This window comes from Pholcus phalangioides, unplaced genomic scaffold, assembly GCF_987345545.1.
Source record: "Pholcus phalangioides strain wild (caught in Gottingen) unplaced genomic scaffold, Ppha-v1.0 ptg000030l_1, whole genome shotgun sequence".
Lineage (NCBI taxonomy): Eukaryota > Metazoa > Arthropoda > Arachnida > Araneae > Pholcidae > Pholcus > Pholcus phalangioides.
Window position 1 is genome coordinate 1304946 of NW_028301620.1, and position 144179 is coordinate 1449124.

Sequence of the window (144179 nt, forward strand, 5' to 3'; positions counted from 1 at the left end):
TAGAACCTAATGACCTGAGACTTGATGATAATTTTGCAATTGATGAATTAAAAATGAGAAATAATTGAAAGATATAATTCCAGCCGAGCAATGAAAATTCTGTACTAATCAAAGAAAAAACCCCGGAATTGATGAAAATTCAGAATTAATGAAAGAAATAATTTTAGAATTGATAATTTTAGATTGAAGCTCAGACACCTTGCCTATTTTTGATTACTATATTTGATTGATTATTAGATTATTATATTTGATTGATTATTATATTTGATTGATTATTATTGATTATTATATTTGATTGATTATTATTGATTATTATATTTGATTGATTATTATTGATTATTATATTTGATTATTATATTTGATTGATTATTATTGATTATTATATTTGATTGATTATTATTGATTATTATATTTGATTGATTATTATTGATTATTATATTTGATTATTATATTTGATTATTATATTTGATTATTATATTTGATTATTATATTTGATTATTATATTTGATTGATTATTATTGATTATTATATTTGATTATTATATTTGATTGATTATTATTGATTGATTATTATTGATTATTATATTTGATTATTATATTTGATTGATTATTATTGATTATTATATTTGATTGATTATTATATTTGATTGATTATTGTATTTGATTGATTATTATATTTGATTGATTATTATTGATTACTATATTTGCCTATTTTGATTTTATTATATATATTTTTTTCCACTTCGGAGTCCCCCCCCCCCCCCCAAAACTGCTGAGCCCGGTGCGACCGCACTTATCGCAGCCACTAAGGCGAATCTAAGCTACCCAAAGGGCAGAGCGATGCAATTTTCTAGTGCTCCTTGAAAACCCAGATGGACTCTAACACCTCTTCGAGGGAAAGGTGGACATCAGTATTGTTGCTATAGCCAATCGACGTTCCCTGTCTTGCTTTGGGGCCGTTCAAGTATTACGTAAGCAAATGTTTAGCCATTTTTGACTCCCCCCCCCCCCCCCCTTGTCAGCAAAATTTCGTCATCAGCTGTGCCCCTCTGAATCCTAACTCATATTTTCATAAAGGGTGGTCGATGACGTAAGCATTATCCAAACCCCCCCCCTCCCTCCTTGTCATCAAAAGTCAGCAAATCGGATACCCCTCCCGATGTTGACGTAATACTTGAATGACCCCCTTTCTTAACGAATTGACGTCGCTTAGAGCAGCAAAATGATTTGTTTTTTTTTTTATAAGATGGAGGATGACGAGTCCGCCCTCCTTTGTAAGCACCTTCCTTTTCTCAAGTCCTAAAATAACTCAAATTACCTGTGGCATATGTATAGATCACTTTAGAGACTTGTGGAAGAGTTACAGAGCACTGGAGTGCAGGGCCACAACTAGGGTACCCAAAGCGCTGGACCAGAGGGGTCATCGAATTCACCCTTTAAATGCTCTTTCTACATTACACAGGGAGCCACATTTGCGTACTGGCCTTACCTGACAAAGTATCTAGTTGCTGCCGTCAGTGCAGATCCCCATAGCCTAAGTTACCCGCGGCACTGTTTCACATCACTCAAGCAACCTACGCCACATTTCCACATGCCTCAAGTGGTCCGCGACACGTTTTCGAACCATTGAAGTTATGCTTACTCTTAAAAGGATCGGCTACCCTTGGCCTAAAAGCCCGGAAGGTGCACGTATTCCGTCGATTTAATGTTTAGCTGGAAATGAATACGGGAAAAGAAAATAGTAATAGTGTATACATAGATAACAAAGATTGAGAGAGAAATCTCACCTCGGACGATTGGTATCACGTTCAGACGATCAATCAGTTATCGTTGGTTAATATAATGCTTTTTTCCGAACATTTTTCTAAATAAATAAGAAATAAAATATATGAAAAGAAACATTTATACCATCTCTCATTTTTCACGTTTGATCTTTTTTCCTTACTCAGAAAAGGATTTACTTTCGTAGCTTTTTTTCTTTTTCATGTCGGACAAGAGATATATCGTGGCGAGATTTACTTCATCCCCTCATTTATTCAGAAGATCTTTCTTCGAATATGGATCTAACCAACGCTTTTAGACATTTTTTTAGTCGCGACCCAAAATAGACGACACGATCAACTTCATGACCAATTGATCCATTTTGAAATTTATAAAATGCGTATTAAATATTCCTTAGGCTAGGATTACACTGAAATTTTGATAAAAGATCTTTTATAAAACTTGAAAAAAAAACAACCAATGAGATCATCGGTTGCATTTGCTCGAATGAAACCGATACGCTTATTGGTGGAATTTTTCAAGTTTTATAAAAAAGAGCTTTGCTTTCATGCAACTTTTATAATATAATACCGGCCTTATTAACAGAATGTTTGGTTTTCAAAAGTTGGCGAAATTAGTGATGTACGACCCATCTCTGCAGCCTCCGTGAGGCCAAAGCCCGAAAATCGGCCAATTCACAAACTAGCCGATTTCGGGCTTTGCCCATAACATATATACTCCTGTTTCAAGATTTTTTCTCCGTATGTAATGTATCTTTCTACTATGCATACACTGCATAAAAGAGAAGGAAACAGAACATATAGGGCAGCGTTAGGGCGAATGAATACTCTTTTATCAACACTGTACATGCTTTCCCCTCTACTATATTTCCTTTCTCTTTTTTCCACTTCTTCCCTATTTTTCAAACATGTGCGAACAAGGAAACTTTTTTAGAATTATCACCGATACTGCAAATATAGATCGTCCAAATTTGTTGCAAACCCAGTACGTGAAGGGGTTAAAGCCCTCTTATTCTAGAAATGACGAGCCCTGATACACTTCGTAAGTTCTCTTCTCCTAAGAACATGTTTTCCACTACCCCCCCCCCCCTCCAACCTGTCGATCAACGGTCAGTGGGTGGGTCAGCTATTGTTCAGATTTTGATAACAGAAGGAAAGAGACGGTGTTTGAAAAATATGCCTTATTCTCCTCTTTCTTTTGAGGTAGAATAGGAATACGCGCACAGTATACAAGATAAGAAAAAGGTAAGAGTACTTTTCTTCCTCGGCTTGATATTCTCGGTGTTGAGAAAATATCACATGCATAGAATAAGAAAACTCTTTTTTTCAGAAAAAGATGTGGCATTTCAGTTCGGTTATTTCCACTGCGCCAGTTGTAATACGGATCAGTGAAATTTAGAAAACTTGAGATAGACTTGAAAGTCTGGGGCGCATGACGATTGCATGCCCTCTCGCGAACTGGGCAAACATGCTATCATTTACACCACTGGAGACACGACCCTGCCTTTCATATTTCACGCATTGTGGCGTGAGGCGCTGAAGTAGAGGCATTGGTAGCCTCTCAACTAATTTGATTACAGCTTATTAAAATTCGGGTAAAGTTAAAATTATGTATCTTGTTATTTAGGAGTTCGTGTCACACAAAAAAACCCGCAAGATTATTTTGTTGCATAAGGTTTTATTTTTAAATTACAATCCAACTTTCCGAAATTAAAAACAACATATATATAGGCTCTAGTTCTTTCCGAAAAATCGATGTCTTACGGAACAAGGATTGCTTATCACATTTTTGGAACAAAAATGCAATAAAAGCATTCCATGTACGAAAAATGAATCTTTTTTGAAATCCGCGAAACGTGATATACTTCCCTAAACTTTACTTTTTCTCTCTGAAGAAAAAAAATTTATTTCCCTTCCCCCCCCCCCCCCCTCGTCGCGATATATGGCATTTTGCGGGTCACGAGATCCCTCTCGTTCATCATTTCGAGATCTCAAAGCTTTCCGAAATCACACGAGGAATTAGGGACGGCATACCCCCTCCCCGCACACACACCCTTCACAGATAAGATGAAATAGTTTCGAGCACCCCCTTCAATCTCAAAGAAATAGACGAGTTGGAAACCTGAAACAAATAAACTTTTAAGAATTCTTTCTTCTGAGAGTAGTTTGAATATTTCATAATGATTTGTGTGTGTGTGAGATTTGAAATATTCACCTTACAGTTGAGTAGGTAAATATTTGTACAGCTGACGCTCATTATAGGGACTGTGTGTTATTGTGCCAGTTCCATTGTAACAACCGGTACAATAAGTCTCAAATGTTTTGCTATTCATCCATGTTATTTTTTATCCAATATAACGACTCACAAATATCATTCAATTCAATACTACATCCAAACCCAACACTGCCATCCTTCTTTTACAAAGAAATGAACAAAAACGGCCTTAAGTGTGTTTGTCTCGGTATAATCTGCTCATAATAATGGCAAAGACACGACACAATGGGATGTCTAATGAATTCCTATTTTCTTAGGGCTATACAGTAAGAACTATTTCCCGTTTTTGATGTTACACTTGCCGCCTTGGCTCAGTGGAGCTGTAGTGTGACGTCACGGCCTCGATACTTTTTTTCTCGCAGACTACGTTAGTTTACGTTAGTTACTTGTTTAGTTTTATTCTTGTGTAAAACAGTGATAAAAAAAATATGAGTTCTTGTGTGATTGCAACGTGTCAGAAAAATTCTCTGAAGACAAAGAAACTTGGAATTCACACAAGTCACTTATCACACTTCCCGTAGAGACCCAGAGTGAAAAAGGTGTATCCAAATGTAAGAGAAGATCGGATAAACTGTAAATACGCTTATAATTTGCTTCCCATGTTTTCAAATTGCAGTTGTATTGGTAATAATGAAGTCCAAGGCTTTTGAAAGCTACATCAGATTCAAATGAAAATAAAAATGTAATTAAAAATTATTAGAAACTTATGAAGATAAATATTATCTGTCTCAAGTCAGCTTTCAATCAATCCAATAAAGGTTGACTTACATGATTCAACTGAAATGGGTAAAAGAAAAATATTCTTAGTGGAAGTTAACTCATAAACAAATGCAAAACTTCTAATTTTAACTGTTTAAATGAATGGACAAAGCAAGCCAATAAATAAACAGATACTTATGAAAATAACTGAAAAGGTAATTTTGGAAAGAATTCAGTAAAATGAACAATATAGCAATCGTACAAGCTACTGTAATTTAGGTGGTAGCAAAACAGGTGCACTCTGTTCTGCAGGGAATGACATCACACATGACGTCAGCTGGTACAGACTCCAGTGCCTCATGAGACAGCCCTTGTTATATGGCTATGCTATGTATTATTGTTGCATGACCAACCCCCTAACTATGTGTTGTGCGCGATGCGCATGCGCGCGTGTGTGTGCGATGAATTATTACAATTTCATTAGTATTTTCTCTTCTGATACATTTGTAATTCACATTAAATTGTAACAAGATCAATTTTTTTTTCATGTCCAAATTTAGAATTCTCTTCTGATGCTTTTTTCTCAAACTTTTGATATAATGACCTCCAAATATGTCATCCATAGAACGATGAGGATTGTTACAGTGAGTGTCTTATTTCTTATTTCATCCAGTATGATAGAATTGGGAGGAGGGGGGGCAATTGAAACTTCAAAGTCAAAATCATTCAAATTAACTCTAACTAGAATAAGCAGCAAAAAACACCAAAGTAAAATTACAAAATCAGTCACAACCAATGTGATCTTAGTAAAAATAAATTTTATATAAATCTGAAGTAAGAAAAAATATACATGCATTTCTTTACAAAAACTTTGGAATTGATTTTGAATGTTAATTTCCAGCTGAAAATCTTTTTGCTGGAGGAGAGTCCGAGTTTGCTTGAATGCTGCTACTGGTCTCCTCTTCGTCCGTTATTATCTAAATAGAAATTTCACGATTGAAAATAAACACACAAAACTCACTCAGACATACTGATTAGAATATAAGAATTTAATGAAAATGAAGATTTAGGTAATGAAGATGTGTAAGATTAGTTTACTCTTGATTCAAAGTAAAAATTTGTAATTTATAAATTTTACATAATTGATAAATGATATATGATTCAAAGTCTCTTCTGTCTGCACTTTTAGGCCCAATAAAAATATGTTTTCCAACATGTATCACTCTATCATCATGATAATCATTAATTCCTGTATTTAGAACACTTGAGTGGTACAAAAGTCGTGATCAACCAAACCAAGGTTGTATACCACCTTCCGATTCTTAATAACCAATCATCCATATATAAGAATCGATTCGTAAGAAGCGCCTAAGAATCGAGCTCCGAATGCAACCACGATGCCATTATTAAAGGCAATTGTTAAGGTCACGTGATGATGGACAGTCTGAAAAATTTCCCTTTTGGGGAATATCGCCACTAACCAATCAGCACCCAGGTAAAAATTAATGTGTTGTTGACAAGATGGGGGAAGAGGAAAAGAAATTTTAGAATCACGCTAACCTGAAAAAATGGCAAAGTTAATTTAAGGAAATGTGAACATGGTTGCGAAGAAATTATAAATACATAATGCTTTTTGAACCATGTTGCAGTAAAAAGACCAAAACATATTAATACTTAGTTATTCTATATGATTCGAATCAAAGATTCTTTCCACGTCCACAGGGATGGACACATTCCCCCCACCCCACCACAAAGACAAAGAGTGGCTATGCTGCATATGTTATGGTGAAAGTGCTAAAGAGCTACCGTTATTATGAATAATCATCGGCTATTTCGGTAAGTTTGATAAATTTTGCTCACATTACCATGAATCTATCACATTTGTAGGTCATTATGCATAATCATGAATCTATGGTTAGTGCGATAAATGAGTCATCGTTATGTTTACATTATGTATGTAAGTAAAGCTAACATTACAAGACTAACAATAATTTTTATAATATGCTTTTTGTTTTCTTAAATTATTTTTCATGGCAAAATGCACATGGTACTGTACATGCATCACATATCTGCTTCGTGGTCAAATAAAAAAATAGTAATCAGATAATACTCAGTAATAATAAAAATTGACATCACTTCTGTAATGCCAGCTTTTTTATACATTCATTTAAGTGTTTGGGAAAAAACAAACGCTGCAGTAGGTTAATAATGATTTTTATATTCGTGTTCAGTTCCATTGTTGCCAATTAGTGCTTCTTCTTTCACATATTTTGCGTGCAAAATTTCATTTTCTCTCACTTTTTAAGTTTAGATAAATTAACAAATTTACAAATTCCCATAACAAAAAATTTGAAGTATTTACGACCCATCGATCATGATATTTATGGATTGAAAATTCGAGAATTGTGCATAATCACTGGTAAATTTGATAAATGTAACAAAATTTATCAATCTTTATCGAGATGATCTGATATTTTATCACTATGTGCTGTATATAAACTCCAACACTGTTTTCTACTCTCCCACACAAACTTTCGATAACTTTAAAACTTGGACAAATTCCTTATTCTGCAATAAAAGTGCATCTGTTACATACTTTTTTAATTTTTTTAAAATATGATTGTAAATATGAACCAAAAAAAAACTTCTATTAAAGAAAGAATTTAAGTTATCTCACATGGAAGAAAAAAATTTTCTACTAAGAATCAAGCTAAGAAGTGGGGTCACATGATTCTTAAGTCAATTCTTTACTACGGGAGGAAAATTATTCTTACTTAAGAATGTGGTAGCAAAATCGCCTCTCGATTCTTAACTAAAGATCAAATCCATAGTTAAGAATCAAAAGGTGTTACAACCGCAGATTGAAAATTCCCAAAAGAAGTGTTAGATATTCTGAACTATTTCAGCGGCATTGATGATGAATCTTGTTCCCTTAAAAGCCTCTTATTTGAAAATTGCTGAGCCAAGATATTTTTAAAGTGCATTTTTCAACCGGTTCTTATAAGCATAAAATAACTTTGGAGTTACAAGAATGATCAAATTAGTGTGTAAAAAAATCTGGTAGTATTATTCACTTTCACTGAGGGGCATTCATAGTTTTTGTGGTAATCAAACTAAGAATGAATAAATATACTACACAGCTCGAGTGAACTTAAAGCATGGAAACCCATTGTTTGAATATAGCTCTAAGAAATTATATGTACACAGTGATAGCTTGGCTAACAAAGATTATTTGTTCCTGAATCATATTTGTTAACCAAAACAAGATTTCCCATAGGTTTTTATGGAAAATTGTTTAATTTGTTCTGGGTTTTGCCAAAAATTTAAAGATAAGTTTCAGAAAACACTAAGAAGCACTACAAAAAGACAAAAACTGACAGAAGGCTGAAGTGAAGTTTCACAACTGGATAAATGAGAATTTTCAGGAAGAGAAGAAACTGTGTGAATATTTTTTTATTTTAATGCACTATGTACACAACGCAGTCTGGTTTGTAGATGTCTTGTTATGTATGTGGTCGGCTCATTTTTGTCTCATACATGCAGATGGGAAAGATATCTTTCCTTTTTCCTCAGTCACCTTGTTAGGCATTTTTCCTGTTGTGTATTTTTATTTGTATAAGCTCCTAGAATGAACAGACTATTCAGTTTGGTGCTTTGCACTGTCTTCCAGTTAGCTTAATCTACAAGCATCATTTCATACGAAATGGTTCAAAAAATTTCAAAAGGGAAGTGGGCATACATCTGGAAAAGAGATTTCAAAGTAGACATATAAATTAACTGAGCTCAAGTGAAATCAGTACATCAGAGAGTAATCGAATGATGATTGACGCAATATTCATCTAACAACCCTGCTGTGTTGCATGAGCACGTGCATTCATGTCAACTAAAATGTTTGTTAGACGAAGTAGAAATATAGCAAAAAAAAGTCTTTGCTAGCAAAGGTACTATTACAAATGATAATGGTATGAAAGTAAATATAAAAAAATTTGAACAAATTTTCTTACAGTGTCAGCACTTGATATCGCATATTTTTCTGTCCATTTCTTTGCATGGTCCATAAAAACGGAATAATCATTTCTAAACTCATCTGCCTTTGCCAAGGGAAAAATTAATTAATTAAAAATGTGAAAAATTAAACAAAAACCTCAAGTTATTTTAGTTTACAACAGATATTGAATATATAGAGAATGACTCCCTGGGTTCATTCAAATTTACATACAGTCAACACACCCATTTTCATGAACCCGAACAGACTTGAACAACTAGTTTGTAAGTAAGAAAGACATTCAAAATCATATTGTTTGGGACCAGAGGACCCAAAAAGAGGTTCCTAAAACTGTGCCCAAGCAGTGCAGTCATAAGATGCTTGTCTACTGCTATGAAGAGGTTGCGGTCAGGTCCTCACATTAAATCCTGGGAAAAACATAAATAACAAGTTATTTTCCCTGATAAGCCTAAGTTTGACCATGCCTGTATTTCCAATCCAACCAGGAACGCTGGAAGTCAAAAATGATTGGTGTTGCCCAAAGTGTGCTTGCTTTGGAAAATAATAATAAATTTCTTTGGATAGAATACAATAATTCACCAGAAACCATATGACCCGCTTCAAAGTAGAATTGTAGAACTTTTTTCCTATCAAATAAATTGTATGTTTATCAAATTTTCCATGTCCTCCAAAATTTATATTGAAAACCATCACCACAGAATAATATTGCGGGGTCATTTGAGTACGCTGCAAAATATTGAGCACAATCGATAAATACATTTTGAACTGCTAATTTATCATTGTTACGTACTTGACTATCTATGAAGGTGAAACACAATTTTAGTAGTGCCAAAATATATTTTGTGGTACCTAAGGTCTTTCAAGAGCATGATGAGGCATTTTCAAGGTAGTTTCCTATACGGGGCTGGACTGACTGACTTACAGTTTACACACGGCTTGGAAATCTTTGCACTAGGTCTAATAATAATGAGACCCTCTTATGCACCTGATGTTCCCGAGCCGTGCATGGGTGGGCCATGTCTAAGGATGGCACTGAAGTAAGGGCAGGAAATAGAGGGGGGGCAGGGGGCAACTGCCCCGGCCTGCAAAATTTAGGAGGTGTCCGTTTTAGGTGGGGGGAACAAAGAATACCATTTTAAAATTTTAAAGTTGTGAGTGCTTTAAAAGTCTTAGTTATGACCCTGATGAAAGTACCCCCTATGCTAGTTGTTCCCAAAGTGTGTGTAGCAGCTTTCTGGGGCAAAATGACAAGTTGGTTTATTGATGTGTGCACATTCAAGACTTTGAGAAGTGGTCTTTTTAAATTATTCTAGGGAGTCAAGGATAAACAATGACAAATACAAGGGAGCTGTGGGTCGAAAAACTTTGAGAAATGCTGCCCTACGCCCACAAAACTACTTTTTATATCAGGGGGAGCAAGCAAACTAACAGATATGGAAAAAATGGGTCGCAAAACCTTACTAAATGCGCTGTTATACACATTGCTGCCTTTATCAGGCACGGAGCCCGGTGCGAAAATTATTTCAAAGCTTCTTAACCCTGATTTTATATATTTTGGGGGAGGAGAATCAGGTATTCAAAGATTCATGCATTTTCACCAAATATGTACACAGGAATTCTGAAAAAAATAGATATATTTAAATCTGTAAATTAACACAAAAATCAAAATTTTAAATTAATGAAATAAAAAAATCACAGGATTTTAAATTCAGAATTAATGGATGAAAAAACCCACAATCAATTGAAATTCAGAATTCATGAAAGAAAAAATCTCAGAATTGATGAAAATTCAGAATTAATGAGAACTCCTACAATTGATCCAACAACTCCTACATTAATGAGAGAAATAATTCCAGAATTGATAAAAATTCCAGAACCAAATCAGTTGAAGCTCAGACACCTTGTTTACTACAAAAAAAATATGCAGTCAATCCAGCTTATAACATTCCGACTTGGAATGTTTTCCCCGCTTAGTACGATTTATTTTTGCGATCTTAATCCTAACAAATTCTCAATAGGATTTCCCGTTTACTGTGTTTTCCCACTGACGGTTCTTTAAAAACGTTATTAGCGGGATCGACTGTGTGTATATATATTTGATGCATGTAAATATTTTTTACTTCTCCAGTAAGTGCAGAATTGCCTAAATCATGGGTTCAGTGCGACTGCATCTGTCAGGCCAGCTCTGGTTGTACACACAACATTATGTACTACTGCGCATATAGTGTAGCCCAGTGATTTCCAAACATTTTCGGTTCATGGTACCACTTGTATTACTGCTGAAAAAAAAATTTGATAACTTTTTTCAGACCCAGTCCAGCCTAACAGAAAAAATAGAACTCTAATACTTCCTCCGAGGCTTGCACCAGACCTGCAATACACTGCAACAATGCCGTGACTAGCCATTCCTGTGCCCTGTCACAATAATTTGCTTTTAGGTCCTTTTCCAAAAGTGGGCCCTGCCATTACCTTTCCCTCCTACATACATCTAAGAGGGAATGGCCCTGTGCGAGTGCACCTGTTGCACCTGCCTAGCTACAGCACTGCTGCGACATTTTCTTTCTTGGCCACCTAGTCAGTGTATATGAACTTCTCTGTTTCAATAAAGAAAAACGAATACCATAACTAATCAAAAATCCTTGTTCCTTGACTCTTAATGAAATTAATTAAGAGTAAATAAATTATAAATATAGAGTTATAAATTACTCCATTTAAATGAAAATTTGAGATGCATTATTATCTGGCATGATGGAAATCACCAACTCTTCCAAATCAGAAAAACTAATGACCCACAATTTTTTCGGCCTGTTGGAGTATGCATTGGAATACAATACAGTTCTATTTCATCACTTACTATTTCAGTCATCAATGGGTCATCAGGATTGGGTTCAACTAGAAGAACCCGAATAGAAGTCAGAACTCCGCCCAAATCTCTAGTTGGCTTCCAAGAGCCCTGAGAAATAAGGAAAAATTAAATATTAATCATCGTTCATTCAGCCACTCGTTATACCAAAAGTGTTTTCAAAACTATGAACAAACACTCTTATGTATAAAAATATCAAATGCATCAAAAAGCTAAAAATAAAAGAAAAAGCAAATGGAACGGCAAAGGATCAAATTAATCAAAAGGGTTTTAATTTTTCAGGGATTGCATAGGTTTTGTGAGCAAGAAACACCACTCACTTCAATGACCTCCCAAATTAAGATAAATCCTTCTTTTTCCTTAATAAACGGTGGTTCATAAGTCAGTTAAAAATCTACATGAAAAATATTCAAGATGTAGAAAATTACTTGAGTTTGCTTCATATCTCAAGGGACGCTTTAAACAGTTTTGGCAGCCATTTCTTCCTCTCTCTCCTTCCTATGTAAACAACTAGACATCACAACTTCGTTTTGTGTGCAAGATTTTTTTAGAACACAAATTTTTAAGTGTATGCATGTCATGGTAAAAACCCGAAGACAGGGAGGTTCAAATTTAACAGACGGTTTCAGACAGGTAAATCTTAGGTTTTTCCGAAGCGTACTGGTAAAAGCCCAAAATAGGCTTCATATCATTCAAATAATATATCATCAGCTAGTATATAATTATAAATATTCAGTATTCAAAAGTAGTGATAAGTTGCTGCCATGTAGTCTTGTGCACATTGAGCTGAATTCTTCATTGCAAGGATTCAGATTTGATAATACAGTGGTGATTGGCTGAAGTTAGTTTTCTCCTATTTTCTAAATTGGTAAAAATGCATGCTGGTTCAATCACTAGAAGACTAAAATGGACTTTCACAGAATGATTTCGCCAATTGATTTAGTAAGAGCCCAAATGCATTCTTCAGACTTCCACCTTCAGTAAGTTCTAGGTTTTACCACTAATGCTACTTGATGGTACATGCAACTCGTAAATATTCCTCTGACAGGTGCAGATCTATGGAGGGGGTGTTCACCCCCTTCAAGCGAAACGCCAATAAGAGATAATATTGCATTTAATAAATCCGTTGAAAATAACTTGTGACAATGTTTTTGATTAAATAATGAATTCAAGAAAACTTCGACTAAAAAACTGAAAAAAAAACTGGGCATTATTTTTAAAAAAAGTCGGAACAGAGGGAAAACCGTGACTATCCTGACAAATGCGGGACATATGGTCACCATATCCACAATGGTGTTTTTATTTCAAAAAAGCCTTATGTTGTCAGAGTTATGCTTGTTTGTGTTACACTGGTGGTGCAATCTGTCTTCTATATTTTTAATTAAAATAGCAGATGCCTGAATTTCCATGTTATGTAAGTATTGTGTTAAAGGTTACTCCTGTGGAAAATCTTTTTCAAATGGGGGACTAACTTGTGACCTCAAGGGATCTCGTATCACGAGTACCCAGGTTCAAACCCCACTGGCATCACAGTGATGATAAGCTGAAGTTGGTTTTTTGTGGTTTCCAACTTTGAGGTATGAATTAGAGCTGATCTTCCTATTAAAAAGTCTTGCCACAGAGAGCAACAGGTCTACCATATTACAATTATTCAATCATTACACGTTACTCGTAGCTAGAAAATTTGATGGCAGATGACAGCACTATGCATATTTACACAGCAACAACCTTCACGTTAGGTTCACAACACGTACACACATTCCAACATTACCGTACAACGTACCGATTTGTTAGAAATTCCACAGAGGAATGTGGACAAGGTGCATGTGTGATTTGGGGCCGTTCAAGTATTAAGTCAGCAAATTTTTAGCCATTTCTGACCCCCCTTGTCAGCATAGTCAGCAAAACTCTGACCCCCTCCCACCCTTGTCAGCAAAATTTCATCAGCACTGCCCCTACCTCCTAATGCATACTAGTGGGATCAGAAACGTAAGGCGGCGGCGGAGGAGCATAGGGGACTCGTGTGCCCTACCCCATTAAAAAAAATTTAATTTCGAAAGAAAATACCTTTATATGTTATTATAATCGATTTCTGTTAGTTTCACTGTTATTTGAAGGGTAAGAACTTAAAATTTCTCTTTAAGAAATTCATTGCGATCCACCCTTTAAGCCATATATGATAAACTCTTGACCCGCAGACAAAATGTAGCCCTGGAGGTTATCTGATGTGGCTTGCCCCTCAACCCTAATTTTGTAAAAATGAATTAAGGGGCACATTTGCAAATCGCTTAAATGACTCGTGGCACAATTCCAGAGCATTTAAGTGGTCCATGGCAAATTTTCAGATCACTGAAGTAGGCCTCAACGATCACTTTCATATTCAAAGATTACTTAAGTAACCTGCCACACAGTTCCAGAACACTTAAACGATACGTGGCACATTCAGAGATCCCTTGAGTGACATGTGACACAGTTTCAGAGCACTTAAGCTGCCCTCAGTGCGGTTCTACATCACTCAAAAGTTACCCGTGGAACATTCCCAGATTACTTAAGTGATCCATGGCATAATTACAGATCACTTGAGTGATACGTAGCACAATTCCAGAGCACCTAAGCAGCCTGGACACATTTCTAGAGCACTTGAAGGATCCATAAAACATTTAGAGATCACTAAAGTGGTTCTGTAGGGGGCTTATTAATGGGGAGAATGTTAGTTCAGGTGCTCAATAACTATCGAAAGGTTTTTTTCGTTTTTGGCGCACTGAATAAAATGCCATTAAGAATATTTCATATCTTCATAAAGGGTGGTTGAGGACGTAAGCATCATCCACACCCCCTCCCCCTTGTCATCAAAAGTCAGCAAATCAGAAACCCCTCCCCCCATCGATGCTGATGTAATACTTGAATGACTCCCTTTAGGTAGTAACAGTAATGGCATTTCTGTCACTGACAGGCCAAAAACTTGTACATAAAGAGCGACCACATGACCCTATTTTGTACAAGGATATTCTAGTAATTTTGGCGGTTCTTTTTTCACAAAATGTCTGTTTCTTTCTCCCTTATTTTCAAAATATCTTAGTTGAATTTTTGAAACCCAAAAATTTAAATTATTTCCGTGACTTATAAATTAGGTTATGTTAACTATCTATCATAATTGATTATAGCTAAATAAATATATTCATCTCACATGTTTTTAAACATATACGTTATTTTTAATAATTATGTTTCCACTTGGAGTATTCATCATTTTCCCCGATTAGTGATTTTTCAGCAATTTCAGCTACATTTGGCAACTTGACTTTTCCTTCACAATTTTTTTTAGCTGTAATTGACAACCAGTGTTTGAAAATATGCATTCAAATGTGTGAATCAAACATCAAAATTTTCAATTTTACTCCTCAGAATTTCATTGAGGGGTGAAAATACTCTGAATTCTAGATAATTTTTTAATAGTTATTTCTCACTGATAAAAAAACACCATTCTTTTTACAAAAATATGGCTTAAAATTCTGGAGAGGAGTAATATAATAATAACGTGATCCTCACGTATTCCCAAGGGATCAGCATGATCCGTCCAGGGAATTTGTTAGTGTTAGTAAACATCCATGCCCGAACCGGGACTCGAACCCAGGCCCCCGGCGGAGACGTGGTGACTTTTCTTTCCGAGCTCACCTCAGCATAATATCCGGAAAATGGCTGTTTCCTTGATATCTCTGGCTGAGAAAAAAGCCATCTATATCTCTCTAAACCGTCCCACCCGGGGGCCATTTCCTGAAGTTAAGAGAGGCTACTAATGCCTCTACTTCAGCGCCTCACGATACAGTGCGTGAAATTAGGAAGCCAGATTCATGTGTCTCCAGTGGTGTAGATGGTAGCATGCTTGCCCGGTATGCAAGGGGGCCTGGGTTCGAGTCCCGGCGGAGACGTGGTGACTTTTCTGTCCGAGCTCACCTCAGCATAATATCCGGAAAATGGCTGTTTCCTTGATATCTCTGGCTGAGAAAAAAAGCCATCTATATCTCTCTAAACCGTCCCACCCGGGGACCATTTCCTGAAGTTAAGAGAGGCTACTAATGCCTCTACTTCAGCGCCTCACGACACAGTGCGTGAAATTAGGAAGGCAGATTCATGTGTCTCCAGTGGTGTAGATGGTAGCATGCTTGCCCGGTATGCAAGGGGGCCTGGGTTCGAGTCCCGGCGGAGACGTGGTGACTTTTCTGTCCGAGCTCACCTCAGCATAATATCCGGAAAATGGCTGTTTCCTTGATATCTCTGGCTGAGAAAAAAAGCCATCTATATCTCTCTAAACCGTCCCACCCGGGGACCATTTCCTGAAGTTAAGAGAGGCTACTAATGCCTCTACTTCAGCGCCTCACGACACAGTGCGTGAAATTAGGAAGGCAGATTCATGTGTCTCCAGTGGTGTATATGGTAGCATGCTTGCCCGGTATGCAAGGGGGCCTGGGTTCGAGTCAAGGCGGAGACGTGGTGACTTTTCTTTCTGAGCTCACCTCAGCATAATATCCGGAAAATGGCTGTTTCCTTAATAGTAGTCTGTTGGAACTAACTTGCAACTCCCTTATGTTTCATAATATGTTTGTACTTCATACAAAATGTTACCCATTATCTAGAAGGTAAAGCAGGTGATGGCCTTCCCTATGTAACAGCACAAACAAGAATTTCACAACACACAAATTTCACAAGAATTCAAACTCACGTGACATGAATCTCGTAAGTGGAAATCTCTCATGACATAAAGCTCACAAGGGAAAATTCAAAAAGGAAAAACTGAGAAGAGTAGCAAAATTCATCTGCATTGACCTTCAAGACGCTAATCACAGGAAATTTTTTTAGGTCAGCATCGATTTCATCAAATTTTATGGGTTTTTTTTTAAATACTGAATCTAGAATTTATTCAAGAATATACCATGTTTATTTTGAGGGCTGAAATAAGTTCAGCATTTTTTAAATATTTTAACGAGAGGAATTTTCTTGTTTTTTTTAATCAGAAGCAAGAGTTACCTCAAAGATGACAACACATTATTTTAATCAAAGCAAAATTGGAACCAGGAAATACACAGATGATACCAACACAAAATTTTGCACTAAAAACTCTGTTAAACTCAAAAATAATTTGTATAAGTTTTTTTTCCCCTTGAGTACTCACATTTGGTGGCATCTTTAAAACATCGAGGCATATCCTCCCTGAACTGTCAATATTTGGATGATACACAGGCGTGACAAATCTCACTTTCGGTGGCTCAAATGGATACCTATGTTAAAGGGAAAAATATTTATAATAAATATTTAATGCACACATACAGTAAAAGTCTGCTATATACAACTGACGTGCCAACTTTTGAAATCCGGAGATTCTCCCGGGGGGGGAGAACCCCTCGACACTCATAGACTCGATCAAAAAAAATTCATAAAATTTTTTTTTAATAAATTAAGAAAAAGTTACATTCTGCCCTGCCCCCCCCCCCCAAGGCACGTTACGCATTGCCCCTGAGAAGAATATAATTCTATGCCAGTCTTTCCATGCAGAATAGAGAAATCACATCTACATACTGTTCATAAAGTATGTGTTTCCTTGCGTGGATGCTATCAGTGATTCTATCTTGGGTATATGAACTCTTAAAAGCTTTATATTTTGCTTTATTATATATAGCTTAAAGTTTCATATTTTCTTTCTGAAGATGTTTAATCGGAAGAAACGATTTAAAAAATTCAAATTACAAAGCTTTGGACGAAAAAACGTGTTTACCGCGCGGCTGTTAATGGAATACAATAACGATTATACAGGAATTTCGGCAACCAAGGTCATGCCCCTGATAAATGATTGCCAATAAATGCTACGAAAACAAAGTCGCGTCTTTGCCAGTTGCTTAAATGTGGTCACAAAAACTTTTTTTTACGGCTGCTCGATGAAAATGACTACGGCTGTCCTCTACGGGTGTTTTCCCTAACGACGACGGTAATTATTGACGCCACGACAACATGAAATCTAATTTTCTGCCAAAATCCGGAGAAATTTTAACAAATCCGGAGCGGGAGTCTCCCGCCTAAATCAGGAGAGTTGGCAGGTCTGGACTTATAATGAGAATCTTGTGATTAGTAATTCACAAGTGATTGTGAAAAAGAGGTAATGTTAAAGATACAAAAAATATTTGCTTATAGCGAGTAGTTTATGAATGAAAATCAGAACACATTCACTATGACGACAATGGAAACTCTTTGAAAGCATGTTTTCTTTTCCCCTTCAAGAATTATGCATAAAATGGAGACCAGAAAGAGTGTCATTTTTTAAAATCTCTTCACCCTATTCACAAAGCGCTTGCAAGCGCTTTGCCTATTCATAGGTGTTTACAAACTGGGCATGTCAGTACCTTCCAATAGATAAGAGGACCACATGCTGTACCTTATCTTCTTGTTATCTATATAGGAGGTGGGAAGACACAAAATTTTATCTGTAGGTGTGTCAGTTGGGCATGAGGTGCCACCCCTTGTTTTGATATATCATTACTTCCCTGGAAAAATCCTTTACCCACCCCCCCCCCCCTTTCTTTCTTGGAATCTTCCAAAACTGGAAACCAGGCCAACAGGTCATATTCATCTTCTCTGTCCTAAGTTTTCTCTGCCAGATCTTATAGTTTCTCTCTTTAAGTCGAAATTGCATGAGTGAGATAGTCTAAGATTTTTTTTAGACTTTTTCTTGCTATGGAAAGAAAAATTATAAGTTTAGCAATCGACACAAAACTTCAGATTTTAAATAAATATGAAAACAATAATGAAATAAAAAGTGAACTTACGAAAAAAAAATTGGGTTTTCATTGTCAGCACTCTTTTTCTTTCTTTTTTTTTGTATACAATCAACAATGTATATGCATAAGCAATTAATTACCGATACATATTTCAGCAAAAGTAGTTCCAAATAAAAGGAAAAACAAAGATTAATTCATCTAGTTTGTTTTTCCCTATTTTATATTTCTACAGTCCAAAAATCTAAAATTTTATTATGAACTGTCGGTATAATAGACTTTCGTTGTATTTATTTACTAAATGTAATTATTTATAAGCAGCCATTTTTATTAGTAATGAATTCATTCTAATCTGTTGAATCATGTGCTCATTTCTTGTGCAATGAAATCAGCTCTGCACCCCTTAACTATTTAAACCAATTTATTATGTTTTTCAAAATGATGCCAAAAACCCAAGTTTCAATACTTTAAATTTTTGTCATATGCATATCTACCTTCTATCTGAACCCCCTATGGTTCAACCCCCATAAAAACACATTTAAAAAAAATTAAAAAATTACAAAAACTGTTAATGTATTATCAACATAAATACATCCACACAGCAATTTAATTAATTACAGTGGATTATTTAATAATAAGCTAAAATAGTTAATCCAGGGTAAAAATATACAAATACAAAAAAAAACAACGCCACAACAGGCAAAATGCCCAACGAGTGGCTGATAAAAAGATGCCCATAAAAATATGGTTGTCATATGTTTCAAAAATACAGCAACCCAATTAAAAATGCAATTAACACAAATTACAAACAATATATACACATGATAAAATATTATACAATGCCCATAAAGAATACTTATGGTTGTCTTATTCTAAGAATGGATAGCTTCTCGATTTACCCCAACATGTTTATCGTATTTCTTTTTAAACGTGTCAATTGTGTTACAATTTACTACCTCCGGGGGTAAGCTATTCCATTTATTAACAACCCTATTGGAGAAAAATTCCCTGCGACACCATAACCTTGCATTGTCCCTCACCAATCGATACTGGTGTCCCCTTGTAAAAGCAGTCGATTGGCGGTGTACTAAAAGTTCATGGTCCATCCTATCCATCCCATTGAAAATTTTGAACACTTCGATCATATCTCCTCGACACCTGCGTTCATCCAATGTAAACATATTCAAAAAATGAAGTCTTTCTTCATAACTCAAGCCCTGTGTGCCAATAAGGACACGCGTAGCTCTTCTCTGCACCCCTTCAACCAAGTCTATGTCCCTCTGTAGGTATGGTCTCCAAAACCTTACAGCATACTCCAGTCCAGGACGAACTAAGCCTCGAAAAAGCGGAAGAATGATTTTAGGAGAACGCGAAGAGACCTTTTTGAAAATGAGACCAAGCATTCTATTCGATTTTTTGACAACCGCTGAACAATGTTCAGAAAACTTAAGTCGCTCGTCAATGAGAATTCCCAAATCGGTGACTCTAGTTGCATCCGGGATAGTGACACCATTCAACTCGTAAGAGAACCGTGGGTTGTTCGAACCAAAATGAGCGACCATGCACTTATCTACGCTAAACGTCATGCTCCATTCATTTGCCCATGCTGCAATCTTGTTTAAGTTGGTCTGGAGCAACTCCCTATCGCTTTCATTTCCGATTACCCCCATTAGCTTCACATCATCTGCGAATTTGCTAGTAATTCCATCGATACCCTGATCGAGTTTGTCGATAAAAAGTGAAAAAAGTATGGGGCCAAGGACACTTCCCTGAGGAACTCCACTTGTGACGTCTGTCCAACCAGAGAATTCCCCGTTCACCATAACTCGTTGCGACCTATCTCTTAACCACGATTCTATCCAATTCAGCAAGTTGCCCCCTATTCCAATCTCGTGTAAACGCTTCAAGAGTTTGCCATGTTGGACCCGATCGAATGCCTTCTGGAAATCAAGGTAAACAACGTCGACATTTTTGCTCTTACCCAAAGCCTTAGTCACATAATCATAGAAGCAAAGGAGGTTAGTTACACATGACTTCCCCTTCCTGAACCCATGCTGATTATCCGACAATACATTATTCTCGTCTATCCACTTCACAAACTGCCTTTTGATGATAATTTCCAAAATTTTCGAGAGGGAGCTCGTCAAACTCACTGGACGATAATTAGACACCACTTCTCTACTACCCTTCTTAAATATCGGAACAACGTTAGCCAGTTTCCAATCTCTCGGGACGATACCCTCAGCAACACTACTCCTGTATATCTGTGCGACTGGCCCCAACAATTCATTAGCACCTTCCCTGAGAACCCTGGGATAGATATCATCTGGTCCTGGTGCTTTGCTTGCACATACATTTCTTAGAAGATTTAGGACCTCCACGTCTTCCACTTGAATATCGTTGAGCATTTTATTACCCCATGCAACACCCGTATATCGAATATCATTATCTCCATTAAAAACCGACGCGAAAAAGTCATTGAAAGCACTACACATGCCTACATTGCTCTCTACTTTTGAGCCTCCTATCGAGAGGGGGCCAACTGTCCCCTTACATCCATTATTGACGTATCGAAAAAATGATTTTGGGTCAGAGCCAATGTTATCTGCCAACCTAGATTCAACTTGCTTTTTACTATCCCTTATCGCTTTCTTCAACATTTTGCTTTGATTTTAATGTTATCTGTAAACAGATAAAATCTTGCTCAGCAATGTTGAATAGTTTTTACGTTGAATTTTATTTCCAACCAGGGTTGGTAAAAAAAACCAAAAAACCGAGTTTTTTTGGTTTAAACCAGTTTTTTTTGTTTTAAATAGTATTAACATTAAAAACAACGAAATTTCTGAAAAATCATTCAAACTTTTAATAATTAACTAAAATAAAATGGTTATTAATGTAATTAACACTATTCCCATACTAATTAATCTAGAAATATATCTTACATTTTAACAAAAACCAACTTTTGCAATTTAATTATTTTTTGCTTAACTCAATGGATTACTGTGCATTTGAAAATTCTTTCAATGTTATTATCAATCATATAGTATATAAAGGTTTTTCTCCAGTTACTTTTAGTATGCTTAATTATGAAGCTATTTTGCAAAAACTAATAAAAATTAGGTGAATATAATGTATTTAATGAAGCATAAATAATGCAGATTAATTAGCAATGATTTACGATATACAGGGTGATTATAACTAAGGTTCTGATTTCAAAACACTGTAAAAAAAGAATGATTGCCAGAATGACTTGAAAATCGACATGAATATTCCTGAAAAAATTCAATTTTATTTGATAAAGGGGAAAAAATACTTAAAAATGTAAAATTAATGACATCATCCAACATGTGGGAAATTTGCTCACAGAATGGGAACGATAGCCAGTCATGGCAAAATGATACCTTAATTATAGCATTGCACGATTTCATAATTCATGGAAACATCACAAAAAACGAAGTAATTGAACAAATAACTACAACTTACTTAAGAAATGTTACATATGTTGTCCAACCTGAAATTGAAAGCACAAAAATTGTTGTTCAACAACAGAATCGGAGTATGCCATGGTCATGATGTGGATGTGCTTGCAATTCAGCTTCATTAAACCAAACGCCCCCCCCCCCCCCCGTTAATTATTCCTGAGGAATGAGGAACTTCTAACATATAGGGAATGTGCTGGAAATTGCAATTCACCAAAGTTTGCAATCTGACCACTGTTTATAACATTTTGAGGTACCCCCCACAGCCAGAAGTTGCAAGGGTTAAGGTGCATCCTGTCAAAATGGGTCTTCAGCAGCTGCTTTGCTGGTATTGTAATGTGCATCTTGATAGAAGTTCTATCCACACACTGATGCTGTGGAAGTGCTGAAATGATGTGGTTGCACAAAATAGATTATACTGCTGACCAAGTACAGCATCATCTACTTGCACATTTTGCACTTTTTTTTCTTTTGCAAAAGAAACTTCCATTGCTTCAGGAGTATCCATGCAAATTTTCAAGTCATTCTGATCAGTACTTATTGTATAGTTTTGGAATCAAAACTTAAATTATAATCACCCTGTATATAGTTGATTATTTTTCATAAATCTGTTACTACTATACAGTAGAACCTTGATTAACTGGGCTTAACAGTATAAAAGTATAAAAAAAACAAATATTGAATATTAAGACTGGGAGGTATACAGTAGGAGATGTGCTACTTCTTATGGGAAAGAAAATGAAAATGTATGTGAGGTAATGTAACTACTAGTACACTGGTCTTTGTCCTTTAAGGACAGCTGATGTCTTTATTGGATTATGGGACCACCTGCCCCTAGCATGATGGTGTCATTACTGTTGCTTCTTTGTGAATAGAAAAAGAAACCCTGTGAGATAATACACTACTACATTTAGATGAGTGATGCAATCGTTATTCATGAATTTGCTAAAGATAGAGCATCAGAATGTAGTCAAAGGTTAAAAAATGTTGTAAGAATGAGAAATTTTGGCTTTTGTATATAACTTTAAATAACTAAGATGCATCATATGAAAAATATAAATATGTATTCTGGCCACTTTTATGAGACTTTTTGAAAAAAAAACCACTTATGAAATATTATGTCATTTAAAGATATACCATCAGAATGTACCCCAAGGATATAAAATGGAGTAAAAATGAAACATTTCGGCTAATAATGAACCAATATGATATTTTTCAAGGAAAAAAAATTATATTTAGGCAACTTTTATTTGATTTTTTGAAAAAAACCAAACTTTTAACCAATTGGTTAAAACCATGGTTTAAACCAACGTGGTTTAAACCAAACAACCCTGTTTCCAACTCCCTCAATTTGGTGCAATTTTATAAATCGCTGAACACAAAATTTCAGTAACTAAAAAAATGACACTGACAAGAAATCAAAACTTTTTATATAAAAAAGTATTGTACTTGCATACATGCATTTCGTACTGAAATCTCACAAAAAGTACTTTCTAATGTACTTTTCAAAATACCAAAACAATTGAGAAAACATAAGGGTATAATGAATTCGTGACCATGAATTCATCATATACATTCAAATACAGTGAAACTTTGATATAATGATACTCTGCAGACCAAGGAAAAAATATTGGTGTGGAGGGATTATTGTCATATCAAGAAATGGTAGTTTAACATTAGAGATATTTCCACAAACAAGATGAAAAAATATAATTTTAGAGGGATTTATTGCTATATCGATTATCGTTGTAGCGAGGTTTCACTGAATAATTCAGAATGCAGTGAAAATTTTGAATTTGACTTGTAGGTGCTAACATTACTGAGTGGCAAAAGGGTGAATATTCAAGCCTGCATGCAAATTAATTTTCATTTACAGGCCAATATTTCTGTGGTGTTTGGTCAGAAAACAATATCTCCAAAAAATTACTTTTTGATCTAAAAGTAGGTCTTGCTAATTATAACTAGTTAGAAGTGAGATAAATGCACAAATACGTGCGTGCGGCTAAACAACATGCTGACATATGGTATTCTCATTTGTATTTGTGAGCATGCTTTATTTTTGATTTTTAAATGACAATGAAAATGCTTACATCTCAAAAAAATGTGATTTTGGAGATATTATGTTCTGACCGAACATCACAGATTTGTTAATTAATGTTTTAGCATGAGGATGACCAACTTTAGAGCGTGAAAAATAAAGGTTGGGTCACAATTAAATTTTAGCAAAATTTTTACACATAAATTGACAAGATGGTTTGTGTTAAAATCATTCAACAATATGCAGTTTCAAAGGATTTTACAGCTTAAAAAGGAATAACATTAGCACTAAAAAAAAATTGAAATACGCATGGTGGGCAGAAAATTTTCACAAACTCCAAAAATTCATAAAAATTGATAAACTGTCATGTTAAGGTGTGATTGGGGCAAATTTTGTATTGTCAGTGTGATTGATTATGATCTCCCATCAAGCCCACAATTTACTGGCAAACCGTTGATCCTAGAAGTATACCTCCAATTAGAAGTTGTATCCAAATAACGTGTGAACCTCAGATACGTCATTCATATGGCAAGGGGTTGTATAGTTACATTAAAATAAAATAAAAATTACTTTTAATACTGACACCCTATGCTCAAAAACTCACTTAGAAAGTTGTTAACCCTGTCTCTCCTGATGCCAACTAAAAAGACTCCAAGTTCCTAAGTGTAATATTCACTGAGATATTTGAATTCAAAAAAATGGATAAAAATTAAGGGGAAAAAACACCATAAATGAAGAATGAAAGCATTTTACGTTAGTTTGAAATGGGGGGTTTTTTTTTCCAATATTTTTCTTTTTTTTTAATTCAAATATCTCAGTGAGTATTGCACTCAGAAACATGGGGTTTTTTGGCCTCAGGAGAGGCAGGGAAAAAACTTTCTAAAATGGTTTTTGAGCACAGGGTGTCTGTATTAGAAGTACTTTTTAATAACTATAAAACCCTTTGCCACATGAATGACGTACTGAGGTTCAAACGTTATTTGAGTATTTTTTCTAATGGGAAGTATTCCTCTAGGATCTACAGTTTGCCAGTAAATTGCGGTGTCTGCAGTTAGCTATGCACCCTGTATGGAACGATTTTACAGTTGAACTCACTTGACACAAGATCACAGCAATATGAGCATTTCTGAAATCCCATTTGGTTCTTTATTCATTTACATTAGAAATTTTATGCATTTTTGAAGTGCTAAAATGAATGGTCCGGCTAAGACAATTTCAGTATGAGGAAATTATTAAACTTCATACAGTTGACATTTGCTATAGACACCCCTCATTGCTCCACAGAAAATGGGCATTATAGTGGGAGATGGTGGCTCTCAAAATTTGTAGAAAAAAAACTTCTTAAGCAAATTCTCATTTGGACAGCATTAAAAATGTATATATTTCACCATTAATTTTATTAAAATATGAGCAGAAATATTGGAAAATCCTGTGAATGAGTGTGTGCATGCAATTAATTTTTACAATTTTATTATTTTCTAATCATTCACTGTTGCAGTGAATGATTAGAAAATAATAAAATTGTAAAAATTAATTGCATGCACACACTCATTCACAGGATTTTCCAATACCAAAGGTGAAGGTCAAACACAATTTTCGCAAGCAAACAAACATTTAAGACCGAGATAGATGACTTTCTCTCAGCCCAATATATCAAGGAAACTGATATTTTCTGGATTTTATGCCCAGCTGAACTTGGAAAGAAAAGTCACCTGGTCTCTGCCTGTAGTTTTTCAGTGCTGCCATCTATATTTCAAAAGTGAAGTGAGTGATGTGTACTGGTTGAATATTTGTACCATCATAGGCCTTTTGCTCTAATAACTTTTTAATGGGGAGATCGGCCTGCATTCACACCTCAAAGTTGGGAGAATCACAGAAAACCAACTTCAGCCGACCACCACTGTGGCACCGGTGGTGTTCGAATTCGGGTCTTCGCGATGAGAGTCCGTCGCTATGACCACTAAACCACCACAGCGGCAAGAAAGCATCTGTTTCCTTAAAAAAAAAAACGTTCATTTCTTTGCAAGCCAGGGAAGAGCTGTCAATTTCAAGTAAATTTGGCTCTCTCTTAACTTTACATTTTTTTTTTTTCTTTTGTGAAGTCCTGCCATAGATGTTTGTTTCACACCTATTGCATTATTTTGTCTCATACTCGTGGCAAATTTAAATCATGTGCTATGTGTTATCTGGTTTCACTTTGTTTCACGGATTCGAAGAGTAATCACCAATATATAAGGAAGTGGTTAATTTTTTCTCCTGCTCCTCGTATAAATAGTTTTTTTAAAATCAAATATACCCTTGTACATTAAAAGTGATCAAAAAATCTGGCAGATGAACACAATTATTTGAAGCAATTAGCAAGAGGAAATTATTTTTTCCCCATTTGAATTTTTTTTGTAAGAATAAAATCACAAATTTGATCTATTTAACAAGAAAAACATACAATAGCTTAATCTAGCATACCTATCTGGAATCTGGATATCCAGCTTGAATACTCCATTCTCATATGGACTGTTTTCGGGTCCCATGAGACCTAACAACAAAAATAGAGGCGTGTCATTAATAAGATTTGTTACATAGGAAATATATATATGTATCATCAATTATTTTCATCCATGTCGTGAGTGTCCGTTTCTGCCAATGAATGGCTTCAATATTTTGCAATTACATAAGAAGAGTTTCATTTAATCAGAGAAAACCACACTTTTTTCTATACTCATTTCCTGCATCATAACTTTGTTCACATATACAGTTGAACCCTGGGGTGAAAAATCCCCATCTTTAGAGAGCTTTTTCTCCCTTAAGTCCCTGTTTATCGTTATTTAACAAAAAAGGGAAAAAATTTCTGCACAACACAATCACCTTTCTGTACATAAGGAATTTTTTTTTGCTATATAACGACAAGGAAGACCCCCTCCTTCAGCTCAACAGCAACTTTATTTTCTGTAATGGCGCCACCGATGCGTGCTCAGATGTAAGACATCGTCGATTCAAAAAACTCTCGTGTATTTCCATGCTATTAATGCTTCATACATGAAAAAAAAAGCTTTAGAAAATTACAAAAAATTTCTATGAATGTTACATTATTCTTTTTCTACTGCAATAAATTTAGAATCAGTTGCATAGAAAACTGTGCTTTTAGCAGCTCAACGGTATGAAATGTTGATTCAATCTGTCCAAACCAGAGCAAAAATTCACTTTTTGATTAGATGCTGCTGAAATCATAAAATGAACAGTTAAAAAACCCTATTCTAATAACTTATGTGAAAATGCTACATTATGTCATACATACAAAAAAACTGGATCCAGCTTATAATGTTTCCCTTTAGAATGGCTGATTTCTGTGGTTGGAACTTTTACTTTTTTCTCATCGAGATTTCTTGTTTGAAGTGTTTTCCTGATTAAAAACTTTTTCATGATAGTTTTTCAAAAAAAAATGTTACAAGCAGGATCCAGGCCAGCCCAGCTGACCCGACCAATGTCCAAATTCAGGACTTTTGCCAGGCTTTGGTCACCCCCTATATATTGATCCCTATGATTCGAGATCATCGCCACATGGTCATATTCTTTGTGATAATTATGGCAATTTGTAATTATGGTTAGCTATGACAACCCTGACAATCTAAGGAATCGAAATATCAATGTCTTACCGATTGATACATAGATGGTGAAGATAGACATGAAAGGCTGGGAGACTGAATAATGAAAACTGGGGGATGATGATGCCAATTCATACATGTGCATATACAATAGATCAGTCAGCTTCGTCATTGATTTTCCCTCCCCCCTTCCCATATCGCCATCCAAAGTCTGGCGAAAACCCGAAATTTGAATATTGGCTGGTCAGTTTGATTTCAGAATTTGGCAGTAACATATATAAAGGGAGGAATATATATATATATATATATATATATATATTTTTTTTTTTTTTCCATGGTTCTATATATATATATATATATAGAACCACAGGCTGTTGAATAGTCTTTACTTGTTAACTAGGAGAAGACCCTTTAATTGCCTAAGAGTAGTGGCTTAAAGTCCAATCCGCACCTTCTCGTGGTGCAGCCTGTAAGTAGCCTTGTTTAACACGTGGTGAACGGACGTGGATGGGCTTCTGCCAACCCACACTGGCCAGCATGGAGGATTACAGCCAAAAACTCTCTAAAAAAGAAGTATGAGCTCTGTCAATAAACTAATAAAATCGTTTGCAGGAGTTGAAAGAATAAATTGGGACATCTTAGGAACCTGTGAAATAAGAAAGGGAGGAGAAAATCGAACTTGCCAGTGAACATGTATTTTACTACAGGGGAACAGATAATGGAAGAACCAGTGGAGTAGGATTTCTCATTCAAAAAAAGTGGAAAGATCACATCGTTGAGTTAGATAAGTACATCTGATAGAGTTGCAAAGCTAGTTATGCAAATATCAAGCAGATAACAGATACAGATTATACAAATCTATGCACCAACAACAAGCTATTCTGAGGAAGAAGTAGAAGACTTTTATGAAGAACTAGACGAGCTGCATAGTAAAGGAAACCATCATATCAAGATAGTAATGGGTGACTTCAATGCCAAAATTGGAGAGAGAAGAAATGATGAAAGCTCAGTGTGTTGGAAGTCATGGTTACGGTGTACGAAATGACAGAGGAAACCGACTCGTCGAATTTGCAGAGAGTCAACAGTTATGCATCATAAATTCATTTTTTAAGAAGAAACCTCAAAGAAGGTGGACCTGGAGAAGCCCAACTGGAACAACTAGTGAGATCGACTACATCCTATCTAATAAGAAGCATATGATCCAAGACTGCAGTGTTCTCAACAAATTCAATACAGGAAGCGATCATCAACTGGTTAGATGCAGAATAAGGCTTAACACTAGAATGGAAAGAGCGAAACTTATCAAAAATAGAAAAACTGTCATCAATATAAATTCCAGTTAGAGCTGAAGAACCGATTTGATTTGCTGTATAACACCACTGAGGATGAACAAGATGTCACCACGATGAACAAAACTTGAACCACTACCCTAAAACAAGTAGCAAAAGAAGTCGCTGGAGAAAAAGAAATCAAACCGGTGAAGAAAATAACAGAAGAAACAAAGAAACTTATGAAAGACCAGAGAGAATTTCAGATTAAGAATAATGACCCTAAATCAAAAGTGGAATATGCAGAACTTTGCAAGACAGTACGAAAGTGGATTACAAAAGATGTCAGGAAGTTCAATTGCGATATTGTAAAGAAAGCATTGGAAGATAATAGGAGCTTAAAAAAATGCAAAATGAAAACTGTGTGTTGGGAGAAAGGAAATTTTTGCACTAAAAAGGAAAGATGGAACCGTCACAAAAGATGGAAATGAAATCATTAGTAGGCCTATTGTTGAGGAATTTTATAATACTCTATACAAACATGAAGAACAGGATCGGAAGAAAGGAAAGAGAGCAGGAAGAAAAGAAAATGAAGCCGAATTTGTACAAGTAGCACCTGTGCTGAAAGAGGAAGTCTACAAGGCTATAGGATGTATGAAGAAAGGGAAATGCCCAGGTGAAGATGGGATTTCAATAGACATTATTAAAGACGCAGGAGAAGAATTTGCGAGTATGCTAGCTGCCTTGTTCACAAATTGTCTCACAAAATCAAATGTGCTTGAAGATTGGAATAACGCAATGATGGTTCTTCTTTACAAAAACAGTGAAAAAGAGGATGTCAAGAACTATCGACCAATCAGTCTTGTATAAGTAATTTATGAAATCTTCACCAAAGTGCTGACATATAGGCTTGAATCCAAATTGGACGAAGCTCAACCAAAAGAACAGGCAGGATTTTGAAGTGGATTTAGTACAATGGATCACATCCAAACAATCAGGGAACTTATAGAGAGACATAAGGAATAAGAGTTATCATTTTGTATGGCCTTCATTGATTTTGAGAAAGCATTTGACTCTGTCTTCACATCTGCTGTTGTTAAAACCCTAGACGTAATTGGGGTAGAGAAGACTTACATCAATATCATCAAGAAAATATACGACAAAGCAACTGCAATGATTCATTTGGATAATGGAAAAGCAAAGATTAAACTCGGAAAAGGAGTCAGAGAGGGTGATACTACCTCACCAAAACTCTTTGCTGTTTTAGAAGTATTCAGAAAACTGGACTGGGATAAAAAAGGAATTAAAATAAATGGAGAATTTCTCAACCATTTGCGTTTTGCAGACGACATTGTTGTTATCAGCAGTAATCCAGATGAACTAGAGTAAATGATACAAGAATTGGCGAAGGCAGGTATTCAGGTAGGCTTGAAAATGAATCGGCAAAAGATACAAGTTATGCCCAACCCCTTTGCGTTGAAGAGGACAATCTTGCTCAACAACACAGAGATAGAAGAAGTAGAATGTATACCTGGGACAAGAAATTACCATTGACAACGGAATCATTAATGAAATAAACAGAAGGATTAGAATTGGATGGAGCACTTTTGGCAAAATATGTGTAATTCTGAAGAGTCGCATGCCATTATGCTTGAAAAGAAAAGTTTTAACCAGTGTGTACTACCAGCACTGACGTATGGAGCTGAAACATGGACACTTACAAGCAAGAAGATACAAAGGCTACAGACAACACAAAGGAGCATGGAAAGATGTATGCTAGGCATCACAAGGAGACAGAAAACGAATCACTTGGATAAGGAACCACACAAAGGTATATGATATCATGGAAAGAATCAAACGCTTGAAATGAAAATGGGCTGGACATATTGCAAGAAGACAGGACAACAGATGGACCACAAATATTCTAGAGTGGTACCCCCGTGGTGTTAAATGTCCAAGAAGGCGTCCCCACGCAAGATGGATTGACGAGATCAGGAAAGTGGCTGGAATCAACTGGATGGCTAAAGCATCAGACAGAGCAGAATGGAAAAATTTAGAGACCTTCATCCAGCAGTGGATTGAAAATGGTTGATGATGATGATATAGAACCACAGTTCCAACATGTCAAGTAAGGTGGATCCTGTATAAGAAATCTTTTCCATTAAGATGTTGATATTATATGGTCCCAATTGATAAACCTATTATATGGGATCTAATGTACTTGACATTTATTTAAAACTTGCATTAAGGAATGTAAGACTTGCATAAATCCAGGTATCCTTAATATTGAGAAAGGAGACTCTCCTAAAAGAGGACGTCTGGTAAACCTACCTGCTGGGAGACTTTTTTCAAATGGAAGACTGGCTTACATTCGAAACTCAAAGTTGAAAAAACAAATCAATTTCCCACCTCAAACTTATTGGATACCATGCTAGTGGTGACAAATAAAGAGCCGCAAAGGTATGGTAAGAAAGCAATACTCCAGTTGATTACTTACTCGCTTGCAAGTGATTATTGCCATCAGTTATCCAGAAGGATACTCCCGCTAAAGGTTTATCCCTTAACCTTTTGAGTTCTTTGTCGATTCGAATAGATCTCATCATTTTTTCTAAAAAAAAACAAAAACAGCACATTACCAATCCATTTTACAATTATATTTGTTTTGATAAATGACTACAAGGTCAGATAATGGACAGAAAACTCTTTAAAATTCCATTTTATCAAATAGAGAAATTATAAAACTTAAACACGTATGTATATATGTTGGAATTTTATGCTACACACCGGGGCTAGAGGCAATAGGCTAACAAAAATAATATAATAGGAAAAAAATTAGGATAGGCTGTGCTATAGACACAGCCGCAAGTTCTGGCATGAATACATTTTTTATGCCTTGAATCATGTGGTAAGTACTGACACAATGAAACTGTCATTATCATCGGATTTGTCTTTGGAATAGCTAGCAAACGATACCAATATCCTCCATTTTTGTTGTGAATTGCATGAGATATAGCGTAAAACAATTTTGTTACAAATGTGGGGGCCACGAGCATGGTGCCCAGACCGGAAGAGGTATTAAAACCAGAAAGGTATTATTGGATTTGTGTTAAGGAGATCCAACCGCAGACAAAAAATACTGATATATTTTGAATACCTCTTGAGGTATGAGCGTTTAAAGTATTGCATGACTTAACTTTTTGCGAATGTACCCAGTATGACCCGATGATTTAAGACACATTTGTGTGAAAAACATTGGGTGCCAGAGAAAAATTTGTAGGGCTCAACCATTTCCAACCATAATATCCGAAATAATTTCTTTCAGACTTCTCTGGGGCTTGTTACTGAGACCCTCCTTATGTTGTAGGAAATAATGGCATGATCACAAAACTTTTATGTTGTCTTCAGACTCCAATATTTGTAGTCAGAGTAATCGTACACAGAAAAGTTTACCCATCAATACCAATATTATTCTCCAAGGCAACCTAGCGCCTGGGTTTTGTCATCCCTTGTTACACATACAACAACACGGGGGGGGGGGGTCAACTTCTTTCTGTTTGAGGGCTAAAATACTGGACAGCTGCAGCATCGCAAACCGCATCAGGGGTTTCACTACATAAGCTACACCAGTAAAATGACCCAGACAGATTTGTTTACGCCATAAGTAATATGGTGAAAACGAGCAGTTTAATCACCAAACTTTTATCCTGGGCTTTGTATTCCTCCACTTCTTTCTAAACTGACACGTATTCATTGTTTATCTGGTTGCGTTCCCAGAATGATGTGTGGCATCAATGATCACAGTTTCTTTTGAAAATTATTCCACCCGATACATTTACGGAGACACCACTTCGGAATAAACATTTATTAGGACGACACATAATAAGTATCTTGGTTAATAAAAAAAAGGAAGACAGACATAGAAATTTTAAACCTCACACTTTCGTGTGTAATGACTCTCTGCTGCTGTTTTCCAGACGGTCGTCTCCAGTATGCAGGATCACGTAGCACACTCAAGGTCGTTGACCCAATTCTTGGGGGTCATCTGCATGGGACACCACATATCCATAGTTTGAATTTTACAAACAAAAAAAAAATTTTGTTTTAATTTTTCTGAAATTATTCTTTTTTTTTCTTACCCTTGATTTGGCACCCCTCACTGAGTATGATCTACATACAGTATATGCTATGGCGAATGTGATAAATCTGAATAATTATGCATAATCACCGAACATTTTGGCAAAGTTTGATAAATTTTCATAAATTTATCACTTTTACCACTGATTATGCATAATGTCCAAACGTTGTTGGCATAAATTTGATAAATTTCCCTAAATTAATCATGTTTTGAGTTGACTCCACAAACATTGTTTTGCAATATATTATACAAGAAAAATGTGCAATGTTTTTACCTTCATGCCGTCTGTGGGCCATGGACCACTTCACGGTCAATAATTTCATGAGAATTTCAATGTGCAATAGACCTATTGTTGCAGACCCTGGCCAGGTCTTCAATGTTTACCCTTTCTATGTTGTCAACTTCCATATGTCAAAAGTTGAAAATAGTGTTTTATTCCGTATGATATGTAAATGAGTTTTACTGTTCAGTATGTTAAGTTTTTATAGGCTATTGATTCTGCTGTCTGATTGGTTCTTGGAATATGGAGGTTTTTCTTTAAAAGCCACCACTGTGCAGAGAAAAACGCAGATCTAAAAATACACACAAAGTTCAGCACTCAACAAGGCGTCTTGCCTCATGTAGATCATTATGTTCTGGTGAGTCTACAGTCTAACTAGGTTAAATGCAAGGACCTAGGGCTCTTGTTCCTAACAGCCCTGGGAAGAGAGAGGTGGGGAATTAGCTTTCTCTTCAGGATGTCGACTCTTCACAGAAACCTGGTCTAGTGTGCTTCACGTGGAGAAGGGAAACCTCAAAGGGGACAGCGGAGCAGGACTGATGCCGTCATAGAACCTCCATCACATGAGATGCTGAGCAGACATTGTCCCGAGACTCGATTACTTGGTATACTGGCCAGTGACGTCCATGCAGTTAGAGAAGCTGATGTGTAGGTGCAATGAACTCTGTTTAACAGATTGTCAGATTGGTGAGACCAAATCCATTTTGATGTGCAATATTTACTAAAGCTAACTCTAAAAAATTGTTGTTTATGTTTAATTCTTTTAACTGCTTAAAGCTTTAAGAAGTGTAAAAAACTTTAATGTTAATAAATAATATTAGTGGGAAAAATATTGTTTGTTTCATTCAGGGTTGTTTGGTTTAAACCACATTGGTTTTAACCAAGTGGTTTTTTTTCAAAAAATCAAATAAAAGTTGCCTAAATATCATTTTTTCCCTTGAAAAATATCATATTGGTTCATTATCAGCCAAAATGTATAAGGGAATAATAGGTGTCGAGTTATCCACGTGTCAAGCAAATTTTTTTTGTGTGTAGTTACCAAATTGCTAGCTGATGGCAACCCAAAATGTTTGGAATTTACTGCAGCATGTCCACCAACATGAAAGAGGGGCAACTACGCCATGAAAAAAGTCAAAAGAAGCATTATCTCAACCTTTTTCTTCGGGTAAGAAATTTTTTGTTGCCTAAAAACTTTTCCTGGCGATTTGTCCAGTCCTGGTATCATGCATAATTACAGATAAAGGTGATAAATTCCAAGTATTTATCAAATTTACCAATGACGATTGGTCATCATGCATAATTGCCAGTAAAAGTGGTGTTTTCAGTACTTACCAAATTTACCAATATTGCTTGCATGTTATGCATATTCGGTGGCAAAAGTGATAAATTTATCAAACTTACCAAGACGATGGGTAAGTATTCATAATAACCAGCTATTACGTATAATAACCGATTTACCATAACATACATGCTGATGAGAGCAATTTCCTAAGGCCCGATGTCTCCTTATTTACCATCATTATCCAAAAAGATTGGATCATGTCTACTTTATTTATACATTAATTTAGTTCAAAGTTATTTTAGTTCAATTCAATTTGTTCGTGTCAAATAATTCAATTGATATGGATGTTGAATTGATGCAAATTAATGGCGAAAGCTTCTTCTCAAATGATGTTTATTTACAATCACTTACCCCCTCTTTCCCGCTTGAAACAGCGCTATTTTATGTTGGTCCGCCTGATCAGTTTTGGACTTTTCACCCCATGCTCTCAGTCTGGTATGAGCGGTGACCATGTGTCATGACATTTACGAGTTGTGGAAACTTTGCCTCCGACATTTTGCCTGCCCTGACCGTATGAGCGACCAAATGAGTGATCATTTTCGTGACCGTATGAGTGATCAAGTCAGTTGGACATTCATTCACCCCCCCCCCTTGCCTGCTCTGACCGAATGAGCGACCAAGTGAATAACCGCATTGGTGTGATCATGAGTTTGGCATTCAGTCCCAAATATTTCACTCCCGACATTGCGTCCCTTTCTTCAATAATATGTGAGTTGTGTCACTCACTTGGTCATCACTCAGTCGATCATCACTCACTCATAAAGTCAATCGCGCACTCATTTTGTCAGTCACTCGCTCACTAAAAGGGCTGCAACTCTGGGGAGAAGGCGAGTTTGAGCGCTGGACCAGAAGGGGCGCCGAGTTTGAAATTTAGTAGCTCGTTCTACGTACAATAAACGGGGCGCCAAAATACGTGTTTGCTTCGGCTGACAAAGTATCCACTTGCGGCCCTATGGGGGTTACCATAGGGTACCCTGGTATAACAACTCAGATTGACTTAGAAAGTTTGCAAGCACGGGAGTAACAATGTCGTCGTAACACATGGGTCCACCCGGGTACGGTCAACACCTTTTACAGCAGAAAATGTTGGTACGGTCCGGGGTTCCTCGCGATGATGAGATCTGGTAATAACTTTCTAGCGCATGTGTGTAAACTGGTAATCAGATATTTCTAGCCAGGTAGAAGGGCAGGGCATCAGAAGAATCTCTTTGCCCGGGGAGGAAGCTATGATGCTCTTAAGACGGCCCTGGTGAGCGACCAAAAAGTGATCTAGAGGGTAAGGGACCAGATCAAGACGAGTAAAAATGAGTAACTACAATTTTGAGCACACAATTTTAAATGTAAATTAACACAAAAATTGATGGGAATTCAGCACTGAAGGTGGATTTTAAACCAATGGGAGGAAACAATTCCCGAAGCTAATGGAAATTTTAGAATTGATGAATTAAAAACAATTGAAAGAAATAATCCCGCACTTGATATAAATTCAGAATCAACGCAAGAAATTATTCAACAATTGGTCGAATCCTCCAATAATTTACAGTGAGTGCGGGACTCTGTGCGACTGCACCTGTCGCACACCCCCTAAGAACGGCTCTGCCCCCTTGCTTAAGCCGCCCCTGGAGAAAGTAAACTCCGTGGGAAGAAGTGGCCCGTGTTGACGTCATCCAAATCATTCAGCCGATTTAAAGACTTTGCCCGTTAGGTTCATAAAAGAAAGAGAACCCGTCTTCCTGATCAGTGCGAGATATAGCTCATGAGTTAGAATTCTAGGTCAGGTTTCATCGTAGATTATCCATCGCGGCCCCCCGAAAAATTTACCAGCGTCGACAGCAGTTTGTATACGACGAGCTAGCGCAAGTTTCCGAGGATCGTAGAAGGGTAGTTTTCCTTAAAAAAAAGGAAATCCATAACTAAGAGAAGAATCATCCATTAGCATCAGTTGGTGATGGCCAGAACCTCAGTAAAATGCACGAAACCACGGGTAGCCAAGAAGACGGCTGTCAGGAAGACTCCCACCGCCAAGAAAGGCGCCGTCAAATCTAAGAAGAAGCAAGCTTTCGGCGAAGCGCCACCTCACCCGGACGTGCCGTCGGCCCTACGGCCGGACCTGCACGCTCAGCGCCACAACTATTTCAAGCAGCGCTTCGACGCCAACATCACCCTGCAGCACCTGAAGAACGAGACGAAGAGCACTACCGTCGATCCTAAGACTGCCATCTTCATGTCGGCCGTGCTGGAATACGTGACGACGGAGATCGCCGAACTGTCGTGCAACGCCGCCAGGGAACGAACCCAGCAGAACAAGACCCGCATCACTCACCATGACTTCAAAATGGCGATCGAACGTGACGCCGAGCTCAAGGCCCTGGTCAACGTAGCCAATGACTGAGGTATAGTCGTCGTCGCGCTACTGCCAACCGGTATCGTCCACGAAAGGGCGTCCGCCGATATCCGTTGGGAAGAAATGTTAGAAAAGCTGTATAGCTGGTTTCTCATCACACTAAAAAAGTCTGATTAATCTGATCTCGTGTCTGTACAATTTTTCTTTTTTAACCACTTCACTTGCATGCTTTTGGCAACAAATTCGGGTGATCTTTATTTGACGAATCTGGTAACCTCGTCCTAACTTAACCGCACGCTAGGAAAAGGAAGGGGGAAGTAAAAAATGTTACTGCCAAAGCCCGAAGTTTGTCAACTGACCGGTCCAGTTCACCCATCCAATGTCAGAAATTCGGGCTTTCGCCAGCTCTATATATATACAGTAAAACCTCGTTAAGTCGTCACTCCGGTTAAGTCGTCATTTTTCTTCAGACCCTTCCAGCTCTCATAAACCACAATGTTATTAAACCCTCGTTTACTCGTCGCTAATTTCGGTTAAGTCGTCACTATGAAAAAGTATAAGGAAGAGGAACAGACTATTTTTATGGCTCCCATTAAAAAAAGCGCTTGTTAAAAGCATTGCCATATGCTTAAAAGTCACCATAAAATCCTATGTACCCAAACGGAACAGTTTAAGTAACGAAAGTTACGCTAGGGAAGTTCATTTGCCGACTAAGGTTTTTGAGGACTGTTCAAGGTAGATCTCATTTCTGCATGTCATGGGCTCTACTGGAGAAACTGCAAGACACCCAGGCTCTGTCGCAAGAAGCAACGTAAGCACTTCAAAGATTACATATAGTGCAAGGAAACAAAAAATTATGTAAATCGAAGAATCAAATTAATCAAGTTAAAGTCAAAGCGCAACGGCTACGGATAAATTATCATAGAAAGCATGGACTCTACTAATTTAGGGCTTGAAATTTACACAAAATATATTTGTTGAAAAAAATCCTTCTTTCCCAAGCTGAGGTCTTCTGTTTACTTTTCCCTGCCCCTCCACCAAGTCAAAAGTGTTCGACATTACTTTGTAGTTGTATCATGAACTACTGGTGAAGAATTAAAACACTACAATTAAATTTGATGTATATGTAAAATTAATGTGCAATCGAGAGCTTCTATTATGAAGAAAAGCTACCTATTCTAACAGTTGCTCTGTTAGTCTAAATTAAAAATTGCTGGTATGAATCAAAGTGTACAGTACATTCATGGCCCCCACATCCTGGAGCAGGGCCCTAGGCTGGGATCTTTTGCGGGCCCCCCCCCCCCGACCAGACTTTCACTTGGCCCCTTCATGATGAATTTATAGCGTGAAAAAGCAAAAAAATTGTGAAAATCGTCCCGGGCCCCAGGGCTGGAGCCTTGTCAGCCCACCCCTTGTGGGGGGCCATGAGTACATTTCACCACAATAATGTAAGTAATAAGAGATAAAAAAGATAAAAAGTTGCTATTATTTTTTCTTTCGCAATCTGTAAATTTTATTAATATTGTTATTTTGTGATTCATACGTTAATAAATGTCATATTAATTTAAATTTATACGATTTTCGCAACATTGCACATTAAAACTGACGGCACTCCGCTTAAGCCGTCATAATTTTTCGATAACTTGAGGTGACGACTTATCGAGGTTTTGCTGTATATACATTTATATTGAGCCCTATATATTTCCCAATATATCGGTCCCTATGATTCTTTGTCATCGCCACGTTGACGTTTTTTTTTTTTTGATAATTATTTAAATATGCCCATTTATAATTATTCAAAGCTAACCATAATTTTTATGGTTTGGTATGGTAACCCTAACGATCAAAGGAATCTGAATATTGATATCTTAGTGAACCATATATAGGAATAGACAAAAAAGGGCCTGTCCAAAGCCCAGCGAAAGCTTCAAATTCGGACATTGCCCGAATTAACTGGACCAATTGTAGTTGTGGTGGCCATAGTTACGGACTCGAATCGTGGGTACACGGGTTCGAACCCCACCATTTGGCACAGTTGCCAGCTGAAGTTGGTTTTCTGTAATTCCCAACTTCGAGGACGTTGAAGTCTCACCACAAAGAGCAACAGACCCCTCTCTCTAAAACGATACCATTATTAAATCATTACACTTCGCTCACAGTTAAAAAAAATTGGCATTAGATGGCAGCACTACGCACAGTAAGCATTACACAGTAACCAACTTTACGTTAGGTTCACAACACATACATTCACAGATGGTCCAGGTCTTCTTCGATCACCTGCTGAAATGTCTTCATTGAGACCGAGCAGGGGGCCATCTGGTTAGGACGAGGATCAACTGGACCGGCCAGTTCACGCAGTGGCCAACTTCGGGCTTTGGTAGTGACATATATAAAAGAAAAAGGTATAGTAGATAAGGAGAGTTTATTTTAGTCCCTTTTCATCCTCACCCTACGTGTATATAGGCACCATAGGTCCATTACACATGTATATAGGTGTATGTATATGGGTATATAGGTATACAACAAGCTTCGCGATGGTGAAGAGAGAAAACAGAGAACTTGTTTGAATTTATTCCACTGACGTTTGGGCACAATATTACGTCCGTGATCGTGAAGGTGTTGAATGGGTTTTCATTTCTGCACCTGACTCATGTCGACAAGTTAATTTCGTAATCGGCAAATCTCCATGAAATGCGATTGGATGCGGGCGATCTTGTAGACCTTTCACGAGTCGCGAGCACTCCGCGCGCCTATACTTATCATCAAACAAAGAGCACCCCTTACAGCAAAGGTGCTCAACCTTTGGGAGAGTGTGGGCCACTTCATTGGTTTGAAAACGTGTCACGGGTCACTTAAGCACTCGACAGCTACACTTGAGTGATCTGTGAATGGACCACGTGCCACTTAAATTATCTGGAACTGGTAGGACACCCAAGTGATCTGTGAATGTGCGTTGCATCTTTCAAGTAACCAGTAAACATGCTACGAGCCACTAAAATGATTTTGAACTGTATCACGGGGCACTTAAGTGATCTGTAAATGTGCTGCGGTCACTTGAGTGCTATGTAAATTTGCCGCAGGCCACTTAAATGATGTTTAAATGTACCGCGGGTCACTTGTGTGATCCGGAACTGTTCCCCATGTGACTTAAGTGATCTGTCAATATGCCGCGGATCACTTAAGTGATCTGGAAATGGGCCGCTTAGTTCATTTTCACAAAATCAAGGTATGAGGTCACGGGCCACATCGTATTACTCCGAAGGTCACACCAGGCCTGCGGGCCATGAGTTGAGCGTGTATGTGTTATGGCAACGTATGCTTGAAATCTGCATAATTCTTGAATGCAATTTTCACAGGGTGTTTCATTGAAACGTTTATCAAGCGCTCGTGAGCACGAAATCTGGCACGGGCTCGCTTTGAGCACGCTTGGTGCTTAAAGCACCAAGAGCACGCTTGGAGCATCATGGTGCTTGCAAGAAACAGGTTGAAGAGATGCCTGTTTAGTTGATAAGGTTTTCGCGGCCATCATTTGATGAAAATTGTTTTTTTTGGGTTCGAAGACCGTCGTCCGTTTGAGTTAGTTCTCAACGTTTCCCCAACACTAGTGGTTGGCATCATCAGGAGAATAGATAAACTGTATCAAAGTCAAGTTTTCCGGAGTCTCAGGTTGTATTTATGCACATAAGTGGCTTGAACTACACTATTGTTTTGCGATTGGTCAGATGAAAAAAACAATTTTCATCAGATGCCTGTTTATCATCAAACGAAGAGCACCCTTATGGCAACGTTGCCATACGTTTACCTGAAGTCTGCATAATTGCAATTTTGTACTGAGTGAAGCACTGAAAGCACTCTTGGTGCTTCAGGGAGCACTGTGGTCATTGTGACGAACTCGCATCGTGAGGTCCCGGATTCGAACCACACTGGCGCCACAGTGGTGGTCGGCCGAAGTTGGTTTTCAGTGGTTTCCAACTTCGAGGCGCGAGCCGATATCCCTTTTAACACTTCATTATCCCTAAAAACACTTCATTTTCATAGCGCCAAGGTTTTTCAATTCAATACCATATGAAATGCAAACAATTACTAATCTGCCTCATTTCAAAAGAAAGCTTAAAGAATATCTTCACTCAATATAAATGATATTGAAATTTATTTTCACATAATTCCATAACTGCAAAACTTTTTTATTAATCTAATTTTTAATGTCTAATTGAAGTAGCACTCCGAAAGCCAGCCACAATATGTACATGTATATACATTTCTTCCCCCCCCCCCTTTTTTTTATTTTAACATAATGATTTACTATTTAATTTCAGGATACTTGTACCACTAATTAACTTGTTTTGTATTCATGATTATTTGTGTGTTTGAACTTATATATATATGTATTTTTTTCCCATGAAAAGGTTATATTAGTTTTTGATTTTTTTTTCATGATTATAACCCCAGTATTGGCAGCCACTTGCCTCTTGGGTAGTGTAATTTTTTGAGAATGTAACTGTTATTTAATAAAATAAAATGAAAATGAAAATGAAAAAAGTTTCGCCACAGAGAGCAACAGACCTACAAACAGGTACAAAACCAATTCAATCATTACACTTCATTCACTTCACTTCTGAAATATAGATGGCAGCACTGAAAAATCAGCCGCAACAATAGATATGCACTCAAACTGTACACACACTTACACTTCCGGCACAACTCACTAGGTAAGAAATTGCCCATAGCGATAGACATATAGCGGGGTTTTCCCCTAATGTGATGAAAAAAACCCGAATGTAAGGAAAATATTATGAATAAAATATATTCACTTAAAAAAAATTATTAAAAAAAAGTTATTGAGCTTAAATAAGCCTTCTCAAAAATATGCGCTTATTCTGGAAATTGTTTGATTTTATGCATTTATACGCATCAATGCTAACAAAGGCCGAAATACGGGCTTTAGCGCTGTGATGATAATGGTTTCGGTGGCATAAAAGCCGTACCGGTAGCAGCTGTCACTTGTGAAACGATGGAAAAAATAAGCTGCGATCACCAAAAAAAGCTGCGGAGCTTTTTGATGAGAAAAAAGTATCGATATTATTTCCATTTACAATGTCAGAGGTGAAAAGATGCCACAGATGCGGAATGTGATTGAGGGTCTTGTATGTACTCACTTTTTTCACTTCAACCTCAATCGTCTTTTCGATTTAAGCAAAAATATCGGATAGTGAGCGTTTCGGGTAAGTTTAAGCATTTTTTTTGCAATTCAATAGCCAAATGGCGAAATCTAATTAGACGTTATTTTTTCTTTCGCTTCCAATGAATTCAACGATGTTCAGCAGTAAAATATCGCCCATCGAAATTATTTCTCCCTATTGAGACGGAAAGAAAAAAACTTGCTTTAAATGCTTTTTTCTTTTAGGTCACGATCTGAATTTGTAAAGTCTGTTACTCGTTATGGCTAGATTCTTTTTAAAGGATAGACCGTTCGCATTGTAGAATTACCACTTGCCCATGTGAAAATCAGGGTAACCCCTCTATGTCACATCATCTAATGTATAGTTTCCCAAACTTTTTGTTCCATCACCTCCTTTTTCAGAAATTTTTTTTTCTCATCGCCCCCTAACTCAAGCGGACTTATAGAATCCTATGTTATATCCGTAGCTTTTATCGACACCCCCCCCCCCGGACCATTCTATCGCCCACTTTAGGAAACACTGATCTAATATGAGGAACAAGTAAACATTTTCCTGGTATTCACAACGTTCGGCACATGATCGATCAATGGACCGAGACGATAAATATTCAGAAATGGGAATGCCTTTTTTCATTCCAGAAACGTGATTATCTCGATTACTTCGAGTGGTCCTCAAATAAATGTGGGCGCCCTTTTCCTACTAAAATACGTCGATAACGCTATCTTTGTTGGCAGGCAGGTCCGTCTCTCGAATAGCTTTGTAGGTAGTACTCGAATCATTTTAATAGCGCATTTCTCTTTCTATCTTCCTTACTAAACATGACTTTTTCCCTGTCTCTGTGTCGGGCTCTGAAAACAAGGAGATAAGAAGTTTCGCCATCAATGGCAGAAGGTGCTTCGTTAGTTTCAAGCGTCAGAAACGTCCGGATTTACGAAGCGACGAGGGACAGAGACTCCTTCGAGAACCAGCGAGACACCGAAGACCCATTACCAGATGATGGCGAAGTCAAAGATCACATCCGCAAGAAGAAGACATGGATATCCAGGAGAAAGAAGAAGCTCAACAGGAGACAGAGCAGCGAAGGGTCTTTCATACATATCACGGGGACGGGCACCATCTTGGAAGATACCGCTGGATTCACTCAGACAAGTAAGAAATACAGGGTGATCCAAAAGTCCCGACCCCTTTTGGAAAAAAAAATTGAGAGCTGTTAAAGATAGAGGGAAACGGTTTAAAGCATTTGAGAGAGAAGGTTTCAAATATTTTTTTTCTTTACAACAAAATTTCTGTATGCGCGCCTTCAGTGAAGCGGAGGGTGTCAAGCCTGTGCAGCATTTCTTGCCACGTTATTTGTAAAATTGGTGTCACAAAGAATGGAAGTGAGGATAAAAGTAAAGTAGATGGAAATAAAAAGAATACTTCGAAACCTTCTCTTTCAAATGGTTTAAGCCGTTTGTCCCCATCTTTAAAATAGCTTCTTTTAAAATACTTTTTCAAATGAGTGTCAGGACTTCTGGACCACCCTGTATATTTACGATAAATCATGTCTATGCGCTTTCATTTTTGGGTATTTGCTGTACTTTTTAGATATATTTGGCATCCATATTTTTGACATGAATTTACAGGGTGTAACAGCTGAGGCCAAATTTCTTTTATCAACTAATCCGGTGGTTCCTAAACTTTAGTCACCCGCGGCTCCCTTGCCCCTAATTCATTGTTCATCTGCGGCACCCTAGAATAATTCAGTATATATTTTCATTGATAAAAAACCATTTCAAAATATAAATAGGCGCACAAATCGGTATCGCCCAGCTCGCCGCGACACCCCTAAAAAAGGTTAGCCGATGCCCATAGGAGCCGCGACGCACACTTTGAGAGACACTGAACTTATCAAATATGACTTTTTGTTGAGAATAAATGCATTTTAATGCATTTTATGGTGGTACCAACAACGCCAATTCAAAAGAGATATCGACAACAGCATAAATTTGGTGACAACTGATGATAATGCTACCTCTCGGTGCAACGATGGCCTCTCTACAACGATATTTTTTCTTGTTCCGCAGAGCATTGTTATATCGAGGTTTCACTGTATTTTATTTTCTTTCTTCACAGAGTAATAATACTATATCTTAAGTCTATGAGGTTTCACTGTATTTTATTTTCTTTCTTTCGTTCTCATTTACCTCGTTGCGCATTTTGCCTGTTGTGGCTCTTGAATTTGTATTTCAACGCAAATCGCCCTCTTGAAGTTTGCCACTCGACAATTGTATGTAGATTGTTTTACGTAAAGACAACGCAAAAGGGTTCTAACCTAGGGTAGAAAATGACTTTCATGTTCAGCGCATGTTTGCATAGGATTTTAATCACTGGCACCAAAAAGGGAGGGAAAAAAATATCCTAAAGTAATCCTGGGAGTGAGCATAAAAAAAATCGAAAAAAATCTCGATAAAAAAATTTATCGAGCTTACCAAGACGATTGGTAAGTATGCATAATAACCGATTTATCACATTTGCATACTTACCAATCGTCTTGGTAAGCTCGATAAATTTTTAACTTTTACCGCTTAATGTGCGTAATACCCAAGTGTCGTTAGTAAATTTGATAGATACTGAAAACATTATCACTTTTACCGGCGATTATGCATAATAACCAAGTATCGTTGGCAAATTTGATAAATACTTGAAATTTATCGCTTTTATTTGTGATTACGTATAATGCTCAAGTGTGATTGATGAATTTGATAAATATTAAAAAAATTCCAAATGAGTCTAGTGTGTGTAATGAATATAGTCGGACCCCGATATAATGATAACAAATTTTACGTTCGTACCCCGATATGTATGAATTATCATGTATAGTATATCATATAGTACAATTTATATCATGTTTACCAACGACGCGACGCTTGGGTATTGCACATAATCCATAATCGCCGGTAAAAGTAATAAATTTAGAAAAATTTGTCAAACTTATCAAAATGCTAGGAGATTATACATAACAGTCGGTTATCTTCTATGTATATATATAAATTTGATTTTCTGTGTGTGTGTGTGTTCTCTTTACAAATCTACAATTTTAGATCGATCGTCACCAAATTTTGCATATGTACCAAATGGGACCCGACTTGAACGATAGCCTACTTTAAAATTTCGTCAGAGCAGGGCAAGTGCCCCAAATGGGAAAAAACTGTCGGGCAACAATGGTTTTTGGGCCTCAACAATCACTTTCCGAACGTTTACTTTGGTTACCGTGGTTCCCTAGCAATGCGTTTCAGACGTGTATATGCCTTTACAATGGTTTGTCATTTCTTCAACGCTGTCAGTATATGTACAATATTTATGGCTTTATAATGGTTTGCCACATTTTCAATATACTCTCAGTAATGAGGTTTTTTGAATGACGTCGTAATCATCATCAGCATCGCTTTGATGGTCAGGAAAAGAGTGATCCTGATAGAAATCAGTGTTAAAATTGCCGATTTTACTGTAGAAATGCGTAAATTTGGTGGGGTTTTCTGTCACATCAATAATTTTAAAAATTATATTGAATTCTTGATATTTGAAATATTGAGTTCGCTTAGAGATACGAAGCTCAGAAGATCAAATATGAAGTAATTAGCCGGACCTACTTTTGAGTTGGATATTCATGCAATGACATTCATTTCAACTTTTTATTTATATCTTCATTGAAAATTAATGTCTCCGTATTGTCTTTTAATATTCAACTGCATAAATTCATACAGTTTAGGTTGTTTTAAAATTAATTATCAGCTCGTAAATCGAAAAAATTCCACAGCTTTAATTAAGCATTTTTTGAAGCAGAAACAGGCAGAGATAGATAACTTGAATTTCAAGGGGGAATCAAAATACCTAGCACCCTTTAAAAAAAGAAAAAAAATATATATATACAGTATATATATATATATATATTTTTTTACGTTATTTTAAATCTAGATTTGTTTATTTCATGAGTCGCGCAGGAAGTATCAATATTGGTGAACTTAGACACGGTTTGTATGTCTCTCAAACAGGGGGGATATCACGTGATCCAAAAAGCCTCATTGAAGAAAGCCCGGGCAGCGCCGGGTATTACAGCTAGTCTTATATATAGTGCCCGAGTGGCATGGTGGTAAGATGCACCGTGAAGGTTGTTGTCAGGGTCCCGGGTTCGAACCCAAGGGAGGATATAGATAAGATATGTTCCCTAAAGAACTCGAGGCGACCACCGATAGACAGCGCCTTCACTTCCAACCCATCTCACTAACGGCAGTAAATTGCAATATAGCGATATGGCCAGAGTTGGTGTTTGGTGAAGTAGTAGTAGTCTTATATATAAATGTGAAAGTCTGTATGTATGTTCTTTATACAAATCTACAGTTTTAGACCGATCGTCACCAGATTTTGCATATATACCAAACAAGACCGGGATTGAACCGTAGGCTACTTTAAAAGTTCGTCAGAGCTGGTCAAATGCCCGAAATGGGCAAAAAAAACTGTCGGACAAAAATAATTTTGGGCCTCAACAATCACTTTCGGAACGTTTACTTTGGCTACCGAGGTTCCCAACAATACGTTTCAGACGTGTATATGCCTTTACAATGGTTTGTCACATCTTTAATGCTGCCATTATAACAGTTTATTCCTTTATAATGGTTTGTCACTTTTCCAATCCTCCCAGTAATTGAAGAAAACCCGGGAAGCGCCGGGTATTATGGCTAGTTGTATATAATAACCGGATTTATCCCATTTATCGCAACATATTCTACTGAAATGGGGGGGGGGGGTGGTGGTGTTGTGACTGAAAGGAAGAAATTTCTCGCTCGGTACTCAATATATGATCAAGGTTTCCGTATTTTAGCGACTTCAAAGGGGGAGGGGTAGCGTACGTATTCCCGATATAAGTAATAGTAATTGTCTTGACGAGTACCCCTTTCATTTTGACGGTAGAGTTCTAAGACACCAAGTATGCAATATAAGACATTATCTCCTTGAGATGGGAAGCGGGATGTATCCGGTCCTTCAATGTCAATATAATACATTATTTTTTGCTTTTATTGTATCTTTTCGTAGGTCTAGAGAAAAGAGAGGCCTACGCCGAAGTGGACGAATTTCCGAGAGGCGTCGGCCAGTATGAAGATTTCCACACGATCGACTGGCAAAGGGACCTGGCCCGAGACAAGTACAGGCGCGAGTACCTCGACAGGAAGATGTCGTCCAATCTCTGCGGACTCCTCAATGGTTATTACGACGCCTGCACCGGTTGGATTTGCGTGTTCCTTGTCGGAGTTGCTGCAGGTGCGTGATGTCACTGTTTGATAATATCACATGCATAATAGATACTGTAGTACGTTCTTGTGAGCGCTAATTCATGCTTCTACTCAACTCATGAAAATACGGTATTTCGTCGTGCACCAATCCGTTCTTGGACTCAAACTGCTCGATATATTGTTGTGTGCATTACTTTTGTGTGTTCTCATTTTGTAGGTTCGATAGCAGCCGTTATCGACATCGGTGAGGGATGGATGTACGACTTGAAAGAAGGCGTATGTCCTCAAGCATTCTGGCTGAACAAGGAACAGTGCTGTTGGTCGTCGAACTTGACCTTCTTCGACGGCAACGAGTGTATCGAGGCTAGTCGATATAATCGCATTCTCTCTCTCTCTCTCTCTATCTATCTATATATATATATCCCCTTGTTTCACCAAAGTGTATTAGTGTGATTTATTTGTGGAATGACTACAGTGGCATCCAAATAACTGGGTCAACAGGATCCTCGTCACACAGCATTGTTGCCGTGACTCGTAATACGTAGAAGTGTAGTTACGGTGACAGTGCCCCAAGTCTATCAGTTTCATCATTGGTTCAGTTGGTCTAAAATCCCTATATGGCCACCAATAGTTGTAAGTTCGGTTCAGATTATGCTCACTAGATGACAGCATAATTTCTAATACTTGGTTCACATTTTGGCTACATTTCCATGAAATCTTGGCTTGAAATTTGTTAACGATTGGCAACTCTGATGTCAATTTACTGGTTGTGCCCGTATATTTTACATTATGGCAAGCTGCTTAAAATGGTCAGCTCAAGCATACGTCACTCACTATAGTGGGCCTAGACATCCTGGGCATAGCTTCAGGATGACTGTGGTTCCCAATTTCCACAGGCACGAATGCAAGCCGATCTCCCCGTTAAAAAGTATCGCTACAGAGAGTAACAAGCCTACAACGGTAAAATCTTCAATCCTTATACTTCACTCATAGTTCAAAAAACCGGTGACAGATGGTAGCACTATAACAAGCATTGCACAGAAACAAGCTTCACATTAGGTTCACAACACGCACACACCACATTCCAACATCTACCAATTCGTTAGAAGTTCCGCAGAGGAATATGGACGAGGTGCATGTGTTGTTTAGTAGTAGCTCTAGGATGGAGGTGGGGCACGATGAGCACCGAGATGTTCGCGGTAAAAAGGAAAAAAAATTATTCTTACATGAAAAATGTGCCCTTTAACTTATTTTTCCCAGATAGGAGGCACGTTGCCTTTTATTTCACCTGCATAGACCTATTTCTCTAGTCACAGAATTTCGATATCTGTGTGGAATGGCAAAATAACACGCTGCCTTATACAATGTAGGGATATTTTTTCTGCCCAGCAAAAAAAAAAAAACTCTATGTACACCTATGCATTTTCAGGCTCTAAACGTCCATATTTTGTAAACTTATTCACCACGAAAAAATGGTGCCTTTTTTGGGCACTTTTGTCCATAACCAATAAACGGGTAAAAATAAAATTTCATCAGCAAAAAATATGCCTTCTAGAAAATATTTAAAACAGTAATTACACATTACATATAATGATACAATAATTACACATTACATATAATGATACAATAATTACACATTACATATAATGATACAATAATTATACAGTACATATTATATTATTTATGAGAAAGACATCGTTGAACTAGAGATCCTTCTGCCACCTATCGAATAAAATTGTTGCAATTCTTTGATTGAAATTAGCAACCGGATTTTGATTAATGCACCGCATGGAAAAAAAACAATATGATGTGCCATTAGTAAATATTTTATAAGCAATATTATTAATTAAACTATCAAATTCATCTCGAAATTTTAACAGTTATTTTTTGTGTGTGGTAAAATCTTATCACTAAAACTCGCATAGAATCTTCCATAATGATTAGAAAAATTGCACTTAGATAATTTTACTTATGTTTTTTACCGTACAAAAATAACAACAGTTAAAATTTCGAAGCAAATGCATTAGTTTAATTAATATTATTTGCTTATAAAATATTACTTAATATCATATCATAGTTTTTTTTATACGGTACACCAATCAAAATCCGGTCACTGATTTTAATCGAAAAATTGTAACAGTTTTATTTGATAGGTGGCGGAAGAAGTTCTACTTCATTGAACAATGAACATTGAACAATCGAAACATTCATGTTTCGCACATGTAATACAGTGATGAGGTTAAATGAACGTAGGTCTTGTGTAGCGGAGACCTAGGTCCGTTTAAACCTCAGAAGATGCCTGTCACAGATGAGAGCGAAACGTCAGGAAGAAAATGCCTTAGACCATGGCCTAACAGCCCGGAAACCGCTTGTAAGTCATGTACCAATTCATTAGAAGTTCCGCAGATAAATATGAACGAGGGCCATGTAGGGTTTAGTAGTAGTAGTCTTTTAATGAGCTTTTCTATGTTGGTCTCATTGCGCTTTTTTTTTTTTTTTAATCCAGTGGACTCAGTGGAAAGACTTCATGGTGAAGGTCAATCTACCAGACTCCCTCGAATACATCTTATGCTACGTAATATACGTTCTCTGGAGTCTTTTCTTCGGTGCACTCGCCTGCTCTATGGTCAGAACTTTGGCCCCATATGCATGCGGATCCGGGATCCCGGAAGTTAGTTCCATTTTTTCCTCCGTCGGCCAGTACGTACTACTTTACTGGGTATTGTAGGCGTAACTTATGGCTCTTTTATCCGTCAGATCAAAACGATCCTCAGTGGTTTCATCATCCGCGGGTACTTGGGCAAGATGACGTTACTGGTGAAGTCCGTGACCATCATGCTGACCGTATCTTCGGGTCTGATCCTCGGCAAAGAAGGTCCCTTGGTGCACGTCGTTTGCTGCATCGGAAACATCCTGTCCTACCTATTTCCCAAGTACGCAAAGAACGAGGCCAAGAAACGGGAGGTCAGCAATTCTCTTCATATTAAATTAATAATAACCATTTGCTTTTTTTCATGTTTCTTTTTCCTCTTAAGAGGGGAAAAAGGAGGCTGAGCTGCAGCAATAGACTGGCTGCGCCATGGTCAATCATTGACAGTACTGTATACATTGGATGTTCCAGAGCTCTACCGCCAAATGGAGAGGGGTGGTGATGATAGTAGACGTCGAGGCAAACAATTTTTCTAATGGAACCCATGGTCGCAACACACTTATTCGATGGATAAGTGCCCTATCCCACTTCAGGAAGTCGCCAAAATATTACAAAATTGCTCACATTATGAGGAGCGACAGAGAAATTTCTTCCATCCAGTCGCTGGCCATAACGGGGAGAGGGGGGGGGGAATATCGTTCCCTGCGTGGGGGGATATTTTTCCCCTTTTATTCCCAGGATTACTTTAGAAACTTTTTCTTGCCTATCGTTTTCTTGATGTCCTTGGCTTTGGACAAAAAAGGTCATTTACAACCGTAGGATTCATTGGAAAAAGTCTTTACGTGCACTATCACCCTCTCTGATTTTGGCGGTAGAGTTCTGGGACACCCTGTAGATCACTCTACCAATATACGTGATAGTCAATAAATTGGTCACTTTCTGATCTCGTTCAACGAACTTCGTGTTTTCACAAAAAATTGACACCTGATAGAATCTGTTTGATTTCTTTGAAGGTCTTATCCGCAGCCTCGGCAGCCGGAGTGTCCGTCGCGTTCAACGCACCAATCGGTGGAGTTCTTTTCAGTCTCGAAGAGGTGAGTTTCATGTCCTTCTACGATATCGGTGTCCGTCGAAGTGCTGTGTCGAATGAAATTAGAGCAGTGGTTCTCAACCTTTGAAGGCCCGTGGGACGGTTCATTTCTTTTTTGTGAGCGGAAGACCCGGTCATACACACGACTAATGGGTAATAAATGGTTAAAAATGAAAAGGTAAACAACTCATGGCCCGGTTTGACTGATGCCGGGGCCCAGTACCGGGCTGCGGCTCGGCGGTTGAGAAACACTGAATTAGAACGAACGAATCTTGTTTATTACTCGTATTGCGCATTCTTTGCAGGTCAGCTATTACTTCCCGATGAAGACACTGTGGAGATCGTTCTTCTGCGCTTTGGTGGCCGCTTTCGTCCTCAGATCCATAAACCCGTTCGGCACCAACCACCCTGTCAAGTATTACATGAACGCCACGAGGAACTGGATTCTACCCGAACTGATACCTTTTGTTCTTCTTGGAATACTTGGGGTGACTATCAAAGTATTAATTTAATAATTAATACTTTGAACCATTATGTTAGATCATGTCTAATTTCAAAGAGATTTTTTTTCATTGAATTTCTAGGGTCTTCTGGGCACAGCATTCATTTGGTGCAATGTTAATTGGTGCAGGATTCGAAAGAAGACCAAACTCGGGAAATATCCCATTTCGGAGGTAAAAAAATTACTCCCAATAATTTTTTTCTCTTTCTCATTTTTTTAACAAATCATATTACACAAGGAGTCTTCAATCTTTTTTGAGCCGTAAGCAGTGTCCTCTATACCATTCTGTGATCTAGATGCATGATTCACACATCCAAATTCGTTTTCAGTCCTCCAAATTTCATTGAAGAATGAAAATACTTCTTCACAAATTTTAGGGTTTTTTTTTTTTTAAATAGTTATTTTTGTTTTTTCTTTTAAAAAAATGTTCCTCTTCTTACAAAACTACCCCCTTAAAATTTTCGAGTGAAATTACTCCTCAAAATTATTTTTGTCATGTAGTATTATTTTGTCATTTTGTTTGTTTGTAGATAGTCGGAAAACACTACTGTATATTATACAATTATAACATGTAAGAAACATCATTGCACTGGAGCTTTTGCTGCCACCTATCATACAAAAATCACAACTGATATAATTCTTCGATAAAATCAATGGCCGGATTTTGGTTGACGTGCTGCCCAGAAAAAACCATATGCCGAAATATATTAGTTTAATTATTAAGTTTGCTTCGAAATTTTAACAATTGTTGTTTGTGTATTGTGAAATAACGTTAGTAAGTCTTCTTTGTAATTGAAAAAATATAAACCAGAATAGACTTGATTCTGGTCAATACATATTTTTTCGATTACAATTACAAAAAGTTGGGGGGTGGCACTCCGAGTCCTGCCCTCAGGGCGATTACAGCGGCTTACAGAAGGCTTAGCATGCTAATGTCAAAGGGAAATTAATAGTTTCCCAAAGGTCAGAAGTCGAGCCCGGGTATAATGCGCTTAAGTTTTTTTGCAGGTAGCATTATTTTGTACGTGACCAGACCAGAATTTAACTTTTTAGCCGATTCCTAGCCCATGGGGCCAACTACCGGCATAAAAACTGGCCAAGAAGGCCTATGAAGAGTAAAATGTGGTAATGTTTGTAGATAGATAGGTGCGGCATGTAAGTGTAGTGAATGTTAAAAGAACTGGTCAAAATAGTCATGATCGAACGAAGAAGGCAAAAGCCACCACAACCACAGAAGCAGGTCACACGTCTTCAGTCAGCAACATCTGTTCAAAGTAGAAAAGGGGGAAAAAACATCAAATGGGGATCGTGACGCAAAAAACCCCCAGCAAGAGCATCAAAAAGCAAGGGTAAAAAAGTTCTGTTTCTACTCAGTGCATCAGAGTTAAATGGGGAAAATTAGAAATATTTATGTGAACACAATTTCAGATCACAAGAGACTTTTTTTTTTCTTTTTTTATTATCATATACATTTTATGCAGTTCAAGTCCAATAAGTATTTTGTATGGGAAAACATATGGGGGTAGAAGTCGAATGATGCAGATCAATTAGATATAATTAATGCTGAATAGATACAAATAATATCGATTTGGTGCGAATATGTCGAATAAATGAAAAATCGTCAAAAGTACAAGGTGCAAATATAGAGTAGGGAATGTGCACTTCAAAAATATTTACAAGTGAGAAAATACCTTTACAAATTTTCCCATGTAAGGTGCCCAATTTGTTTGGGTCTCCTATATTTTCTCAGTTCTATTCGTTGACTTGGAAAAAAACAAGGAGGACTTGCAGTTCCAGTCATCTGCTACTAATGCAGGTGATCTGGTGTTGAAAATTTCTTTTAGCAAATTTAAGTTCAAATTGTTGTTGGGCGGTTTGTAGATTGCACAAAAATTCATTGAAGCTCTATTTATATGAAGACAGACCGCCACGGCTTCAATGTCATTTGAATCAGAGAGAATGATTTGCTGATAAGGAATACAGTTTTTAATAAAAATACAGACCCCCCTCCCCCACGATTATGCAGCCGATCCCGTCGGACACATTGATAGCCACCAACATTAATCAAAAGCCGGTCACTGATTTCAACGGAGGAATTGTAAGTTTTAGTTGACAGGTGGCAGCACGAGTTCCATGTTTCCTGCATGCAATAAAGGAATGCATAATGTTTTCAGTCAGAGTGAACTATATATGTGGTACAGTCGAGTCCCGTTTTAATGAATACCGTTATAGCGAAAATCTCGTTTTCACGAACACTTTTCTAATCCCCCCAGATAAGTTGACACAGGAACAATGCAAAAACCTGGAATTCCTATATAATGAAACTTCATTATAACGAAGTGATTTCACCGGTCTCTTGGTGTTCATTTTAACGGGATTCAACTGTATATCTGTCGCTCGCGGGCCAGAAAATTGCACATAAAGTGACCATGTGACCCGTATTTTACGAGATATTCTTGCAATTTTGGCCGTTCCAATCATTATGATGCGTGATTCACGCATCTACATTTCATTGAGGAATGAAAATACTCCTTCAAATTTTGGGTAATTTTTTTGATGACGCAATTTTTCTGTTTTTTATTGAAAAAACAACCCCACTTTTGTAATAAAAAAGGTAAAATAAAATTCCTTAAAATTCAGGTGAAAAGCGAAATTATTCTTCAAAATTCTTTTTTCGGACATGATCGCGAATATATGAAAAAAAGCATCTATTAAATAAAGAATTTACGTCGTTTTTCACTCGCAAGGAAGAAAAAAATCGTCTACCAAACTAACGGAGGGAAAACGATTCTTAGATAAGAATTTGGTTTGCAAAATTCCCTCCCGCCTCTAAACTAAAGATCAAATCCCTAGCTAAGAAGCGGATTCTTATTAAGAACCAGAAAGTGTGGTACACCCCCAAATACCAGTGGTTCTCAAATTTCTTGCAGCTACGGGCCGGTGAAAGTAGTTGAACGGTTTTAAGGACCGGGGAGAAATGGGGGACATAATTTGCTGACCGGCAAAAATAAACAGGCCAAATGAGTAGCGGATCTACAAAAAATAAATGGAAGAAATGAAAAATTCACGGAACTGCTAACAGCCAAGACTGAAACAAAAACCAAAGACAGAAAAAATTTAAATAAATCTAAAATAATATAGAGCGAGTGCATGGACTTGGTGGAAATGTTTCGCGGACCAAGGACCGGCGATTGAAAAACACTGCTCTATGCCCATCGTCATCATTAGAAGAACAAGAGCACCCGCGTAGCAAATGTGGCATGCGCCCAAATTCACTTCTCCATAATTCTGATCTTCGAATGGAATATTTACTTGAGGAACGTATCAATATTTCACGAATACTTCAGGCTGCTCGTGAGCAACAGGTTGAAGATTCCTGCGCTAAACAGTGGCGTAGCCGGGCTTTGGTCAGTGGGGAAGAGCAAAATTCGGAAAGGCACCCTTTTTTGTTCCTGCTTTAGGCGCAAACTTGAAATTATGCATTAGTAGAAAGAACTTCAAACACTTTTCAATTTTAAAAAAATCAGATTAAATTTATTTTGTTTTCAGTTGATGTTATTTTTCAAGTTTCAATTGATTAATTTATTTTAATTAATTAAAAAAATTTAAATTATATTTTGTTTAGTGTACTTATACAAATACAAAATCACAACTGGGAAATCGCCCGAAAGGGTGGTTGAAAAAAATTTAGATTAAAATACAAGAAATGATAGGAGAATAAAATAAAATATATTCCTTCTTTCATAAATTAATTTAAGATGAGAAAATACAGAAACATCTTCAGGCTTCCATTTAATCGCTTTCACCATGTTATACTCTAATCCAGCGGTTCTCAACCTTTTCTGAATCGCGGAGCCCTTTTTAGTGTATAATTTCTATGGCGGAGCCCTGTTTAAGTCGAGGAGCCCTTTTTAGTATATTATTTATACGGCGGTACCCTTTAGGCCTCTTTTTTTCTTTGTTTATCAAATTTATTGATTTATTTATTACCTTCGAGTGGCCGCGGAGCCCTTGGGGCTCCGTGGAGCACCGACTGAGAACCGCTGTTCTAATCGTACCACTATTGCTACTCAATCGTACACGCACTTTTATAGAATCTCTAACAAATTGGTGCTTGCCGGAAAGTTCTGTCTTATATTATGCGTCACCATAACACATCTATGATGTCATAGTTACGCGTGGTTTGTGTTCGAGAAGTTTTTGCAATCTGTCTTCCATATTAGAAGTAAAGCTGGCAGATGCTTGAATTTTTGTGTTACGCAGATACCACGGTGAAAGCCTGCCTGCTCTCTGCGGGAAAAATTGTCAAACGGAAGATCGGTTAGCATTCGTACCTCGAAATTGGATAAACGAAAAACACACTGACTCCAAAATCAACCACCACCACTCTGCCGCTAGTAGGGTGAGTCCATCATGATGCCCGCACGATCGCACAGTGGCTATCGCATACTTCTGGATTGCAAACGTACAAGCAAAGCGCGCCATGAATCCAAAAAAGTTTGGGAATCACTGTTTCAAAGGAATTAGTGTGTGCCGGAAATTGTCGTATACGTCCTTAATGTGTTTACAATGTGTTTAATCTGTTTACAATACAATTGACACGTTTAAAAAGAAATACGATAAACATGTTGGGGTAAATCGAGAAGCTATCCATTCTTAGAATAAGACAACCATAAGTATTCTTTATGGGCATTGTATAATATTTTATCATGTGTATATATTGTTTATAATTTGTGTCAATTGCATTTTTAATTGGGTTGCTGTATTTTTGAAACATATGACATCCATATTTTTATGGGCATCTTTTTATCAGCCACCTTGTTGGGTATTTCGCCTGTTGTGGCGTTGTATTTGTATTTGTCTCGTACAAGAGCCAAAACTCCCCCTTTCCTTCATGTCAAATCTGGCACACCCCAGGGCTCGGTCCTCTCGCCATTATTATTTCTAATTTACATAAATGATCTACCCGACTCCATAAACTGCCGCATCAGACTCTTCGCTAATGACTGTCAGACTGTGTCATCTATAAAACAGTGTCCAATCTTTCTGACCAAGAATCTCTCCAACACAACGTTAACATTATTTCCAAATGGTGCTCAACCTGGGAATTACCCCTCAATTTCTCAAAAATTGTTTTTATAAAAGTTACCCGTAAAAGAATCCCCCACGAATTCTCCTATTCTATAAACGACTCTTTGATCTCTGAGGTTTCCCATTATAAATACCTGGGCATTATAACCTCTTCCGATCTCCGCTGGAACCTTCACGTTGATTATATCTTTAATAAATGTCTCCAAAAACTCTTTTTCCTTCGCCGTAACCTATAATACTCCATCCGTCATGTTCTTCACTTGTGCTACCAAACATATATTCTCCCTGCCCTCTCCTATGCCTGTGAAGCCTGGGATTCCCCACACCCAAACCAACATAGACAAATTAGAATTTATCCAAAATAAGTCCACTCGTTTCATTTTTAAATGTTGGTCTTCTGTCTCCATAACGGAACTCAAGCGTCAACTCAATATCCAACCGCTCTCCTCTCTTCGACTTATCTCTCGTTTAACTTTTCTTTACAAAATCCTCCATGGGTTTTTTAATATTGACACCTCCAATATTCTAATCGAACCTTCTCATTTCTCCAAAAAATTACAGCCCATCTTTGCCTCTTCAGATTGTCACAAATTTAGCTTTTTCCCAAGAACTATTATCGACTGGAACAACCTACCATCAAATATTGTAGATTGCACCACGATTTCCGAATTCTCTCGTACCATTAATCGTCACTTTCGCCATATATAATTCCGCATCCTCTTGTATAGGCCTCGGCCAATCAATATTGAATAAATAAATAAATAGTATACGCGCGACGTATGAATCTTCAGTTACTTTTAAATTTTCCACGTAATACTCGGTCAATTCCAGGCCCAATGTCCAGATGCCTCAAGTGCAAAAGGGACATCATGAAGATGAAATCCAGTTAAAATTTTCGAGAGTAAAACTGTTAGGCAGGCATTTATAAACAGGTGTGGGGGGCTCAGAAAAATCCCTTTGATGCTCGTAAGACGGCCCTGCGTACACCACCAATGTGTTGTTGTGAGAAATAAAGAAACAAATAACACCTGGAATTCTGCTTTAAAAAAGCGATGAGTATATTTACAGTGCCTTTTTATATCATTTTATTTCGGAAATATTCAACAGATTTTCTGTGTTCGTCGTGGATCATCACCAACCTTTTTTGAGGGGCGTCGCAACGCGTTGGTGTATTGATGCGTGCTCATTCAGTTCTTTAAAGTGGTTCTTTTTTCTACATTAGGCCAGGGATTCTCAAACTGTGCGCCTTCATTCTTGTTCAGAAGAGCGGTGATCCTGGCAAAGGTTTTTCGAAAATATTTTTTGTTAAAAAGCTAAAGGGAGACGGCAGAGCTCGCGGATACGCATTGAATAGGGAAAAGGGACGCCTCGGGTGGATAAGTTCAACACCTGCGTTAGGGTGTGAACATAGTCCTTATTTCCGATTCCGGAAACCCGCGTTGTCTTCGATTGGTTAAAAACCCGAATTTCAAGCTAAAAAAGTTGAAATTCTGGTTTTTAACCAATCGGAGACCACGCGAGTTTCCAGATCGGAAATGCCGACGCACTATGTTCACACCCTTAGGCTATTCTGGACAGCCGCAGATAAACGATGACGAAGTCAGGGGGACCACGGATTGCAAAAGTTTAAGGAACACTGGATTAATTGGGCGTGTCATGTGAGTTAACAAACACACGTCATAAATTTTTCCAGGGAATGATTTCTCCGATTCAGTAAACTACTGTATACATGCATAATGATGAGAGAAACAGCGATTCAAAGAAAAGAGAAATTACACCATGAAAAAGAACGATTCTGAGAAAGTCACATTTCAACACAAAATTATGCATCGTCAACGCATATATAGTACACAATATATTATCGCACAAATATAGAAGACTGTAATTTCCTCTCTCACTTTCTGCATTTCAGAGCTCTATATTGGCCCAAGATTACAGGTCTTTTATTTCATCCACCTTTAAGAGAAACTCTTCCAGAATCCCGTTTGTGTTTCATCTTGGGCTTTTTGGGGCTCAAAAGCTCAGAGCAGTTTTCCACCCTTTGGAACTGCCCTATACACAAGCTAGTAGCTCTTGCGAAGACACCTGGAGATAACGTGGCATTTCTAGGCACTCTAAATCTAGCCAAGCCCATACATAAGGAACCCAAAGAAAAGGCGATACTTCTTGGAGCTTAAATCCTAGATATTACTTCATAGGTTCAGTAGTCTCGCCACAATAGGTTCCCGTGCTTAATTTCTTCAGAAGGCGCCTTAATCAAAGCTCTTGGTGGCTCTTTAGAACAGCACGAGCATTTCGTGAAGGCTATATCTCAGAACTGAGGCATATATGAAAGGTATTTCTAGGATCTCTACCGAGAACGACCAATAGCATGGGGGGAAAGGAAAGTTACAGCAAGAAGCGGGCAAGATTTTGTCATGTAATACAGGCGGGAACAGGGGCTGATCTGAACATGCTTCCAGATGAAGAACTTGAGAGCGACTTTCAAAAATGGTAATATGAAAATCCTCATTTTCTTTTCTTTCCTCTTCTCTCAAATAACTAGTGCAAACCCAATCACTGTGAAACTGCAAGAGGCGCAAATACACAAATGGGGATTTTTTTTTCTCATTCATCATTTTCGTCAATGAAGGTAGAAAACGAACAATTCAATTTTTTTTCATCAAGTTTTTTTTAAATATAAGTTATTTAGGAGAATAGGTGCCAATGTAAGCAAAATTTTGATTGGGAGGGGCTACGCCCCTGATTGTATGTACGCGAATTCGAATATTGATGTGATTCCTTCGTTCGTTCGACAGGTTCTGGTTGTGACGCTGCTCACCGCACTGGCTGCCTACCCAAACGAATTCACCAGAATGAATACCAGCGACCTCATAAGAGTGCTGTTCAACGAATGTGGAATTCACGACTCGTCGCTGTTGTGGTGAGGATTCTAACTAAACTGAATGGGTTCTCCCAACAAACAAATGGTGCACGAGCTCAGTTGTAAATAGCATAATCCCAAATACACCACCAGTTCAATGACAGCTTCATTTTTCTTTCAGTGATTACGAGAGGAACATGACATCTCTCGAGAGGAACATGAGGATTATATCGATGGGACCAGGGATACGCAAGTCACTGTACTTGCTGTTGCAAGCCCTAGCCTCAACTTGGGTGCTAACCATATTCACGTTCGGAATGAAGGTAATTCATCATCATCTTCGGACACCCTGTCTCAGTCGTCCTATAACTTGTTCCAAGACTTTTCAAGTTACAGTGTGTGAATACATCTCTTTCCTACCCCCCCCCCCTCCCCAGGTTCCTGCAGGTCTGTTCGTGCCGAGTATGGCGATGGGCGCTATAATGGGACGGCTCGTCGGAATTGGCGTACAACAGCTGACGATGTAAGTCGACATCGTGTCCGCATCTCAATCAATATACAGGGTGATTCATAAAGAAATATGCAGTTCATAAAAGTGCTGTAAAAACAGTAACCATTGAGGTGACATAGTAGGTAGATGCAATCATAAATTTTGTGTCCCGCTAGTGAGAGAAGTGACGCAGGCAATAGCGTGTGTGTGTCGCATGTATAGTCAGTCAAGATATCGGCATCGAGGAAGACATTTTGCGTTCCCCGAGAAAACTGTCATGGGAAGCTCTTTTCTGGATATGTTGAGTCTATGGTTGGTGCCACAGATGCAGGAGCAGTGACAACTTTATTCACCATTTGGATTGAAAATACCGTTACAAATTCCATTTCGCTCGGTTCAAGAATGCAAAACGCTTTCTCCACTGCCATTTTGAGTGCCTAGTCACGTGGAAAAAATGCTCGTCATTGCCTACGTCCCCTCTCTCTCAGTAGAACACAAACTCTTTATTATTACATCTACCTAAAGCAGTGTTTCTCAAAGGGTTGTGCGTAGTGGCTCCTATATTTAGGGGCGTTCGCGGCGAGCTGCAGATATTGATTTGTATACCTGTTTATACTTTGGAGTAATTCTTTTATAAGGTAAAATATCTACTAAACTATTTTAGGGAGCCGTAGATAAACTATAAGTTGAGCAAAGGGGGCCGCGGCTGACAAGAGTTTGAGAACCTAAGGGGATCACAGTTCTGGTCCGTACCTTCAAAGGTTACTGGTTTAAAGCATCTGCAAATGCCACTGTGGTAGTCGAGCGGTCATAGTGACGGCCTCGCATCGCGAGGAGCCGGGTTCGAACCTTACCGCACCGGTGATCGGCTGAAGTTAGTTTTCTGTGGTTCCCAACTTCAAGAAGCAAATGCGAGCCGATCTCCCGTCAAAATGTTTCACCACAAAGAGCAACAGTCCTGCAACGATACAATAATTCAATCATTACATTTCACTCATAGTTGGAAAACTTGATGGCAGATGGCAACATTACACGGAAGCAAATTTCACGTTAGGTTCACAACACGTACTCCAACGTATACCAATTCGTTAGAAGTTCCGCAGAGGAATATGAACGGGGTGCACTACTGTGGTTTAGTAGTAGCGTTTGGAAATACAGCGTATACCTCTTTACGAATCACCCTGTATACTATCACACCAGTGGTTTCTTCTTGTTTTGATCACAAAAAAATTTCTACTTACAGAACATATCACGATTCGTGGTTCGTAAAATCGATCTGCAGCACATCTAACGAACAAGACTGTCTTTCTCCCGGACTTTACGCCATGATCGGAGCAGCCGCCTGCTTGGCGGGAGTCACGAGAATGACCGGTAAGGCATTACTACCATTGTTTGGGGACTACCCTATACGGGACTCGTGTCCGTAGTTATCAGTCGAGATCGATAGTCACTTTGTGAATCGGACGTTGACATGTCTTTTGTACACTAATTCCAGTGTCTCTGGTCGTGATTATGTTCGAGTTGACCGGAAGCGTCGATTACATCGTGCCTCTGATGGCGTGTCTCATGGTCAGCAAATGGGTCGGCGATGCTCTCGGGACAGAAGGGATGTATCCTTTTTTGTACGGAATCGCGTCGATTCCGAGAAACGTTTTTCGTCCCTCTTCATTACGATGGATCAGAAAAACATGGCGTAATTTTTTTTCAGGTAGATTGTACTATGACCATATCAATGTAGCTTTGACTGATATTGTAGATACGACGCTCACATTCGTCTGAATCGATATCCTTTCCTCAACAAGAAGGAGTCCTTCAAGCATTCGACTTCGGCGAGGGACCTCACGAGAAAGTCCAGGTGAGTGACATCAGCTCGATACTCGGCCATTTGATTTCATTCACGGCCGCTGCCTGACTAATCACGCAACTGTAATGCTTTTTATTTTGTATACAGGGTGCATAGGGCAACAGGGCGTATGACATTTTACTGGCGACCCGTTGGTCCTAAAGACATACTTCCGATTAGAAAAAGTACCCAAATAACATGCAGTAAGTATTCAGATATCTCATTCATGTTGCAAGGGGTTGTATAGTTATCAAAACAAAAAAATTAACTTTTTAATTTGCCCAAAAACCAAATTAGAAAGTTGTGGTCCTGTCTCTCGTGATGCCAACTAAAAACATTCCGCGTTTCTAAGTACAATATACGAATTCGAAAAACGGAAGAAAGTTTGGGGGGGGGGGGAAGGACAGCATTAAATGCGGGTAAAACGATTTACCCGCATTTAATGGGCCTAGAGAGGCCGTACAAAAAGTTAATTTTTTCAATTTTAATAACTATACAACCCCTTGCAACATGAATGACATATCTGAATACTTACTGCACGTTATTTGGATACTTTTTCTCATCGGAAGTATGTCTCTAGGACCAACGGGTCACCAGTAAAATGCCATACGCCCTGTTGCCCTATGCACCCTGTATACTCGTGTATGTTTTTTTCCTTCGTTTCAAAAACGGTATTTTTCACAAAAACAAACCGTTGACTCCTGAAAAAAGTTTTGTCACAAGCAACAATATTTGTCCCGATCTCGACGCCATCTTTCCATGAGTCGTCACTGTCTTTTCAACTACTTTTCAGGACAACTATATCTCTTGAAAAACGCCTTCCTAGCATCAATGTGTCTTGAGTAATATCAAAGCCTCCTAGATCAAGGGTGCTCTACCTTTTGCAGAGTGCGGGTCACTTCATTGGTTTCAGAAGGTGTCTCGAGACACTTAAGTGATCTGGAACAGCAACCCCAGGTCACTTAAGTGATCTGGGAATGTGCCGTGGGACACTTAAGTGATTGATCTGGGAATGTGCCGTCGGAAGCTTAAGCGATTGATCTGGAAATGTGCAACAGCTCATTTTATTAAAGTGAGATTATGCCGCGGGCCACTTAAGTGATCTGGAGTTGTGCCGCGGGTTACTTGAGAGATTTCTACTGACCACTTAAGTGATGCATTATATTATGTGCCACTTGGTTCATTTTTACAAAACTAGGTGTGCGAGATCACGGGCCACATTTGGCCAGAGGGCCATGGGTTTAGGATGCATGGTGTACACCAAAATACCATACAACAAGAGTGTTCAACCTTCAGGAACCCATTTTTTTTATTGGAAAACGTGTCATGAGACATTTAATTAATTTATTGATCTTCAAATGTCCCGCGGGTCACTTAAGTAATCTGAAAGTAGCCGTGGCCTGCGTGAATGATCTGGAAGTTGTCCCAGCCTCCTCAAGTGATCTGTAAATATGCCACGGGTAGCTCAAAAAAAAAGTGATCCGGGAATGTACCACAGTCGACTAAAGTGATATAGAACTGCACCGCGCTCCACTTAGTTAATCTGTAGATGTGCTGCGGGCCACTTGAGTGGTCTAGAAATATGTCACAGGCCACTCAAGTGACACGAAACTGCAACTAGGATCATTGGAAGTGAACTGGAAAAATGTACCCCATTAGTTAATTTTTTACGAAATTAGGTTTGACCTCATAGACCATATCAGATGACTACGAGGGCCACATTTGGCCAGCGGAGTAGAGCATATGCATGTCCCAGATACTACAAGAACTGGATAGTCTCTTATCTAGGATTGGTGACATGCTTTCGAATGTTCTGGCGTGAACAACATTACGTGTGGAGAGACGTCATTTTTCTCCACAGCTCAACATCACATCAAAGAGACTTCCTGGATATATTAATGCTGAGATGAAAACTTTGGAAAAAAAAATTAATTTTGTCTCCACCGAAAATTGAACCCTGGGTGGTCCGAAAATAGCGAGAGGACCAGGGTTCGATTTCCGGCGGAAACAAAAAACTTTTCAAAGTTCGTTTTAGTATCAATATCCAGAAAGTCTCCTTCTCGCATGTGTTCCATTAATGCTAATTGCAAAGAAAAATATCTTCTGTATTCAGACGTACCAACTTTTGAAATCCAGAGATTCTCCCGAGGGGGAGGGGAGCCCCCCGGCACTCACAGACTCGATCAAAAAAAATAATTTCGGAAAAAAAAAAATTTGTTTTTAATCAATTAAGAAAAAGTCCCATTATCCCTCCCCCTAAGGCAGGTTCTGAATTGCCCCTGAGCAGAATATAATTCCATGTCAGTCTTTCCATGCAGAATAGAGAAATCACATCTACATACTGTTCATAAAACATAAGTGTTTCCTTGCGTGGATGCTATCAGTGATTGATAATCTTGGGTATATGAACTCTTAAAAGCTTTATATATTTGCTTTATTATAGCTTAAAGTTTTATATTTTCTTTCTGAACACGTTTAATCGGAAGAAACAATTAAAAAAAAACTCAAATTACAAAGCTGCCGACGAAAAAAACGTGTTTACCTCATGGCTGTTAATGGAATACAATAATGATTATACAGGAATTTCGGCAACGAAGGTCATGCCCCTGATAAATGATTGCCGATAAACGCTACGACAACGAAGTCGCGTCTTTGCCAGTTGCTTAAATGCGGTCACAAACACATTTTTTAAGGCTGCTCGATGGAGCAACAGTCCTACAACGGTAAATCATTCAACCATAACACTTCACTCATAGTTAGAAAAACTGGGGGCAGATGACAGCACTACACATAACAAGCATTACACAGAAACAAAACTTTACGTCAGGTTGCACTACACGTACACGCACATTCCCGCATGTACCGATTCGTTAGGGGTTCGTTGGGGGGTTCCGCGGGGGGGGGGGGGGTGCATGTGTGGTGTAGCAGTAGTAGGTAGGGCCTCCAAAAAATGGCTCGGGGATCCATGATGTTCTTAAGTCGGCCACCTCGTCGGGCAATTTGCCTGTTGTGGCGTTGTATTTGTATTTGAAATGACCACGGCTGTCCTCTATGGGTGTTTTCCCTAACGACGACACGTGAAAGCTCGCGTAAAATCTAGTTTTCTGCCAAAATCCGGAGAAATTTTAACAAATCCGGAGAGCAGGAGGAAGGATGAAAAATCCGGAGCCTCCCGCCTAAATCGGGAGAGTTGGCAGGACTGTGTATTCCATCCCTAATTTCCTGATCATCTCAGAAGACAGAAAGACATAACAACAACGTAAGTATACCCCGGATGTGATGAGGACAACAGCTAAAAGGTATGTCCTCACTGGTGCGTCTTCTTTCAGCAGCTTTCAACTTTCAATCTCGTTTTTTTTTTCTTTACCGCTGAACTCTATCGCATGCCTCAAGTGGCGTGCCTTTTTTCTGTCTTCACCTATACGGCTAAACCTTTCAATTCAGATGCCGATGCAACTGTCGCAGTGGATGCAATTTCCACATTTTAATGTGAAAATATGTGGGGGGAAAATTGCTCTATAAAAGACGGAATATATAGACGAAATCATTCTCAAAATTACTCAACTTCGGAATAAATTAAAAATTAAATCAAGTCGTTCGTCAACTTTACCCGAATATAGTCGAGTCAAAGAAATTAAGAAAACTGTATACGTCTATTTTGCCAAGTCGCAATCTAATACGTATTTAAATAATTTTTTTCGTTCAAAATTATAGTCAGCGCATTATTTTTCTCAAGTGTTTATTCATACATCAAAGCACTAAATCCGTGGTAATAGAAGTGAAAAACTTGAAATTTCCAAATTAAATAAATTTTCATAATAAAAAGTAGCAGAATATGATAGCCCAAGATGATCAGATTTAAAACATTTTCGCACACAATTCGAATATCAAAAAGGAAATTATTTAATATGTTGTTTCAAACAATGTTTAAACTTGAAATACCGTACTTTCGACAGTCAGTAACAGAAAATTTCCCTAGAAGAGAGTTTCTTGTACGCTCATCCCTAAACTCGGCGTGCTACTCGAAAGGTTGGTCCTGCGTACGCTTCTGGTTGCAGCTCTAATAATATTCATGAAAATAAAATCTGTATAAAACTGTACAGTTTTTGAGAAATAAGCGAAGATTATTACTGTGCTGAAGGGCACAGTCTGTTCCTCATAAATTCGGGCCCTGTGCAAACATTAATCTTTTCCCTCCCCCCACCCTTTTATATAACGTTCTTTGAAGCAACTTTTTTCCAGTCTCAAGCACAATGCTTGTTCCCATCATCAAAAAGGGTGTACCCTTATCAAGTTTGGCATACGACTGCTTGAAATCAGGATGATTTTAATCGTTGAATGTAATTTGTACAAAGTGTTCAAATTGGGACGTTAATCAAGTACTCGCAAACATGAAATCGGACACGAGCATCAAGCACTTTGAAAGCACCACAGTGCCCGCGAGCAGTAGGTTGAATATGTCTGCTACAGATTACAATTATGTAAAAAGTTTACATAATTACTCTCAAATTAAATTCCACGTTTGGAAATATTCTACGGAAAGGCAGGTTAAAAAAAATAAAGGAAAGAAAATCCAAATTTGTGGGCCTCCTAAAATTGCAAGGGCGAAGGGCACTTGCCCTCGTTTGCCCATGCAAGAAAACAGGCACTGGTAAAGGGGTCTTGCATCCGGTAAGGGTGATCCTCCAACAGTTGACTAAGTATTATTCGTGTGCCTCCACGAAATGTTTAGAAAAATGTGGAGTCAAGAGTTTCAACAGCACGGTGGACCTTCGATGAAAGTGATATTCGGAGGGCGTACCAATTTATATACTTTGAAAAATCATACCATTAGATCTTATTATAAATAGCCCTCCAACACATCTGGTTAAAGTTCTAACGCCGTGTCTGGGTGGCCCCGCGAAGAGCTCGTGAATTATTTATAATTACACAGCAAACCTCCGTAACGCGAGCTCTTCGCCAAAACATGAAAAAGAAATCGACCAGCATTTTAACATGAAATTCTACCAAAAAATAATTTTCAAGACAATCATTTAATTTATAATTTTACAATTATAATTACCGTTAATTTAAATTTACCTTCAATAATATCACGTAATGCACTACGTGACCTGAAGCCTTCAAAAGTGTCAATGTTTTTTTTTTTTGTTGACGTCAAAAATCGAGAAAAACCTTATGAAAACAACACTGAATCTTCACGAAAAGGAAAGGGAAATTGAACGAAAATCCAAACCTGGTGGAGCAGAAGGAAAAGGAATGCCTCTTAAAAAATGGCCGCCTTTCAACAAGTTTGAGTCACGCCTGAGTGATTTACGACACGCTTGATGACAGGTGTGCCAGTGGAAAGCGCATTGACGCAGAAAAGACGCACCAGTGTAGACATAGCTATAGAGAGGCCTTCCTTCTGTCGTGTTCGGCCATTTTGACTTTACGTCTTGATAAGCGAGCAACCTCCGATATATGAGGTTATATTTCTTGTCTTTGTCTATGCTACTGAGGAAGAAACTTCGCGTAATGCAGCGTTTCTCAACCTGTGGTCCGCGGACCACTCACAGTCAAACTCGATAATTTAATTCTCATTGAATGAAACATTATTCAACCGTTGTAATTGATATTAGTAACACCCACATGAGTTCAGTTAAAAACATACCCACTTACGTAGGTTCACTGTACATCATGGTGGAGGAAAGTACGGGATATCGCCGAATTTCGCCAAAAACTGCAATATATTGCCTCAAATACAAATACAAATACAACGCCACAACAGGCAAAATGCCCAACGAGGTGGCTGATAAAAAGATGCCCATAAAAATATGGCTGTCATATGTTTCAAAAATACAGCAACCCAATTAAAAATGCAATTAACACAAATTACAAACAATATATACACATGATAAAATATTATACAATGCCCATAAAGAATACTTATGGTTGTCTTATTCTAAGAATGGATAGCTTCTCGATTTACCCCAACATGTTTATCGTATTTCTTTTTAAACGTGTCAATTGTGTTACAATTTACTACCTCTGGGGGTAAGCTATTCCATTTATTAACAACCCTATTGGAGAAAAATTCCCTGCGACACCATAACCTTGCATTGTCCCTCACCAATCGATACTGGTGTCCCCTTGTAAAAGCAGTCGATTGGCGGTGTACTAAAAGTTCATGGTCCATCCTATCCATCCCATTGAAAATTTTGAACACTTCGATCATATCTCCTCGACACCTGCGTTCATCCAATGTAAACATATTCAAAAAATGAAGTCTTTCTTCATAACTCAAGCCCCGTGTGCCAATAAGGACACGCGTAGCTCTTCTCTGCACCCCTTCAACCAAGTCTATGTCCCTCTGTAGGTATGGTCTCCAAAACCTTACAGCATACTCCAGTCCAGGACGAACTAAGCCTCGAAAAAGCGGAAGAATGACTTTAGGAGAACGCGAAGAGACCTTTTTGAAAATGAGACCAAGCATTCTATTCGATTTTTTGACAACCGCTGAACAATGTTCAGAAAACTTAAGTCGCTCGTCAATGAGAATTCCCAAATCGGTGACTCTAGTTGCATCCGGGATAGTGACACCATTCAACTCGTAAGAGAACCGTGGGTTGTTCGAACCAAAATGAGCGACCATGCACTTATCTACGCTAAACGTCATGCTCCATTCATTTGCCCATGCTGCAATCTTGTTTAAGTTGGTCTGGAGCAACTCCCTATCGCTTTCATTTCCGATTACCCCCATTAGCTTCACATCATCTGCGAATTTGCTAGTAATTCCATCGATACCCTGATCGAGTTTGTCGATAAAAAGTGAAAAAAGTATGGGGCCAAGGACACTTCCCTGAGGAACTCCACTTGTGACGTCTGTCCAACCAGAGAATTCCCCGTTCACCATAACTCGTTGCGACCTATCTCTTAACCACGATTCTATCCAATTCAGCAAGTTGCCCCCTATTCCAATCTCGTGTAAACGCTTCAAGAGTTTGCCATGTTGGACCCGATCGAATGCCTTCTGGAAATCAAGGTAAACAACGTCGACATTTTTGCTCTTACCCAAAGCCTTAGTCACGTAATCATAGAAGCAAAGGAGGTTAGTTACACATGACTTCCCCTTCCTGAACCCATGCTGATTATCCGACAATACATTATTCTCGTCTATCCACTTCACAAACTGCCTTTTGATGATAATTTCCAAAATTTTCGAGAGGGAGCTCGTCAAACTCACTGGACGATAATTAGACACCACTTCTCTACTACCCTTCTTAAATATCGGAACAACGTTAGCCAGTTTCCAATCTCTCGGGACGATACCCTCAGCAACACTACTCCTGTATATCTGTACGACTGGCCCCAACAATTCATTAGCACCTTCCCTGAGAACCCTGGGATAGATATCATCTGGTCGTGGTGCTTTGCTTGCACATACATTTCTTAGAAGATTTAGGACCTCCACGTCTTCCACTTGAATATCGTTGAGCGTTTTATTACCCCATGCAACACCCGTATATCGAATATCATTATCTCCATTAAAAACCGACGCGAAAAAGTCATTGAAAGCACTACACATGCCTACATTGCTCTCTACTTTTGAGCCTCCTATCGAGAGGGGGCCAACTGTCCCCTTACATCCATTATTGACGTATCGAAAAAATGATTTTGGGTCAAAATGAAATTTTATAATTACTTCTAAAATCGTTGAAGAGTGGGGAAATGAAGGGCTGCTACAAATCGCACTGACAATTACGTATTTCACGAAAAAAATATTCAAATGATCAGATGACCACATTTCATTGAGAAAATACAGTAAACTAGCACCTTAAATAGGATAAAATACGGGACATATACAACAATTGTCATAAAAATTGTTGCCAAAAGTAGCACAATCATTCATTTTTATTGAAGTCGTTGAACTTGACAAATACGTGAAATGAATCAATATTTTTGGCCGTAATTATCACACACACAACACATATTTATATTCTGTAATATAGAAATGCTGCGTATTCATGACTTCAGTAAATGTTACAAATTTAAATAAAAGCATCGTTGAAAAAAGTGGGGAAAATGAAAAAAAAAAAAAATTGGAACAACCAAAATTACAGGAATGTCCCGTAATACGGGACACAAGTGGTCCTTGGGTTTGGAAAGGTTGAGAAACGCTGACGTAGAGTGAATAGCAGAAATGGGGAAGTAACTTCGCTACAGCTGTTGTTTCCATCGCACAAAAACACATTTTGCATATGCTCACGTTTGTGTTCTTAATAAAGTCTTTAAGACATTAACGTCATAGAAATGTATCATCCTTTTGATATTCCAGTCATCTGCTACTTCAGGCGATACGTGCTGCGTGTTAAAAAATATACAGAGGTTTATAATTCATTATTATTGTTTCGAAATTCCAAGAGCTTCCGCTTTAACCGGAAGTTACGTAATAACGAAATTTGCTTATTGATCATTAAATAAAAACCGAGACTTGTAATTAATTGTAATTAATCATTTATTTGACGCAGAAGCGACCGAGACGAACTCAAGAGCCTGACGCGAGAAGGAATGACTTTGGACCAAGTCGGTAAGACAATAACACGCTCTGCACTATGTATTAATCTGCTGATGACCGTTTACTATTTCGAGAAAAGCTTCACATTCAACCGTTATCATTTTTATTTGATTTCTTATGAAATCGAAAAAAGGTAATAATTCATTTGGAGCGGGACAAACGGATTTCGCAGAGAATGAAATACAATCGCACCTTAAAACCTGTGGGGACTGTCACCCCCTGAGAGAACATATGAATAGGAAAGGGGAAAAAAACGATTTTCTGAATTTTTGTGACATTGAAATGCTCCTAGACATGGCCGAGATCAGAGCTGCCCTTAGGGGGTGTGCGACCGCACCGGGCTCCACACTTTCTGGGGGGGGGGGGGCAGAAATTGTTGAACAAAAAATTTAAAAAAAAATGGTTATTTTTGCTGTGGCTTACATAACGAACGCAATAGGAATTACACTGACCATATTTCATCGAGGAAATTAAGCATTTTGTCGCCAAAAGTTTTGTTGAAATCGCTAAAAAGAATGTTAGCGGGCGGTAAGTTCTTATTAAAAGTCGCGGTGAATTAAAATGTTATTGGACGAAAAAACGAGACGGGCAGGGCCGTAGGGTGCCTTCTCTGGGCAGACTTTTTTTAGGCTGTCTTTGAAGGGTTATGCTAGAAGAAATAGTGTTTGGGGCGTTGCCCCAACCTAGTTATGGGCCTGGGGGCAGGTCTAAAAATGTTGGGACAGCCAAAATAAGAGAAATTACGGGAATGTCCAGTAAAATACAGGTCATACAGTGACCACGCATAGGACTGAAAATTGCGTTTGCAAACATTTTTGGCCTTTTCCACGAATAGTGTCCGTTAATGGGAGCTGCTCATTACGGGAAGTGTCTGTTATGGGAAGCTCAACTGTTCAAGGGATTAGAAAAAGTTATTCGTATCTCCATGGACCCTACAATTATTTTTGCAGCGGGTCCAGCGTCTGGTAAGGGAATTTCTAGTCGAGATACAAAACGTATAATCGTTTAAAGTCACAGCCAGTCACCATTAATGCAATGGACTACTATTGTTTTAAGCCAGGAAAAGTGACTGTAAAATTGGATTTCATAACAGTGTGTTTGTTACATCCTCAAATTTGCCACCCCCTCTGTTCGTTTACTAACCGAGGCAACTTACCCCTTCTAGTTCCGCCCCGGTAGAAACTGCCATCTACATTCAATATTATAAGCGAATTATACAAATACAAATACAAATACAACGCCACAACAGGCAAAATGCCCAACGAGGTGGCTGATAAAAAGATGCCCATAAAAATATGGCTGTCATATGTTTCAAAAATACAGCAACCCAATTAAAAATGCAATTAACACAAATTACAAACAATATATACACATGATAAAATATTATACAATGCCCATAAAGAATACTTATGGTTGTCTTATTCTAAGAATGGATAGCTTCTCGATTTACCTCAACATGTTTATCGTATTTCTTTTTAAACGTGTCAATTGTGTTACAATTTACTACCTCCGGGGGTAAGCTATTCCATTTATTAACAACCCTATTGGAGAAAAATTCCCTGCGACACCATAACCTTGCATTGTCCCTCACCAATCGATACTGGTGTCCCCTTGTAAAAGCAGTCGATTGGCGGTGTACTAAAAGTTCATGGTCCATCCTATCCATCCCATTGAAAATTTTGAACACTTCGATCATATCTCCTCGACACCTGCGTTCATCCAATGTAAACATATTCAAAAAATGAAGTCTTTCTTCATAACTCAAGCCCTGTGTGCCAATAAGGACACGCGTAGCTCTTCTCTGCACCCCTTCAACCAAGTCTATGTCCCTCTGTAGGTATGGTCTCCAAAACCTTACAGCATACTCCAGTCCAGGACGAACTAAGCCTCGAAAAAGCGGAAGAATGACTTTAGGAGAACGCGAAGAGACCTTTTTGAAAATGAGACCAAGCATTCTATTCGATTTTTTGACAACCGCTGAACAATGTTCAGAAAACTTAAGTCGCTCGTCAATGAGAATTCCCAAATCGGTGACTCTAGTTGCATCCGGGATAGTGACACCATTCAACTCGTAAGAGAACCGTGGGTTGTTCGAACCAAAATGAGCGACCATGCACTTATCTACGCTAAACGTCATGCTCCATTCATTTGCCCATGCTGCAATCTTGGTTAAGTTGGTCTGGAGCAACTCCCTATCGCTTTCATTTCCGATTACCCCCATTAGCTTCACATCATCTGCGAATTTGCTAGTAATTCCATCGATACCCTGATCGAGTTTGTCGATAAAAAGTGAAAAAAGTATGGGGCCAAGGACACTTCCCTGAGGAACTCCACTTGTGACGTCTGTCCAACCAGAGAATTCCCCGTTCACCATAACTCGTTGCGACCTATCTCTTAACCACGATTCTATCCAATTCAGCAAGTTGCCCCCTATTCCAATCTCGTGTAAACGCTTCAAGAGTTTGCCATGTTGGACCCGATCGAATGCCTTCTGGAAATCAAGGTAAACAACGTCGACATTTTTGCTCTTACCCAAAGCCTTAGTCACGTAATCATAGAAGCAAAGGAGGTTAGTTACACATGACTTCCCCTTCCTGAACCCATGCTGATTATCCGACAATACATTATTCTCGTCTATCCACTTCACAAACTGCCTTTTGATGATAATTTCCAAAATTTTCGAGAGGGAGCTCGTCAAACTCACTGGACGATCATTAGACACCACTTCTCTACTACCCTTCTTAAATATCGGAACAACGTTAGCCAGTTTCCAATCTCTCGGGACGATACCCTCAGCAACACTACTCCTGTATATCTGTGCGACTGGCCCCAACAATTCATTAGCACCTTCCCTGAGAACCCTGGGATAGATATCATCTGGTCCTGGTGCTTTGCTTGCACATACATTTCTTAGAAGATTTAGGACCTCCACGTCTTCCACTTGAATATCGTTGAGCGTTTTATTACCCCATGCAACACCCGTATATCGAATATCATTATCTCCATTAAAAACCGACGCGAAAAAGTCATTGAAAGCACTACACATGCCTCCATTGCTCTCTACTTTTGAGCCTCCTATCGAGAGGGGGCCAACTGTCCCCTTACATCCATTATTGACGTATCGAAAAAATGATTTTGGGTCAGAGCCAATGTTATCTGCCAACCTAGATTCAACTTGCTTTTTACTATCCCTTATCGCTTTCTTCAACAGTCTTCTTTTATCAGTAAACAATGATAGGTCACCTCGTCCACTTTTATACTCTCTGAATGCTCTTTTCTTTTCAAGATAAAGGTTTCGCACGCTATCCGTGAACCATAGAGGGTGTGATGTACAAACATCACACCCTCTATGGTCAAATTAGTAAATAATGATAGCATGATTGTATTTAATGTGTCATCTGACTCTTTCACACGCTGCGATTCTGAGGTGTGCTGAAGCAAGATTTTTCTAAAAGAGTAAACAGCTGAGACATTCCTTGTATCTTAAAAAGTTCTCCCTCACTGCAGAGACATTAACGTCACACCACTGAAGATAATGTTCCATATGCAACTGTGGAGGTTAAGATATTTTCTCCCTCATATCATGGTCTAACTTGCCCTTAAGTTTTATCTGCTCCAAATGTGTGGAACATCATGATTGAAATGTAGATTAAGTGGCCAATTTTCATTTCTCTGTATTAACTCATGTCGTATAGAAAAAATTCATCATATAATCAAATTAATTTTCATACATTTTCTGTCATTAGAATAATATAATACACACACACATATATATTTACATACTTATTTTCCATATTTACAGAGACAATCATGAAAGAAACTACGCATATTGGATTCCCAGTGATAATATCAAAAGAAAATCCCTATCTTTTTGGTTACGTGCTGAGGAGAGATGCAAACATGGCCATAAGTATTCCCTGAATCTTTGCCCTCCACACTTTCAATTATTTCTTCATAAAGGTAATATACATAGGCATGCGCAGGATTTTCTCTGGAGGGGGGAGGTGTTATGTTTTTTTCCTGCAAAATTTATAATCTCGGCTCAAGGAGGATTATAACCTCCTCCCCCCCACGTATGCCAATGTATATATCATATGTCTATGGAAAGATGGCAACTTGTATGGCCTTCATCATAAAAAAATATAGTTCGTTCTTCAGTAGGGAAAGTTGGGGGAAAAAGAACTCCAGCAGCAACCCTGGAGGATGCTTATTGTTGCCCCCCCCCCCTCTCCCTACTAAAGAATGAACCATCTTTTTTCTTGATGAAGGTCATACAAGGTCTGAGGCCATCTTACCAGGGTTGCATTATACATGTGTAAATAAAATTATCCACAGAGCATCTGAAGAGCGTCAAGGAAGGCATTTCTGGAAAATCGACAGTTTATTTTAATGAAAAGTCTGTTCCAAGAAGATCAAAAATGGCGCCGGTGTTTCTCAGCCGAATCGTCGATAAGGTAAGTCATAAGTGATAAGTCTTCCAAAATAGTACAGAAAAATTTTTCACGCGCCAAACCTTGAATAAGACTTTTCTCATAGTTTTTGTGAGAACATACTGAACACTCCTTTTAAACAAGTAAAAATGCATATATTTTTTATGCAGACTGTTTTACACTTTCTTTGAGTTTTGTTTTTTTTGTTTCTAGTGATTTAACGATGGTTGTCTTCTCCACCATTGCCCCAATTAATCCTGGTTCTACTGCATTTCTTGTGCCATATTTACACGTTATTGGAGCATGGTCTAGTGATTTTGGTGAATACCAAACAGCGAGTACAGATTTAACACAGTAACAGACTTCGCGGTCATAGGGTAAGATAGACTTGAAAGTCTGGGGGGGGGGGGGGCATGATGATGATGACAGTTCATATATACTCATATACATTAGATCAGCTCTGTCATTGATGCTGGGGAAAGCAATCCCCCCCCCTACCTCCACCCATGTTCACCGCATCTGAAGGTTGCACAGATCAGAATATTCATTCATTGCCATTTTTTGTCTTTAAAAGATAGATGGTAGCATTTGAACACATACATGGACGAATCTTAAATTAGCAGTTGGTAGTTCACAATAATCGTAGTTTCGTAGACAATTATCTCCTGCATTGATGATGTTCGCCCAGTAACGGACAAAACACATCTACCACTCTGAGGTGACTTCTTTTCCTTCTTGACCATACACGCACCTTGTACACATTCCTTTGCAGAATTTATAATGAACTGGTACATGCCAGAATGTGTTCTGAGTGTATGTATGGCCTCCAATGTATTTATGTTGTCAGAATTGTGCTTGTTTCTGCTGGTGTTGCCATCTGTCTTCCATGCATATACAAACACGAAGGCCACAACACAGAAATTGCCCAACAAGGTGGCTGAAAGAATTATGCCCAAAAGATATGGATGTAAATATAGCCAAAATACAGCAACCCAATATAAAAGCACATATCACGAAAGAAAAAAACGAATAAATAATACACTGCCCATAAAAAAGATTATGGTTGTCTTATTCCAAGTATGTGGATAGCTATTTATCCCAACATGTCTATCGTACTTCTTTTTAAACACATCAATTGTGTTAGAATTCACGACCCCAGAGGTAAGGTATTTTTTGCTTTTCCATTTATTATTACATAGTAATTCATCTACTTCTCTCTGGTAGGCATCTGCTAAGTGTCATGTTCGCAATTTCCCCTTAACATGTTGTTCTAAAATCACACTGCATGCATATGGAGTCAAGATTTGTATGATGTAAAAGAGAAAAAAAAATTTAATAAAAAATTAAAGGGGAGCAATTGAAGTATAATCTTATCTTATTTTTTATGAGCTTTTATTATTAGCCTTTTATTATTATTATATTTTATAGGTCGCGAATCCGGCCACGTGACAACAGTAGTTGCTTGGTATGCACATATTTTGGCAGTTTTAATCCCTATTAGAGAAAAACTCCCTGCGATACCATGACCTAGAATTATCCCTAACCAATACTGGTCTCCTCTTGTCGAAGCAGTTGATTGATGATGTGTTAATAATTCGTGGACCATCCCATCCATCCCGTTGAGAATTTTAAAAACTTTGATCATATTCCACAGACACCTGTACTCAAGCTCATTTTCAAAAAATCAAGTCTCTCTTCATAATTCAAGCCGTGTGTGCTACCACTAACAAGAGCACGCGTAGCTCTTGTCTGCACCCTGTCAACCAAATCTATGTCCCTCTGTAGGCAAGGTCTTCAAAACCTTACAAAACACTTTGAAGTAAAGATGGTAAATGCTTGAATTTTTGTTATGAAAGTATCATGTTGTAGGTCTGCCTGCTCTGCAGAGAGACTTTTTTTAAACGGGAGACTGACTTGCATGCATGCCTTTAAGTTGGAAAACTGCAGGAAACCTACTTCAGCCTCACCACCACTGTGCTGTAAACAGGATTCAAACTTGGAACCTCATAATGAGAGTCCACAGCAATGATGTCCATAAAATCACACAGCAGCTGCTACTAAAGTGACTAGACCACAACATGACAACCAAAGAAATGGTACAGTAGAACTTGGCCAATTCAAATTTTGGATAAAATTCTAACTTTTGCAAACTCCCCTTCAGTTTTCTTTTAACGTTGAAATTTCTTGTTTAATTCAAAATTTTTCCAAATTTTTCCAAAGTTGGAGGGAAAAAATCATGATTTTTGTAGGAGCAATTTCAGTTTGGAAAAATTCTACAAGAAGCCATATTTTGCTTTTCTGGATGAAGATGTTAAACAACAAATTTTTAAATACTAATAAAAGTTTGAAAAAATTCCTCTACTCTTTCTTTGGTAAGTTAATGTCCATTATAACATTGTTCAGCTGGATTGCATCGAGAATGTGTATCACTCGATACCGATTATGCTTTCTAACCTATGGGATCAAGGTCTACCGTTCAAAATCTGAATCTTTTTGTTGCCATTAAGAGTATGAAAATTATCACAACGTTCAGATTGTAATACATTAATGAAAGCATATTTATTTGATAGCATGTGAATGATAAGCACAACTTGGGAAACAGTTTTATAACGGATGATCATGAACTGTTTCTGTACATCAGGCTTTGAACGTGGTCAATAAATTCTGCAGTGAAATAGTGTAGCAGCTAAGATTGATTGCTATGTTTATAAATTATTAAAATTTGGGAAACAGTTTCGTAACTAATGATAAAATTTTAATAATTGATAATTATTATTGTGTGTGAATGTTGATGATTAAGTTGCAATTCTTAGTCAGTTTACGAATCCAGGATAGATTAATTGGATAATTTGAATTTCGGAAAATCTGAACTTTTTCCCAGTGACTTTGGACTTTGAATTAAATAAGTTGAACTATTTGTTTCATACTTGCTTCAATTGGTGCAGATATCTTTATAAATAAGAATCAATATCCATAGTTCAAATAACTTACACATCACGTTACTTTGGAATTTTTCTGCACGAAATCGTGGGGTATTTTTATCTATTATGTAAATAGAATGTGATAATACAGTGACCCGCAAAATTTTATAGAATACATTAAACTCAATATTTGTTTCCCCCTTGACGAGAAGGTTAAAATTTGTCTCATAAATAATTAGAAGAATGCAATATATTTCTCCTAAATTTGTCTGCATAACTAATTGGCCCAAGGGCTGGAGTTCCTACACCCACATCATAGTGTGTGAAAATGACATCCCCATCACATTTTATGTTACAGGCTCCAATAACAGTTACTGTACAAACACCCATGGACACAGTAATTGACATGTTCTGTAAACTTGGGTTGCGGCAGATTCTTGTCACTGAGAATGGGTGAGTATTGCTTTTTATTTTTAAATTGCTATAGGCAAGGACACATTTCCTTGAGAACCGATTTATGAAATACATTTACACTGAGAGTATTTTAAAAAGTTTTAGCTTTTTTTTTACATAAAAAATATACTTCAATCCAACATTGTACTTTAATTGTTTTATTGTTTGTTACTTACTACTATTTATCCAGTGAAATATCACTAACGAATGTTTAAAAAACACTGTAATTTTGTAATGTCTATTTATATATTGACAGTTAAATAATTTAATAAGACATCATAAAAAATTTCAGGAGCCTAGTCGACATCATTACAAAGAAAGATGTTTTGAATCACATGGAGGAGATGGATCAACAGAAGAAAAATAAAGCTTCGGGAATCGAGCTCTGAATTTATTCTGTGTGACTTTTTTTTAATTTAACACTTGCATATATTTATTTACACTTTTTTCCTCATTAAATAAAGAAACTGTTTTCATTTTTCATTTATTTTAACTATGCATGAGAGAAAAACCAATGCATTAATTCCATGCAATTTTTTTACTCACAATTTGAATATAGAAGACAGCACTGACAGAAATCTGACACAACACTAGGTATGCACTCAGACTGTTAGGTACACATATTTTGTTGCAGACTCTACCACAAAGCTGGGCTGGAAGAGATCCCAGCAATGGGATAAGTCTGGTGGCAGTGTACTGGCATTAATTCATTCTGCCATACAAATTTGAATATCATTTAAACAGTCATCTGGCTATAATAGTACATTACACTGATTTTCAGTCTATTCCACATGGATATGGTGAAATAATTTGTCATACAGCTATTGCACCTGCCCAGATATCCTTCTACTTTATTATCGCGCCAGTAGATGGAATTGAACAATCAGATTTGGAGGCGTATTTCATTACGTTACTGAAACCATTTACCGAGATGACTGGAATTGTTACTTTAAACACGAGCCTAATACAACAGAATAATGAAAGTACAACTGAAATTATCTGGAGAGATATTACATAAGGCACAAGACATTATAGGTCTGCATAAATTTTTGGTTACACATGGTTTTCAAATAATTGTGTAGCCAACACGAAATGACCCAGAACTTGCTGCAATGAAAAAAAATCTTTAAAGGCATTTAAACATAAATACCCAATGCCAATGAACAACAATTACCAGATTTATTATATCGACTGACTTTGATTAAAAGTATTCCTGATAGAGCATTCACATCAACCCTTTCTGATCAGATTTTAAAAAAAAATAGAATTTCAATTTCTTTTTTGTGGGTCCATCTCCTGGGCATTTTGTAAACAATTCCTATTGAAACATTTACACACCTCACCACCAAAATTGTAGTGACTTGGCCCATCAATGTGTTTTATTACAGTGTTTGCATCCCAACCTTCAATATTCAATCACATATTCCGTAATGAAAAATGCTTGTTCAGGTGTGATTATCACCCCTTAAAGGTCATCTCATTAATTCTAAATCACCTTATGTTTAAAACACGGCTTGATTTTTTCATGAGAAAGTTTTTCTACCAATTTCATCTCATTTTTAGGCTTGATAACACATAAATATGAAACACATTTTTCTGAAAAATATATATTAGAGTGTTGAAATTCTGAAATGATTCCAATTGACATCATTAGAAGGAAAATACTCAATTTATATAACTTTAAATTCAAAAACATAATTCATGTGTTCTCTGATCATATGAGAAATGAAAATCAATATCGGTGTGATTCAAATGCACGATAAATACCTGCCATAATTTTCGAAAGTTTCACAGACAGTCAGAAATCAGAATGGTATGTGCATATCAACAAAGAGAATAAGGTTGAATGAACTCACACAACCCATTGCTATGGAACAATAAATCTTGAGTATCTATCAGCAAAGAATGACATTGCAAATGTAATGCTAATTGGTATCATCCTCCCCCCGAAAAATAGGCTGTTAAAGCCGAAAATGTTAGTGATTCTAATTGGAATCACCAGGGAACAAAGGGTTAATACTGACTGACACCAATAAAATAACTAAAATTCCAAAACATTTTTTTCATAACTGAAGTGGGGAGTTTCATTTTATATTCATCAAATAATTGAACAAGTGCATTTTAATTTGGTCCATGATTATGTATCAAGATTTTATTAACAATTTTTTCTAATTGGAGTTGTGACCTATGTTCCTTTCTTGCTTGGTGGGGGAAGACTTCTAGTCACTAAATGCTGGCGAGATCACTATTTCACAAGTTAACCAAACAAACCTAATGAAACATCATTATTTGACAGCATACCTACTAAAACACACCCCTCCCGAGCGGAAGCCATATTCCAGCTCACACTGTCCTCTCGTAGAAGACAGTTTTTTTTTCTTCTCACCTTACTTTATCAATTCATAAACAAAACAAATCACTTTATGTGGCACAAGGCCACAGACAGTTAGTAAAAATGTCCATACTGAAATAAAATAGATTTGTTACAGGGTTATAATTTTCTAGTTCTCTAAGATGACTGAGATGGGGGAATCGAATAAGCAACACTGTCTGTAATCACAGTCAACTGCATTTAATCAAACAGAAGCAATTATATTTTTATATATGTTTTACACATGAGACAAAAATACCTTTAAAAAATGAACTTGATATTTATTTTATGTACAGTACAAAGAGACAGACATTTAATCAATTTGTTATGTTACTCTTCATTTTAAAAAAAATTGGAAGCACTTTTTTATTCATTGGAAAACATACTTTACAAAATCTTAAAACGGTATGATTATGTGGGATATCAATGACAAAAATAACTCATAAACATCCACCCACATACATACTGGATTGAAAAAAAATATAAAAAAATATAGTGAAATCATTCATTTGTTTGTGCAAATTTCATTCAGTACACGAGATTCATTAGTCAAGAGAAAATTGTTCCTTTGTATTTATACTATCATTCATGCTTCAATTATTCTAATTTCAAGGGGGCATTTAATTGTGTTACTCAATACTTAGATCACAACTAATTTCTGTCCATATGTTAGATTCAGTTACATTGTGAGCAAGCGAAGAGATCAAAGCCCTTGTTTCCGATGCAGATTTTGAGTCACCACCAGCAAGATTTTTGATATGGTTGGAAAGATCAGTATATGAGTAGTCTGGACCCACTGGTGAATTCCTGATGGGAAGGGGAAAAAACCATCACAAAATGGATAAAGCGAAAAAATCAATTATACTTCAAAAACTTAACTGGACTGTGCACCCTTCTGGTGAAACATTACATAAATTTATCAAAAGGGCATCTACGCTCTCATTCAATTATCATAAACATTTCAAGTTCAATGAAAAATTCTTGATTGAGAAATAACCTTGCTCAGTTATCAAGCTAGTAAATCACAAAGAATGAACAAAAATCAAAAAATCAATGAAATGAACTCGCCTGATTTGCCAATTGATTTTGTTGTCGTCATATGATGCGATTTCCATCCACCGAGTGCTGCTCATAAGCATGTTGATATAGCATTTGTAGAACTCATTATATTTTCTGGCAGTAGTGCCCAATATATCAGGTCGCAACATCCATAAATTGCAAGCAGCACATCTATTGAACTCTGAACTCTCAAAGTCAACTTTCTGTAGCATTTTCACCATTAAGATCTTCTGAAATGTGCCATAACTTGAGCAGTTTCCTGCCACGTCTAACAGTATTAGGCTCATATATTTCTCCTAAAATAACATACGATGAAAAAAATACATAATTCTAAGAAAGCATCTACATTAAGTACAAATATATAAGCTAGAAGAAATTATCTACAATTTTTCATACACAGAATAAGAATAGGTGAAACCTCTTTAATGAAATAAAAATTAAAAAAACATTTTTTTTACAAATTATTGAAAATAAAAAATATCCATATGCTATCTAACACTTTGAATGTCAGCTTTTAAAAGTCTCCTCCAGCGAAATAGGATTTCTTTATCAAACTTGCCAGTGTTTAGTGTTGTGTTTGAATTGCAAAACTAACTATTAAGCCATCTACTAGTCTTCTTGAGACATTTATGTTTTATTACTATCACTTACTATAGAGGCAGTGTGACTTCTTTTGCTGGATTTACTTCCCACTAATTTATTTGTTTTGAAATTGTTCTTAACTGGTTTTGACTAAAAGGGGAAAAACTGTCTGATTAACTTTCAGAACAGAAATATAGTGTAAAATGGATTGGATTTACCTTCAAAATATGAAAGACAAGCACCAACAAGAACACAAAACAAACACAAGTCAGACAGCATAAATACGTTAAGGACCCCACAGCTCGCATATGTTTCAGCATGTACCGATTTGTTAAAAATTCCACAGAGGAATCTGTACAAGGTGCATTGTATGGTTAAGTAGTAGCATGAAATGTATATTCATAAGCAATGCTTGCCAATGCACATCAAAATTCAATTTCACTCCTCCAAATTTCATTGAGTGAAAATACTTCAAATTTTAGGGAATTTTTTTAATAGAGCAATTTTTCTGTTTTTGATTGAAAAAACACCCCTACTTTTTACAAAACTACCCTTAAAATTTTGGAGAGGAGTGGAAATTACTCATCAAAATTATTTTTCCAGATAACAACATTGAGCATAAAAGCTGAAAAACCTAAACTTACAAAAAAAATCATACATTTGCTGATGCAATTCATCTTCCGGGGGGGGGGGGGGAACCAACCAAACGAAAAAAAAAAAATCTTTAAAGTAAAAAAAAACTTTTGAAGCTTTTACAAAATCCAATTTGTCCAAAACTGGTTTTTCAAAAAAATAATAATTTTCTGCAAAAATAATATTTCTCAAAACCATTTTAGCAGGACCGTCCATAAGAGAAGTCTCATTGAGAGAGGAAATGCAAAGGAGTTCCTTTCCCAATATTCCAGTCTACTTGTGAAGATATGCATACTCGCTATCAAGTTTTATGATTATTTATCAAGCATGTTTATTTATTGCATTCTATTAGTTAGCATTATAGAAATTCAACCTGGCAGATGAGTGGTTAGCACATGAAAATCTGTTTTGACAGGTGCAAGTCCAAATTCTGGACACCTATCTATTTATAATGGGACTAACAATCCACAGGATTGATCCAATTGTTCTTTGTACGCATATAAGTATTCCAATGATGTGAAGAAAACAGCACACATTTGTACTATCTGTGCTTGACAACAGGCAGTGCCACGATGAAGATAGAATTCATTTATCACATAGAACCTGGATAAATATGGTTCAGGCCTCTATATAATGTCTTCCCTGAGAACTGAATAAAAACTTTTTCATAAGCAGGGTGGCTAAATAATGAGTAGGCCCAATCAGCTAATTATGCTGACAGAGACCTTTAAAAACAACTTATAGGCTGAATGGTGGTTAAAGTTATAGACATCTAGGAACAGAATAAAGGTAGCTTTATAATTGTAAAAACTACTTGATACTCATTCAGACTGATTCTTGAAAAACAGATTTCATTATTCCATTCGTTAATCTAAAATACTGAATTTGCTGGAAAGGAAGGAATGACTTCTTACCATTGTTTTTTGGCTGTTGAACATAAACTTGTTAAAACTGCTGAGCCACTTTTCAGATCTAGAATAAAAATAAATGAATATGATCATATGGCAACATAAAAAAAAAATAAGGATTATAAAAGTAAGGATTATAACATAAAAAAAATAAAGATAATAAAAGAAAAGCATAGAATTATTAATTGATAAAACACAACATTTCAGTGGTATATAGTTACGTTTTAATTTTGAAAATTATTTTTTAATTCCTAAATTATTTTCTCACAACCAAAAAGAAGATTCACTTCAGAGATAGGTTATAATGATAACAGTGAGAGTAAATAAAAATGTAGCACATTTAAAAATAATTCATAGAAACGGGTACTATTTTCCTCGTTTAGTGGTCTGGTGTCCCTGAATTAGCATTTTCTTTTTGACGCATATAATTCCAAATTTTATCGGTCTAATAAAATATGCAAACAAATCAACTCTTACTCTGATTCACTGTCAAAAAGTGAAATTCTGTCTATGAGGAATTCAAAGAAGCATTCCAATTCCACGTCTTCAGATAATGACACACTGCACTGGTTAGACTCTAACATGTTCAGTTCAGTCATTGCACTTGCTCCAAGAGATTTCATTTCAGAAATATCCAAACGAATCTGAAATTGAAAATAATGATTCAATCAGTTTTGTCTTAAATCAGTCATTTGCTGCATAAGGATCAATTAATATATAATTTACAGTTTATAGCCATTCTGAGCAGATTTTTCTTTTAAGTGTTTCTCACCAAGAAATCGGAGTGGTAACAACTCTGTGTGAAACTGACTTTCTGCTGTTTCAATGTGCTATACTATTGTCTGGATACTTTCTCACTTGTATAACAAAAACAAAAGCGCTGTGTCTGTTGTATCTTTGAGTCAAAAAAAGAGTTAGAAAGGAGACTGAGCAGATATTGCGATACTTCTGAATATCCTCTGGCAAAGCAGGCAAGTGTCTTATCTAGAGATGTGAGATGAGAATATTCTTGGAGAACAAAAATATTCTCCTGGATGTAAAAATTGGAGAACAATCTAGAATATTCATTTTTCTTCTAAATAAAAAATTTGTACTGATTTTGTTTATATTATGAAATATAACTCAGTTTTCATTGCCAGAAATATTTAAAACAAAACAATTTTTGGCATAATCACCAAAATGACAATATTAAGTTTGAGAATATACTCAGAATTTCTGAGAATATTATCAATCATAGCGAGAGGTTTTAAAAAAAGTTTTTGTTTTTAAGATTTGTAAACCTTTAAAACTTAAGTAAGTTTTGAAATTTAAAACCTTCTTAAAATTAAGTAAATTTTCAGAAATAAGTTGAAAGCAAAAATTTAAACCAAAGTTGATTGACAAAGGAAGCTAATCAAAAAACAAGCTTCATTCTAAGAAGATATGGAGCTCTTATTTTCTTCAAAATACATACATTTAAATTTTTTATCACTCATATTCTTTGCAAGTTGTGCAATTTAGCCATGTTGGTTTCAATTTTCCCAATTTTCTTGACGGGGAGAGGATATTCTCCAGGACTACTATTATAAATTACTGGAGAATAATTCTTAGCATTAAGCATTATTCTCAAGTTGTTTATAGAAATTATTTATATTACAATATAATATTAATATCCTTGAGAATATTCTCTGGAAGGACTACTATTATAAATTACTGGAGAATATTCTTATAGAAAATAATAAGACTTATTCTCAAATTATTTATAATAGTAGTCGTTCCAGAGAATATTTTCCTAAAGATTATGTTCTCCTAAAGATTATTCTCAAGAATTTTACATCTCTATAGTCTGTTTCAGGTTAACTTTGCAGTGAAGAGAAAGGTAGAGAGTGTATTCCTTCGCCGCAAAATATAGTTCTCATATATCGGAGGTTTACAATGATCCTTTATACAGAAATTTTCAATTTTTTCTATGATTTTGATAAAAATACTGAAAAAATATAGTTTTGAACCAATGTTTATTCATTTAAAATTGTTAAATTAGAAAAAATATTGGTTACCATTATCAAAAACCCATAGCAACGACAACAACATTCTGGCGCGATATCCTAGAAAAATTTCCCCGCCAATATCACTCGTGTTTTTTCCGTTACACAATTATATACTGTATATATATATATATTTTTTTTTTTCGTTATTTGGTTGAATTTTCCATAACGATGCAATTTTTCATTCAGTTTTACATGCAGTTATAGGCTTACATAAACACGAATATTCAATCAGTTTTATTTTCTCCCAAAAATAGGCTTCAGTGAGTTCAGATATTCACTCATAGATTACAAAAAGTGTTTCTCTTCCACGAGAGCGCCGATACTATTTTGAGAGGTCCTCTATGGGTGCAGAAGTTTTTTGGTTTAGATCCTCCTTTTTTTTAATTATTTATTTTTTGCCATGTTTATGGGATAGTTTTAGTTTCTGATCACGGAAAGTGCTGACACGAGTCGTGTCTTCCACTCACACGAACGGACACCATCTTCCACCTACCTGTTTCTCCAGATGCCCCTTGCTCTTAGTGTCTCTTCAGATAAAATAAGCGAGAGAGGGGGTTCCACAGTGGTTTGGGCTTTCATCTTTTATGTGACAGTTGTATCTTTATTTTCACCAGAGATTGCCACGCTAAAGTTCTCTGCTCTTCCATTCCTGAATACTATATTTTTTGGTTTTTGAATACTCGCTGTAAACAAAACTCGATAAGAATCATCCGTAATAACCACGAGCAGCACATCAACCATAGCAAAAGACTAAAACTGTCGTGAAAACAAGTGTCATCTACGTATACCGTCCGGGGGGAGGGAAGGGGGATGAGAGCGTCGGAAATTTCGACAAGAAAAGTGAGTAAAAAAATTCTAAACTTTTTTTAGTATCATTATTATTATTTGGTGCTATTCCTGCATTTACACGTGAAAACAGAGTTAATCTGCTTCTTCTTAATTTTTTTTGATTGGCTTCAAAAATTTTATTTAACGTTAATTATTTCCATATAAATTGAAGAAAAAATTAAGAATCCCCAAATTTTTTTGAGAGCCATGGTTAATATACCGTATTTTAAAATTATACGTTGCTTTCATAATATTGTTTGGATTTTTTTTGTAAATAAATTTCAGTTGAGCGAAGGGAAATATTACAGAAAAATATTACTATGTTTTTTGAAATTTTTAGTGTTACTTACGGCACATCAATGAAGAGTAAGTGACACGCTGATAGAAGATAATTATTTGTTTCTAAATTTTAAAACATTTTCTAATCAAAAAACAAAACAAATGATTTCAAAAACCTCACTTTAATTTCTGAAAGTATCGGAAATGTTTTTTTTTTAATTCTATAATTATTACTAATTTAACTGTGCAATTACGTTACTCGTAAAAAAATATTTTTCTCAGTGAGATTGGCGAGAATCAGCCATGCCTTACCGAGGCCGTGCATCGATACATTGGTTAAGAGGCTTTCGTTCCCATAGCACCGAGTGATGCGGTTCCCTCGTAGCTTCCCCTTCACTGCAAAGTTAACCTGAAACAGACTATAGTCTTATCGATCTTAGGTACAGCCCATCGACTGAAATTACAAAGCAGCTTTTTTTCTGTTCAAAATAGCAACTAACAATAAATATAAAATACAATTAATAAAGGAACAAACATTTCATCTATTCACAAATTTTTGAGGGAAAAATTAGAATCATTAGAATCTTTTCCTTCATAAATAAGGTAATTTGAAGGGATAAAATATTGTAATATTGTTTTTTTCCTGGGATTTATTTGTGTATCTTGTGTGAGAATAGATTGAAATAAAGATGATTATATATATTTAAAAAAAGAACTACATACTTTGTGTACATCCAAACCCTTCTCAGAAGCTTGCTGAAGAATGTACAGGGAACTGCTTTCTGATAGTATTTCATTTTGAAAGAATGCCTGCAGGATTCAAAGAAAAATAATACAATTAATAAGTTCATCAAACAAAAAAGCACGTTTTTAAATTCAATCAAAAAAGACACTGGTATTATTATTTGTTGAAGTTAATTCAATTTTTCATAACTACTTTTTCCTGTTTGGGATTATACAAGTTTTCAAATAGCATTGCAAATTCAATATCATTATCATTTAATCTGTAAATTTTTTTATGCAGCTGGCTTGTATGAAACAACTAAGTTCAATTTTTTCAAGAAAACAAAATTCAAGTTTTTCTTTACTTTGATTTACTGATTTTGTTTTTAACTTTTTAATCTTTATATATTTTGTGGTTCTAAATATTTGTGTAGTCTATGCATGGTATACAGCAACAATAATCCCAAAAAAGCTATTGGTCTTTCTTATGGAAGTTTAACTTAAATTGATGCATCAATTCTCCAATATTTAATGTGGTTGTATCTTATGTTTCCTCCAATAATTTTTATAACTGTTCAGACATGTCTTTTCTTGGTGCAGAATAGCAATACCTAAGTATAGTGAAACTTTTATTCAGGGTGAACTTGACCGCATTGCCAAATGAAGGGGAGGAATGGTAGACGAGCACAACCAGCATTTGTGAACAATGCTACATTTCTCCTGAACTAGAAAACTGATGTGGTTCTTTAAAGACTCTTTTGAAAACTGGTGTGATGGACAAGTTTTTGGTAAATTTGACTGATTGTAGCTACAAGGATGTTTGAGGAATTGTCTATTAAAAATTTTGGCGACAATTAAATTTTGAACTTTGTTAATCTTTCAGTGCTTGTAGCTTATCATTAAATCCAGATATTTCTATTAAATTAGTGTCATCGTATAGGAATTTTTCTGCTCTTTCTAAATACGTGCTTAGTTTGCATGTAGGTTTTTCAGAAACTTCACAAATTCTGTGTGTCAAGTTTGAAAAACTTGCACATTTTTTCCCCATAATCGATTATCTCCCATAACTCGAAAACAGTTTGAGGTAGGACAAGGTTGGTAGGGTGTTCCATGTTCCCCTTGGGCTCATCTATCCACCCATTTTGTTTGGCAGAACAGGTCATGTTCACCCTGTATAATGATACTCAAGGGACAGGAGAAACATATCTTCATAAGGGATTCATCATAATAGTTGGGATAAATCAACACCATGGAAAGTATATTGGAACTAAAAGTCAATGTTGTTATATAGACGATTATTGTAAAAGAGAATATTGTTATATAGGATTTTCATTGTACGTATAACAGCAACATTTAAAAACCAATTTAATTTTTGACTCTATCTCTTCCTTCCTATTTCCCACAAATACAGACACTGTATACATGCACAAGGATGATGTCACTCTCCACTACCATACAAAGGTTTTTAACAACTGGCTGTTGCGAATATGAATTTTTGGAAAGAAAGAAAATTCACCAGCCTTTGTGGGGAATCGGAATCACGTCCTTTTACTTTCCGGGTAAACGCTCTAGACCACTAGACTACAAAGGCAACGAATCTCTTATAATCTTTTCTTGCAGCTGGTCTGCACTGAAAGGGTCGATACATGGATGGCCGAACCTTACTCAGGACAAGCTCACAACTGCTGAAGCTGCCACCAGATGGTGACTTATACAAGGATCCTTGTATAAGTCGCCATCTGGTGGCAGCGTCAGCAGGTGCCATCCATGTATGGTCCCTTTCAGTGCACACTAGCTCCAAGAAAAGATTGAGAGATTCGTTGCCCTTATAGTCTAGTGCAGTGATTCTCAACTGGGGGCCACGGATGAGAATTTCACAAAAGGGGAGCCATGAAGAGAGAGAGAGAAGTTTGTGAAATTTAATTTTTTTTAGTCACTCTGACTAAAAAAATTTTATTTCAAACAAAATGCGTAGAATATATTTTTCGCAATTTTTCCCCTATTCAAGTAACATTAACATGAGGAAGGAAATAAAAAAAGTGGTTCATATAATCCCGGTGGTTTTACGACTTGGGGGGTGACAGTAGGCCCTGACACAAACTATAGAAGAGGTTTAAGCAAAATGGCATAACTGCAAAGACAGAAAATTGTGTGTGTTTGAAGACTTTTCATTCAAAGAGGGCTGCCATAAAGAAAGCAGACAAAGATTTGTATCATTCATTGACATTCTTTTGACTGCTGGTAGTAAATGTAATCCAAGAAGTAGATGGGTGAAAAATGGAAGCTTCTAAAAAAAAACCCCCCATCGTTTTTGTGCAATTACAGACAGACAGCCATCTAATTTAGCACAAAGCTATCTTCACTTGGCACTGAGTAATCTGATGGGGAATATATTTATAAAAATCGAATAAAGAATGATTGCTTTGGGGTATTTTTTTATGAATTTTTAGGGGGTGCAATCCATTGCCTCTGCTGAAAAGAAATGAAGTTGAATTCAGTTATAACGAACTTTAAGAGACCTAATCATACATTAGGAAAATTTAATTTTTTAAAACTACATTGCTGTATAACTTACAAAACTGTAATTGCATAAAATTGCTGTTGTTTCAATGGCAAGTGTTCATATGCCTTTCAATTTAACAGGAAAAACATAATTTTAACCATATTTAAGACGGTCTTAACGTCATTTGGTTTGCTGATTGGTTTCTATAAGCAATCCAAGCAGATAATGTATTGGGACTTCCTCTAAAATTGACACCACACCTTTAAAGTTTTTTTAATCGATATTGTAATGTTTCCTATTAACTGTCCTACTACTTAAGCCTGCTGCTGGCCTATTACTGGCCTACAACATCACAAATAATTTCAACGCAATTTTCCTACCCTGCAAGAACAATATTGTGAACATTAGAAAAAAAAATTCTAAAAGGGTGTATTAACCACATTTAAAGCGATTCAAATCCATTTATTTGAGATTTACTGTGTCTGCTGATTTCTCAGAAAAGTCTAAGTCTTCACTGTGAAATGTCCATAACCGGCACAATGCGTCTCTTTGTATCTGTCAACCTAAAATTTATGGTTTTTAGTGTTGATAATACGCATGCAAAACCAATTCAACGACGCGTTTTCACAATCTGCAAAAACTGCGTGGATTTGATTGTTGGAAATTATGTTGGAAATGCCAAAGATTTAGAGTTTGAGTCAAAATGAAAATGTCAAATAATTGAAATTGTGCTTGGTATAAATGAAGTATTTTAATATTAAAAGCTATAGATAGATATTAATCGCGTAACCATAGTCAAACGTCTCATAAATGTGAAATTTTGTCATAAAACTGAGAGTGAGGCACGAATCCCCTTGTGCACAAGTGGAATTTCAAGGCATTTATGCACAACCGAGCCCCTCTTGGACATTTTTCTTTTTTTCTCCCCTCTTTCTTCCTTTTGTTTCTTTCTTAAATTGATGAAAGTGAAAAGGACATAATCATTAAAAAAAGGACTGTTTTTAGATCAGATTGGCGATGTTCAATTACTTTAGTGCAAAAATGTCAGATTTTTTTTAGGGGGAATACAGTCAACCCCCATTATAATGAACTCCAAGAGACTAGAGAAATCACTTCATAATAACAAGTTTCGTTACAAAGGAATTCCAGATTTTTATATTGTTCTTATGTAAAGATATCTGGGGGATTAGAAAAGTTTTTATTAAAACGAGAGTCGACTTTATTTTGTCTCAAACTATTTTTTTACGTGTATATGCAGGCTGCATGGGTAACAGGGCATATGGCACTTTACTGGCGAGCCATTAGTCTTAGAGACATATCCAACTAGAAAAAGTATCCAAATCACGTGTCTAACTCAGATATGTCATTCATGTTATAAGGGGTTGTATAGTTATAAAATAAAAATAAAAAATGTTTTATACCGTCCACGTGTGCCAAAGAACAAAATTAAGAAGTTGTTGCTCTGTCTTTCCCGATGCCAACTAAAATAATTTCACGTTTCTAGATCTATTCACCGAGATATGCAAATGCCAAAAATTGAGGTAATTTGGGAAAAAACAGCATTAAATGCGGGTAAAGTGGTTTCCCCGTATTTAATACTGTTTTTTTTTCCAACTTTCTTCGAATATCTCAGTGAAAATTTTAACTTAGAAAAGTTTAATTTTTTGTTGGAGACCACGAAACAACTTTCCAATTGGGTTTTGGGGCACAGAGTTCCATATAAAAAGTTGACATTTTTATTTTAATAACTATGTAACCCCTGGCAACATGAATCAAATATCTGAGTACTACACATTATTTTCGGGTACTTTTTCCAACTGCAGCTATGGCTCTAGGACCAATGGTTCGCCAGTAAAATACCATATGCCCTGTTACCTATGCACCCTGTAAATTAAATATAGTACGGACTGTTATGTGAAATATTGTGTTGTGTTTAAGCCAACTCGCACCGTGCTTCGTTTGCCTGCGAGAGAGCAGCCACATTATGAACCAAAAGGCCACTTGAAGGTAGCTTGTCATTCAACGAAATATCAGATTTTTACCGCATCGAAATTGAAGTCAACAAACTTATATTTTTTGATGGGCTTAAAATCCTGATAATGAATCATTACATGTTCACATGAACAGTTTTGTCACTGCGTGCATGATTTCTCTGGAATGAATGGTTCAAGCAAATATTTAAAAAATTTTCACACGTATTTTAGTTCATTTTTTTAAAATTCATAGTAGGGCCACAACATTAACCTATATCCTTGATATATGTATTATTGTTGAAAATGATGTGAAAGGTTGAATTTTTTAATTGTGATTCATTTATGTGGCTACTACCTCATTACTTTTATCCGCATGAAGAGAATAAAATTAATAAAACTCCTTACTACAATTTTTTGCGATTTTTATCATTGTAAGAATGCATATTTTGGAAGCTACAACTGACATTTCTCAATGAAACCATAATTATTTACACACATAAGAAACTAATTTGGAAATAATACAAATTTCATCCAGTACAGTAACTTGATGACATTGTGCCATCTTCAAGCGCAGAGTTTACATTGATTGAAAATAATTTATTCTATTTTTTTACTGCATGCTATTATGTTTATTTTGCTTTTTCGTTATTTTCATCATTAAAAATTAATAAAATTAAATTCAAACATATTTATACTTCTGACCATTTATGAATAACTATCTTCTAATGGGAAAACGGGGGGGGGGGGGGAGTAGAAAATTATTCATGTTTTGCAAGAGGCGGCCACAGGAATGAGAAATGGTTGAAAGAGGACCATGGACAAAAAAAGGTTGAGAACTAGTTGTCTAGGACATTCACCCGGAAAGTGAAAGGACGTGGGTTCGATTCCCCGCAAAGGCAGTTGAATTTTCTCTTTCTAAAAATTCATCTTCACAACAGCCAGTTGTTAAAAACCTTCGACTGTATACATGGTTGTATTACCTGTAAGAGATGTGCACGTGATTTCTTCATGAAGTCCATTGACCTATATTTTTGATTTCTTGCAAAAACAGCTCTGATGCATTCCTTAAACACTGCAGCCCCAACTGAACCTGATGCTTTTTCATGAACCTTTTAGTCAACACAAAAAAAATTCATTTCAAGTTTGCAAATTTTTTACCAGTTTAAAATTATGTATGAACAAATAATTTCAGAATTCACAGTGTTTCAAAGACTTATACTGATACTCTTCATTTCATTTTCCTTCTCAAATTTTCATGACCTGAAAATCTAAAAAATATGCAAGCATTTATGACCTAAAAAAAACATGAAAATATGACCTATAAATTTAAAAATATGACTTCATACTTTTCCCATTATTTCATCTCCCTTTTTCAGTTTTTCTTTCATATCTTGAGTTAAAAATAATAAACAAAAAATATTTACGTCTCAAAATTCTCTCACCAAATTCAAAAGAAAACCATGCCTACTTTATGCACAATAACTATTCTTTCAGCGTACGTTATAGAATCATACTGAATTTTATAAGATGCAGTTTCAAATGTTTAAAAAGAAAACTACCATTGTTCAATTTCCTTTAAAAAATGTTTGAAGAAACTACTTTCCTCAAAGGTTTTTTTAAAAATTTGGGAAAAAACCCCAGATGAAGGACTATTCGAAGAAGGTTTGTCATAAATCTTTTTTGATTGGCTTTCTGAAATCTCCTTGATTGTTCCTCAAGCTCAATTGCAATGTTGCTGCACATAAAGTCGATTTTGTGCTGAAACGTTAAACAGAATGCAATACAGTGGTACCATCGGTCCATCTTCCTTTAAACCTAGCACAACTTTGTTCTACTGGCACAACCGCCGGTGCTGGATATATTTTTCCCAAGGCCCCTTGAAAAAGTTTTGTAATTTTTTATTCTGAACACTCAGCATTAGTCAGCTCCAGAATTACATGATTGGGGGAAAGGGGAAGCAACTACCAAACTTGAGGGAGAGGCAATTTTACAGATAAAAGAAAAGAAAAAAAGATTTTTACTTAAACAAAAAACATAATGCAAAAAACATTGTTATAGAGCATTATTATTTTACAGCGATGGGGAGGGATGGCACAACTAAGTCTGTCCCTCCTGACAAAACTCCTTATATTTAAATGATGAAAATGCATTAATTTCGATTGACCGAATGGATAAGATTTTTTGCACATGTTTGGCGTGCCATTCAATGTTTCCCGTCAGAAACATAGCAATTCTCCAAGAACAAAAAAGTGGCTACTGAAAATGCAAAATTTTGTTTTACAAAAATAAATAAAGAAAAAAGACAAGAATTCGCATAATGTAACGGCATAATATATCACTGAAAAAAATGCCTACAAATTAAAATTCTTGGTTAAAAAATATCATCTATTGCTTGCCCTAAAACATGACATATCGCTTTAAAATGCTTAAAATATGACCAATAGCTCGAAAATGATTAAAATATGACTTGTCATAAAAATCGGAGCCCTAATGATGACTTGTTAAGGTCAAGTAGGAAGTTGCACTTTGCAAAAGTTAAGGCATATAGTTCATGAATGTAAAATTGGGGCGCGGTAGCCCAGGTTGATAAGATACTCGCCTAAAGTACCAATGGATGTTTAGAGATGTCGCGAGTTCGATATCCAGCTCGTCCTTGTGAGAAAACTTTCCTGACACAGGGGTACAATAAAAATGGCGACATGACAGCAGAAAAAATTGCTACCGCAGAGAGTCTCCCATCGAGGGGTTAGCACACCAGCCTCCAACCACCAAATGAGTATAAAAAACAATCCTGCCATTCAGAATCGGAAACTAATTGTAGGTCCCGGATCTAATTAGCCCTTGTGTGCAGAAAATGATAGAGGTGCGACAAAAATTATCAAATGAATGTGAAATTCATTTCCACAGCAGCTGCAATTTTTCGGTGGTCACACCTCATCTATATTTTATTTATCAGATAACAGACTAATTTTTGACAAAAGACGCCACTCTCCCTTGTTAATATGACAGATACGGAAAACTGACTGAATGAGGAGATATCAATGTTTCAGAAAGGAATACCACAAAAATTTATTTATAAAATACATTTATACATAATTTTAAAAATACATCATCATCAAATATGGTAGAAATTTCATTTATTGAAAATAAGTTCCTTCAGCAACTGCAAGGAAGACATTCAAGATGAATGAAAGCTTACTGCCCCAAAGCAGAATGTTTCGTATTGTTCTTCAATAAATCCTCAGCTGCCTGATTTTTTTCTGTGGTGAAAATGCCCATAGTAGTGTTTTTACACAGAGAAGAGTTATTTTTCCTTTTTCTTTTTTTTTTAAATTCTTCCCGAGATTGCTCTGCAGCAGCATTTTTTGTTCCACAATGTATGTAACAGTTTTTGATATATTCTGCTTTGGGGGGCTTAAAATGTGGAAAAAAAAATTCTCACCTCTTCGCAGTATTCTGCCCATTCAAATGCTCTATCAATCGACTCTTTATCCCATTTTGCCAAAATACGAGCTTCCATCAAGACGATAGAATAAAAGTAATCCACATTATAAATCATCTCCCGAACGAATGCCATCTTTACATCCCAATGATATTGTCATACAATTGAGATATTAAATCAGATGAATTTACCTTAAAGAAAGGATGAAATTAATGCAATCATTTGAAAAAAGCTTATCTGAAATGTCAGATATCAATAAATAGATTAGACGCATCTAACAACCTATGCAGTAGAATGTAGATGCACAACCTCCACCATTCAAAGATGTTAATGAAAAAACACTATACTAGTTTGTAGCCTGTAAGCGTTAGCTATCTAGCAGTTTTGACTTGAAGACTGCAAAATTTATTCCTTCTTATAGTTTCTTTCAGGATGTATCAGTATCAAACCAGATATTTCAACATAACACACATATTCACAGTGAGAGTGGTATGAACTGAGATATGCCCAGGCTCTGTCACATTAGGCAATGTAAGCACATTCTACTGGGGTGGGGGGAGCGCTCGAGTTTCTCTGGAAAACCTACCCATTTATTGCAGCTTGAACAAAAACATCATAAGTATATGGGCAGATGCATAGATCATTCATACATATTGCCAGTAAACAAGTGTAAAAACTATTGATAATCGCAACAATTATGATAGAGTTAAATAAATCACACAAATCATCATAATCGGGAATAGAAACACATATTCACAAGTCAATTCTCAATTGCCATAAAATAGTTCATTAATTGTGAAATACAGTGGAATTTCTGTCAACGAGCAGAAATTTTGACTCAGTTAACAAGCGAACATTAACATTAAAAGAAAAAAAATTTATGCTTTGTTTATTTATTTTCACGTAATGACAACCGAGCTGATGGTTTATCGCTTTCCTCCATGCACTATGAAATTGCGGGTAATATCCTCCCTTACAGCAGTGTTTCTAAAAGTGTGTCACCAAACCTGCATTGCGGCAAGCTGGAAACATTGATTTGTGTGCCTATTTATGATTCGAGGTGCTCCTTTTATAAGTGAAAATATCTGCTGAGCTTTGCTGGAGAGCCACAGATGAATCATGATTTGAACAAGGTAGTCGCAATTGACACAAGTTTGAGAAACACTGCCCTACAGTCTCTGGTCAGCATGCCTCAGTTAAAAAATGTGTGAGCGTGGCTATTTAAGATATTACATTGTAGCCACATGTATGTAAGCTTAAGTTTTTTTAAATTCTGTTCAAAGAAAACTGTGGGTTGAATGTGACTTTGAGGGGCTAGCTCATGAACAGAATCCACCAGTTGTCTAAGAGATTGTGTCTATGGGACTGGAGATGCATGAGGATGGCATTCACAAGAACTAGTGATAGAACATGGGCAGAAATTGACAGTAAATGAACTGATGGATCTCCTTTGCACACATTAGCAAGAGTTTAAAGGTGGTGTTTTGTCTGAGGAAGAGAGAAATCTCACTTTTCAAATGAGATTAGAGAGAAGTATAGAATGTGGGAATCCGGCCAAAATTTTGTAGAAAGGGAGAATAAAGCTGTAGAAAAGTGAACACTGAACCTGCCAGACAACAATACAATTTGCCATTTCCAAGAAATAAATGAATAATTGTGGAATGAATTATCCGAGTTTTCATTATGTCTTATAAGGAAGTTTGGTTCGATATATGAACGATTTGGATTACAAGCATGTTGGCAGAACGAATTAAGCTTGTTAACCAAAGTTCCACAGTATATCAGTTTTAAATACGCTAGTGATGAGTCCGGACTTGAACAGCATAAAAAAAAGCGGGAAGGCATACTTACAAAAAATGTGTATATGCTAATAGAAAACAGTATTTATCTGTTAATGGCACAATAAAAGATTTACCTAGGAACAGTGGCACAGTATTGATGTTTGAAACTTATGATATTAATGAGACTCACAGAAGATGATAACGTGTTTGAAATGTTCAAACTTTTGAACCAAATGTTTGGGAATTTTTGATACTGATATGAACGTTCAAACATTCATTTTATAGAAATTTTATGTTTCATAAATATAGAAATACCTTTTAGTTATTATCTATCAGAAGCAACAAATGGCATTATTTATAATATTTTTGTTTTCATTCTCAAGAAATCAATTCTCTAAACTTCTTTTGAGACAAACTGTTGCAAATCATTTCAAAAAAAAATTATGTTCAACTATGAGGAGCAAAAATCTTTCATACTTCAATACATTTATTGTTATTTATTTATGTTTATTTATTTTAACTCCTAACCTACAGGTATGAGATATCTTGCCCCTGCAAATATGGAAAAAAAATGCATTTGCTTTCTCTCCCTTCTCTTGAGACTCTTCATTGGTAATCATGAAAACAAAAATTTTATTTTTTTTCCTTTCTTTACCTTAGCAATAACTTTTTCTCTTTTCTCCCTCGCTATGGTTTGAAAACTAAAAAAAATTGTACCACACATACATAGGAAAAGGGTGGCTGTGAGAGGAGGAAAAGATGAAAAGCCTGTTCTCATTTTTTTTTTCATATTTATGAGTAAACAATAATACTACCTTTTAAGATTTATCTCTGCTAGTTTAAATGCACATTGTTAAAATTCAAAAGCGGTTAAAGTAACACAAAAAATATTTTGTTTATCACTGTTCAGGAATATACAGTAAAAGTTTTTTATAGCGAATATGGCTTATAACAACAATCTGAATATAACGAGTGATTTGCAGGTGATTGTCAAAAAGCTAATGTCACAAAAAACATCCGCTTATAATGAGAAGTTCATTATAACGACAATTTTTCCCATGATTGTGAGCTGTCATCATAACAGACTTTTACTGTATAATATGCTCAGGTCTAAAAAAATCTAAGACATACCTATAATTGAAGCACGAATATCATCCTTGGATCAACACCATAAATTTATCTGTTGCTGTCATATGCGTTATGTATGTCCACACATGCTTATTCTTTCAGCACATTTTTTTCGACTATCGCGCACAATATAAACGGTTCATCACAATAATCTGTTCAATGCACATTGATCACAGATCAAATATAACAGTTTTGGGGTTTTTTTTGCAGTCATCAAATCTAACATTTAATTTATATAATAATTTTTACAAAGAAATTGCAAAGTGCAATTCAGTAAACCGGATATTAAGATATAACATGCTTCAATTCGAATATTTATTTCTTTTCACTGTTCAATTAAAAGATTAAACTTGTCTCATCATGTAATATGCCTGCTGTAATTTTTCCCCTAAGAAAAACATGATATCAAAGTATTGGTTGAAGGGGACAGTCATACGTGTGGCCTTGTATTTGCATTTGCCAACTTCATTAATTCTCAGACTTCACAATGGCACAAAAAAATCAAACACTATCTTGAATTGACAAAAACTAATCAATGCTTGCTTTTTCTGAAAAGACAACCAATAAATAAATCAGTAAAGAAAAACTACAACATGAGAGTTTTGAAATCTTACAAAGCTGTACAGGACAAGAAAAAAATTACAGCAAAAGAGTTACAGTAGAGTCTCAGTAATACGACATGAATGGAACCGAGGCCAACTCAGATTACTGAAAACTCGCATTATCCGAAAAAACTAAAAAAAATCAACTTCTGGGGGTGGCAGCTATTACTTATGTATTCGTGCTTAGTTCAGTGGCTCCCCCTAGCCTTATCACTGTTTATCTGTAGCTCCCCAGAATAGTCTAGAGGAGAATCACTTCAAAGCATTCAACAGGCAGAAATCACTACACCAAGGCTTAATGCATGGCCCACAGGATACTTGTGGCCTGCCTAGTTCATTGATAACGTGTGTAGTGAAGCTTAGTGACCAGCAAGCCTGGCTGAAATGCCAAATGTGGCCCGCTGTGTGTCAGCAGTTAAAGATCACTGCCCCATGCCAATTCTTTGCAATGCCCCTGATGGAAGTTGATGACGCACACTTTGAGAATCACTGGCTTAGTTCATTAAGATTATATAGATCTGCTAAGACCAATAACCTCTTTATTCGGGAGACTGTCAAGAGCTCTCTTATTTGTGGAGCCTCGATATGAATGTTATTTTTTTACACTATTAAATTTACTACTACTACTACTAAGCCACACATGCACCTCGTCCATATTCCACTGTGGAACTGCTAACAAATTGGTACATGTTGGAGAGTGTGTATACGTGTAGTAAACCTTACGTGAAGTTTGTTTCTGTGTAATGCTTGTTGTGTGTAGTGCTGCCATCTGCCATAAAAAATTTTATGAAGTGTAATGATTGAATAATTGTACTGTTTTAGGCCTGTTACTCTGTGGCAAGACCTTTTAAGGAAAACTATACTAATTTACTGTTGAAAATTTTGGCATTGTGAGTGGGGGGTCACCTGAAAACCTCAGCCTTAGGGATCAAGACCCTCCCAAAAAACTGCAATTACTCGTATTCGTTGGAAGAATTAAAAAAAAAATATATATGTAAAGTACTTTGAGAAGAAATTTTGAGAAATTCCAGCACCTTGAATTGTTGAGACTCTATTGTACTCTGAATTTAATCTGAATGAAAATTTGCCCTGAAATTAAAATACAAGTATAGTATAGTATGGCACCTATTATCCACACCTTGATTAATAATATTCAAAGTTATCCAAGGTACTTCTCATAAATTGATGTTAAAAATTAGGTTTCGTACAATGTCTTTTGTAGTGAGACACTTGTTGAAAGAATGTCACATTGTGTTAAGGAGGTATTTACAGGTTGTGAATGTGCTCAAAGTCTAGGGAGAGGTGATAGGATATTTTTCTGAGAAGGGGTGTCAATTAGGAAAATGAGTTTGGAAGATTGCTACCAGACAAACATCTTAAAGCTATAGCTCCCATGCATTATTGTGCTCCATGAAGCATTTAAGAGTGATTGATCACAAAAGATCACACCATTCAAAAGGCCATTTTTCAAAGCAATATACAGTAATACCCCAACTTAGATCACCCTACAATTTACATCCTCCTACCCCTCAAAAAAATGTATTTTAATTCAAAGCACTTTGAGCATAGCTTGGAAACCTCTGATGCCATATTCTTAGATAGGAAATGTTTCCCACAAAAGTTGCATTTAAGGGACGAATAGATAAGTATGACCAATTTTTTACAGGATATTTCCATCTTTTCCACCAATTTTGACTGTCCCAGATTTGTTTATGCCAGCTATTCAGTGTTGGTAGAAATAAATGCAATAAAGTATCATCAAATACAATAGATTATGGTCATTAGATTTTGGTGAAACTTAGTTGTCTCATTATTTTAACAATACATCAGCCTAAAAGATTCACTTAGGTCAAAAATACATTGAGATCGCTATACATATTCCAGTCTTTGAACATGTGTAGTGACATTAACAGTATTTCATGTAACTTCATACTAAATCCAAAGTAGGTCCAATCCACATAAGTTCAGATATAAACAGAGACCCACTATAATGGCATATGTAAAAAATGGATACATAGAAGAAATTAAGAAAAACCCAGATGTTCCTGTTTGAGAAATTTGGATTCAAATCCCATATAACATTCAGGGCTCCCACTCAAAAAATTAGAAAAAGTAGGATGGGTGGTACCCCCCCCCCCTCCTCCCCCGACAACATAATCACAGCAAAATCAAAAAAAAAAATCTGTGAAAAAATGAAACACTTTCATTTCTAGCTCTTTAATAAGCATTGTAAATATTGTTTATGCCTCTGCACATGGCCTAAAAATACAGAAAACAATTGAATGCTATTGGGTAGCATCAGAATCACCAAACCTAAAATAGGCCTATGTATCAAACTACTTTGTTATACAAACTGTTGTTTCACCTATACACCAAATGTGCATCACAATCTTGAATGATGAATGTTGATGTCCAAAACCATGAAGTAGTAAATACCAAATTATTTTTTTTTCCATCAAAACAGAAGTTTTTAATGACTGCTGTTCTACTTGTTGAACCCTCAAACTAAGCAAAAGAAAAATTAATAAACCCATAGGTCCACATATACACCCCCAAATACCCTGAAGCACAATACAGTTTCTGCTTTGGCAGAATCATTAATTGCAATTTATTACATTTGTATTATTTGGCAATATAGCCACGATTCCATTCTCAATTAAAATCAATTACATAAATTCTGTTGACTGGATTTAATATAAAAGTAAGACAAAACCTAGAAAGTATGAAAATTCTACCAAAAAGTAGGAAAAATAGGACAAGCGGAAGGCCTGTGTGCACCAAAATTTTGAAGAATAAATGTTTGTTACTGTACGGTGAATAATAGTACAAGACCATGAAGTAGTAAATGAAAAATGTTTTTCTATCCAGACAAAAGTTTTTAATGACTACTCTACTTGTTGAACCCTCAAACTAAGCAAATGAAAAATTAATGTACCAAATGGTCCATATACACTCCTAAATAACCTGAAAAACAATACAATTTCTGTTTTGACAGAATCAATTGCAATCTACTATAGCTGCATTATTTGGCATCATTAATTAAAAACAATTACAAGAATTTTGTTTATAGAACTTGGTAAAAAAAATAGGAAAAGTATGAAAAAAGTAGGACATTTTACCAAAAAGTAAGACAAGTAGAAGCCCTGCATATTAAAAACAAAGTAGTTTCAAGATTTTTTTTAAAATGGCATTAAACAATTTGAAATTATGTATAAATTTCACCATGTCATGAACTATAACACTTTTTTTTTTAATAATGAAGATCAATGAGCAGGCACCTTCTTTTAAACTGAGCACAACCCCTCAGTTTATTGCCATGAGCGATTTCCAACCATTCTATCCCCTTTCAAGAGGAGTGATTTTGTTGTGTGTGAAATTAGCATTGCCATCTGTGTTTCAAATTCTAAGTGAAGTGTGATGATTGAATATTTATACCATTATGGGGGTCTAATGCAAAGACTTTTGATGGGGATATTCGCTCACATTCCTGCCTTGAAATTAGAAAACCAACTTCAGCTGACCACCACTTGTCATCTGGTTCCTCGTGATGTGACTTCATCACAATGCCCATATACTGCACTGTGACAATGTAAACACACACACACATGCATAATTTATAAGTAATTACAATGAATGTCAGTATGAGGAAAAATAAAATGATAGGAATATATTTTTTGAAATAAAATAACTTACTTTGCAGTATTTCAAATGATATGTTGATGGTGAAATTTCCTTCCTGTTGTTCAGCTGAAGCAGATAGAAATCGCCCAAGGGATGGACCAGCGATGGATTTGCGAAATTCCAAATTGTTGTTGGCATAGGCCTTAAAGATAAGAAAAATTATGCTAGAAACTTATTATCATAGTTAATTTATCATTTGCTCAGACTTGAGCAAAGTTTGATATTTTTACCTTCAAATGGTTGCAAATATAATCTGTTTGCAGTCTCCAGTATCCTCCACCAGGCGTAGAGTTTGGAGACTTCTTTCTTGAGAAGTCAAATCTTTCAGGAGTTTGGATATATTTGGATGCTGTTTTCAAACTTGTTTGTTCTTCTCTCACTGGTTTTCCAAGAATTTTACGAATTTTTTCACCAAAAGGGTCTGTCTGTACGAGCTTGCTTGCATGTGTAAATTTCATACAGGAAACACCTCTGTTGACTGTCACTGGCTTGGCAACAATACCTTTGTTTTTCGATTGCGCAGGAAGTTTCTAAAAATAATATTTGATTTGAAAAATGAGAATCACACTGTAATATCCAACCAAGATTTTATTAACACTAGAGGTTATAATAATACAATGTTCAAAGAATATGCAGCATGAACAAAGAAACAAGTTAAGACTATCCAGATTTATTGACATTGATTATCCACATTGATATGCTCTTTCAGTTGCTGCAGTTTAGAGGGATTTTGATGGCAGCTTAGCATTATAATTCAAAAACTTGTGATTTCAACTGTGTGTGATCTTTTATTTAACTGTCAATAAAACTCCTACAAAAGGCTTGGCTGGTTTTTTCCCCACCGCCAATTAACTGTCGTCTCAATAACTGACTAGTACCAAAAGGTTAAGCAAGATTTTTTGACGGTTTAACCTATCATGGTACAAGTTAATTTTACTCAATGTTTCCTCAACAACAGCAGCTCTTGCTAACAGCGTGGGTCTATAGAGTAAGTTGCATGTGCAGATAAGTGTACATTGAAGTATATTGTATACGTATAAAACCTAGAATCACTGCATTTTCAATATAAAAATTCATATTGAAAATAGATTGATTGCATGCAATGGTTAAAACGATGATGTTGTAATAAAAAATACCTAATATGATTGAAATAAAAATGTTTGGAGGAAAAGGATGTCGTTGGTATGGCTTCATTTTACTCAACGTTTCCCCAACACCTGCAGTTGATTGTGCCATCACATGATACTAAATTCAAAGATTTGTTTGTTATACAGCTGTCTTTCAAACCGAACGCAATCACAGTGTTATATAGCTGGAAATCTAAGATGTTTCAACCAATGATATCAGCGTGTGGTTATTTGTATCACAGGGAACTGGGTTTAAACCCCACTGATGCCACAGTGATGGTCTGTTGAAGTTAGTTTTCTGTGGTTCCCAACTTTGAGGTGAGAATGCAAGCCAATCTCACTGTTGAAAAGTCTCACCACAAATAGTAACAGGCCTACAACAGTGCAAATATCTGATCATTACACTTCACTCACAGTTTGAAATATAGATAGCAGTACTGAAAAATCAGACACAACACTAGATACACACTCAGACTGTTAGGTACACAAATGCACACTTTTGCACAACTCACTCAGTAGTAAATTGTTCAAGGCAATAGGGCCACAGTAGTCGTAATGAATATTAAATTGTTCACACACACACGTTCTGCAAACAACATCTTCACGGCCTTTGAACAAGAACTGGGGGAGTAATTTTATTGGCTGACTCACTGATTTTGTTGACAGCCTCAGAATGAAAACAGTGTGCTACACTTAGCCAGGATTCTTTCTTCCTGCTGAACTTCACCGCTCCCTCTCTCTGATTGTAAGAATTTCAGTGTTTAAATATTTCAATTGTGTTTCTGTAAATTTTAAGGAAAGAAGCCTTCTTTATTTGCTAGTACCTGGATTCTCAGAAAATTTTATTATAAGGTCATTATTAAGAGCATATTCGGCTACTGTTGACTTCTATGCTTGCCCTAATCTACAGCTTTAGTGTTCCTTGATTTTGTGGTTGCTATGGATTTCTTAGATGTGCCAATGTGCACTTATCTGCACATGCAAGTTACTCTAGACCCACACTGTTAGCAAGGGCTGTTGTTGTTAGGGAAACAGTGAGTAGAATTAACTCATACCACCGATGGTCTTTTACCCCAAAAACTTCTCTTCTAATTCATAACAGCCATGAAAAATTTATCAAGTATCTAATACCATTGTTAAATAATTTCCCGCTTTCTACTCAATTATAATAGCTGTTATAACAGCTCCAATTGTTACAGAGAAAATGGACTTTACACTGTGCGGTCATTATATCAAAAGTTTGAAAATAAATAAAATTTTAATTTTCAAGAAAATTCCATACTCGGACGGAATAAAAAAATGTTATGATTAATTTTGTAGTAATGTAAGCAATCACAATTCAAAAAAAATTCTATTGTAGGGTTAGAAAATAATAAAATTTAATACATAACTCATGTATGTACATGTTAGCACCTGATTTTCAGTATGAAAACATAAGTCCACTTGTCTGTATATCCTCCTTATTTGAAGAAAAGTGATTCATTATGAATGTCTATTGAACGACATGTTCATATATATCAATGCCTGAACCTTTCTCTTCAATTTGGATTCCGAGAAACTGCCCCTGGCATCAAGAAATGAAAAGGTCAGTCTCACACACACATATCTTCTCTGTAGCTTAGTGGTGAGAACACTCGTCTAGCAATCTCACACACACACGTTCATCAGACATCCCAATGTATATTTTACTACAAGATTTACAGAAGACTGGATGTTGTGAAGATATTTGTTATTTGAGATGTTAATTTTTTAAGGAAGGAAAAAACTCATCTCTGCCTCTACCGGGAGTCGAACCCAGGTCCCTCGATTGCCGGACGAGTGCTCTGACCACTAAGCTACAGAGGAGATAGAGATTTTCCTTCGCTAGAGCGTATATATGCCGAACGGAACCGTGCAATGGATGGTGAAACCGATCAGCTAATAGCTCATGGAGAGCGACATTCATGTCATATATATAGCCCTCTGGTGGCTCGTCGTCCATGAGCTATTAGATGATCGGTTTCACCGTCCATTGCACGGTTCCGTTCGGCATATATACGCTCTAGCGAAGGAAAATCTCTATCTCCTCTGTAGCTTAGTGGTCAGAGCACTCGTCCGGCAATCGAGGGACCTGGGTTCAACTCCCGGTAGAGGCAGAGATGAGTTTTTTCCTTCCTTAAAAAATTAACATCTCAAATAACAAATATCTTCACAACATCCAGTCTTCTGTAAATCTTGTATTAACAAGTGGAGAGCGACATTCATGTCATATATATAGCCCTCTGGTGGCTCGTCGTCCATGAGCTATTAGCTGATCGGTTTCACCGTCCATTGCACGGTTCCGTTCGGCATATATACGCTCTAGCGAAGGAAAATCTCTATCTCCTCTGTAGCTTAGTGGTCAGAGCACTCGTCCGGCAATCGAGGGACCTGGGTTCGACTCCCGGTAGAGGCAGAGATGAGTTTTTTCCTTCCTTAAAAAATTAACATCTCAAATAACAAATATTTTCACAACATCCAGTCTTCTGTAAATCTTGTATTAACAAGTGGAGAGCGACATTCATGTCATATATTTTACTATTACAAGTAGATTATATCAAAGGTCAAGCAAACTTTTGCATGGAATTTGTGCATTTCCTTGCAAAAAGAAAAAAAAGTGGATGGAGCTGAGTTTGGACACTGCAATGGAGTGAATAATTTTTGAAGGTTATTATATCATATGAAAAACAACATGGGATGAATATGAAAAAATTTGGGACTTCTCATACTGGTCATTGTAATCGAATGGTTGCTGCAACTTATAGTTGTTATAATGAGCGGCAATTGCATAAACATACTAATTTACTCTTTTCATATTATTACAAAGGCCACAATAGGCAAAATGAAAAACTAATTACTTTTTGTAACTAAGTTTTCTAACAAAAACATGTTTGAAAAAATTTCTTAATAGAATAGAATTTCTTTAATGGAATCGAGGTTTTTTCTATTAAACACAGGTTTCCACTTAATAAAGTTCCAATTGATATAATGTGCAAAATTATGTAACGATCTGGTATAATCGAGATAAAATAAATTAATTGAAGATAAAGTAAATAATTTAAAAATAAATAAATAATTAGTCTATAACTACTAAATGCTGCACTCAGGTTTTGACAGCATCTGTATAAAACTCTGACCTATTTTTTTTTTAAAGATTTAAGCTCTTTTCGACTTTCTCTAAAATTTTCAATTAGGGTATCAATATCTGTCATGTCAGGTCCAGTTTGTACATCATCATCTATGTTTATGTAATCCTCAGCATTATGGTCGTAACTCAGAATTTTGTGAGGAAAGAGGCAACATGATTTTGCCGCTCCTACTACTGTAAAATTCAATGATTTTATATAATAGCGTTTTTGTTCCCACCTAAAATTTGCCTTCCCCCCCCCCCACCCCTAAATTTTGCAAGTCTTGGAAATCCAACACTTACATTGATTTCTCCTGTGAAAGCCTGTTTTCCAAAAAATTTTCTTACAATTTTAGAAAGCAACTGCTTTACTTTGTATGGCTTATCAAAATCTCAGCATCAAATACAGAAACGGTTTTTACTAATTTAAGGGTGGACGATGTAGAACACACATTGGCAAGAAGAGATTACATAAAAAATTTCAGTACAGCACTTTAACATTTTATATGGTCCTCTGGTCACCAAAGACTCAAAGTGTTTGTGTGAAATTTTCCATTAAGGTGGTGTAATTTTCCTTTCCATTTCCCCGTTAGACAGGTTCCATTTAATTTAGGTTTTTAATGTGTATTTTGTCATTGAAATCATGGGACCAAGATTTTTTTCCATTGAAGACAGGTTTCAGCTTAATACGGGCTCCATTAAAGACAGGTTTTACTGTACTATATAGACAGAAAATGTTAGTTATTATTACAGAGTGGATGAATGTAAAAGTGGATTTCCTTAACGTCCAACAGAAAGAGAAAGAAAATAATGGTGCACATGAAGAACATAATGTATACGTTTCCAGAGTATAGCAAAGTTCTATAGTAAAATACATTTTTTCTGTAATCCAATGCATTTTGATATAAATAAATGAAATACCTCAACAGCAGGACATTCAGTGGAGTGTTCGGTAGTAAACTTATTCCCACAGAATTGGCAGTAATTTGCGATCACCGGATTTTGTTCTTTGCACAAGTGGCAAGATTTGTGTAACTTCGCTCCACAAGAATCGCAGTATCTTGCTAATAAACTATTGACTTTATTACAAGATGAACAGAACTGTACTGGCATTTCCACATGGTTGGGAACAGATTGCGTTGACACCTCAACACCATCTTCAACCTTAATAAAAGAAGAATGATAGTGTGAATTTGAAAAAAAAAATTCTGTTGAGTCAAACTTTTGCTTATAAATGCTGGATATTATGAATTTTTAGATATAACAAAGTTTTCCATTTCCCATGAATTTCATATTGCGTATCTAAATGGTACGAATATTATGAAGTTTGCATATAAAAATTATTTTCATTTTTTTCTGACTTCGTTATATAAGCAGGTCTGACTGTAATAATAAGTTTGCACGATAAATTAGATTCACAATATGCACTACTTAAAAATGTGTAGTTTTGCATATGTGCAAAGAATTTGTAACATATCCATCTGAGGATGAGGTCACTCTCCACTATCCAAACAAAGGTTTTTAACCAACTAGCTGATGTGAAGATATATTTAGGAAAGAAAGAAAATTCAACTGCCCTTGTGGGGAAGTTCAACTGCCTTTTCCCTGAGTAAACTGCCCCTTTGTGAAAAAGGTCATTAATTTTGTGGGAAGTGAAATGAAGAATCAAATCTAGAACAAAAGAAATGAAATGCCAAATTTATGGTTTCATGAATATGTATTTTGTGAAGGGTCTGCTTTTTTTGCTCTGCGAATTTTATAAAGGGTCTGGAAAACAGACCCAAATTTTGCCTGGACAGACCCCTGAGTATAATTGGAAATGATTTTATAGATTTTTTAAATAAAGATTTTTTTTTTAAATTTTTCTAGCTTCGAATACGTGCCATTAGCTGTGAAGTAAAATTATCATCTCAAAAGAAAATTGAGCGTTTAAGGGTTAACTTAACAGTTTAACTTTAGCATTGCATTTAGCCTTTCTTTTTCTCCACTTTCTCATTTCTCCACAACATTTCATTGTACGTTATATTTTTTTCATATTACAATAATTTTGATGCATATAACCTGCAGATGTAAATTTTGCTAATTTGAGGGAAAAAATATCATTCTACAGTCCACAGCTGCATATACTACGCATGTGAAAATTTTATTTATCAATAACAAGATCTTAAAAAATATAAAATTTTTCACATTTTCGTAAGGAAAATGTGGAGTTTTATACTCCCATCTACAAGCTATTGATTGGCATATATATCTTACATCTAAAATTCTTCATAAATGATTATCAAAAATTGGAGTCTAAGGATAACACATAACTTTCAGGTTTCATGAAAATGGTGCTTCGAACTTGGAAAAGGGTAGAAGGTGTAAGAAAGGTTGAAAAAAACATTCGTTAGGACAGTTTTTCATTAGGAAAAACCATATTCAGCTCCTAAGGAATTTGGAAATGGAAGATCGAATTGTCACCGAAATCTACTATCGATCTTACACCAAGCCTTCATAATGTTTTAGTGATTTGTTTGAGCATGGGTGGAAAAGAATAAGAAAGAAAAAAGAGCCAGACATATTTTCCCCTGAAGAAAAAGGGCACACACAGTATAGACCCCCATAAAAAACAGTAATAATTCTCATTAACAGTATGATAGATATCATACATATACACATATATATATACATATACACTATAACTTGATACACACTTTTAATATACAATAATAATAATTTGATAATACAGTTGGAAAATGCTCTAAGACCTGAAAAGCGGGTTCTGATGCTGTTGGAATATCTTCTATTTCTTCTATGGTGAATGTTTCATTGCCCCCGTCCGCCGATAACAACTCATTAGATTCTTCTGGAGCAGCTGGATTCGAATGGATTTTTACCAGATGTCTACTAGGGCTACCACAGCTGTGCCAAAAAAATAATTATTATCGAAAAAACAAGAAAACAATTTGAAGGATATACCGTATATACTCGTGTATAAGCCAACCCTCCCCCCCCCTTCAGGACCACCAAAACCGCAATAAATCCGTTCATTTCAGAGAAAAAAATTCTTATATTTTCATGCAAAATGAATAGCTTGTGGAAATTTACAATAGAAAATGATTCAAACTTTTCAAACCATTTCTTCTGAGTCTCCAAGGTCATCGTAATCCATCTGATCATCATAAGGTGCGGCATCTTCGTTTTTATCTTCATCTGGGCTGTCTCATCGCCATTGTCACTTTCAAACAGGATAGATATCATCTTCAGTTCCGTCCATCGCATTGCTGATTCAACATTTTTTGAAGGATCGGATGATAATTTCGGCGGAAACAGGAATTCCATGCCTCATGTACCCATTGGCACGCCAGTCCAATGTCAGTTTTCTTCAAGGCACCACTTTATCATCGGAACTCATCCATTCGATCCACAAATTCCTCAAATAGTCTTTAAGAGGCTTATTGATGCTCACATCTAAAGGCTGTACAATTGGCGTTAGCCCACATGGGATCGAAGCCAATGATGTTTTAGATTTCTTTGCCTCAGCTTTGACATTGTTCTGTGGGGGTTTGAACACATATCCCATACCAATAATGCCGGTTTCTCGAACACTGCTACAAAAATGACTACTGATTGCCGGGGTCGATATTTTCTCATCAAAAACTGACCAGAGTATAAGCCAACCCCCCCCCCCCCCCACTTGAGGAACGAATCTTTCTACAAAAAAAACTCGGCTTATACACGAGTATATACGGTACATATATATAGATACACCGTAAAACACTTTTCTGGCCACTGGAAGGACAAAACAATTCATCTATTAAAGTGAGGAGTGACCCTTGAGAGGGCGTTACTGTACCTAATTTAAGGTAAAAAAAGCAATTTTTTAAAAGCTAAAATTTCAAAAATACAGTGCATGCCACTTAATGTGATCATATTGAGACTCCTTCCGATAATAATAATGGATTGATAACTTTTATCAGAAAAAAATCCTGGTTGTGAGCACAATGACCATGTGTCCCGTTTGGTCGAACAGGACGTATGGAAACGAGATCATTCATTTTTCTTTCCTCCATAACTAGTTTCAAAATGTTTAATACAAATACAAGGTCACAACAGGCAAAATGCAAAGAAGAGAAAAAGATGCCCATAACAAATATGGATGTCATACATTTCTAAAATACAACAACCCCCCAATAAAAAATGCAATTATAAAAATTTACATGATAAAATAATTGTGCCAAATTTTTTCTTCCATGTAGTTTTGACACAAGATGTTCCTTTTTTTGAGCTCAAGTCCATATTTTTTATTCAGAAATTGTAAGGACTTAGAATGAAACTAATGTCTATCATGAATTACAATACATTTTACAATTTACGGTACCTTCCAGACTCCCTTGTGAAAGTCTTCCAGCCAAGGAACTGTGAATGTGATTTTCAGTTGGAAGAAACTGACCAAGAACAGAAGAAAATAACTTTTTTTTAAACCTTGTATATGCCTTCACTATAGAGGGAAATAGCGGCTACTACCAAAGCCTCTTAGATACTACAAGCTTGAAACATACCTTCCTGATGTCACAACCCGGGTCATACACGCTTCGCATTTAAAACTCACAACCAACATGTATTTTTTTGACAATTAGAAGGAAAAATTCATGACAAATTTTAATTTTTTATTCCAATTATATATTACCCAGTTTGGTATATGGAAAACACTGAACATTAAATTAATGAATTAAATATAAAAAAGAGGTTTCAAATTCTCTGGCAACAAGTATTTCTAGATGTTTTTTGCTCCCAAAGCAAATATTTTTGAAAAATCAGACAATATATTTGACTGTTCAGCGACTTTTTATTTATACTTACTAGAATTTGTATTTAAAATAAAAGGATACACAGGCAATGTACAAAAATAAAGTAAACAATGTCATTAAAATATTTATTATTCACTGAGCTACATTCATATTATCAATTCTAATTCAAAGGGAAATCGGTTGCTGCTCTAAAAATTATCACAAAATTTTTGTAAATGTTCAAGTTTATTAATCTATGAGGGGAACTTAGCGAAAACACATTTCAAAAGTTTGATTGGATAATTATTATGAAAAGTCTCTCTTATTGCACTCATTTACAAAATTTCCATAAAATACATTTTTGTTTCTGATTTTAAATGGTGAATTATGAACACTTATAAATAACATTTTCAGAATTTTAGTAGAAAATATTTAATGGGATAAATTTTTTTTTTAATATTAAGTTTCACAATTAAAAAGACGTATATCTCCTGAAAAATGCAGAACATCATTTCATACGTCTAACCAAATTCACGCACGTACCCTTTTTTTTTTATACTTTTAGAAAATACTTTGAATTAAAAGAAAACTATTCAATGCAATTGTTTGTTTTATAGAAGCAAGTTTCTTTTAATTGAAGACTTGGCATTAAAGTTGTCAATTTTAGTTTTTGTGTAATTATTCAGGTAATTATTCTGTTAGATATTTGTTTGATACAATCATGACAGAGACTTACCACAGTCACAAATACCTTTGAATATTGTATTGATGTCAAATTGATAGCCAGACCTTTAATTGAAGCTTTCTTATAAAATGTTCCTAGCTTAACATAAGTTTTGGGCATTATCAAGACAACTAACTTCTCGATTTCAAGAAGTTCACAACATTTTCCTGCTAGATGTTTCACGTTTGAGTTCTGTACCATACTCTAGGACATCTACATTTTGCAGCAATACTTGAAGTACACTGCTGGCCACCCAAATTGCAACACCAAGAAAGACAAGAGATATCGCAACAATATTTATTTTGTAGATAACATGTTGACCAAGCATCAAATGATTAAATTTATAGACTTCTGTGAAGTGTGGTTCCTGCCAAAATCAGTAGCCAGAGTAGCCGCCATTGTTGGAGATCACCGCTGCCACACGCCTCGGCATTGATTCAAAGAGACTTTGCATGTGTTCTTGGGGTACAGCAGACCAAGCAGCTTCCACGCGTTGCCAAAGTTGATCTGGTGTGGCAGCTGGGATGTAATCTGGGTCAATCGTTGAGCAACCATGGACCACATGTTTTCTATCGGCGAAAGATCCAGAGAGCGAGCTGGCCAGGGAAGCAATTCAATCTGGCGATTGACGAAGAACCTTTGGACAATGCGTGCCACGTGTGGTCGCGCATTATCCTGTTGAAATATGGCTGTGGGCAAGCCCTGAAGGTAAGGAAGGACAAGTGGCTCCAACACCTCGGAGATGTAGCGCTGGCTTTTTAAAGTACCGGCAATGCGTACTAGAGGAGTGCGAGAGTGATATCCAATACCGCCCCATACCATAATACCCGGTGCAGGACCAGTGTGGCGGTGCATAACGCAGCTGTTCAGCATCCTCTCTCCACGGTGTCTCCAGACTCGAATCCGACCATCGTGGTGTTGCAGACAGAAGCGTGACTCGTCAGTAAAGACAATTTCATTCCATTGTGCCGTCCACATCCTTCTTTCATCGCACCATTGGCGGCGGAGACGTCTGTGGTTCTGCGTCAAGAGTAGACGAAGCAATGGACGTCTTGCGGACAGACCACTCTGCTGTAAATAGCGTCGAATGGTACGCGCAGACACTGGATGATGCGGTACAGACTGAATGTGCTGTGCTATGGTTCGTGATGTGGCTGAGCGATCCGTCACTGCCATACGCACCATACGCCTGTCATCACGTGAAGTGGTGCACTGAGGTGGATGCAATCGAACACGTCAGTCCGTCGTACCCTCCTGCATCCAACGATCACATATCCGCATTACAGTTGTTTGGTTTCGTCCAACACGACTACCGATTTCCCTGAAAGATAATCCACAATCTCGGTAGGCCACTATCCTTCCTCTGTCGAACTCGGATACTTGATCAAAAGATGATCGCTGTTTTCTACGAGGCATAATTGATCGTTTTTTTGAAAAAACCACAAGAAAAACACAATTGCCGTACTTCAAATCGTCGAAATCTCCAAGCCTTAAATAGCGCTTTGAAGTGGCGCCACAGGCGTGCGTGATGTGCGTCTGCGCTGAAATTCTAATCATTTGCATATCTCACCTCCGCTAATGCATGTTGTAAATTTCATATTATTTGCATGCTTCATTCAGGGTGTTGCATTTACGGTGGCCAGCAGTGTAATATGCATGAGGTAGTATCAGTTTATTTGAATTCCTCACAAGGCAGTATGCAACTGGATTGGTGAAATAAAATATTGATGTCCATAATATCATTCGTGGGGAATAGCGAGCAGCTTTCATAAAACTCAGTTCCAACTATTCATGCAGAAAGGATAAATTCACTTATTTTACCATGAAGTACACTGCACTTTTTCCTAGGAACTGCTTGTAAGAAGACTCATGTACAAGATGATTATCGTGCGAGGCAGTGACACTCTTTGAACTGCTTTTCTTGTTTGCCATTGATATCATTATTTCTTTTCTCTGGTGACTTTCTTTTAATTGATAACTTCGTTGTCAAACATGATGGTTATTTAGCAAGGATTATTACATCAGAGGTGCTAAAATTGGATTTCTTTCCTCAGTACAAAGATGGCTCCATTCGGTCTTTCGCTTCCCCTTCCGGCTGGTTTGACCTACAGCTAAAAACACAGCAGCATCAACACACCCACAAGAAAATGTAAAATGTTACGGGTGTAGTATGTATAATATATAGCAACAAAATTATTGAATTATAAAATATTCTGAATTGTCTGTGCATGCACAAGAATGCTTACACAGGGAGATGAGGCATTTAAATTTAATGGTTTAAAATGCAAGTTAAATTTGCAAAATATTTTATTATTTATTTAAAAAGTAGCTTATCTCTTCATTAAATTTCACATCACTCAGCACATTAATATTTGCATTTTTAATTAATTGCAGACCTGAGAATTAAACGAGTGGATAAAAAAACTGGTCTCAATAAAGAAGGAAATAAAATTTTGACACGAAACAGTAGCGAACATACCTACTTTCACATTAATTACGCAAAATAAAGTCAGAAAAAATAAATATTTCAGATATATTGACTGTATTATGTACAAATAACCTACGTACCCTTTTGTTCCAGATGATTGTCGAAGTTCTCGGCTCCTTTTACAACTATTTGAACAAAATTTCTCCAGCCAATGTGTTACAACAAATCAAAAAGTATCAACAACAGGTAAATAGTAAAATAAATATTAAAAACTTGAAGAATTTAAATAAAATATGATGATAAATGAACGTGGTATACTTCGTTAAAAACATCCAAAACAGCCACACTAAGGACCTAGATTGTGACGTCACAACCTCTGCGGAGTGATATATTACGGCTTGTAAATCTATGAGGCTTTGATACTACTGCCTGATGAGAACATTGTGAACTGAGTACAGAAATTTTTGTCATCACCTTCTCACCTCCTATGCAGTCTAGCAAATTGATAACCATAAATTATAAAATTCCCAGGTTATGATACTAATCTGTTCCGTATTTTGTGAAAGTGATGAAAATACCTGAATAGTAGCATTGTGGCACTGCAGTCGTGAATGAAAACACACGCTTCCGGGGGGGGGGGAAATAAGTCAGTCATCATTCCATTCACACTCAATGATGTCTTATCTTCTTTCGCTATTTGTAGGAATGAAATTATTGTTGTTTATTTTCATGTTATTTTGTGAAACTATGTAACATGACAGCCTCCTGGTCATGTTTTTATTGTTAATACTTAATGTTAAGAGATTTCTTCCCTGTAGACCCCAGGGACTGCTGAACTATCGGAAATCACAGAAGGTCTCGCTAGCATAACGGTATGTGCTAGTCTGTCCGCTTAGTCTTTCGGCTGGAATCTTTCAGTCGTTAGACGAGGATGAGACTGCAGGTAGGGCGGCTGATGTCCCAACAAAATTAATACAAATACAACCATTAACAATATAGGTCCCTCCAGGGAGAGATATCTCCTAGTCACATTGGGGGTTCTTTATACATGTGAAATATGTTTTTATAAGTTTAATATGTTTAAATACCTTTTGCCGGCGGATGGTCGCGGGCATCCAAAGGTAAACAGTCCCCATCATTCATTTTCTAATGTTCCTTGATGGCCATATTGGGTGAACCTGGCTAGTTCACCTGGCATGTTGCCAACTGATGTTCAGTTACTATAATATTTGTGAAAATGTATGCAAATTATATCTAAGTGTACATAAAACATAGTATTTTTTATTGTTGGGATGAAGTGTTTCTGTGGTTCAAGTGGACCGAGATTATTTTATTTCATGATCAGTATAAGTACGGATTGTGTTTATTGAACAATATTGCATTTCTCATTTGTTTCTTCAACTTAATTCCACAATGTTGTAGCACAGTGGTGCTTTAGTGTTTCACATATCAGTTGAAATGTAACGAAATCTCATCTAGCCCTAGGCTTGGAATTATATTCTGTAATGTTTTCATAAATTTGTGTTTGTGTCTCGGCAGGTCCAGACTTTTTATGAATTTATACTAATTCTCAAATAATATGTGCTGCGACTTAGTTTTCCTAAAGCATACCATGTGGTGATGGAAAGTCTTGACGTCTAATACCCTTGGTGCTGATCAAGTTGATATCGTCAACCATGTCGATTGGATTGGTCGACTTTGGCTATCCTCAACATCTATGTCTCGTTGGATCCTGACTCCAATCCTCCTCCAAATTGAGTCCTTTGGCATTCTTTGAATGAACATCCAATGATCGGAGCCTTATCGATGGCCTTACGTCACTTGCTTAACCAGATTCATCAATCAGATTTCTAAAGGTTCCGATGTTGTGCTAATTCTGTATAGTGTGCCTTGATGTGTGGTAATACAACGTCCAATGAGCTACGTCCACATATAAAATATTATGAACTGGTCTCCGTCAGTTCAGCTACTCCGAAGACATCCATCGGGAAATGATTGGATATTGGAAGTCACACTGAAATGGAGCTCTTCGTCACATACCGAAATTCCAGACCCATTATCAGATAAGTGCAATAATGATATGTGAAATTAATTTCTGTGATATATTAGTCTTTTAATATTATACTAAAAAAATTCAATAACATTCGCACAATTTCTTTTACTAAAATAAAGTAATTGTGTTCTTTTTGAGAATGTGAATAAATGTCTTGGTTTGAAATATGACTTTGAGTCAGTTCCTTTGCTGTCAAATGACTTGAAAGATAAAAATGGTATCTGTGAGTGCTTCGAAAGGTTGCAACTGAAGTTGATGATCTGGATGAGATTTGAACATGCAACCTTCTGGTATATTAAAAACACCGCTATTGTCACCCCTTTTGCACTCTTTGAATATAACGTCCCCAGTTTTGGATTGCGAAACTCAGCACAGACATAATAGGGTACTATATGTAGGGTTCATACAAAATTTCCAAAAGAAAAAATGAGTCTTTAAGGAGTCACGCCCCATCCCTCCCATAAAAAAAATTGCATCACTAGACTAAAAATGAAAGAATGGCCCAAATGCAGATTGATTTTCTTTTAAATGTTTTTTTTTTTTTAATTTTTAGTCCAATGTGGTTTCAAAGATTTCAGCTTCCAAAATTAAAAGTATGATTCGAAGGAAGTTATTGAACAGCTGCCAAAAAGGAAGAGGTGACTGTATGCGAATAACAAGCGACTGTTCGAGAACACAAATTCAAAAATTAACAGAGCATTACGATGAAGATTAGATATTGAGAAGTTGAGCAAGAGAGTGCGAGTTGTGATAGTAGTATTGAAGTGATTTAAAGTCGGAAGTGAGGTTTTAGCTGTACTGAGTTTACAATAAAATTTGTTTTTATCATAAAAATACCCAGAGTTCAGTGCTTCAGCGGTGGCCACTCCTGCAAGAGATATAGATAACAGATGTTAACCGAATGACAGTTGAACTAGGGCTGGGTTTTCACCAAGGCAGTGGAAAAAAATTAAAAATACACATTACATAATGGATGCTACGTTATTTTATAAATTATTTGAACTACAATTTCTTGATAAATATATGTAGTTTCAACTATTTATTTTTTTATATTTCTAGAGACGTCACTTGCAGGAGCTTTTCATATAAGTGGCATGTATCTATAGAAAAATAGTTTAAACATGTTTCTCACGAGTTCATTTCCCTGAAGAGAAAAAAGCTACATGAAACAAAAAAAAACTTTGCTTCTCTTTCATAATTGACCTTTAGTGCGTAACATATTCAAAATTTCTTGAAAGCATAACATTTTTATATGAGGTGGTGAATATCAATTTTGATTGTTGCGATTATCAATTTGAACAGTGGGAAAAGATTATACAGTACAACCTCTTGATAACGAATCCTGAACTCCCTAAGGATTCAACTCCCTCCCAATTTGTGAACAACTCACAAGTGAAACCATCACACATTGCCATAAACGATGATAATCAAAACAATTAGCTCATTTTGACTCGTTACAACAAGACAAATCGCCCCCAAACAGCCTCATTTCATTAATTGCGTGTATTATTTTGTCCTTCCTTATGTGCATATATTTTTTGATTATTTCGTGAAACTTGCACTGAAAGGGGGAATACTGTGGTGCTGCAGTCGTGAATGAAAACTTGAGCTCCCTGGGAAAAAGAAAAATCAGTCAGTCGTTATTCCGTCTGCACTCAGCGATGTCTATCTTCTTTCGCTATTCATATGAATGAAATTATTGCTGATTATTTTCATGTTATTTGGCTGCAATCTTGCTTACGCAATCATGGCTCGTTATACTCACCTAGCTGTAACGAATTCCTCAAAAAGATCTACATCATCATCATTAGCGTCACATTTCTCTTCGTCGTCATCATCATCGCCATCTGTAGTATCATCTTCAACAGTGAATTCTTCTTTGTCAATCTTCTCACTTCCCAATTCGCAAGGTTCTGTAACTACTTCAATGGATTCCTCATTCGCCGGCTCTGGTACCAGTAACGGCGCCTTGGCAACACGCTTCTTTGGCTTCTTCTTCCCGTCACACAGACCTTTGACGAAGAAAGTTTTCGTGATGATATTGCTGCATATAGAATGGTGTACGGCGTGGATGGCCAGGGCTTTGACCGTTACCTTGCCCGGGGGTAGAACGAAGGGTTTGGTGTACTTGTACGTTTTACTGCCTTGAACTATACCGAGGACATAAGGTTGAGGCTTCGTGCCGTCCACCGTGTAGAACACCTCTATGCCGGGGAGTTCGGTGTCGCACAGCATTTCGATCTTGGTGTCGGTGTCTACGACCTTATTGGACTCCCCGAAAACGGGCAATCGCAGCGGAACAATACACGGTGTGGGAATACAAAATGCGGACATGACTCTGGTTCCTACCTGTCGGTGACGACGACGAAAATACCCCCAGCGCTGATATCTTTGTGAAGATATCTTGTTTATCAAAGCTGCTTTCAAGCCGCTTTGCTTGTTTATACAAAGCTAGTATAAACAATTTGAAAGGATGGGTCTCATGTTTGAAACGAGTAAAGTGACTCGGACGGTCTAATCCAGCGGTTCTCAATCTTTTTTGACACGCGGAACCCTTTTAAGTAAAAGAATTCTACGGCGGAGCCCCTTCGGCCAATTTTTTCTAATTGTTCATCAAAGTTGCTGATTTAGTTTTATTATTTAAAAATATTTATAATTATTTTTTTAAATTTTAGTTTTTTCTATTTTCCTCGAGCGGCCGCGGAGCCCCTGGAGAGTGCACAAGGAGCCCCAAGGGATCCGCGGAGCACTGGTTGAGAACCGCTGGTCTAATCCGCAGTTGCTAGATTTAAAAAAAAAAAAATTTCCAGCCAAAACAAAATCACCCTCAAAAGCACTGAGCTAAGCTTCAACTTTACTTATAGCTCAGTGCTCAAAAGTAGCCCAAAATGATTGAATTTGATATGGTCAGTTTAGTAATCTATGCGATTCACAGTCCTTGTCCAAATACTGCAGCTCTTGCTGCCATCTATCCACAAACTGGAGAACGTCATTAGGTGATCATGAAGAGAAAATATTAGGACTTGTGCTGCTATCTATTATTCAAAAAAAAAAAACCCCTGAACTAGTATCATTGTCGAAACATAGATAACGCTAGATTCTGGATATTTTCTCGATCACAGTCACAGCCGTCCAGATCTTTATGTCAAGAAGATAGGCGACTCGTTTGTTGGATTTACAGCGAAAAAAAAATGGCGGCTTATTCGTCACGCGTTTGAAGTCGGCTTTTTCTTCCTGTTTGCTAAATGTTCAGGGTTTTTTTTTTCTCTTTTTCGCTTAATTCTTCGCTTTTGTCATTTTTTTTTCAGTGTTCAAACGTATATATAATATTTATTTTGCTCTTTTTGGTCAACTAGTTAGTATCTGGGGTGTTTCTTCAGTGACGTAGGTGTAGATACTTCTAATACTGCATTGTTCTCTCCCAATGAATACCATCAATCATTGAATTCTCTATCCTCTAATATGTTTTCTCCCATGGAGACATTGAATGACTTACCTTCTACATCGGCGGAAAATAATCTCTGGGTTTCGGACATCGGCCCCAAGGACATTATTCAAAATCTATCTGGATCAAACTTACAGTTCACCGTCAAGATTGTTGGAGATACGACCATCCCTAAATCAAAGCCCAAGGAATTACGTATGTGCCTTGATCAAAAATTCCTGAATGCAAAACTCATCGATGAAATCCGATTCGCAAGAACCCAAGTAGCACAAAGATATAGATCTATATCGTAAAATTTCAGTTTCCAATATAGATCTATATCAGGCCACGATATCGTTCTGGCTAAAAAAGGCATAGTCAGAGATAAATAGATCTATATCGTAAATGTGATATATTAAAATATTTCAAATTTTGGACGATAGATGGCGCCTTTTCAGAAGAAATTAAAAAAAAAAAAAAGGGGGGAGGTGGGTGGGTTTGAACTCACATACCCTGAACTCTTCCCATCTCTAACCCCGTATCTTACCAACCCACCACTACAGCACTGGTTATTGGTTGTTATTATAACATCAATTTACAAGTAATGGTTTCTTTACTTGTATTTTCAATCAAATTTATTCATTTTCATGTATGCACAAAAATTACTAAATAAAAATTGAGACATATTTATCATTTTGAGGCAGATAATTGAAAAATTATATATAATACAAAAAACACAAGAAACAAATTAATGTATTGTGTAGTATATTAATTATTTATTTAAAATTATTAATTTATGCTAATAAAACAAAAAATACGGAATAAAAAATATGCAACACAAAAAAGTTAAAATTCTCAAAGTATGGTAAAAAATAAAAACATCAAAGAAAAAAATAAATAATAAATAATTTTAAGAAAAACCCATATATACAACAAAAATGAGCAAATTTTTCTAAATTAAAAAAATATGTGCAATTATAAAGTGGCAATTAAAGTTACGGTGGATAAGTTCTTGCTCCTCCTAAAATACCAATATCTACGATGTAAAACATACAGACTAAGGATTCAATTATAACTGATGAAATGATTTTGATATATCAACATAATTAATCCTATTAAAATCAAAATTTCATATGAAAAATTATTCATTCAAACGTTTTTAATTCCCATTCAAACAAAAAATTGTACCGACTTTAAATTTTCTCAAAATTTTTATTTGAAGGCAATATTTTCATTTAAATGCACACGATATGTTGATATATCAGCATATTGTGTATCTGATATATATCTTTGTCAGGTTCACGATATATATGTATGTCATGTTCAGGACATAGAGCTATGTCTTCTTTGATAGATCTATATCAGGTCTATATTGAGAATCTGATATAAATCTTTGTCAGGTTCACGATATAGATCTATGTTTTTCAAACTATATTAAAATAATTTATTGTCCCAAGTTGTTGTCCTTCAAAGTAGAGATTATTCACATGGAATCAAATACATATTCGGCTGAAAAATTAAAGACTTGATCAATTAACATCATAAATAATTTGCACCATATAGGACAAGATCGTTCTATATCATAGTTATGACATCTGATATTCCTCTGACATTTCGATATATAACAATATGGTCCAGATATTGTACTATATCGTTGTGCTACTGGGGAAATGGTGACCTACTTCTCACTTCAGCATCACCTGAAGTTGTATTGGAGGCCCTATCGCTGTCCTCTATTGGAAATATTCGGGTCAGAGCGACTCTACTTACTGATACATTATCTTCAGAACTGCTTCTGAGAGATATTCCATGTTCCGAAAAGCTGAGTGATGTGGCTTTAGAGCTGATGGACAATGGTTTGGTTCCATTGTGCATTAGACGTTTTGTGAAAAATAAAATACCCACAAATACTTTGTTAATTACCATCTTGGGCAGTTCCATTCCTGTTGATCTCAAATTATGGTTCCAAATCTTCCATCCTCAAGAGTTTATAGAAAAACCAAGCCAATGCACGCGTTTCTTCAAATTTACCCATCGTACTAAATTTTGTCCAGTTACGAACACTATCTGTAGGACCTGTGGTGATCATCATGATACAGAATCATGTTCAAATGCTCCTAAATGTATAAACTGCGCTCAAGGTCATGATCCCATGGACAAGAAGTGCCCAACATTTATTAAAGAGGCAGAAATAATCAAGTACAAAACAATCAAGCGGATTCCAATTCATCAAGCTCGCAAATTCTTCCAAGATAAATCGCCAACTTTTGCTGACAGAGCAAGTATAAATTGTGTGCCATCAACTATCACAGACTTAAAAATCGATATCCAAAATTTGGTCCGTAAAGAAATCGAATCAATGCATGAAAAAATAATTGAAGATGTGAAAATCTCCATGCATGCACTGATCACTGAAGCTATTCAGTCAATTGTTCCAGATCTGATATCTCAAGTCATCAAGGAAGCTGTACCACTATTGTCATCTGCACTTAACAGCGAGCTGATCGCATCCGCATTCACCAGTGAACTGCCTCATAAGAAAAATAAATTTCAAGTTCCTCCTTCAAAGGATACTCCTGCGCAGCAGCCATTGCTAGAGTCCTCTACAGTCACACCAAAGCGAAACTGTTCAAACCATCATAATCAATGATAACTTTTTTTGTTTTTCTTTTTCCCCTCTCTTATTTCAGTACAAGTCAGTACTGTTTTTGTGTTCAACTGCTAGATTTGCAGATATGTTCATTTTCAATTTTACTTCATTGAATAAGCTATTCATGGTTTTCAAAATTTTGTTCTTTCTACTTTAGTCAAGATTATTCAATTTTCTGTATGTTTACATCATTGAAGGTGCTTCAATGGAACTTGCGCAGCATCAATAACAAGAGATTACACCTTCTTCGTTTTCAAAAAGATTATGATGTACTTTGTCTCCAGGAGACATTCCTTACATGTAATGACCGTTTCCACTTACCAAACTTTATAATATACAGATGTGACCGAGACAACAGCTCAGGCAGAGGTGGTGTTCTCACTGCTGTTCGCTCTACATACCCTTCACACGTTATTCATAAATTCTGTCTTCAAGGCGTTGAAGTAATCATTATCAAGATTCATTTCCATAACAAGTACATTCATATAGCAAACACCTATTTGGCTGACACTTCCGAAATCCCTACAGTCATGAATACCATTCTTTCTAAAATCTCATCTCCATTCATCATTGTTGGTGATTTTAATTCGTCCCATTCTTCTTGGAACAGTCCTCGGACAGACACAGCTGGCAGAAATCTTTTTTTGTGGCTTCAACAAAACACAGTTTGTCTGATCTAACCCAAGTGTGCTACTCATTTTTCAAGCAATTCGTCTAACACAATAGATTTATGTTTTTGTTCTTCAAACTTAATGGGTAAAATTAACTGGTACAGCAGTGACTCCCTTTACGACAGTGATCATCTGCCTATTTGTCTCGACATCAATCTTCGGGTAAATAAATTTTCTCGCAAAATAGCCATCACAAACTGGGATTTCTTCAAGGAAAAGTTGACATCATTTGACAATACTTGCTCTTTTTCTGATCATGTAGAAAAATCCTGCATATCAACTACAAAAAAGGTACAATTACATCCTCACCAGTATAATGAGTATTTTGATTCATCCTTAAGATCATTGCTCATCTGCAAGAAAAGGTCATTCAGACAATATCTGAGATGCCCTTGTCCTCCGTGTTGAATCATCTTTAAGAAAAATAATGCAAAATTCAAGAAGGAGCTCAACCTCCGAAAAAGGGAATTTATGTCAGAAAATATTTTTATTCATGCCACTTATCCTAAGATTTTTACAATTCTTAGAAAACTCAAACTCATCCAGTCTAAACTCCAAGTGGATCGTCATCTTGTGTTCACAAGGTCTTTGACTGTTTCAGTGGCCCCCATCAAGACTTCTCTAGTTTGATGAATGTTCCGATTACCATTGGAGAGCTCAAATCTGCAATTCGTCGTACTCCAAACACATCGCCAGGTCCTGATGGTATCAACGCTAAATCATACTCTTTAATTCCTGACTATCAAATTCATCTCTTGTGTGCTGAATACAACAAAATTTGGCTCTCTGGAACTATTCCAGTGGATTGGAAGTATGGAAAAGTAATTTTTTTACTCAAACCTAATAAAAACCCAAGTTGTCCTAAGTCTTATCGTCCACTGACATTAACAAACGTAAAACTGAAGATTTTGGAACGAATAATTCTGTACAGACTCAACTGGATCTCATTAAAATACAAACTCTTCCCAGCGAACATTTATGCCTTTAAACCACGTTCTGGATCTCAAAACCTTCTTAATGACTTAAAATGCTTTATTTCTAATACTTTCAGGCTCAAAGAATTTGGCGTCATTGTTTCTCTTGATATTAAAGGCGCCTATGACTCTATCATCTATTCTGCTCTTTTATACAAGCTCAAATCTTTTGGGTTTCATGGTACTTTCGTTAAATGGATGGAGAATTTTTTGATGGACAGAAGATGCATCATTAGTTGGAGAAACCATCAGTCAGATTGGATTGACTTAAAAAGGGGATTGCCTCAAGGATGTGTTACTTCTCCATGGCTATTTAATATTTATATTTCTGACATTCTTTCTCACCTTCCCAACTCTATTCATCCCTTCATTTATGCTGATGAAATTTTTCTTTGGATCAGTAAATCAGACTTGAATGTTGTTACAGATGAATTGAATTCTGCCTTAAACCTTGTTTCAAACTGGATGGATCAGTGGGGATTTGTTCTGTCTACTGAGAAATGCAGTTACAGCATTTTTACAAAAAAAAATATTCCTTTTCTCCCAAATATCCAAATCAACGGTACTCAGATAAATTACGAGGAAAATATCAAGATTCTTGGAGTTATTTGGGATCAAAAGCTGAGTTGGAGCCCCCAGATCAATCACATTTCCAAAAAAGCCATTAACATTTGTAATATCATGAAGTTGATTGCAGGCAGGCTTCGTGGAGCTAAAGGGCATAAACTTTTGGCTATCTGTTCTAACATTACTTCAAGCTTCAGGAATTACAGTTCATTCTTGTGGCATAATAGCTCCAAGAAAAATATTCAAAAGTGTTCTGCTATCTATCACCAATCTCTTCGCATTGCTACTGGTCTTCCAATCTCAACACCGATTCCTCTGTTATCCAGCATCTGTGGAAAACCTCCATTTTCACTGTTTTTGTTAAAAAATGCTACTAATCATATTATCAAAGCAAGAGCTTCCCATTACAGCTCTGTGTTCAAACATATCTGTTCTAATTTCAGTTTTGACCGTCAAGGCTCACATACTAAAATTTTGGATCCTTCTATTATTCAATTCATCAAGGACAACAATTTACTTATTCCTCTTCAACCTCTGTTTTTTGCGAATCCTCCTTGGCTTATCACCAATATTGATTTCACAACCAGTTCTCTTCCATTTCAAACATCATCAAATGATCTCCTCACAAAGCAACTATTTTATGAACATGAACAAAAATTCTGGTCTTGTTCTACTATTATAGCTACAGATGCCTCAAAAGGAGCTCATACCTCTATTGGAATTTTCTGTGCAAAAACTCGTAATTCATTTCAAGCAGCGCTCCATGATTGCTCATCTGTCTTCACTGGAGAATGTGTTGCAATAATGATCGCAGCACTAAAATTCATTGTCAGTAATGAAAACTACATAATTTTATCCGACAGCAAATCAGCTATTCAAGCAATCACCAACATCAACCCAAAATCACATTCCGTGGTTTTAGCAACTTTTTATGCCTTATATTTAGCATCATTGCGGGTGACAAGAATCTCATTAGTTTGGTGTCCAGGCCACAAGGGTGTCTTCTACAATGAGCTTGCAGATCATCTAGCACGTACAGCAGTTGATTCCGAAAATCCAGTTTTCCCTACATATGCTTACTTCGAGGATGTGATTTATCTTTCACACAAAAATTGGCAATCATCAATTCATCAATATTTTTGTAATCAACCCCTTTATCCAGTTGCAGATCGTTTCTTCGATGCTGTTAAAAAATTTTCACCCTATTTTACTAGCCGCAAGTTTGAATCACTCTTTTATCGTCTCATGACCAACAGAGCACCTACCAATGGTTACCTTCACAGAATTCATCAAATAAGTTCACCTAACTGTATCTGTGGCAACAATTGTGAATCTAACAATCATTTCTTATTTACGTGTCCCAAATGGTCAATTTTTAGGGAATGCTTTCTGCAGAATGTAGGCCTTGGTAATAATCAGATATCTGACTGGCACACACTCATTGAAGTGACTCCGAGCACTTTGATCAAGGAATTTGAAATTTTCATGGGAAAATGTAACCGTTTTTAACATTGGCTGCTTTCATTTTTCTAGGAGCTGAGATTTTTGTGGTTTTTTTTTTTTCTCTTTGCATCATCTACCAGTTTGTTTGTTTTGTTGTTTTTTTTTTTTGCTAAGACTGTTTCTTCATTGTACTTTGTTCCCCACAGTTCTGTTGTTCCTTTTCATCTTCGCAAATGTTTTTATACAAGATTGCACTCTGACGTTTTGAACTAAAGCTGTCCTAGAGCCCTAAGCAGGCATAGAGGACGTTAATCTATCTGTATCTGTATCTGGATTTACAGCCGAGCCGTAATTAAATGTTTTTGACGATATTGCTGCCTCAGGCTACTATTGATGCAGTAAACTCTCCCTAAAAAGAGTCAGTTGCACAAAAAATGCACCGATGGGTAACCAGATAACCGACAACTGCAAAATAATCCTTAACGTTCATTACTGGTGTAAATATAGCTGCTCTTGACCCACTAAAGTTTCACCCGAAAGCTGTACAGCTCTCATCTATATGATTCCATAGTGTGAAAAGTATTTCTTCGACGAAGACTTCACTGCCATCTATTTTTCAAGAATGATACTAGATGGAATTTTTAATTTTATTTTTACTTTTTACCAAAGCTACATTAAAGATCTTGATAAAAAAAAAACAAAAAAACTTGAGCCGCTTTGCTTTTTATAAAGCTGAAAACATAGTGAGGCAGGGTTTCAAAATGGTCGTCGAAGGGCTTGTTTTCGCTGTTAAGGGGCCAATTCAAGTATTACGTAAGCTTACAAAAACTTAGCGCCCCATCCATAAGGACATACGCTGTAATATGATCATCGGACGGCGCGAAGCCATCCTGCTGAGTCGAGCGGGTCCCAAACCCTGGGACCCAACTTAAACTTAGAGCAAATGTCCCTAAGAACCCAATATTCAAAAATAAGACCCTCACCCGGGTTCCCACTCGACCTCGTGGCTGGGAGATCCTTATGACCTTCATTAGCCATGAAGGTCGCGAAATGACGTGGTATTAAATGCGTAAATGATTTTGTATCATAAAAATTCCGAATTTCTTTTGAACTGATAAAAATTCTGTTCCAGAAAAAAATATCAAAATTATCCAAAATGTTTGTTAATGAACCTTCAGAGGGTGTTTCAAAATTGCACTTGGCCTATTCGTTAATGGTTGTCATAAGATAAATGAAGTACGTGTATATGTACTTCATTTATACGTATCAGGCGACTATTTGCCATGGAAAAATAAACAAAAGAAAAATTGTAATACTTTATACAAGAGAAAAATGATAGTTACTTTAATTGCAATTTTGTTTGGATGGAAATGTAAAACTTTTCAATGAGATGTTCATACAAATTTATAAACATGTTAAATAAATTACAATTTCATCCGCATCATGTTTTTTTACGGAAGATCAGATGATCTGTGAAATCTGTCAACAATTGAAAAAGATGTAATGGATTCTTTGACGTGGACATTGAACTAAAAAAATGAATTTTGAAATCTTTTTCTTTCCGATAATTATAATTAACGCAAATAATTATATTTATAATTATTATATCATTATATTTTGAAGAATAAAAAAAAAATAAAAGAAAACGAAAAAATAACTGCCATTGGCTAAACTCAACAAAAGATTAACAGAAATTATATAACTAATCAACACTCGTGAAGTCATTATAAAATAACATACAATGAGTATTGCAACAAAAGCTCGATCGGAATAGCGTGAGATAAATAGGGACAATCCGAGCTGCGCTACAACTTAACATATCATTTCCCTTCCATCTCTTCGAATGACGCCATCTATTTTCCGAAAGTCCGACTATTTGCAAGTGGTCATTTTATTGACGTAATTTTTGACGTTTCCAGAATAGACGTAATGACTCTTACAATGGTATAATTATGCATTCATTAGCCGCTGTGGTGGTCGAGTGGTTATAGTGCCGGACTCGTGATGCGAGGATCCGGGTTCGAACCCCACAGTGGTGGTCGGCTGAAGTTGGTTTCCTGTGGTTCCCAACTTCAAGGCGCAAATGCGAGCCGATCTCCCCGTTAGAAAGTCTCGCCACAGAGAGCAACAGTCCTACAACGGTAAATCATTCAACCATAACACTTCACTCACAGTTAGAAAAACTGGGGGCAGATGACAGCGCTACACATAACAAGCATTACACCGAAACAAACTTTACGTCAGGTTGCACTACACGTACACGCACATTCCCGCATGTACCGATTCGTTGGGGGGTTCCGCGCGGGGGGGTGGGGTGCATGTGTGGTGTAGCAGTACTAGGTAGGGACTCCAAAAAATAGCTCGGGGATCCATGATGTTCTTAAGTCAGCCACCTCGTTGGGCAATTTGCCTGTTGTGGCGTTGTATTTGTATTGTATTGTATTGTACTTCAATCATTACGGGCCGTTCAAGTATTCGTCATCATCGATGCGGGGGAGGGGGTTTCCGATTTGTTGACTTTTGATGGGGGGGGGGGGTTGGATAATGCTTACGTAATCAACCACCCCTTATGAAAATATGAGTTAGGATTCAGAGGGGCAGAGCTGATGACGAAATTTTGCTGACAAGGGAGGGGGAGGGAGTAAAAAATGGCTAAAAATTTGCTTACGTAATACTTGAACGGCCCCTTATGAGTTGAGAAAAAACTCATAGTTAAAAAAAATTGATTGCAGATGGCAGCACTACACATAACAAGCATTACACGAAAACAAACTTTACGGAAGGTTCACTATAGTCTGTTTCAGGTTAACTTTGCAGTGAAGAGAAAGGTAGAGCGTGTATTCTTTCGCCGCAAAATATAGTTCTCATATATCGGAGGATTAATATGAACCTTTATACAGAATATTTCAATTTTTTTCTATGATTTTGAAAAAAATACTGAAAAAACATCGTTTTGAACCGATGTTTACTTGTTTAAAATTTTTAAATTATAAAAAATATTGGTTACCATTATTAAAAATCCATAGCAACGGCGACGACACTCTGGCGCGATATCCTAGAAATTTTCCCCGCCAATATCACTGTCGTGTTTTTTTTCGTTACACAATTATATACTGTATATATACATTTTTTTTTTCGTTATTTGGTTGAATTTTCCATAACGATACAATTTTTCATTCAGTTTTACATGCAGTTGTAGGCTTACATAAAAACGAATATTCAATCAGTTTTATTTCCTCCTAAAAATAGGCTTCAGTGAGTTCAGATATTCACTCATAGATTACAAGAAGTGTTTCCTCTTCTACGAGAGTGCCGATACTATTGTGACTTGTGAGAGGCCCTCTATGGGTGCAGAAGTTTTGGTTATAGGTCCTCCTTTTTTTAATTATTTATTTTTTGCCATGTTTATGGGATAGTTTTAGTTTCCGATCACGGAGAGTGTTGACAGAGTCGCGACTTCCACTCACACGAACGGACGCCATCTTCCACCCACCTGTTTCTCCTCATGCCCCTTGCCTTTAGCGTCTCTTCAGATACAATAAATGAGTGGGGGGAGGGGGGGTCCACAGTGGTTTGGGCTTTCATCTGTTATGTGACAGTTGTGTCTTAATTTTCACCAGAGATAGCCACGCTAAAGTTCTCTGCTCTTCCATTCCTGAATACTATATTTTTGGTTTTTGAATATTCGTTGTAAACAAAACTCGATAAGAATCATCCGTAATAACCATGAGCAGCACATCAACCGTAACAAAAGACTAAAGCTATCGGGAAAACAAGTGGCATCGACTTATACCGTTCGGGGAAGGGGGAGGTCGAGTGACGGAAATTTCGGCAAGAAAAGTGAGTAAAAAAATTCTAAACTTTTCCGTATCATTATTATTATTTGGTGCTATTCCTGCATTTACACGTGAAAACAGAGTTAACCTGCTTCTTCTTAATTTATTTAACATTAATTTTTTCCATATAAATTGAAGAAAGAATTAAAAATCCCCAAGTTTTTGAGAGCCATGGTTAATATACAGTATTTTAAAATTATACGTTGCTTTCATAATATTGTTTGGATTTTTTTTTTAAAATAAATTTCAGCTGAGGGAAGGGAAATATTGCAGAAAAATATGACTGTTTTTTGAAATTTTTAGTGTTATCTACGGTACATCAATGAAGATAAGTGACACGCTGATAGAAGATAATTATTTTTTCTAAATTTTAAAACACTTTCTAATCAAAAAACAAAACAAATGATTTCAAAAACCTCACTTTAATTTCTGCAAGTATCGGCAATGGTTTTCTTTTAATTCTATAATTATTACTAATTTAACTGTGCAATTAAGGAAAACGTAAAAAATATTTTTCTCAGTGAGATTGGCGAGAATCGGCCATACCTTACCGAGGCCGCGCATCGATACATTGGTTAAGAGGCTTTCGTTCCCATAGCAACGAGTGATGCGGTTCCCTCGTAGCTTCCCCTTCACTGCAAAGTTAACCTGAAACGGACTATAGACTAAGGACTACACAGGAATATGGACGAGAAGCATGTCTGGTTTAGTAGTAGTAGGACGTATGGTCACACGTTAATAGTGATATTAGTATAGCTCCGAAGAGAAGTGGCACTCGTACCGCGGGGGTAGCCGATACAAAGGCGCCCTACCCTTCAAGGTACGGAATAGGCAAACAAACATCGTTGTTTCAGTCTGTGATTATTGTTGCCGATTGATTATTTTTAATAATTATTATTTCATATGGCTGCTAAAAACGCATCGAATAGTGAAATCGAGCCGGCTAAAAAAGCCAAATTGTGCAAAAAGTCAAAGAACAAACAGTCGAATAAAGAGTCGCAGTCAAATAAAGAGTCGGCGCTGTCAGGAGTGTTTGACAACATTGAAAACCCCGACTCCTCGAAGAAACCGGCCAAAAGCGGTTCAGAAAGCAAGAGCCAGATTGTTTTCCGTTTACCCACAGGGCGTCCCTCTGACAGCAATACTACGAAAACTACCAATACCGATACACGCAACATAATCGGTATCGGTCAGCGAAAATCTATTGCTAGTCAGCAGCAAAGTGGCGGAAAATGCGAGCCAGAAATGATCGCCAAACACGTCTTGGATTCTGTAATCATGGAGTTGGATAAACGAGAGCAAACATATCAAAAGGCGGTGACGTCTTCTTTGATGGCAATAGTTCCTGATGAAAGTTTGTCAGATTCTGTGCGAGAGAAGCTAAACGACATGATAAGTATATGCTCTGAAGAACATAAAAATGGTAAAGAATCGATCGAGGTGCGTGAAAAAAGGGAAGTACATGAAGAATGCCCTATTAACGAAGTAGCGGTGCAGCCTTCAAAAAGTATGGAAGAAGAAATTGAAGTTGAGAAGGGAACGGTCGAAGTCTCGAGAGAAACTAATGCTTTTGAATTGCCTACTGAAAATTTGCTGCTAACATTTTACAAAGCATTAAGTAATGTGAAAGAGCAAAGCGCAGAATGTAGTGACAAAAATTTTGAAAATTTAGAGAAAGAGTTATCGATCCAAGAAGGATTCTGTGGTAAAAAATCAGCATTGTGGGTGAGTGGTTTGTCAAAGCACGTTAAGGCTGTCCACTTAATGGGGTTATTCTCCCTATTTGGCAAAGTACAAAATGTCAAAATCGTCGCTGATGCAACACCTCCCCATTCCCAATTTTATGCGTATGTATCAATGTCTCGAGATGAAGATGCTGAAGATTGTATCAAATATTTGAATGATGTGCAATTTGGGGAAAACAGGTTGTGTATAGAGAAGACCATGACGGATCTGATCTACAAGGAGAAAATAACTATAAAGAATGAAGGGCAAATCCCAGGATGTCCAGCGGGAGAATTTCCTATTTTGTTGCAAGTTCAAAGAAAAGTTTGAAGCGGTATATTCTGTATGCATCTTCGAATGCTTTCGGTAAATTATGGCAGTTGTTGAATTAGTCACTTTTCCACTTGTCAATGTAGAAAAGTTCTGTTTACGGGCAGGGATTACAGGCTCTGGAAAATTAGTAGTTTCAGATCCAGCCTGTTGACCATACAGGGTCATTGGTGTATATGGGAAGTTTATAATGGTTAAGAGAATTCTGAGCCAGTGCAATTTGATTTTGTAGGCATCAGGAAATTCCAACGCTGCAAGAGCATAGTTATAGCTTCAAAGGGACAGAAAATCTGAACATGTTATCTTGCAGATTTTTCTGTTCATCTCGTGACTTTTAAACCATGTGATCAATGGAAAAAATTCATAAACCTTGCATCATTATGTGAAGTTGAAATTATCAGTGACAGACTTAAAATGCAATTTACCATCATTGATAGAAAGTGATATGTGGGGTGAATAAGTCAATTAAAAAACAAACGTTTTATTTCAGTTGTATGATTGTTCTAATCAAGATGACTTAAATAACAATATTGTAAAATAATTTGTATCAAATATTGTACAACTTGAGCATGATATGTTTTGTTGCATCATTATATTTAAAATAGTACTCAGAGTTATGGGCATGGAATATTTCTTTAGAAGACACCAACGAATAAGGCAAATACACAAAAAATAATAAAAGTCCTAATGCATTTCAACACCAATGGGTGCCGTCTTCAGAGGAAAAATTTAACCACTAGTTTCGCTGACCGAGTTTCCCATTTGGGTTGAATACCAAACTTCACGCTCGGTTGCTCAGCGGAAGAAGTACGTCTGTTCACTTCAAACGTCGTGGTCAGAATGAAGCTGTGAGCCTGCGTGAGATACTAATGCTGATTGGACCTTTGCGGAATAGTGCTATCCGATTGGTCCATTCGAATTTTCTTGTAATTCCCGCTCAAAATGAATTTAAGCCATGTTGTTGCGATTGGGGGTGTAGATTTATTATCGTTCACTAGTATATTTTTGAAGGCCCGAATATATGTGCCTTCGTAGAAATCTAGATCAACTGTGGACTTGACTTTGTGAAAAACTCTCGCTTCTTGAAATTAGAATTTGTGGCCTTCTTGCCAACAGTAAGCGGCGATGGTCGATTTTTCACATTCCTGATTCTTAACACAGCGAGTGTGTTCATTTAATCTTGCTTTTATGGGTCTCTTTGTCTGTCCTATATAACCAAGAGAGCAATCACCACATGGAATGTAATAAATGCCCCATTGTTTATTCTGCGGTATAGCATCTTTAGGGGGGCATGAAACCGAAGTTTTTAGTGGGCACATCTATGGTTGTTAGATTAAACTTTTTAAGAATCGGTTTGATCTTCAGTGAGAGTATTGGATCGTAGAGTATGGCTACACTTTCTCTGAGTGGTCTCTCTGTAATATTTTCTAGAGTGGTTCCTCGTGCCGGTTTCAAGAATTTTCTACTTAATTCGTCAACGATCTTGGTGTTGAACCCCCTGTCTATCGCAATTGCTCTGATGGTTTCAAGTTCATGGTCTAAAGTGTTCCGATCTGAACAGATGTTAAACGCTCTCGCTACATAGGTGCGAAAAGACGAAAGTTTCTGTCGCATAGGATATGGCATAAAAGCAAGATTAAATGAACACGCTCACTGTGTTAAGAATCAGGAATGTGAAAAATCGATCATCGCCGCTCACTGTTGGCAAGAAGGCCACAAATTCAAATTTCAAGAAGCGAGAGTTTTTCACAAAGTCAAGTCCACAGTTGATCTAGATTTCTACGAAGGCACATATATTCGGGCCTTCAAAAATATACTAGTGAACAATAATAAATCTACACCCCCAATCGCAACACCATGGCTTAAATTCATTTTGAGCGGGAATTACAAGAAAATTCGAATGGACCAATCGGATAGCACTATTCCGTAAAGGTCCAATCAGGACGCTGCATTAGTATCTCACGCAGGCTCACAGCTTCATTCTGACTGCGACGTTTGAAGTGAACAGACGTACTTCTTCCGCTGAGCAACCGAGCGTGAAGATTTGGTATTCAACCCAAATGGGAAACTCGGTCAGCAAAACTAGTGGTTAAATTTTTCCTCTGAAGACGGCACCCATTGGTGTTGAAATGCATTTGGACTTTTATTATTTTTTTTGTGTATTTGCCTTATTCGTTGGTGTCTTCTAAATATTCTTGGGCAAAGTGGATCAACTCTTCTATGGAATATTTCTGTACCTTTTTCAATCAATAAGTTAATATGAGACAGAGGTGGCATATGCCTTGCATATTTTTTTGGCATTTATTTCGGACCACTTCAGATAGTAATGAAACCTTCCATTTATTTCCATCTACAGTATATTTTCTATCCGAGTTGGTTCTCTCTGGACAGCCTATTGCATACATGTACAACCCGTAGCCCACAAGGGCAAGCCTAATTTTTAAAAAAAACCCAACCAAGTGGCATATTTCTACGTCACTTGCATGGCCAGTGGCATATTCCGAGATAAATGGCCTGCAGCTCATTTCAGATCAAGTAAGCAATGCATAGCGCATTCACAGATCATTTGAGTGGAAGTTTCAGATCACAAGTCTCCCTCGACACATTCCCAGATAACTTAATTGACTACAGCATATAACACCGTTCCATTTATTCCGCATTCAGTGGAAGAAACCTATTTCTTCCTGCTTTTTTTCCCATGGTTTCCTCCAACTCAGAAGAAGTTTCCTAACCTTGGCAACAACATACGTGATGAACTTTGTAGACATGTTAATTAAAATGCTTTTAAGCACTCCTTTAAATTCTGCAGGACTCAAAAGAATTTTCTCGTCTTTTGCATTCATTAATTTCTTGATTGGAATTGATTATAGCATACAACTGCCAAAAATATTTTTTTTCAATGTTACATTACAATTAGAATTTTGGTAATATTTTATTATTTATAATAATCTGTTTACTAATGATCTTTAAAATATTATGAAACTTTCATTTTCTAATAGTGCGGAAGAGATCAGTGCCGTTTAATCAATGAATGATGTTTAATTCTTTTGTTACTTTAATTTAAAAAGTTGAAAATAATTTTGTCTATTAGATTGAAATTAAATGAATGGATTTTCTCTAGGTCTAATGAAAAGCTTCAGCTAGATATGTGACCTTGGTCAATGGACGAAAACAATTTTTATAATTCTTCTCAGATGTGCGCAGTTAAATTGACGTAGGCCTAGCCCAAATTTAATAGATGTGTTAAAATGTATCTGCCATATAATACATTGTAGAGTAAATGATGAATACCAACGGAAGACTGGTTTCTTCTGTTTGGAAAAAGCAGGGTTGGGCAGTTTTTCCAAGCGGAAGAAACGGTCCAACTCTTCAAAAGGCAGTTATTAATTTCCATACATAATTAATTCACTTACTGTTATAAAAAAATATACATTTGCAACATCTGAAGCATAAATATTATTTTATATTCTTATTATACAGGATGCATAGGGGACGAGCACATGCAACATTTTACTGGTGAATCGTTGATCTTAGAGGTGTACTTCCAGTTAGAAAATGTTGCCAAATAATGTGTAGTACTCAGATATGTCATTCATGTTTCAGGGGTTGTGTAGGTATTAAAATAAAAAATTAAATTTTTAAATGATCCCCTTGTGCTCTAGAAAGTTATTTCCCTGTGTCTCCTGATGCCAACAAAATAAATTAAAAAAAATCCATGTTTCTACAATATTCAAATTTGAAAAACAGAGGAAAGTTAAGAAAAACTGTGTTAAATGCGGAAAACCCATTTTACCCTCATTGAACGCTGTCTTATATCTCTGAATGTTGCACTTAGAAACATGGAATTTTTTTGTTGGCATCATGAGAGACAGGGCAATAACTTTCTAATTGGGTTTTGGGGCACACGGGGACTGTATAAAAAGTAAATTTTAATGACTATACAACCCCTTGAAACATTAATGACATATATGAGTACCACACGTTATTTAAAAACCTTTTCTAACTGGAATATATACCTTTAGAATCAACGGTTCACCAGTAAAGTGTCATACCCTCCGCTTATTATGCACCCTGTATACATATGTGTATATTTATACTATATATGATAAATTATTGAAGAGAAATCTAATTTCTTCCAGCCGGTGTGGAAGAAACTGTCCAACCCTGGCGGCATATTATACAACAGATCAATTATTTAAGCGTCCCATTTCAGATCACTTAAGTGTTCCGCAGCACATTCCAGAATCACTTAAAAGACTAGCGGTATATTTACAGATCATCAAGTGACCCGCGGCACATTTAAGATCACCTTAAATGTTCTCGGTACGTTTTCCAACGAAGTGGTCAGAGCTCTCCAAAAGGTTGAGCACCCTTGGCCTATTGTACTGTTTCATAGTTGAACTTGCCTCATCTCAGTTTTTGTCCCCATTTACTTTCTTAAATACTTCATTAATGCTAATTAATTCAAGAGGATTAAGACTGCAATCTAATGGTTATTTTTGGGGATTAGTTAAGGAAAATTTGTTTTAGTTCATCTCAGATATTTGAACATCTGACCAAGTTCTAGAATAGCCTATTGCAATTCTTGTATTCTGTTTGATATAGGGTATTTATTGTTTGAATGAAGGGGTATTAATGCATGTCAAGACAATTTCTTCTATAGAACTTTAAGCTGGTATTTCCGATGAGTAGGTTTTCGTGTCGCGTTCAGCGTTTTTACGTTACAAGCGATGCATAGTATCTACTCTTCCTTAGTGGTGCGTCCATAGTGAACTGCTTCTTTATTTATCGCGTCTGAAAAAAGATCGTGAAAACTCTTCGGGGCGGCAATAGTGCGTCCGCCTACCTGCTTAAACTGCTTTTACCCGCTTTATAATCAGAATGAATTATTTATTTTTCTCGCTTGACCGGCTCACGGCTTGCACTTTAAAACTGTTTTAAAGTGCATTTTTCATCTTGTTCATCAATTGTTCATTAATTATGACATAATAAAAGCTAAATCTTCATTTAATAATTAATGATAGTACTGAATGTAACGGAGTTTCTGTGATGGTTAACTGTTAATACTATTCGTTTATTATGGCAATAAAAGCGAAATCGTTAATTAATCATTAAGTAATTAAGAATAATTATCAGCATCAAAGGTGAAGTCGACTGATCTATACATATAGTATAGATGAATTGACATAATCGTGCCCCCCCCCCCCAGACTTCCAAATCTATCTCCGCCTATGCACCGTTTATAAAATTTCTCTGTGGTGCGAGTAAGTTTGCCATATTGTAACTTCTGCAATGGATTATGCACATATCTCCCAAATAAGTGGTTGAAACATTGGATTTCATTGTAAAATTTGTTTTTCTTCACCAGTACTATCACTCCTCTCATTTTAGTGGTGAAGTTGTGGGATACAATGTAAGGCTTGTACAAGACAAATTCAATCCAGATGGACCAAAGACAAAACATGCAAGAATGATTACAAAATCAATTTTATTTGTACAGATTCATTACCAACCTGATCATTGTGAGTTAGAACTTTTAAAATTGACCGAAAAATAATGGAATCAATCTTAATTAAAAAAACTTGTAACTTTTTAATAGGGACAAAATTAATTTAACCTCCCCTCTCTAGTTACAGCTCTAAATTAGACAGCAAAGAAGAAAAAAAATTTGAATTTTTCTTTATTATAATTGGTTCTTTTTGCTGATTATTGAAGTAGTTTTGAAATACCCTTCCTACCACTGTCTAACTGTCTAGGGCTATATAGTTTTTGGCCCTGGCCACTGCCTCGTTAAATGGTGATTTAAAAAACAGCATTCACTTGTAAATTGGCTTTTTTCATGGCAGCAACCCTAACTCAATGATGGATTAGTGTGTAGTACAGTGGAACTTAACTTATACGGCGTTCGAGAGACCAAGTCAAAACGTATAAGTCGAATAACAGACTTTAACAAGAAAAAAAGAAAAAACACACCCCCCCCCCCCGATAGGCACACGAAACGTTATAAAATTCAATGCGTTTAATATTGCATCTCTATTGCATCTCTTCGAACTATGGTTCCCAACTTCGAGGTGCGAATGCGAGCCGATCTCCCCATCAAAAAGTCTCACCGCAGAGAGCAACAGGCCTACAGCGATAAAATCTTCAAAAATTACACTTTACTCATAGTTCAAAAAATATGTGGTAGATGGCAGCACTATTACAAAGCATTACATAGAAACAAGCTTCACAACACAGACATGCACATCCCAATATGTACCAATTCGTTAGAAATTCCACAGAGGAATATGGACGAGCAGTGGCGTCGAAGCCGGGGGTGCTGTGGATGCTCGAGCACCCACACTCTCTTGTAGAACGGGGCAGCGCACCCACAGAATTGATTTAGATATAAAAACCTCCTATATAGATTTCTGATTTTTTTTTCCGTAAATATCGAACACGAAAAAAAAAATTAAAGGAAAAACTTCCTGTTTTTCCTCTCTGGAGTCCCACTGCCATCACAATTGATAGAGCCGATACAGCAAACATTTTACTGTAGTGTTTTCCCCCCCCCCCCCCGCTTTCTCACATTTCTGCTTGTGCCACTTTTCCCTGTTTTTCCTAAGGGATGGAGGGTATCCAGATGCATATGTTTCTGTGTGGCGTCAGAACCCGGGGGGGGGGGGGTGCTGCTGCTGCTGCTTGAGCACCCAAAGTGTTTTGCAATAAACAAAAACCTAACAAAAAATGAAAAATCTTTTTTTCTTCATCCTATAGCTCTTGTTCTGTCCTGTTGCTCTACTTATCCAGTGGTTATTCCTACAGCTTCAGGCACCTACGATGGGTATTTTTGGAGCCCACACCAACTTTTTTTTACGATTCTGTCCACGCAGGCAGGAGCGCAACTAGGGGGAAGCAGGCGGGTCTGGTGCCCTGGGCGCTGAACCAGGAGGGGCGCCGAATTCATTCTTTAACTGCTTCCTCTTCATGCAAGGGGTGACAAAATTCCGGCTTGTCCCGCGTGACAAAGTATCTAGTTGCGGCCCTGCACGCAGGCGTCCTTCCATTATCTCAGGGTAAAAGTATTTTACAATAAATGAAATTCTGCATTGATGCAGACACACATTCCACTCGAATAAATGAATGCCTTCAAAGATTTTTTAAGTAAAATTTGTCTCCTTGTTTATGACTGATACCGGCGGACATTGGCTTACTCAAAGGGGAGGGGGGGGGGGGTTCCCCCCCCCTCCTTGAGCCAAGATGATAGTGTTATTTTGCAGGAAAAAACGTAAAAAAATCTGAACCCCCTCGAGAAAATTCAACGTACGCCTATGCCGGCAGATATGGGATAATTTGCTTACAAGTCTTGACAGTGGTACAATTGTGCGGGCATTTATTTCTTTAGAACAGCGGTTCTCAATCGGTGTTCCGCGGATTCTTCGGGGCTCCATGTGCACTTCGGGAAAGACTCCGCAGTCACTCGAAGAAAATAAAACAAATCAGTAAATGATAAATAAAAGAGACGGAGCTACGTCATAGAAATTATATACTAAAAGGGGCTGCACGAATAGATAAAGGTTAAGATCCGCTGCTTTAGACTGCTCATCAAGGCAAGTTCTCTGAGTGTTTGGACCTTCTTTCATTTGAAGCAGCTAGGTTAGCAATAGCTCCACTTATACAATATCATGTGGTTCTCAAGTATTTGCCAACCACGGCTCCCTCGTGCATGGCTCCTCCAGGATGTGAAGGCCATGAGATCGTGAGGGCTCAAAAGATGCCAGGCTAATGGTATCTTTTGCGGGGGGCCGCAACCTGACATTCACGGGCCCCTTTATAATGAATTTATAGCGTGAAAAAAAAATGACGAGAATCGTCCCGGGCCCAGGGCTGGAGCCCTGTCAGCCTCACCCTTGTGAGGCCCTGGTCCTAGCCATCGTTTCTCCTCCGCCTTTTAGAAATGATGAAAGAAATCAATTTAGAGCACGGAACAGGCACGCATCAATGTTGCAAAGTCACAGTGAACCCACTAGGAACCGCAACGTGCACTTTTTAGAACCACTGATATCTAAATTTGATTATGTAAAAAAACTGCGTTACATTAATGTATAGCAAAAGACTCTATATTGGGCAGGAGCAGCTCGCTAACAGGGTTTCAGTCCGGGGGCCCGGGACAATTCTCCTATCATTTTTTGTTTTGCACATCGCAAATTAACTATAGAAGGGCACATGTGTGAAAAGTTTAGTCTGAGGCTCTGCTGCGGGAGGCCATAGGGAATAAAAGGATACAGAGAATATCTTCCGAAAAATCTTGCGGTGCAAACCTTAAAAATTATCATTTTAAGATGAAAGAATTTAATTAAAATATCATATATGGGTATTTTCTCTATACACCAATATGATATTTTAATTACCTAAATTTTCTTGAATATTTTCAATTTTTATCAGTTATCTATTTCTGATCACATGGAGGCCCAGTCTTCATTCCTTCCTGCGCACTCTTCTGGAGCCATGGTTCCATTTGGAGCAATATTTTTGTTTGGAAATCAAACAGTGCCGAGTACAGCCACGGTTCCTAATTGAAAGGGGTGTGCCACGAGATCGGCCGAGACAGGGTGCCGCTGTATACAGTATTTCCAAGGTAGAATTGGCAGCTTGTGGTGGGAAGTGCCAAAACAAATTTTCATTCTTGGTAGGAGCCCTGTTAGCCCCCCATCAGTCGAGGGTATGATTTTTAGATCTCTGTTTAAAGGTAGCCCTGCGCATGATCACGTGGGCTCGAACATTTTTTATTTCGGTTCTTCCGAAGGATTTCAGGAGGGTCAGTGATCCTGGATGAGGAAACGATGCACTTTTTATTCTTTTATTATATACCGAATATTGTTCTTTCAAGAGGTATGCATCTAGGGCCATCCATGGGTTCCGTGTGACAGATTATCGTAAAAGAAATCCTTTTCTTCTGAAATGGGAAACATGATTTTTTTTCCCTCCTGAAACTTTAACATTTCGTGGGAGAAGAAACAGATTCCAGTTTCAAACCCTGATAACATCAAAAAGTGCTCGTGGCTATTACAATTAGTGAAGGAATTCCAAAGAGCATATGCAAAGACGGGGTCTTTCAGTTTGACCTACATCCCCTTGGGTGCGGAAGTAGCAGCGGATATATTTGTGTGGGGTAAATGGTACGTAGGTATCGGGGAGGTAACTCCAAAGAAGCAAAGAAGATTTTGAAACCATTGATATTCCTCTTTCTTTTTTTCCCCGAAGTTCTTTTATTTCCCAAAACGCTAAAAATGCTATTAAACGATCAGTGAAGTTTGCCGACAACCAGCTGTAGAAGCTTGTGAGAAGATTTTTTTGGTTGTCCGATTTTGTCAATGGCCAATTCTTTATTGTGATTGGATGTTATTAGCATGGTTGTGCCTACAGCAACGGCATTACACTAATTGCCCGTCGTCGTTTTTTTTTTGCATGTTAGATAGCGGGTAAAAGTACAGTACTACCTATGTTTACTGCTGGCCAGAATGATTGCCACATATCAATATCGACAGCTCAGCGCGGTACCCCTAGTAGCCGCGATGCACACTTTGAGAACCGTTGGTGTAAACAGTGAAGATGAAGTACAAACATAATTACTCTATCGAAAAGATCTAGGCATTTCATATTTGGATTTTCCAACAGGCGAATTCACTAGATAGTGGCGATTCATATAATTCGTTGTTAAACGAAACTTATCAGCGATATCTTTGTCGATTTTTCGTACAGAAACTGTTTCTCACAGGATCTTGTTTCGAAACTTAACGGCAGAGTGTTATTTCCTCTTAATTACCGGACTTGAAGCGATAGATTTACAGTTGAAACTGCCATTCTCGATTGTGTAAGAAAAGTTTTTCTTCGATGAAAATACATCAGGGGTGAGTTTGTGTATTCTAATTTTCATTATTAATCCTATTATTTGAAAAATAAGCGGTGCGTAAGCTGAATCCAATGAAGATTGACGAGAAAAGGTTAAGTAAAATGCAAAGAATTTTATATTGCATGTGAAATTCATTTTTCCCGACGATATACATATATGTGTTTGAATTTTTTAAATTTTTTTATCACTATTGAAAGTAGGGCCGTGGCAAACATTATTTTGCCAAGCCCACAACTTTAAAATTCGATAATTTTGTAATGTTGTTCTTTGTTCCCACCTAAAACTGCCACCCGGGGCAGTTGTGCCCCCCCCCCCCCCAGTTACGGCCCTGTTCAAAGTACGAAATGAAATATTTTACAGCGGTATAAATTTTCATGATGATAAATTAAATTAATGATGTTATTCGGTGCCCAAGAGCTAGTTACGGTCCTGAAGTTGGTTTATCTGACTGCGTGAAAATTGCTGGAACAGCCAAACCTCTTTTTCGTTGCACCCTTTTAGGAAAAATTTTCAAACTTTTCTCTAATTATTTTTTTCCTTAACCCTGATGTGATGCCTCTTCTGTGGCTCCATGGGTCTGCGTGAGTCACACCTCATTTGAGCCGCCATTGCCTATCGCATACTGAAAAAAAAAATTCATTTTAATTGTTGTTCCCCCTCCCTCATAGGATTGTAGAAAAAATTTATAACCAGTGCCCTGGCATGACTAAATACTAATTCAATTGGTTATGATTAGTGCCACAATAAATTTGGTTGGTACTTGCCAAATTATTTGAAATTTAATTTACTCTCGATGGCTCGACAGTCTACTACTATTGGATGTAATATTTTTAGTTGACCTCTTCATAGTCAACACTTTCAGGTTTTAATTATTGTATGTTATTCCGAAAGTACCCATCTACCTTAATTACCTTACCCTATCATAATTACATGCAAGTAAGCATGCATTGAAAGCATTTTGTATAAATTCAAAGATTTACGTAATAAAATATTTCCATAGATTAGGTTCGTAGTAAAAATAATTATAAAGAAAAAACCATGACTTGTTTATATAAGAATCCAATAATGAATTATTAGAAATTATTACCAAAGTATCTTTTTTATCACGGGAAATGAAAAATATTAATTTATTAAGTACTGGAGCTGAAGAGTAGTAAATAGATGATGAGAGATATATATTGTAGCAGCATATAAACAGGGATGTCTTTTGGGCTGTGCCCATGGACGGAGATACGGGGGGAGTGCGCCCCCCCCCCTCCAGCGTCAAAGGTGGAGTCGACTGATCTAATGTATAAATGCATATATGAATTGACATCATCATCATCGTGCCCTCCCCCCCCCCCAGACTTCCAAGTCCATCTCCGCCTATGGCTGTGCCACCGGCACAGAGCACTGCTATAAGGAAAAGTATTAAAGTATTAAATAATCAGGAGTAAAGAGAAATATAATTGCAGAAAAGTTTAGAGAAAGAAAGAATGTGTTTCGTGTGTGTAAAAACACTCGAACTATAGTGCATTAATCTCGGAGAAAACTAATTTTTTTATGCATTTTATCTAGCTAGAAACACAGTTGCGAATTCTCGGGATCGCTTCACTGATGCGGCTTATACGCCAAAGTGACGCGTAACCAATGTCGTCTCGCACTTTTGCCCCGAGGCTCGAGCCACCCATGATATACAGAATTTATACAAAA

At 36.8% G+C, this 144179-nt stretch overlaps 5 protein-coding genes across 12 annotated transcripts; 2 read left to right on the forward strand and 3 right to left on the reverse strand.

The window, feature by feature from the left end:
* Positions 1-5552: 5552 nt before the first annotated feature.
* LOC149067425 (ubiquitin-conjugating enzyme E2 T-like) lies at positions 5553-34909 on the reverse strand. Of its 7 annotated transcripts, none has more exons than XM_089252689.1 (7): positions 34877-34909; positions 31266-31376; positions 26365-26434; positions 16791-16896; positions 11615-11713; positions 8759-8845; positions 5553-5731 (listed from the first exon to the last, which is right to left on the reverse strand). In XM_089252689.1, exons 2-7 carry the CDS (start codon positions 31369-31371, stop codon positions 5645-5647), a joined length of 555 nt encoding a protein of 184 aa, XP_089108815.1. In that variant the 5' UTR covers positions 31372-31376; positions 34877-34909; the 3' UTR covers positions 5553-5644. The 7 variants fall into 7 exon arrangements, with proteins under 7 accessions (XP_089108815.1, XP_089108813.1, XP_089108817.1 ...); XM_089252687.1 differs by having other exon boundaries at positions 34585-34885; XM_089252691.1 differs by having other exon boundaries at positions 34642-34882.
* A 1564-nt stretch (positions 34910-36473) lies between these two features.
* Positions 36474-36917, forward strand: LOC149067426 (uncharacterized). Its single transcript, XM_089252607.1, has one exon. It carries the CDS (start codon positions 36474-36476, stop codon positions 36915-36917), a length of 444 nt encoding a protein of 147 aa, XP_089108733.1.
* A 5086-nt stretch (positions 36918-42003) lies between these two features.
* On the forward strand, positions 42004-78699 carry LOC149067427 (H(+)/Cl(-) exchange transporter 5-like). Of its 2 annotated transcripts, XM_089252625.1 has the most exons (20): positions 42004-42091; positions 42909-43198; positions 47123-47347; positions 47537-47682; positions 49826-49990; positions 50077-50283; positions 50983-51063; positions 51365-51547; positions 51644-51733; positions 59451-59575; positions 59697-59838; positions 59953-60038; positions 61249-61376; positions 61501-61615; positions 61762-61860; positions 70356-70414; positions 74205-74312; positions 74738-74856; positions 78112-78206; positions 78499-78699. In XM_089252625.1, the coding sequence occupies exons 2-20, from the start codon at positions 42931-42933 to the stop codon at positions 78593-78595; spliced, it is 2538 nt and encodes an 845-aa protein (XP_089108751.1). In that variant the 5' UTR covers positions 42004-42091; positions 42909-42930; the 3' UTR covers positions 78596-78699. The 2 variants fall into 2 exon arrangements, with proteins under 2 accessions (XP_089108751.1, XP_089108750.1); XM_089252624.1 differs by lacking the exon at positions 42004-42091 and having other exon boundaries at positions 42737-43198.
* Positions 78700-80861: 2162 nt separating this feature from the next.
* On the reverse strand, positions 80862-98571 carry LOC149067428 (uncharacterized). Its single transcript, XM_089252754.1, has 8 exons — positions 98447-98571; positions 95535-95725; positions 93073-93201; positions 87617-87703; positions 84237-84403; positions 83766-83823; positions 81646-81932; positions 80862-81384 (listed from the first exon to the last, which is right to left on the reverse strand). The coding sequence occupies exons 2-8, from the start codon at positions 95667-95669 to the stop codon at positions 81207-81209; spliced, it is 1041 nt and encodes a 346-aa protein (XP_089108880.1). The 5' UTR covers positions 95670-95725; positions 98447-98571; the 3' UTR covers positions 80862-81206.
* Positions 96790-119789, reverse strand: LOC149067429 (double zinc ribbon and ankyrin repeat-containing protein 1-like). Its single transcript, XM_089252752.1, has 6 exons — positions 118741-119789; positions 109749-109902; positions 107920-108162; positions 102957-103256; positions 102739-102868; positions 96790-98991 (listed from the first exon to the last, which is right to left on the reverse strand). Exons 1-6 carry the CDS (start codon positions 119307-119309, stop codon positions 98972-98974), a joined length of 1416 nt encoding a protein of 471 aa, XP_089108878.1. The 5' UTR covers positions 119310-119789; the 3' UTR covers positions 96790-98971.
* Positions 119790-144179: the final 24390 nt, after the last annotated feature.

Coding starts and splice junctions, on each gene's coding strand:
- LOC149067425 (XM_089252686.1), bottom strand. CDS start 33,226: ATGAAATTATTGACCGTGAAGTGGTCCATGGCCCACAGACGGCATGAA. Junction 26,435..31,265: donor CAATAATCACTTGCAAGCGA/GTAAGTAATCAA, acceptor TTTTGTTGTTAG/GTCTCATGGGACCCGAAAAC. Junction 16,897..26,364: donor GATATCCAGATTCCAGATAG/GTATGCTAGATT, acceptor CCTTTAACATAG/GTATCCATTTGAGCCACCGA.
- LOC149067427 (XM_089252625.1), top strand. CDS start 42,931: ATGGCAGAAGGTGCTTCGTTAGTTTCAAGCGTCAGAAACGTCCGGATT. Junction 47,683..49,825: donor ACGGCAACGAGTGTATCGAG/GCTAGTCGATAT, acceptor TTTTTAATCCAG/TGGACTCAGTGGAAAGACTT. Junction 74,313..74,737: donor AGATGCAAACATGGCCATAA/GTATTCCCTGAA, acceptor AATTATCCACAG/AGCATCTGAAGAGCGTCAAG.
- LOC149067429 (XM_089252752.1), bottom strand. CDS start 119,309: ATGTCCGCATTTTGTATTCCCACACCGTGTATTGTTCCGCTGCGATTG. Junction 108,163..109,748: donor CATCAGAACCCGCTTTTCAG/GTCTTAGAGCAT, acceptor TCTTTTATTAAG/GTTGAAGATGGTGTTGAGGT. Junction 102,869..102,956: donor ATATTTGCAACCATTTGAAG/GTAAAAATATCA, acceptor CTTATCTTTAAG/GCCTATGCCAACAACAATTT.
- LOC149067428 (XM_089252754.1), bottom strand. CDS start 95,669: ATGGCATTCGTTCGGGAGATGATTTATAATGTGGATTACTTTTATTCT. Junction 87,704..93,072: donor CACGTGCACATCTCTTACAG/GTAATACAACCA, acceptor TGAATCCTGCAG/GCATTCTTTCAAAATGAAAT. Junction 83,824..84,236: donor CTTTTTGACAGTGAATCAGA/GTAAGAGTTGAT, acceptor TTTTTATTCTAG/ATCTGAAAAGTGGCTCAGCA.
- LOC149067426 (XM_089252607.1), top strand. CDS start 36,474: ATGGCCAGAACCTCAGTAAAATGCACGAAACCACGGGTAGCCAAGAAG.